General features: G+C 40.2%; 5 protein-coding genes, 1 long non-coding RNA gene and 1 other non-coding gene across 13 annotated transcripts; 6 read left to right on the top strand and 1 right to left on the bottom strand.

The window, feature by feature from the left end:
- The first annotated feature begins 22566 nt into the window (after positions 1-22566).
- On the top strand, positions 22567-29682 carry LOC148130043 (U13-hexatoxin-Hi1a-like). The gene is made up of 3 exons (XM_087969819.1): positions 22567-22639; positions 23749-23928; positions 29420-29682. Exons 1-3 carry the CDS (start codon positions 22567-22569, stop codon positions 29680-29682), a joined length of 516 nt encoding a protein of 171 aa, XP_087825945.1.
- A 15753-nt stretch (positions 29683-45435) lies between these two features.
- EI24 (EI24 autophagy associated transmembrane protein) lies at positions 45436-62672 on the top strand. 3 transcript variants are annotated; one of them, XM_087970015.1, is made up of 12 exons: positions 45436-45621; positions 46110-46167; positions 49335-49480; positions 51022-51167; positions 52801-52861; positions 53876-53942; positions 54299-54423; positions 54992-55111; positions 56732-56843; positions 57222-57333; positions 59404-59478; positions 61072-62672. In XM_087970015.1, exons 3-12 carry the CDS (start codon positions 49439-49441, stop codon positions 61220-61222), a joined length of 1011 nt encoding a protein of 336 aa, XP_087826141.1. In that variant the 5' UTR covers positions 45436-45621; positions 46110-46167; positions 49335-49438; the 3' UTR covers positions 61223-62672. The 3 variants fall into 3 exon arrangements, with proteins under 3 accessions (XP_087826141.1, XP_087826143.1, XP_087826142.1); XM_087970016.1 differs by having other exon boundaries at positions 45535-45940; positions 46106-46167; XM_087970017.1 differs by lacking the exon at positions 46110-46167 and having other exon boundaries at positions 45486-45617.
- On the bottom strand, positions 61527-66006 carry LOC148130042 (uncharacterized). Its single transcript, XR_015750362.1, has 2 exons — positions 65678-66006; positions 61527-61718 (listed from the first exon to the last, which is right to left on the bottom strand). It is a non-coding gene; the product is annotated as an uncharacterized LOC148130042 (long non-coding RNA).
- A 166-nt stretch (positions 66007-66172) lies between these two features.
- STT3A (STT3 oligosaccharyltransferase complex catalytic subunit A) lies at positions 66173-80220 on the top strand. 3 transcript variants are annotated; one of them, XM_026689634.2, is made up of 18 exons: positions 66173-66237; positions 68995-69117; positions 69373-69433; positions 70267-70388; positions 70747-70892; positions 71732-71822; positions 72835-72941; positions 73608-73772; positions 74447-74627; positions 75287-75442; positions 75925-76016; positions 76281-76436; positions 76685-76873; positions 77327-77443; positions 77730-77832; positions 78251-78439; positions 79480-79595; positions 79971-80220. In XM_026689634.2, exons 2-18 carry the CDS (start codon positions 69030-69032, stop codon positions 80007-80009), a joined length of 2118 nt encoding a protein of 705 aa, XP_026545419.1. In that variant the 5' UTR covers positions 66173-66237; positions 68995-69029; the 3' UTR covers positions 80010-80220. The 3 variants fall into 3 exon arrangements, with proteins under 3 accessions (XP_026545419.1, XP_087826136.1, XP_087826137.1); XM_087970010.1 differs by having other exon boundaries at positions 66173-66280; XM_087970011.1 differs by having other exon boundaries at positions 66173-66516.
- A 3150-nt stretch (positions 80221-83370) lies between these two features.
- On the top strand, positions 83371-102551 carry CHEK1 (checkpoint kinase 1). 3 transcript variants are annotated; one of them, XM_087970012.1, is made up of 13 exons: positions 83371-83680; positions 86620-86704; positions 87200-87423; positions 89097-89161; positions 90003-90072; positions 93420-93608; positions 93765-93869; positions 94612-94707; positions 96785-96893; positions 97848-98025; positions 99301-99432; positions 100668-100769; positions 101534-102551. In XM_087970012.1, the coding sequence occupies exons 2-13, from the start codon at positions 86640-86642 to the stop codon at positions 101627-101629; spliced, it is 1431 nt and encodes a 476-aa protein (XP_087826138.1). In that variant the 5' UTR covers positions 83371-83680; positions 86620-86639; the 3' UTR covers positions 101630-102551. The 3 variants fall into 3 exon arrangements, with proteins under 3 accessions (XP_087826138.1, XP_087826139.1, XP_087826140.1); XM_087970013.1 differs by having other exon boundaries at positions 83554-83680; positions 86623-86704; XM_087970014.1 differs by lacking the exon at positions 83371-83680 and adding an exon at positions 83850-83869.
- A 321-nt stretch (positions 102552-102872) lies between these two features.
- On the top strand, positions 102873-108576 carry LOC113427163 (uncharacterized). The gene is made up of 3 exons (XR_015750363.1): positions 102873-104809; positions 105176-105292; positions 107020-108576. It is a non-coding gene; the product is annotated as an uncharacterized LOC113427163 (transcript).
- A 14719-nt stretch (positions 108577-123295) lies between these two features.
- Positions 123296-130738, top strand: NPM2 (nucleophosmin/nucleoplasmin 2). The gene is made up of 6 exons (XM_087969812.1): positions 123296-123365; positions 123464-123549; positions 124676-124795; positions 125663-125756; positions 128630-128817; positions 130631-130738. The coding sequence occupies exons 1-6, from the start codon at positions 123296-123298 to the stop codon at positions 130736-130738; spliced, it is 666 nt and encodes a 221-aa protein (XP_087825938.1).
- Positions 130739-143664: the final 12926 nt, after the last annotated feature.

Here is a 143664-nt window from a genome sequence, read left to right as displayed (position 1 = left end):
AAAACACATTGCCTGTACCTGCCCCGCCCCCTGCCTCACCTCATCTTCTCCCGCAGGACCAGCCTCCCACACCCCATCCCACCCATCGGAGACCCCTGGATTCCCTCTCGATTCCTGCCCGGCCACTCCAGGTATCATCCACGTGAGCCACAGCAAGCTGGCTATGCGGCTGGGTCATGCCCAGTTGGCAGCGGCCACACGGCTACAACCCCTCTCCCCCCCAGTTGCGGAGGACAACCACAATGATGATCCGGCCTTAATGAAATCGAGTTTGACACCCCTGATCTAGCAACACTAAGAATCAGGGCTTATACTTTCTACCCCAATTTCCTACTAAACACTGCGAAGCTTCTAAGCCTTCAATTTCTACTGGATTCTTAGAGCAGCTGGTTTGCCTATTAAAATACGTAAGTTACTAAGTCATATTATGTGTATAATCACAAGAACAAATTCTGAATAGGCCTATTTTATTATTTCAAAAGAACTCCAAAGTCCAAGGAGAGACTCCAAATCTTTGCAGATCCTGTCTTTAGACACAGAGGATTGGTCAATCCTGCAATAACAGACTGAGGAAGTCATTTCACTTCTAAATTTTGGAAGGCCCTCTTGCACTTACTGAATATTAACATTAATTTGTCATCCACGCATCGAAGATTCAGCATGCAACGGACAAGCTGTATATGTGGCTATCAACAAATTCACAACATCCGTGAGAACTTCCAAGAAATGTGCCTTAAAAGTTATTGATTGTTTATTAGCAATTTTTGTCAGCTTCAATGAAAGTTCACCCTGTGTTCAATTGGCATTTTCTTTTGAAAGTGGCTGCTCCTTGCATTCACAGACCGCTCCTCTTCCCCATTCTAACAAACAAGGGGGAAGAATAGGAGCTGTAAGTTGTGTTACACTATAGGCAAAAGGCAAATGGGTCAAATCCTGGAAAGGCGATCCAGAATCAGAAAGAATGCAGCAATTGGATGTCCACGTTCCATTGTGGCTACAATGCTGTCACAACCAATATCCCTGCAAACCTGGCCTTGCAGGAGTTAGCTGGTAATCAAGACAAGCAGGAAGGGTTCATCTTTGAGGTGGAGGGAGCCTCAGGAAGAGCAAGAGACCGAGTAAGGGAAAGTGCACCTGCTCCTTCCACACCAGGCACAGAAGTGCGAACCAGATTCCCGAGGGAGGAGCAGCTGTCACATAAACGGGAAGAGAAAATTTAGGGATGCCACCTGTGATCCTGAGCACATGCATTTTAAAAGAGTTTGCAGCCCAGAGTCAATTCGTTGAGATAGACTGCTGTAGAAATTAAACTATCAAAACAAATAAATAAAAGTAATTGTTCCGAACTAGCAGGCTCGTAAGCCTGCAAACCTGATTGGTCCATCCACAGCAGGCTCGTAATCTGCATACTTGATTGGTCCGTAAACAGCGGGTCGTGATTGGTCATTCCGGGCTGATCCAATTGGCTAGTTAACGGGCTGCCGCGATTGGATGCTCCAAGCGCGGCAAGCTTAAATCATTGTCATTGGATGCTTTGACAGAAGCCAGCTTTATAAAAAGGAGCTGCTGCTGCCAGGCTTATTTTGCTCTGTTCTGAAGTCACTAATAAAGAGTTGGAGTCACTATTCGATGTCTCGTCTCCGTTATTACACCCATCCTCCAGAATACAACACTGGCGATGAGGATGGAATGCGGAGACGATAGAGCTGACTGAGCACTCGCAGAATATTGACAGAGCACGTGGCTGAAGCGCATAGATATCGGCAGAATGGCCAGCAGCGCTATACCACCCGCCCCGTTTGACCCAGCCAGCGAAGATTGGGACTAGTATATGGACAGGTTTCAAATGTACCTGGAATCTAATAATCTGAAGGATGCTACACCTAGCAAGAAACGTGCGGTTTTCCTAACGCATTGCGGACCCGCCGTTTTCAGAATGGCAAAGGCACTTGCAAAACCAGCTGAAGTCAAAACGATGGACTGGGATGCCCTTGCTCCCATCCTTCAGGCCCATTACGCTCCAGCAGTTCCAACCCTCATTAGAAGACACGAATTTTACCAGAGGGACCAACGTGAAGGTGAGAACATCGGGGACTTTGTAGCTGACCTAAGAAATTTGGGTGGACTATGTGGCTTCGTAAATCTAGAAGAAGCCATGAGAGATTGGATTGTCCTAGGTCTAAGAGACCCCACTGTCCAAAGCAAAATTATGGCAAAGGGAGACATCACCCTCGCAGATGCCATAGCAAATGCCACTGCAGCGGAAGCTACCCGCAAGTCAGCAGCCCGAATGCGCCGAGCGAATGGGGCAAACCGCCAACCCATCAGCGACACAGCAATATCCTCAGAGAGACACACAACAGCCGCCCACCATGAAGACATCGAGTCCTCATCAGATAGTGAGGAGGAAGAAGTCAACAGACTCAGGTCAGAGCGCGAGCAGCGAGACCAGTGGGGTCGTAAATCCAATTTCCAATGCGCCGGATGCGGGGGAAACCACCCACGATCAGACTGCAGGTTCCTAGACGCCATCTGTTGTTCCTGTGATAAAAGGGGCCACATTGCTAAAGTGTGTAGGAACAAACGAGGATCCAGCCCCAAGAGGAAAGAAAATAGTTTCCACCAAGCATCAGGCACCCCACCAACAAACTGGGACCGCCCAAACAACCAGTGGAGCCAGTACAACAGAAACCGAATGTTTGCTGGCGCGACCAAACAGGAAGAGCCACATCAGACCATCACCATCGGCCACGCTTCATCATTGGATGCAAGAAAAATCCGGGTAAAGGTCACCATTGAAAATCGGCCGTGCATCATGGAAGTCGACTCTGGGTCTTCCCTATCCATGGTCTCCTGGAAAACCCTCAAGCAGCTGATCCCTGACATCCGCCGCCAGGATCTCAGCACTCAGAGAATTATATTAAAGGACTACCAGGGCAATCGAATCCCGGTTGCTGGTTCCAGTCACAGCCAGGTCTCATTTAAGGACCACACTGCAATACTACCTCTCACCATCGTTGACAGAGACCGGCCCAGCTTATTGGGGTTGCAGTGGTTCGCGCCATTAGGAATCGAAATGGCAGGCATGAACCAGACTGTAGATGAAGACTGGGAGGCGGCCCTCGTCCAAGACTTTCAAGAAGTCTTCACTGAGCAATTAGGCAAGTACAAAGGGTCCCCCATCTCGTTTAATCTCTGCCCTGATATCGCACCCATTCGCCTAAAGCCACGCCGAGTTCCCTTTGCTCTCAAACCAAAAATTGACGAGCAATTGGACAAATTAATAGCACAAGACATGTTAGAACCCATCGACCACGCCCGATGGGAGACCCCAATTGTAACCCCCATAAAACCTGACGGATCCTTGAGAATCTGTGGGGATTACAAGGCCACCCTAAACCATGCGTTACAGCAGAGCGCCTATCCAGTGCCCGTGGTCCAACACCTTCTTCACTCACTTGGGGGTGGAAAGGTATTCGCGAAGCTTGACCTGGCCCAAGCATATCAACGCAGAAACTGCAGAAGCTCAAACCATAGTCATGCACAGGGGTGCGTTCAAATGTAATAGACTCCAGTTCGGAGTAAGCGTAGCACCTGGCATTTTTCAAAGCTTGATGCAGGGCATAAAAGGGGTTGTGCCCTACTTCGATGATGTATTGATAGCCGCCCCTACAAGAAGTCAGTTAGAAAAACGCCTGAGAAGTGTCCTACAAAGGTTCAAAGACGCAGGCCTCAAGGTTAAGAAGGAAAAGTGCCAGTTATGCACTGAGAGGGTTGAATTTCTTGGTTACCTTCTTGACAAACAAGGAATTCATCCTACTGAAAAAAAATTGGCTGCCATTAAAAATGCCCCAAGACCAAAGAACAAAACAGACCTCCAAGCCTTCCTGGGACTCATTAACTTTTATAACATCTTCCTACCCCAGAAGGCGACTGTTGCTGAACCCCTGCATAGGCTCCTCGACAAGAAGCCTTCCTGGTTTTGGGGACATCGAGAGGAGCAGGCTTTCCAACAAGTAAAAGACCTTTTAACATCAGATGCAGTGTTAATTCAATATAACGAGACACTACCATTGACTGTGACTTGTGACGCCTCACCTTTTGGGGTAGGAGCCATCCTGGGCCACGTCCTACCAAACGGTACAGAGGCGCCTATTGCATTCTTTTCAAGAACTTTATCTAAAACTGAGAGAAACTATAGTCACTTAGATAAAGAAGCCCTCGCTATTGTATCTGCGATTAAAAGGTTCCACGAATACGTGTATGGAAGATCCTTTTCCATAATCACAGATCACAAGCCATTGCTTGGCATTTTGGCAGGGGACAAACCAACTCCCCACATTCTATCTCCAAGGATGACACGATGGTCGGAGTTCTTAGCCACCTACGACTACCAGTTGAGACATCGACCAGGGAAAACCATTCCCCATGCTGACGCTTTAAGCCGTTCTCCACTACCTGAGTTCCTAGATGACCCGGCTCCCACACTATCCACACTACAAATCGAGATGCTTCCCTCACCTCCACTAACTGCACAAGATATCGCATTGGAAACAAAAAAGGACTCTTGTTTGGCACGGGTCCTCAGCTGGGTGGAGAGGGGATGGCCAGAAATCGAACCCAATGACACTTTTGAACCCTTCAAGAACAGACAAACAGAACTTTTCTCCCAAAAAGGGTGCGTGTTGTGGGGAGACCGAGTAGTCATTCCAGAAAAACTAGAAAAGAAAGTCCTAAAATTGCTACATGATGGACACCTGGGCATCGTACGAATGAAAGCACTGGCAAGGAGCTACGCCTGGTGGCCAGGTATGGACAGACAAATTGAAGCCTGGGTTGCCACCTGTAGCAAATGCCAAGAAACACGTTCGCCCCACCAAAAGCACCACCAATGGAATGGGAAACGCCCAGGGTCCATGGTCCCGCATCGACATCGATTTTGCGGGACCTACAAAAGGACATACTTTCCTGATAACAGTAGACGCCTACTCAAACTGGCTCGAGGTTAACAAGATGAAGACTACCACCACAGAAGCGGTCATCAAAAAATTGAACAGACTGTTTGCAACGCACGGGTTACCAGATGTCTTGGTTTCCAACAATGGCCCGCAATTTACCGCCTTGGCGTTTGAACAATACCTAGCAGACCGGGGAATACGCCACGCCTGGACATCACCTGCTCACCTGGCGGCCAATGGCAGGGCTGAACGAATGGTTCAGTTCACCCAAAAAACTTTACACAAAATGGAACAAGGAAACATCCACGACAAAGTCACCAGGATGCTCCTCCTCCAGCATATTACACCAAACAGCACCACAAACAAAAGCCCAGCCGAACTCCTGATGGGCACAAAACTCAGATCGCATCTAGACCGCCTACATCCTGCATACACCCCGGAAAAGCCCCTGGGTTCCAGCAGCAAACACCGCACATTTAAGGTAGGAGACCCCGTATTTGCAAAGAACTTTACAGGTGACCCATTGTGGATCCCTGCCAAAATAACACAAATTACGGGCCCCCGCTCCTACCGGTTAGAAACCACAGATGGGAGACTGTGGAAACGCCACATCGACCAGCTGCGCTCAAGGTTGCCAACAACCCCCATCACAAACCCCAAACTCGAAACCAGAGGGGGAAGGGAAAGCGAGGGTTTTGAAAATGAACTAACACCTGGTTCAGTAAACACAACCCCACAACCAGTACAGCAAAGCCCAGCATATTCACCAGCTGAAGAAGAACCGTGGCAGATGGTCATCTCTCCAGGTAACAGCAGTCGAACAGGGTCAGCGATTCCAGAGAACCCAGACGACAGGAATGAAGGAAGCGTTGAAGGTATCCCCGAATCACCTCCAAGGATACCCAGCGTAGAAGCCAGATCACCTCTACAGCCAAGCCCAGCAAGCAGTGCATCAGAACCAGAATCCGAGCAAAAACATTTTGAACAACGCAAATCAGGTAGACAGGTGCAAAGACCTGCCTACCTGCGCGAATACATCACCCCACCCCTGAGACGGAACCTAGAGGGGAGGGGTGTTCCGAACTAGCAGGCTCGTAAGCCTGCAAACCTGATTGGTCCATCCACAGCAGGCTCGTAATCTGCATACTTGATTGGTCCGTAAACAGCGGGTCGTGATTGGTCGTTCCGGGCTGATCCGATTGGCTAGTTAACGGGCTGCCGCGATTGGACGCTCCAAGCGCGGCAAGCTTAAATCATTGTCATTGGACGCTTTGACAGCAGCCAGCTCTATAAAAGGAGCTGCTGCTGCCAGGCTTATTTTGCTCTGTTCTGAAGTCACTAATAAAGAGTTGGAGTCACTATTCGATGTCTCGTCTCCGTTATTACGCCCATCCTCCAGAATACAACAGTAATGACATTTCATTCTCACAGCCCACAATCTGTTTTCCCTGGGAATTTGGGGCAGGGGGGAAGAGGGGGACGTAATGGTATGTGTCAGAATGATCTTGGAAAATGAGGGGAAGAAGAGCTGAGGATCAGATAAATGCCAGGGGAAGCCCACAGCTGAATAACGGGCAGAAAAAGACACTTAGAAGAGATTCACTCTAAATTATCAGGTGGTTAAAACGAAACAGTGGGAGATTGGTACTTTTATACTCACAAGATTCTCTTAATGTAACCTTCCAATAAAGCAGAATAAGCTCACCATTTTTCCCCTGTCTGGTTTACTTGGGGTTGGGGGGAACTTACATTAGGCCAAAGTCAAAAGGTTTCAGAAGGACACAGAGTCAGTTGTTGCCAATGGAGAGCCTTGAGCTCTTTGCTCTCTTTAAATAGAAGCAAACCTTTTTCTAGTTGCCCCTTGAAGAAAAGCACATTTGGGACAACCATTACCTGGATGACTGAGAAACTCTTCACAGTCATTAGATATGATCTCGGTGTTGCAATTACATGAATGAGTGATTGACTTTAGAAGTCAATTACATGAATGAGTGATTGACTTTAGAAGAAAAATTATTTCCCAGAACTCACTGTTCTGTAATATTCCCCTTTGGTCCTTGGAGTAACCATTTTGGGATGTGAGCATTATTCCAGTTTTGGGGTACTGGACCTTGGTGTTCTAACCACATGAATGCCCAGGTCTAGTTCCCTGTTGAATAATCTATAAAATGGCTTAACTCAGCATTGGATCCTTACTTCCATCACCATGATGCATTTCAACTACATAATCCTCACTTTTGGACTTCTCATTTTTGCCTTTCAGGATGCCGCTTCTCGAGGTAGGTAGATAAGATCTTCTTTTCTCTGCACCACTATATACAATCTCCTTGCAACCGCCCCTTTCTCTTCGAAGCCATGAGTAAGAACAGACTTGGCAGAGGAGCTCCCAGAATAGTATATTGCCTTTAGGAAGCCCTAAACAGAATAAAAGTCTCTTTTTTGCAATATTTCACTCACCTCTATAGCAATAGTACTTAGCACTTATATAACCACTCCACAATACTTTAGCAGCATTCTCTGAACTCTTTACAGAGCCATCAATTTGCCCCCAACAGTATACCTCCTCATTTTACCAACCTCAGAAGGATGGAAATCTGAGTAAAGGTAGAGTTCAGTCAACACCATCCTTCTTAGTTCAGTGGTAACCATTATGGAATGTGAGCATTTTAAGGAGTTGAAGACCCTGACACAGTATAAAAAGACACAACTAAAATCTTTCTTGCATTCCTTGTATAAGCTTTCCTATGAAAAAGACATTATTCCAAAAACTACAGCTATTGTTTTTGTACATCGACGAGGAGCAACAGATGCAGAGCAATGTATTTGGGTACTGCAATATAAACAACATATGAATTTTCCCACCCTAAGCAGACACGACAAAGATTTAAGTCTGGGTGAAGAAAGGTACACTTGAAATCTTTGGAAGAGGCCAATCCCACTCCCAAATTCCAGGTGTCCCTCCCTCAGTGTTGACTGTCCAGCTCCAGAAGAGGCTTTGACTTCAGTTTGCTAGAGTACAATCCTTAACCCTCCAGCAAATGGCAGGAAAGCTCCCCCTAACCATTTTCTCAGTCCACCTCAAAAGGCCGGAATCACAGCAATTGCGGGGGGTGGCTGGTAGCTTTTCCTCGGGGTGCAGGAGCTTGCATTGTCCAGGGTACACCTCAGTGGCTTGAAGGGCTTCCAACGGCTATTGGCAAAGACTCAAAATGCAGTGTTCTCACTAAGGTTGGGAAGGCAATGTATTTTCACTTCCTCTGGAGTTTCGGGAGGATTTGTCTTTATCTCCTTTTCGAATAGATTCTGAAATATTTGGAGTCATGCAAACAACTTCAGGGTTTCCTTAAGAAGGACAATATGTCTTATTTTGTTCTTTTCAGTTTCCCCTGTATCTCCAGAGATATGTAACCTTCCCCTAATTACAGGAGGGTGCAATGCTTTGTTCTATCGTGTTTATTTCAACGCAGAAACTGGGAAGTGTGAGCGATTATATTATAGTGGATGTGGAGGAAATAAAAACAACTTCATAACATTTAATCAATGCAGAGCTACATGTCAACCTTCTGGTAAGGAAGAAATTTCAATCTTTGCCTCGGCACACCATTAAAACAAACATGTTAGTCTTGTCCATCAGTCAATGATCTGAAAACTCTTTAGTCCTAAAATTAATTTAATCTCAGTTCAGCATTCTAGGTCCTGGACTAGTGAGGGGTTTATCAATGGGCGCAATCAGGAAATCTTTTAAAATAGTAAAAATACAAAAAGATATTTCATAAAGAAGTGCCATAAAGCTAGCTTTCTTGTTTTTACTGTTTTTCTTGCAAAGAGTTGTTTGAGTATTTATAAAGCGGATCACCTTAGAATTTAGTAAAATACGGTAGAATCAAAGGAAATTATATATTCCTCACAGGAAATATCAGATCTGTTACACATGTAATGCCTGGAGATGCTTTTGTTTGTCCAGACAGCCTGGCCATCATGCTCCATGAAGGAAATTGTATTATATACCATTAAAATGTATATGTTTTAATGTATTCTGGAAACATGGTGCTACTTTGCACCTAAGTGGCAATGAAATTTACTGCAGCATTTAAGTGAGATTTCCATCTGTGTGGATCTGGCTGTAGACTGGGACTTTTTTCCGCTACTTATTTGCTTTTGGGAATTTCTCTGGCTCTCTCTCAATCACAGACCTGGCATCTTTTGAGTATAGTGGCATCTCTCCTATCTCATCCTATTTCCTCCACCTGAGCTGTTCTCCTTTGTTTGTGAGGGATCCATAATTCTTGCTATCTATCTAAATTAGAGAGACTTACTTGGTTCCAGCCTTTCTAGAAAGACAATGAAAAGTCAGTTTTGGAACCACTTCTTTCCTGCTGTGAAGCATGGCATCCAGAGGTGATATTCAGCCAGTTCTGACAGGTTCTGGAGAAATGGTAGTGGAAATTTTGAGAAGTTTGGAGAACCTATAAATACCACCTCTGACTTGCCCCACCCCTATCTATTCTCTGCCTCCTCACTCGCAGCTGATCAGAGTCCCAGCTGAACGGCTGGGTCTTTTTTGGTTGCCCTGCACAGGAGAATGGAGCTGCAAAGCAGGTTAGCAGGGTGGGGAGGGAATGGGGATTTTGCAGTATCCTTCCCTTGGAGTGGGGAAGAACCATTTCTTTCCTGCTGTGAAGCATGGCATCATATAATGCATCAGGACAACACATTGTGAATAAAATAAGGAATAAAAGAAAAAAATGCACGTACCGATAATCAGATAGAAAACACACTAAGGTCCATACCTCATTCTGCCTATGTTCAATTTTCCCGCTGAGGAGGTGGGTGCCCTACAAGCTAGAGCAGACTAAGGAACCAATGACATACTTGACTCTTCTACTGCTGACACTTGATTTTGATTCTGTCTCCTTTCCAGGGTAACATTGACTCCAATTCCGGATCTCACTGATGGGATTGTTTGACAGATGGAGTGGATTCAGCAGCTGAGGAAGGGATCCAAACTTCCACAGAAACAACTTGCATGAATCCAATTCTAAGCACACTCTTAAATAAACCTACAAATCCTTGGAATGTTTTGTCTTGTAACTATTATTTGCAATGCTCCTAAAATTCAGTCAGGCCTTTTATATCAGATACATGGAATGTTGAAATGTGTTTTATTGTACAAGAGAACACTGAGCATCAGACCTGGCAGGAATATTTCCTTAACCTCATACCCTCAGTCAGCCCTTTGTAGGATAGTGAGAATGTCTAGGGTTGTAAAAGCTGTAAATAATTCTTTTTCTATCACTTTCAACATGACTTCAATTTATTAAGTACACTATTTTTTTACTCTTTGCTATGTTCTACGTAGTACTACTTACACAGAATGAAGGCTACATACTGCAGTTATAGGAGAACTGTACTTGAGATACCTATGTATCAACCCAGGGTTCCAACTGCAAGAATGCCTGTCTGTATTTCCTTATAGTGCATTATCAAACGTGGCTTGACTGAGTACAAGACAATAGTTTTCAACAGCAGAACCTATTTCACTACCTGCTCATTCAGACTTGTTCACTTTGTGGTTTCTGAATGCCTCTCACCCAAATACATTTTCCAACTCCACAAACAGTTGTGCATATCCACATACAATGTGGACTCCCTCCACACCCAAGAATGTTGATATTAAATTGAATAGATAGTGGAAAGTTCCTCCTTCATCAATCAGAAAATTGAGTTTAGATAACTGTTCCTGTGATAGATGACCAGGGATACGTAAAATAGCGCTTCCTTTTTTCCTTTATTCCCAGTCACATCATAGTTTTGGGATAAGCAAGATAAATATGGAGAATTCTCGGAAGAGTGTTCCATTTTTATGAAAGGCATTTAGGTAAATGAGCAATAAGGACACCTTTTGGGATGAGAACAGTGTAAGAGACTGAGTAACAGGTAACATATCTGTTCCTTCCACAGTAGATGTGACCAAGATCAAGAGATTCCCAAGAGAGGGGCGGGTGTCCCATAAACTGGAGATCATTTATGATGCTGAGCATTTTCCAGAGGAGAATGAAAACAACACACATACATTTTAGAAGAGTTCTCAGTCCAAAATCACCTAGCTGAGATGCAATACTATGAAAATTAAATAGAAAAACAAACAAATAAAAATAATAAAATAATAAATAAATCTCACAGGCCATAACCAGTTCCCCCCAAGAACTTGGAAGGCGGGGTGTGTGAGGGTGACATAACAGTGTATGTGAATGAAGTTGGGAAATTAGGAGAAGAAGTCCTTCCTAGATAAGGTACAGATAAAAGCAAGTTTTGTCCAAAACTGAATAGTAGACAGAAAAAGAAACTTAGAAGAGATTCACCCTAACCTATCAGGTAGTTAAAATGAGATAGTGGGAGCTTTGTACTTTCAGACTCCCACCATTCTGTTAATGCATCCTTGAAAGAAAACAGAATAAGCTCACTATTTTCCCCATCTCGTTTATTTGGGGGGCTTACATCAGGCCAGAGTCAAAGTCGCAAGGCTTCAAGTCAGGAGGCAGGGCACACGGAGTCTGGGGAAACAATCGGTTGCTGCCAGTGGAGAGGCCTGAGCCCACTGCTCTTCTTAAATAGAAGCAGCCCCAGGGTTGCTTCTTTGGAAGGATGAGGATCTCCTGGTTGCTGGACAGCACAAATTCCTCATCCTGAAGCAACCCCATCTCCACATCACAGGCTGAGCTGGCAATGATACAAGACAAAATGTGGACTAAAGATGGGACGATGCACGTTATTGAAATGCTGGTAGAAAGATGGATGGACGAAGGAAGGAAAAATGACTGTAATAAGAGGAGGCTTTTGCCTACTTTGTTATATGAAACTGAAAGTCGGGAAGCTCGGCAGGAGGACCCCAGGAAGCAAAACACATGGGAAAGGGGTATGTAAACTATGCTTGCGGTAGAGCAAGAAGAAACACGGTCAAGTCTTTGTGGGGTCTAATGAATACAAAAGTGAATGAAAGTGATTCAGTCCAGAAGAGTAAATAAATGGGAATCAAATTGCAAAATAAGTAAATGGAGAAAAACCAAATAATTAACGAGAAAGGCAAAGATTTAGATTTGTGGCTGTATTAGCTGAGTGTCTGGAAAGTGATTCGACACTTTTGTTGTGTAAATACACAGCTGAGTATGGAGATGGTAAAAACAAGGATGGTTTGCAAGGATAGAAAGATACAGAGTGAGGAGAGATGTGCATTCTAGTTTTTCCCCTTTTTATCTCTTTCCTCATTGCTTCAATTTAATTAAGGTACATTTTGTTATCTGTTTGTTATGCTCCATGCAGTCCTACTTATGGGTGACTGGTGGACCTGTACCCATGGTCCCTATGTATGACCACCTTGTTCCAACCACATGAATGACTTCAGAAGTCAGTAAACTGAATTTTACTGATTTTTAATAACACTCACATTTCTCATTATTTCTGGTTGGTCTTTGGAGTAACCATTTGGTGATATGAGCATTATTCAAATTTGGGGAATGGGACCTTGGTGTTCCAAGTACTTGAATGCCCATGTCTATTTCCCTGTTGGATAAAGTATAAAATGGTTCAACTCAGCATTGGATCTTTATTTCTATCATCGTGGTGCATTTCAGCTACATAATCCTCACTTTTGGAGTGTTCGTTTTCAGCTTTTAGGATGCTTCTTCTCAAAGTAGGTAGATAAGACCTTCCTTTCTCTGCACAACTACATGCAATCTGGTTGCAACCGCCCCTTCCTCCTCTAAGACATGATCACAGTAAGAACAGACTTGATGGCAGAGGAGCCCCCAAAATATTATATTACTTTTAGGAATTAGAATTTTAAAATTAGAATTAGAATTCTTTATTGGCCAAGTGTGATTGGACATAGAAGGAATTTGTCTTGGTGCAAATGCTTTCAGTATACATAAAAGAAAAGATTCATTCATCAAGAATCAAGAATCATAAGGTACAACACTTAATAACAGTCATATGGTACAATAAGCAATCAAATCATATGAGGAAACAGTCAATATAAATTGTAAAGATACAAGCAACAAAATTATAGTCATACAGTCGCAAGTGGAAGGGGATGGGCGATAAGGAGTGACGAGAAGATTAATCGCAATAGTAGTGCAGACTTAGTAAATAGTTTGACAGTGTTGAGGGAATTATTTGTTTAGCAGAGTGATGGCATTCAGGAAAAAACTGTTCTTGTGTCTAGTTGTTCTGGTGTGCAGTGCTCTATAGCATCGTTTTGAGGGTAGGAGTTGAAAGAGTCTATGTCCGGGATGTAAGGGGTCTGTAAATATTTTCACAGCCCTCTTTTTGACTTGTGCAGTATACAGGTCTTCGATTGAAGGCAGGTTGGTAGTAATTGTTTTTTCTGCACTCCTGATTATCCTCTGAAGTCTGTATCTGTACTGTTGGGTTGCAGAACCAAACCAGACAATTATAGAGGTGCAGATGATAGACTCAATAATTCCTCTGTAAAACTGTATCAGCAGCTGCTTGAGCAGTTTGCGCTTTTCGAGTTGGCACAGAAAGAACATTCTTTGTTGTCCTTTTTGATGATGTTTTTGATGTTAGGTGTCCATTTTAGGTCATGTGATATAATAGAACCTAGAAATTTGAAGGTCTCTACTGTTGATACTGTGTTGTCTAGTATTGTAAGAGGTAGTAGTATGGAAGGGTTTCTTCTAAAGTCTACCACCATCTCTACGGTTTTGAGTGTGTTCAGTTCCAGATTGTTCTGGTTACACCATGAGGCAAGTTGTATAACCTCCTGTCTGTATGTGGATTCGTCTTTGTCTCAAATGAGACCAATCACTGTTGTTTCATCAGCAAACTTCAGTATTTTAACAGATGGATCATTTGAGATGCAGTCATTGGTATATAGGGAGAAGTGGAGAAAGCAAACAACCTTGGGGGACCCTGTGCTAATTGTACAGGTATCAGATGTGATTCTGCCTGGCTTCACCTGCTTGGTGGGCTCACGGTGAAGGTTCGGAGCCCAACACTTAAGCAGGTTGCCCCGACACTTGCCAGCCGCTTATCTCCTCAATCTGGTGTTGGAGCGACTACTCCTAGCACAGCAGCTGGGAGGTCTTGCCTGTTTTGCTCTGATGCTCACCCGCCACCTACCTACTCAATCTTGTGTCGGTGTGACTGCTCCAGCTGGGAAAATGCTAAAGGAGGAAACGCTTGTTTCAGACTATGCTGTGGCTGCGCAGAACTGCTAGAGAGGACTCTCAGCTGTTTGGCACTTTCCATTTTGACAGCCATCAGCTGTAATGCGCACAGAGGGGATCAGTGGTATGCGACGAGGGTCTATGGCATCGGACTTGTCTGCCCATCTACAATGTTGGGGCAATACCTTTCCTGATTGTTTTTTTGGTGGGGGGTATTGGGAGGTGTAGATAATTGATTTGTTTAGGTTAGGCATAAGTAGGTGCGGGGTGGAGGCACGGGTGAAGGTGGGCAGCTGTAGGTTAGAAAGGTGGGGTTGACAGGCTGCTATAATAAGTGCTGAGAGGTAGTAGCTCTCAGTGCTAGCTTTGTTTAGAATTGATCCAGTGTTGCCTTTTGGGATTGTTGTGTTATTGACTGAGAAATAAACCCTTGTTACTGCAATCTACAAATGTGAGTAACATGATTTTTCAGTGCAAACCATCAGATGGGCTGACACTGCTGCTTCCTGTCTGTTAGGAAGATTATGAGTGTGTTCAGGTACCACTAGCTGGTTAAATTTAGTTAGAAGAATGTCTGGAATGATGGTAGTGAATGCTGAACTGAAGTCTACAAAGAGGACCCTTGCGTAGGTATTTGGAGATTCAAGGTGTTGTTGGAAGTAGTGCAGAGCCATATTAATATGGTCAAATCCATGGCACTGACGACAGCTATCTTGGTGAAATGATTTCTAATGGTTTCTTTATTCTTTATTATTCTCTGCAATTCACTATGGGTTTCATACTCATGAGACCATCTGCTAAGAATTGGGCAATGTTTCCTTAAGGAGCAGCTTTCTGATTCCTCACCCCCCCCCCCCTTTGCAAATGCAAAGGAGATTCTAACTAAATCCCTGGTGCTATGGATTACAACAAACAAAGGAAAGAAGCAGCAGCACTGAAAAAGGAGACAAGGTAAATGAGCGGGAATTTTAAATAGACTAAGGAGTAGGGGGGAAAACCCCTCTCCCTTCAATCTTTCTAATTTATGCTCACTTGCTAACAAGATGGATGAAATATGTCTTTTAAATGGATGCAATTCTGATTTCTACAATTCAGCAGTTCTGTTTCACTGAAACCTGGCTTAATGCAGAAATTCATGATGACAATAGCATATACATCCCAGGATTTCAGATACTTAGATCAGACAGAATTGAAGAGATATCAGGTAAAACAACGGGTAGAGGATTGTGTTTATATATCAACAACAACTGGTCTCAAGATATAACTATAATATACAAATTCTGTGATGAAAATTTAGAGTCTTTACATATCAACTGCAAGCCATTTTATTCTCCATGTGAATTCTCCTCATTTCTCCTAAGAGCTGTGTATGTTCCTCCACAAGCTTGTTTAAATAAGGCATTATGAACTCTTGCTGATCAAATTATGGAGGCTGAAGCCAAATACCCAGATTCCCTTCCCATTATTTTAGGAGATTTCAATCAAGCAAATGTAAGGAAAGTGCTCCCAAAATACTTCCAGCATGTAAATTGTCCTACCAGAGGCAAAAATACTTTAGACCACTGCTACACAACAGTAAAAGATGCTTATAGGTCTTTACCATGAGCAGCTGTGGGACACTCTGATCACTGCATGATTCACCTTGTACCTTCCTACAGACAAAGTCTTAAAACCATGAAACCCAAATTAAATCAGTGAGGACTTGGATTAATGAGGCAAAGCTGAAGCTCCAGGCTTGCCTTGATTGCACTGATTGGAATGTTTTTGAAGATACATCTGCAGACCTAGATGAGCTCACAGATACTGTAACATCATATGTCAGCTTCTGCGAAGACTTATGTGTTCCAACAAGGAACCTGCAAATATATAGTAACAATAAACAAGATTTATTTCACAGACTAAAGCCAGGAAAAGCACCAGGGCCAGACAAGATTACTCCTTGCCAAAAATACTATTTCTCTTTCAAACTATTCCAATTAAATTAGATAATTTTTTTTAATGAATTAAACAAAATTAACACAAAATTTATTTGATCAGGGGGAAAAACAGAATAAAATTAAGTTCATTAAAAATAATAGATGCAGAGGTGGATTTGGACTCCCTGCCTGGGAATTATACTACAAAGTGGCAGTTTTAACATGGATTAAAGAATGGGCCAATCTGAGAAACAAAAGAATTTTAACTCCAGAAGGGCACAATTTGGAGGCGGGGTGGCATGCCTTCATGTGGAACCCTGGAAATAAAAGTTATACACACTTTAATAGGCATATAATCAGAAGCTCACTATTGAAACTGTGGAAAGAGATTAAACACAAACATTATATGAAGATTCCAGGGTGGGTATCCATCATGGAGGCATTGATCCACCCCAATGCCTTAGAAACCGGAAGAAAAATTAGATATTATGATGTACTAAACTCCCAAGGAGGATTAAAGATGAACCAAGAATTTAGAAAGCAAGGGATGAAAATAGAGTGGTGGCCATATTTACAACTCAAGACAAGATATAAAAAAGACATGGAAGAATTTGGAATTGAGGTAAAACTGAACCAATTAGATAAAATATTGGAGGGAATGGATGAAAAATTAATTTCTTAAATGTATAATTATTTGTTAGAATTCAAAATGGTGGAAGAAATAGTTAAAAGTCCAATGATTGCATGGGCAAGGAATATAGGGCACAACATTAATTTGGAAGACTGGGAAAAAGTTTGGAATCAAAATTACAAAATAACAAAATTGTCTGTCTATAAAGAAAATCAATATAAAATGTGTTATCGGTGGTATCTGGCATCCTCAAGGTTAGCGAACATGTACCCAAACTTAAGTCCGATTTGCTGGAAATGTAAGCAAATGAGGGGTACCTTCTTCCACACCTGGTGGCTCTGCCCAAAAAGTAAAAAATACTGGAAAAAATAGATTGTAGATAAAAGAAATCACGAGTATCCAACTAGAATTTAAGGCCGAAATATTTTTGTTGGGAATGTTAAAAGGGGATTACGCAAAAGAAATGAAATATTTAATTCTCCCTATAATCAGGGTGGCAAGAATTGCATTGGCACAATGTTGGAAGGGTGACCAAATGCCAACAAATAATTTGATTGTTCAGAAAGTTCTTGACTGCACTGAAATGGACCTACTTACACAAAAACTTAGGGATAAGGAAGACTCAAGATATGCTACAGCTTGGGAAAAATGGTACAACTGGATTAAGGAGAAAAAGCCAGAGAACTAAAAGAGAAGGATTTGAAGAATGGAGTGATTAGATTAAGAACATTTACCAAAAATAGTAAATGAATAGTAGTAAAATTGTTTTCGATAAAAGATCACACCTTCTTAGTTGATTAGAAATATTTTTGTTTTTTATGTTTGTTTGTTTTATGTATCTGTATATTGATTTCGTTTGCAATGAAATGTTGTATTCTATGTAATGTACATAGTATTCTTTTTAATCTTTAATAAAGTTCATTTTTAATTTAAAAAAAAGATTACTCCTTCTTGCTTAAAAGTCTGTGCTGACCAATTGGCCCCCAGCTTCACCCGAATCTTCAATAAATCACTAGAGATGTGCTATGTTCCTTCTTGCTTCAAATGCTCTATATCATCCCAATGCCAAAGAAGCCCTCCATCAAGGAACTGAATGACTACAGACCAGTTGCTCTAACATCTGTAGTTATGAAAATCTTTGAAAAGTTAGTGCTGTCCCACCTGAAAACCATTACGGATCTGCTGTTAGATCCCATGCAGTTTGCATTCCGAGCAAATAGATCGACCGATGATGCTGTTAATATTATATAGCAAGCCCTAAACAGAATAAAAGTCCCATTTCTGCAGTATTCTCTGTTGGTCTATAGTTCTGGGGCAATCATTTTGAGATGTGAGTATTATTCCCAATGTTGTTGAAGTGGAGATCCTGGTACAGAATAAAAAGACTAAATGACATCTGAGTAGTATGTTTATTGCATTTCCTTCTATCATTTTCTTCTTCCTATGAACAATATATTCTTCCTAAATCCTTCTGCTATTGTTTTTTGTTCATCAACAAAGAACAATAAATGCAGTGCAATGCCTTTGGGCACTGCAATATAAACAACATGTGAATCTTCCCACACTAAATGGACACTGCAATGATTTAAACCTGGGTGAAAAGGAAGTACATGTGGTAAGATTTATATGTTGTTTGGTAACACCAAACTTGGAAGTTTACATCCAGTTTTGGCTGTCAGGGTGTAAAAACAATGTTGAGACTCTAGAAAGAATGCAGAAAAGAGCACCAAAGATGATCAGTGGACTGGAGGCTAAAACATGGTTGCTGGAAATGGTTTAATTTAAAAAAGGCTAGGGTGATGTGATAGCAGTGTTCCAATATCTAAGCGGCTGCTACAAAGAGGGCTCAATCTACCGTATTCTCCAAAGCACCTGAAGGCAGGAGAAGAAACAAGGGATGGAAACTAATCAAGGGTGGAATCCAATGGAAGGACAGCTCTCCCCAGCCATTTCCTCAGCCCATCCCATAAGTCTGGGATCTCACCAATGGAGGTCTGCAAGCCCTGTGCCTCTTCTTAGGGATGGAGGAGCTTGCATTGTTCAGTTCCTTGGAGGGGGTCAAATGGCAATGGCTCAAAATGGAGTCTCTCAGCGTGGGAGGGGAGGCAGAGTATTTCAGTTTCGCTGAGGTTTAGGGAGGTTTTCTAAGGACCTGATTTTCCAATAAATGCTCCAATGTTGATTTTGCCCTACACTCTGGAGTCAGAATGCAGTATATTTTCTTTTCTTTTTTTAAAAGTTTTTTATTTTTAACAACAAACATAAACATAAGACATAAAACAACAAATAAAACCTTCTTTCAGTTATACAATGTGTCGATTGGTACATAGGTCTTGTGCACAGTACCTATTGTCTTTCTCTCTTAAGTTTACATTCATATTGCATTAATTGACTTTCCAAATCAAATTGTATTATTATTACACCATTATTAGACTTTAATTTCAGTTCCATATTATTCTTTCGAGCAAATCTCAATTCTTACTAATTTTATTCGTATTATAATTTATTCCGAGCTACTCAATTATAACATATCATTACTATTATATTATACTTCAATTTCCTACCTTTGTATTTAACTATTGATAGACTAAATCTCACATCTTATAATATTCTTTTTCTTCTTGGTCTTTAATTGCTAATGTTAATCTGCTCATTTCTGCACATTCCATTATTTTCTTAATCACCTCCATCAGAATTTTCTCATTTTTCCAGTTTTGAGCAAATACAATTCTAGCTGCAGTTAATATATTAATAATCAGTCAATTCTCTATTGTAACCTTCAAGTAAAATTCCCAATAAAAATGTCTCTGATTTTAAATCTATATGCTATTTTGTGTATTTTACTCCAATATCTTTTAGCTTCTGTACATGCCCACCACATATGGTAGTATGATCCAGGTATCTGATGGCATTCCCAACACTTCGTCAATTTATCCTTGAACATCTTTGCTATTCTTGCTGGGGGTAGATGCCGCCTGTAAAACATCTTATACAAATTCTCTTTATATGCTGTTGACATTGTTAATGTATAGTTTCTAGTCCATCATTTCTGCCATTTTTCTAGATCAATCCCATATCCAAAACTTTCCCCCATGCAATCATCATTTCTTTAACTTGTTCTTCTAATTTCACCCCTAGAAAATAACCATATAATTTTTTATCATCCTCTCCTCAGTACCTGTTAAGATTTTATCTAATTCAGTAAATTCTTTATAACATTTTACTATCTTTATCATATCTAGAATGTATTTGCCAGGAACCTCCTCATCGCTGCTGCCAGCCCCCACAATATCTGAAGGCAGCAGTCCACTCTCCAATGTTCCTGGCCCCTCATCTGAGTCCTCACTCTCCTCAGCCATTCGCTCCTGCTGCCGACTGACCACAACAATTTCTAAGATCTTTCCCCCCTTAGGGTACTCTCTCTTTTTACCAGAAAAAAAAAATAACAATCTCACCCCAAACTGACACACTTTCTTTCTTCTTCTTCTGTTGCGGAGCTGTCCCAACCTTTCAGCAGCTTCAATGGCCGCTTCCTTCCATAGCCGGATTACGGAGCTTTACCTGGATTAACCAGGGACTTTGCAGTGTCCCTGGGATCAGCAGCCTGCACTCTCCTCAAACACTCTCTCTATGGAACGGTTTGGGTCCAGATGGACCTTCCAGCTGCGGCAGTATTGACGGCACCCAGGAGCACCGGAATCGCCCATCATCTTGTCGCGATGTCAGCTCCACCCCCACCCCTCCCAAAGCCAGTATATTATCGTGTGATGAACTTTTGGGGTTCTTTAAGAGGGACAATCTGTTTTATTTTCTTCTTTTTACTTTCAGATGTATATCCAGAGAAATGTCAACTTCCATTAGATGCAGGAGGGTGCAAAGCTTCATTCCTTCATTTTTATTTCAATGCAGCAACAGGGAACTGTGAGGAATTCATTTACAATGGATGTGGAGGAAATGACAACAACTTCTACACTATGGCTCAGTGCAGAACTGAATGTCAACGTTCTGGTAAGGAAGAAATTTCAATCTTTGCCTCGGCACACCATTAAAAGAAATAGCATGCTAGTCTTGTCCATCAATCAATGATCTGAAAACTCTTTAGTCCTAAAGATAATTTCATCTCAGTTCTGCAATCCAGGCCCTGGAGTAGTGAGGAGTTTATCAATGGGTGCAATCAGGAAATCTTTTAAAATGGTAAAAATGCAAAAAGATATTTCATAAAGAAGCGCCATAATGCAAGCTTTCTTGTTTTTAATGTTTTTCTTGCAAATAATTGTGTGAGTATTTATAAAGAGGATCACCTTAGAACTGAGTAAAATACGGTAGAATCAAAGGAAATTATATGTTCCTCACAGGAAATATCGGACCTGTAACACATGTAATGCCTGGAGATGCTTTTGTTTGTCCAGACAGCCTGGCCATCATGCTCCATGAAGGAAATTGTATTATGTACCATTAAAATGTATACATTTTAATGTATTCAATGTATGCTACATTGCACCTAAGCCCCAATGAATTTTGCTGCAGCATTTGAAGTGAGACTTCCAGCTGAGTGGTTCTGGCCATAGACTGGGCCTTTTTTCCCTAGTTATTCACTTTTGGGGATTTCTCTGGCTCCCTCTCAATAACAGACCTGGCATCCTTTGACTATTGTGGCATCCATCCTATCTCATCCCATTACTTCCACCTCCGCTGTTCTCCTGTGTTTGTGAGAGATCCATAATTCTTGCTATCTATCTAAATTATAGAGACTTACTTGGTTCCAGACTTTCTAGAAGACAATAAAAACACAGTTTTGGAACCACTTCTTTCCTGCTGTGAAAAATGGCATTCCGAGGTGGTATTCAGCCAGTTCTAACAGGTTTTGGAGAACTGGTAGCGGAAATTTTGAGTAGTTCGGAGAACCGGTAAATACCACCTCTAACTGGCCCCACCCCCATCTATTTGCTGCCTCCCGCTGGAAGGCCAGTTAGTGGGGTGGGGAGGGAACAGGGATTTGGCAGTATCCTTCTCCTGCCACACCCACCACGCCACACCCACAGAACCGGTAGTAAAAAATTTGAATACCACCACTGATAGCATCATATACTGCATCAGGACATCACATTGTGAATAAAATAAGGAAATAAAAGAAACAATGGGGGTACCGATAATCAGACAGAAAACACACTAAGGTCCATACCTCATTCTGCCTATGTTCAATTTTCCCACTGAGGAGGTGGGTGCCCTACAAGCTAGAGCAGACTAAGGAACCAATGACATACTTGATTCTTCTACTGCTGACAACTTGATTTTGATCCTGTCTCCTTTCCAGGGTAACATTGACTCCAATTCCTGATCTCACTGATGGGCTCCTTTGACAGACGGAGTGGATTAAGTAGCTGAAGGAATGGATTCCAAACTTCCACGGAGTCTCCCACGGAAACACCTTGCACGCATCCGATTCTAAGCATACTCTTAAATAAACCTACAAATCCTTGGAATGTTCTGTCTCATAACTATTATTTGCAATGCTCCTTTTATTCAGTCCGGCCACTGACTACATTGCAAACTGGACACCCTAAAACAGAGCATCCATTCAATATATCAGATATCTCTTCATAGTCATTAAATATGATCTCGGTGTTGCAATTACATGAATGAGTGATTGACTCTAGAAGTCAATAAACTTCTAAAAAAATTATTTCCCAGAACTCGCTGTTCTGTAATATTCCCCTTTGGTCCTTGGAGTAACCATTTTGGGATGTGAGCATTATTCCAGTTTTGGGGTACTGGACCTTGGTGTTCTAACCACATGAATGCCTAGGTCTAGTTCCCTGTTGAATAATCTATAAAAAGGCTTAATTCAGCATTGGATCCTTACTTCCATCACCATGATGCATTTCAACAACATAATCCTAGCTTTTGGACTGCTCATTTTTGCCTTTCAGGATGCCATTTCTCGAGGTAGGTAGATAAGATCTTCTTTTCTCTACACCACTACATACAATCTCCTTGCAACCACCCCTTTCTCTTCCAAGCCATGAGTAAGAACAGACTTGGTGGAGGAGCTCCCAGAATAGTATATTGCCTTTAGGAAGCCCTAAACAGAATAAAAGTCTCTTTTGTGCAATATTTCAGTCACCTCTATAGCAATAGTACTTAGCACTTATATAACCATTCCACAATACTTTAGCAGCATTCTCTGAACTCTTTACAGAGTCATCAATTTGCCCCCAACAATATATGTCCTCATTTTACCAACCTCAGAAGAATGAAAGACTGAGTAAAGGTAGAGTTCAGTCAACACCATCCTTCTTAGTTCAGTGGTAACCATTATGGAATGTGAGCATTTTAAGGAATTGGAGACCCTGGCATAGTATAAAAAGACACAACTAAAATCTTTCTTGCATTCCTTGTATAAGCTTTCCTATGAAGAAGACATTATTCCAAAAACTACAGCTACTGTTTTTGTACATCGACGAGGAGCAACAGATGCAGAGAAATGTATTTGGGCACTGCAATATAAACAATATATGAATTTTCCCACCCTAAGCAGACACGGCAAAGATTTAAGTCTGGGTGAAGAAAGGTACACGTGAAATCTTTGGAAGAGGCCAATCCCACTCCCAAATTCCAGGTGTCCCTCCCCTCAGTGTTGAATGTCCAGCTCCAGAAGAGGCTTTGACTTCAGTCTGCTAGAGTACAATCCCTAACCCTCAAGCAAATGGCAGGAAAGCTCTCCCTAACCATTTTCTCAGTCCACCTCAAAAGGCTGGAATCACAGCAATGGGGTGGTGGTGGTGGTGGCTGGTCGCTCTTCTTCGGGGTGCAGGAGCTTGCATTGTCCAGGGTGCACCTCAGTTGCTTGAAGGGCTTCCAACGGCAATTGGCAAAGGCTCAAAATGCAGGGTTCTCACTATGGTTGGGAAGGCAATGTATTTTCACTTCCTCTGGAATTTCGGGAGGATTTGTCTTTATCTCCTTTTCGAATAGATTCTGAAATATTTGGAGTCCTGCAAATAACTTCAGGGTTTCCTTAAGATGGACAATCTGTCTTATTTTGTTCTTTTCAGTTTCCCCTGAACCTCCAGAGATATGTAATCTTCCCCCAATCACAGGACCTTGCGCACCTTCATTCCTTCATTTTTATTTCAACGCAGCAACTGGGAAGTGTGAGAAATTTACTTATAGTGGATGTGGAGGAAATAAAAACAACTTCGTTACATTTTATCAATGCAGCGCTACATGTTCTGGTAAGGAAGAAATTTCAATCTTTGCCTCGGCATACCATTAAAACAAACAGCATGTTAGTCTTGTCCGTCAGTCATGCTTGTGCGAGCAAAGTGTGATCGGAGCTGCCGTCTCTCTCTAATTACTGGTGTGTTGGCTGTGTTGCTATTTCTTGATTGGTTGATGGAGTTGATGTTTGCAGATTGGTTGGCTTTTTTGTAAGAACATGTGTGGCTGACTTATTGGCTATGTGTCTGTCAGCCTCCTGTGTTGTAATGACCTGGGTAATAGGCTGTGTGATGACCTTCTGAGTTGTATTGTTGTGCTATCCTGGGTCTTGTGCTGTAATCTCCTGGGTCGTTGGCTGTATGGTAATATCCTGAGGTTTTGTCGTGTAATCTCCTGAGTTCTGTGATGTGATATCCTGAGCGGGTATGATGTGACGTTCCGGGTTTTGTGTTCATGGTGTGTGTCAGTTTGTTTGGTTTGAGGATCGGGGTGTGTGGCAGCTGGTGATGCAGCCATGGTCTGGTTTCTGGACGGTGGTTTCCTTTTGTCTATGGGATGGGCTTGGGTTTGAGTCTAGTGAGGTAGATTGGTGGTGGCGTCATGTGTTGTTTTGGGTCCGGTGTTGGTTTTCTTGGCTGGGACTCATTTGTTGATAAGGGCTAGTTTCCAGATGTCTGGTAGGTGAGAAGTATCGTCCCATTTATTTATGTTATGGGGTGTTTCTCTATTTCGATGGCTTCCCTGATTATTCTCTTGTTGAAGTTTTCAGTATTGGAGATTAATTTGTTTCCCTCAAAATTAATTTGACCATTCTGGACCACCGTCCAGAAACCAGATCACGGCTGCATCACTAGCTGTCACACCCCAGACCCCCAAACCAAGCAAACTGACACACGCCATGAATACATAGCCAGGCCTCAAACTCGGAGCCAAACCAAAAACGCAAAACATCGTATCACAGCCACCCGCTCAGGATATCACATCATGGAACTCAGGAGGTTACACCACAAAACATCAGGATGTTACCACACAGCCAAAGACCCAGGAGATTACAGCACTGACCCAGGATGTTTCTCACAAAATAAGGCCGGGCCTTATTTTTTTTTGAGCCCCGAAAAAATGGCTAGGATGTCTTTTCGGGGGTGAATTTCTCTGCAAGTTTGCAAAAGTCCTGGTGCGCAGCTCGTTCCTGCATTCCAAGCGCCCAGGCCGAGCTGCAGCTGTCCCTCTCTCACCAGCGCTATCTCCAATCAAAGCGGCACCAACGGTGGGAACTGTGGAAGTTACGGAGGCGGCTCCCCCACCCAAGAAGCGGCTGAAATGCTTCCACGGTTCCTGCCACTGCTGCCGCTGTTATTGGAAATGGCGCTGGTGAGAGAGGGACAGCTGCAGCTCGGCCTGGGTGCTTGGAATGCAGGAACGGGCTGTGCATCGGGACTTTTTCAAACTTGCAGAGCCCAAGGCTGGAGCACCAAGGGAAGCAGCAGCAGAGACGCTCGCTCGGCTCTTCTCACGCTCACCCAGCTTCTCGGGATTAAACCAAAACACAGCCCGCGGCGCTCCCAGGTACCTCAAAATCTTTTTTTCCTGTTGTTACGGGGATGGGGGGAAAGCGGGAGCAACTAAGACGCTGTGTTGGAGACAGTGCTGGCGAGAGATGCACCAGCACTGGTGGGAACCATGGAAGCTACGGAGGCCTGAGATGCAGCTGAAATGCTGCCGGACATCCATGCCGACGCCGCCCGCCTGCTGAACCGGGTAAGGGATGGGTAAGGGAGCCCTCCGTGCTCCACCATGGTGTTAGGAGCGGCTGATGGTGAGGCATAGCTGCCCACGGGGCACTCCTAATGGCAAGTTCCCCCCCACCTTCTCCCCCAATTTCGCATGTTTTAAACTAGGCCTAAATTTGGAGGGGCTTAATTTCATTTTATGCCTAGAAAACATGCTGGGTCTTCCTATTGGGGGGGGTCCGTATTGTTGGAGAAACATGGTAGAACTCAGAAGGTCATCACACAGCACATTACCCAGGTCGTTACAACACAGGAGGCTGATAGACACATAGCCAATACCTCAGCCACACATGTTCTTACGAAAAAGCCTGCAAAAATCTGCAAACATCAACTCCATCAACCAATCAAGAAATAACAACACAGCCAACCTCCCCACCAGTATTTATAGAGAGACGGCAGCTCCGATCACACTTTGCTCGCACAAGCATGAAGCTGAAAGCACCAGCCTGAAGATGGAGAGTGGGACCTCATCGAAATGTCACCAAGATACTCTCAATCTTACACAGGAAAAGACCTGAACATGCCAAGACCTGCCTATATGTGTGTGTGTGTGTGTGTGTGTGTGTGTGTGTGTGTATGTATGTATATGTGTGTACACATATACATGTTCTGTCTCACCTGTGGCCACGAGGTGAGAGTCCAAATGTCCAAAGGAAAAAACACGAACAGACAATATCAGGAACAACAGAGTTAACTTTCCTTTGGCTGAATTCGTCGTTGGCAGTTTTCCCAGAAGCTGTCAGCAAATTCAGATAACGAGCAGAACTATAAATCAGAGCTGAACGGCAAACAGAAAACTTTTTCCAAACTGCAAACGCAAATAACAAAGTTTGACCCGAACGGGGATTCCAAGCTAACACGCCTCCTTATATTTCCTGAGGGGCGTGTCAGTCTCTTTCCTCAGTCTCTGATTCGACGTCTCCTTCCAGTTTGTGCTTGACGTTTCTGCTTACGTCTGTTCCTTGCATCAAACCAAGATTCTTCGGTTTGATCTTCATCCAAGGACTCTGGCACGTTCTCCTGATTACTTGTCGACACCTGAGGCACAATCAGGGAGGAAGTTTCTGGAGAGGAAGACGACTCCGAAACTTCCAGCAAAGCAGGCTCAAATCTTAGAGCCAAGTCCTCCTCTTCCTCCTGATTCCCATTTGTGTCACTCAACAAGGCAGGCTCAAACCTTAATGCCAGATCTTCCTCATCACTCAAGCCTATGTCTTCTGACAGAGCAGGTTCAAACCTCTGAGTCACAACATATACATACATACATACATACATACATACATACATACATATATATATTCTTGAGTTTTCGTGGGTACTTACATGTATGGTATTCAGCTTTGTTTGGGTATTTTCCCACGTCATTGTAGTTGTGCTTTCAAAGTTGTAGCAACGTTTTGGCAGAATCTCATCTGCCATCATCAGGCTTCTGTATTATGTTCGTCTGTAAGTCAGACTTTCACAGCCGTTTCTGTTCTAAATTTGGGGCTAGCCTACTGCTGTGCCAGAATGTTTTTTTCTTCATCCTGATTGGTTGGGAGTCTTGGTCTGTGTTTATTGGTCTTGGAGTTTGCTGTGTTCTGCTTGATTGGTGTTTCTAATATCTTCTGTCTGTTTTTTGGCTCTTTTTGTATCTTGATTGGCTGGCAACATTGTGTTACTTTATTGGAGGCCTTTAGTGCAGCTTGGCTCTGGGTAAATGGACGGCTATCATTAGTTAGGAAGCTAGGTTTCATCTGGGTGCCTGGTTGGGGTGTGTTTGAGCTGGAGGTATCAGGGGGGATCTGTTTGTGCCCAGGTGTTTGCCTGGCTTGTGGTGTGGAGATTTTTTTGTTTGTGAGTGCAGGCTTCCAAATGATTGACAGTCTGGTGGAATCATCTCTTCTATTCATGCTTTCTGGTCTTTTTTCAATCTCTATGGCTTCTCTGATGATTCTGTGGCTGAGGTTTTCTATAGTGGCTAGGGTTTTGGTGCCATTGAAGTCGATGCTATGACCTGTGGCTTCCATATGTTGGACTAGTGAGGAAGTGTGTTCCAGCTTTTTGACTGCATTTTTGTGTTCATCCAGGCGGGTACTTATTCTTCTATTGGTTTGTCCAATGTATGTGGCCGGGCATGATGCACAGGGGACTTTGTATATGCCTTGGTTTTCCAGGTCAATTTTATCTTTGGGGTTTCTAAGGATGGCTGCTATTTTTCTGTCTGTTTTGAAGGCAGTCTTGATGTGATGTCTGTGTAGTATCTTACTAATTTTGTCTGTAGTACCTCATGTAGGGCAGGACAGCTGTTCCATAGGTCTGTTCATCTTCTGGGTCTCTATTATGTCTCAGTGTGTTTTTGTGGATCAAGCTGGTGATTTTGCTTTTGTGGAAGCCGTTGGCTGTCAGTACTTTAGTCAGGGTGCATAGTTCAGTCTTAATGTGTGTCTTGTCTGCCAGGCGTTTGGTTCTAGTAATTAGTGTTTTAGCCATGGAGTTTATCTGTGCTGGGTGGTGGTGGGATTGGGCGTTGAGGTAGCGGTTAGTGTGTGTTTTCTTCTGGTATACGGTGTGTCCTAGTGTGCCATCTCTTTTTTTGTAGATTAGTACATCTAGGAATGGTAGTTGTTTGTTTGTTTCCGTTTCCATGGTGAACTTGATTTTGGGGGGTGTGCTGTTTAGGTGTGTTAGGAAATTGTTTAGGTTTTCTTTTCCATGGGGCCCAATCACAAATGTGTCATCGATGTATCTTAACCATAGTTTGGGTTTGTGGATGGCATTGGCCAGGGCTCTGGATTTGAATTCTTCCATGAACAGGTTTGCAATGATGGATGACAGTGGTGATCCCATAGGGGCTCCTTCAATTTGTTTGTATCTTTGTCCTTTGTATATGAAATATGTGTTGGTTATGCTTCTTTCCTATGCTATGCAAAAGCGCACCTCTTTATCAAAATAGGCCAAGGTCAACGGACAGATGCCTCATCACCCCCTGAAGATGCCCACGTGACATGACATACAAATTTTAATTGGATGGACAGTTTGAACTATTGTGGGTGGGAACGTTGCCATCACTTTGTATATGTGATTTACGCGCTCATTTTCTCAGATTCAGAATTCCTTTGATGCTACTATTTGATTTCCAGTAAAAGATATCTTTTCTCTAATTAACGGAGTTTAAGTGTTTCTTTCTTGGATTCTGAATGGAGCACCAGCTGACATTAGGCCCATGAGATGTGTTTGGAAGAGGAGGAAAGGGAATGGACACCCCTCCTCCACTTCAAGGTGCCTCTCCTCCAAGTGTTGAATGCCCAGTTCCAGAAGGGATTTGTCCTTCTGTCTGTTAGAATACAAGCCCTAACCTTCAAGCAAATGGGAGGAAACTTCTCCCTGATGACATTCTCAATCCCTCCCAGAAGTTTGGAATTTCAGGATTGGGGATGTGGTGACTCTTTTTAGGGGTACAGCAGCTTGAGCCTGCCAAGTTGGTCTTCAGTTATTTTAGGGCTTCTAATGGCAATTGGCAATGAGTCAAATGTGAGTGTTCTCAGTATATTAGTTTTCACTTTTTCTGACATTTGGAGCATCTTGCTCAGGGTCTTCTTTTCCAGTAAATGCTCAAATATTCACCTTGCCCTGTACTCTGGAGTCAGAAGTCAATATATATTCATGTGATGATCTTCCAGGTTTCCTTAAGGGGGACAGTCTTTCCTCTTTACATTTTCAAGTGAAACTTCAGAGATATGTAATCTTCCTGCAAAAGTAGGATGGTGCAAAGCTTCATTTCATCGTTTTTATTTCAATCCAACAACTGGGAACTGTGAGGAATTCATTTTTGGTGGTTGTGGAGGAAATAATAACAACTTTGTACAATGGTCTCAATGCAGAGCTACATGTCAAAATTCTGGTAAGGTAGTGGTTTGGCACACCATTAAAACCAATAAAATATTACTCTTGTCCATAATCATTGATCTGAAAACTCTTCAGTATCTTCATAAATAACCAAGATGAGGGAATCAAATTCAAATTTTTAGATGATACTAAACTGGTAGAAGTAGCCAACACACCAGAAGATCTTGACAAACGTGAACATTGGACCCAATCCAACAAAATGAATTTGAATGTGGAGAAAAGGACAGCTTTACATTTAGGCAGGAAAAATCAGAGATATAAGTATAGATTAGGTGAGACCTGGCTCAAAAAGGGGGACCTTTGAGTCCTGGTTGATAATCATTTGAATATGAGCCAGCAATGTGCAGCAGCAGCCAAAAAAGCTAATAAATCCTGGGTTGTATAAACAGAGGCATAGAATCAAGATCATGTTGGACTTCCAGCTGATGTCGTGGCGATATCTGACATAAGGAAAGGGTATCTGTGCTCCCACGCCAAGTTCTCCTGTTGGAGGGCTCTGAAAAGAGCTAAAGCCATCCTGTAGGAGTGGTGAAGAAAAGAAGGGCACCCTCTGTTGTTGAGACGTAGAAAAAAGTTCAGAGATGAGTAACTAAGATGATCAAAGGCATGGAGAGAAAACATATGAGGAAAAGCTGCAGAATTTGGGTCTCACTAGTCTAAAGAAAAGAACTAGGGGTGATATGGTAGCAGTATTTTAGTATTTGAGGGGCTGCCATAAAGAAGAGGGGGTCAAATTATTCTCCAAAGCAGAGGGAAGGGCAAGAAATAATGGTTGGAAACTATCATATGGCATTTCCGGACACCTGCATAACTGGATAGATGCACTCCTGTCAAACAGACAACAAATGGTCAAAATAGGGAACACCCTATCAAATCCTGTACCTGTCAACAGTGGTGTCCCCCAAGGCAGTGTTCTAGGACCAACTCTCTTTATACTTTACATAAGTGACCTCTGTGATGATATTAAGAGCAACTGCGTTCTTTTCGCTGATGATGTAAAGCTATTCAATGCCACTGACAATACTGCTACCCTTCAAAATAACCTCAACTATGTGTCAGAATGGTCAAATAAATGACAGCTTCAAATCTCAACAAACAAATGCTCTGTCTTACATATTGGCAAAAAAAATCAGAAAATAAAATACAAGCTGAATAATGAAGACCTTGTTGATGACCCCAACTGTGTCAAGGACCTTGGAGTACTCATCTCTAATGATCTAAGTGCTAGAGCCCACTGTAGCTACATAGCCAAAAAGGCATTAAGAGTTGTTAACCTAATCCTGCGTAGCTTTTTCTCCGGTAATATCACTCTACTAACGAGAGCATACAAAACATTTGCTAGACCAATACTTGAATACAGCTCATCAGTTTGGAATCCGCATTACATATCGGATATTAATACAGTTGAGAATGGCCAGAAATATTTCATGAGAAGAGTTCATCACTCCTCTACTTGTAGCAGAATACCTTATGTCACCAGACTTGAAATTTTAGACCTAGACAACCTAGAACTACGCTGCCTTCGGTCCAATCTAAGTAAAGTACATAAAATTACCTACTGCAATGTCCTACCAGTCAATGAATACTTCAGCTTCAACCACAACAATACAAGAGCACACAATAGATACAAACTGAAGGTAAACCGCACCAAACCTGATTGCAGGAAACACGACTTCAGCAACAGAGTGGTCAATGTCTGGAATACTCTACCGGACACTGTGGTTTCTTCCCCAAACCCCAAAAACTTTGACCTTAGACTGTCTACTATTGACCTCACCCCTTTCCTAAGAGGTCTGTAGGGGGCGTGCATAAGCGCACCAACATGTTTTCTGTCCCTGTCCTATTGTTTCTTTTTTATTCGTATCCATTTCATGTATTCATAACCATGCTTATACTTATACCTGTTATGTAATACATGCTTGACAAATAAACAAACAAACAAAGAAACAAACAAACAAACAAATAATGAAGGAGAGAAGCAACCTGGAATTAAGGAGAAACTTCCTAACAGTGAGGACAATTAACCAATGGAACAGCTTGCTTTCATATGTAGTGGGTGCTTCATCACTGGAGGTCTTATTCTCCTCTCTTCAATTTCAGTTCTATTTCCTGAGAAATGTTACGCTTCGCCCAAGAACAGGATCATGCATAACTCAGTGATCTTATAGGTTTCCTAAGAGGGAAAGTCTGCTTTATTTTCTTCTCTTCACTTTAAGGTGAAATTACAGGGAAATGTAAACTTCCCTCAGAAGAAGGACGGTGCAGTGGTCATATTCCTCGTTTTTATTTCAACACAGCAACAGGGAACTGTGATGTATTCATTTTTGGTGGATGTGGAGGAAATGAAAACAACTTTCGAACTTGGTCTGAATGCAAAGCTGCATGTCCAAATTCTGGTAAGGTAGAAACTTTTAATATTTTCCTTGGCACACCATTAAAACAAAGGGCATTTTAGTCTTGTCCGCCAATTGTTGATCAGAAAACTCTTTAGTCCTAAAGTTACCTTGATCGCAGTAATATAATCCAGGTCCTGGACTAGTGAGAGGAGCTTATTAGGGAACACATGCAGCATAATCAGAAAATATTTTAAAATGGTAAAAATGTAAAAAAAATCTAAATCATTATCATAAAGGCAGCTTTCTTGTTTTTTGTTTTGCAAAGAGTTCTGCACTCAGTTGATAAAGAGGATGATTTCTTCACTCAATTGATAAAGGGGATTAAGAAAAATACTGGAAAATGAAAGGAAAGTATATATCCCTCATAGGAAATGTCAGTTCTAACACGTTTAATGCCTGGAGATGCTTTTATTTGTCTAGATTGCCTTGCAATGCTTCATGGAAGAAAATGTATTATATACATTTTCAAGCATGAAAATGCTTTCTGCCAAGATCCTGCTATTCTGCGTCCAACGGCCAATGAATTTTCTTGCAGTGTTTGAAGTGGGACTTCCTATTTCCTCCACCTCTGCTGTCCCCCTTTGTGAGGGGTTCATAATTTCTACTATTGAGCTAAATTATGGAGACCTACCTGGTTCCAACCTTTATAGAAAAACAATAAAAAATCAGTTTTGGAAACCCACCTTAAGTAGACTCTGCAAATACTTACGCCTGGTTGAAGAAAAGGTCCATGTGATGTCTTTGAAAGAGAAGGAAAGGGAAAGGACACCCACCACACACTTCCAGATGCCCCTCCTCCAAGTATTGAATACCCAGCTCCAGAAGGAGTTTCTCCTTCTGTCTGTTGGAATACAACCCCCCAATTCAAGCAAATGCCAGGAAACGTCTCCCGGATGATCCTCTCTGTCAGTCCCAGAAGGCCGATCTCAGGAATGGGGGCCTGGTGCCTCTTCTTAGTGGTAGAGCAACTTGTATCTGCCAGGCTGTACTTCAATTACTTGCATGGCTTCTAATGGCAATTGGCGATGACACAAAATTTGGGTGTTCTCAATATGTTATGGTAGGCAAACTGTTTTCACTTTTTCTGAGCTTTGGAGCAGATTGCTCAGGATCTAGTTTTCCAGTAGATTGCCAAATATTCATGTTGCCCTGCACTCTGGAGTCAGAATACAATATATTTTTATGCGATGATCTTCTGGGTTTCCTTAAAAGGGGCCGTTTGTCTTATTTTCTCCTTTTCATTTCAGTTCACTTTCTGGAGAAATGTACACTTCGCCCAAGAACAGGATCATACACAACTCTTGCTTTTCTCTTTTTTTTTAAAGACACAGTAACTGGGACATGTATGATGTTTGTTTATAGTGGATGTGGAGGGAGTGAAAACAACTTCTTTACTTTACTTTGGATGAATGCCAAAAAATGTAAAAGGAAGATAAGAAATTTTTGCTATCTAGGTTCTGTATTAATAATAGAATGAAACTGGAGCTCATTATTGGGATCAATCAGTAAACGTTTGAAAAGTTAAAAATGCAAAAAGAAATTTCATAAAGAAGTGCCCTAAAAGTCGCCTGTTGTTTTTATGGTTTTCCTTGAAAATGGTTATGTGAGCATTTCCATGCTCAATTGACAAAATGGATCACATAGCAATTACGCACACTACTGAAAAATCTATTGTTGACAACTTGATTTTCATTGTTTCCTTTCCAGAGCAACATTGACTTCAATTCATGATTGGATTGATAGATGGGGTGGATTCAGCAGCTGGAGAAGGAATCCAAACTTCCATGGACTCTCCCACTGGAACACTTTGCATGCATTGAATTCTAAGCATTCTCTTAAATAAACATACAAATGCTTTGAACTGCAATAGTCTGTCTCTAAAGTACTGTTTCTATTGCTCCTTTTCTTCAGAACAACCCAATACAGAATATTCAGTGAATATATCCGACACAGGGAATATTAAAATACGTAGATAATAGAGAATGTTGACCATCTGATCCGGTAGGAATATTTGGTTGCCCTTCCTCTCTCAGTCAACCCTTTTGAGATACGTCAGTCAGGAACTGCACCCTATGGTTGAAGGATAGTGGGAATGATCGTTGTATGTCTAAGGTTGTAAAGAATGTAGAAGAGTTTCTAACTCTTTCCATATGCCTTCAATTTAATAAATGCAACATGTCCTAGTCCTTAGTATGTTTTATTTATGGTTCGTAGTTAAAGCAGAAATGTACTTAAGATCCCTATATATCAATTCATGGTTCCAATTGCATGAAGATTCAGCTGCATTTCCTGTTATGCATATAAAAAGTGGCTTAACTGGGCACCAGACATTTGTTTTCAACACCAGGATGTATTTCACTTTGTGGTTATTCAGACTTGTTCGCTTTTTGGTTGTAGGTTGCCTCTAACCCAAATTTAGGTACTTTTCCCAACTAAACGCAAAATTCTGTATATCCACATACAAGATGGCCTCCCTCCACACCAAACAATGATGACTTTAAAAAGAGTCCATGATAGACTTGTGATCTTGAGTTACCAGGGAAAGAGGGAACAACAACCTTCCATTTTAGAAGAGTTCACAGCCCAGAGTCACCTGGTTGAGATGAACTCCTATAGAAATTAATTAATTAATTAATTCTCACTGCCTGCAAAGTCTTTCTCTTGGAAATTTGGGTGGGGTGGATGGGAATGATATTGGGCAATCGGGGCAAGAAGTGTCTTCTAAGTTAGGATCAGAAGCCCATAACTGAATAACAGACAGAAAAAGAAACAGATCTACCCTAAATTATCAGGTGGTTAAAATGGGATTGTGGGAGATTTGTCCCTTTAGAATTGCAATATTCTGTTAATGTAGCCTGATAATAAAGTAGAATAATCTCTCTTCTTTTTCTGCCTGGTTTACTTGGGAGCTTACATCAGGCCAGAGCCAAAGTCACCAGGTTTCAAATAAGAAGGTAAGGCACACAGAGTCTGGGTAAACAATTGGTTGTTGCAAATGGAGAGACTTGAGCTCACTGGTCTTCTTAAACAGAAGCAGCCCCAGGGGTGCTTCTTTGGAAGAATGAGATTCCTTTCTTGAAGGAACCCTGCAGAATGTTCTTGCTCTGCTCTGTCAGTACACCCTTGCTCAGACTCCTTATCTTCAGAGACCAGCACCAGCTGGGTCTCCTGGTTGCTGGGCAGCACAACCTCCTCATCCTGCAACAACTCAGGCAGGAATTCATGCAGGTACTCTAGAAATGGTGCTCATTATTGGTCTCCTCATTAGAGGCTGAGACGGCTATGAGACTTGGTAAACTATGTACTAAAGATGGGATAATGTACGCTGAAATTTTAACAAGTTCAAAGGATCGTAGGAACATGGATGAGTTTGTGCTTGATTGTGTGTCACAAAATAAGAGCAGATATAGGAGATGACAGGCTGAGCTCGCTTTGTCATAAGTCATGTCATAAGTCATGAGTCACTTTGCGTTCGCAAGAGAGCTAAGTCCAGCTCACCTAAAATGCCTGTGTAACTTCTGCTCATTTCCCTTGACAGTTTGGAACTTGGATTTATATCAAGGCAATGAGAAATCAGGAGATTCAGGCAGTTCAAATGAGTATAAAGACTTATTGCAAGCTGAAGCTTTCTACAAAACCTGAGTTACTGGTGATCAAGAGAAATGAGCAGGAATCAAGGGAATGATTTCTTGCGGGTGCACAGGGACTATAGATGTATACTGTAAAATTTCTGGTAATTTTGAAGCCATGAGAAAAAAAACATTTTTTCCTTTTTTTTTCTGGAAAAAAATAGAAATTTTGGAAAAATCGAGGTTTCACATATGTATGTACAAATATGACCATGGTTACATATTCAATTTTTGCATCCATTTCCTTATCTTAACAATGCTTTTATACATTTTCTATTTTATTGTATTATTCCAAATACTTATCTCATTATTTAATTCACTTATAGTAGCTTCATAATCATGGACTATTAGTACACCCATTTCCCTAAAATGTCACAGTTTGTTATATACTTCCATCTTAAGTACCCCTTGAATAAAAAGACACTTTGTTCATAAATTGGTTTCTCCTGAAATCTCAATATAAGTGCGCCACCTCTAAGTTACAAATTCATTATTTTTCACCCCTTTTAAATCCCTTTAAAGCATTTAACATTATTACCTAAAACATTAAACTTAATAATCCTTTAAAACTACATAGCATATATAAATCGGATTCTGCATGGTTTTTCCCTTTTTAATTTCATTAAATTTTTCAAAAGAAAATGATATTATTAATCTACTCATTCAAACAGTAAAACAATCCTAGGTTAATTCCATTTCAGCTCTCCTCCTATATCATTTCATTTATTTCAGTATATTTAATATATGTATTCCATTAATTCTTCCATTCATATTTATTTATTTATTTTATTTTATTTATTTATTTATTTGATTTGCCAATTGTTTACAAGATAATAAGTATAAGTGTATACATAGTTGTGAATACATGAAATGGGTACATATAAGAAAAATAAAAGAAGAATAAGAGAAACAATAGGACAGGGACGGTAGGCACGTTGTGCGCTTTATGCACGCCCCTACAGACCTCTTAGGAAAGGGGTGAGGTCAATAGTAGACAGTCTAAGGTTAAAGTTTTTGGGGTTTGGGGAAGAAACCACAGAATCAGGTAGAGTATTCCAGACATTGACCACTCTATTGCTGAAGTCGTATTTCCTGCAATCAAGTTTGGTGCGGTTAACTTTGAGTTTGTATCTATTGTGTGCTCTTGTGTTGTTATGGTTGAAGTTGAAGTATTCATTGACAGGTAGGACATTGCAATGTATGATTTTATATACCATGCTTAAATCAGACCGAAGACGGCGTAGTATAAATTGGTTTCCTCCCTGAAATCTCAATACAAGTGCGCCACCTCTAAGTTACAAATTCATTATTTTTCACCCTTTTAAATCCCTTTAAAGCATTTAACATTATTACCTAAAACATTAAACTTAATAATCCCTTTAAAACTACATAGCATATATAAATCGGATTCTGCATGGTTTCCCCCCTTTTTAATTTCATTAAAATTTTCAAAAGAAAATGGCATTATTAATCTACTCATTCAAACAGTAAAACAATCCTAATCCCTAAGGTTAATTCCATTTCAGCTCTCCTCCTATATCATTTCATTTATTTCAGTATATTTAATATATGTATTCCATTAATTCTTCCATTCATATTTAAACCAACAAAAAAACCCAACATTCCAATCTTAAAAATATTTCAATATATCTAATATGCTTATTCCATTATTTGTTACAATTATCTCTATACATAAAGAAGAGCATTAAATTACAGTATCAACAAATAACAATTGTTTTTCCATCTTATCAAGCTCAATACCTTGCAGAATCCCCTTTCTGAATAATAATCACCCATTATCTTTATGTCCAATTAAGCAATTTTTCCCCATGTTTTTTATAATTCCCATATTTCTTTGTTCCCAAATCCTGTTTCTTGTCTCCTCTTTCCCCTTGTCTTTTCTCCTTTATTTTTTCACTCTAGTTTTTATCCCCTCTCTATTTATAGCTTCCTTCCACCCTTTGAATTTCTGCTGACTCTTTTTCCGTTTTTTAATTTTTCGGATATTCTCCTTTTCATTTAATTTCTTAAATCTCCTGTATTTATTTCCAACTCGTTTCCTCTTTCTTTCCAGAGTTCTTTGTTCTCTATGATCACTAAAGATGGCCCCTACTATGATTTGCTCCGCTTCCTCTTCTGCCTTTAGTCTTTGTTGTTCATATTCTGCAATTGCATTTTCAATAAATTTTGAAGCAAAACCCAGCGATTCAAATTGTTGTTGTAGTATTTCTTTCATTTTTCTAAGTTCCATTTTTAATGCCAGAAGAGATATCGCCATTTTAAAACTTTCTAATTAGCAATTTAATCCAAATAGTGTCTTTAAAGTTTATTTCCAACAGGCAACTTTTCTTCCTCTCAAGTTTTAAGCCTCCGCTAATCCAGTGCCAAGTCCATGTCAGAATCAACAATTAATCCAAGGGCAGAATCTTCCTGCTTCTTTCTGTGTTACAATGTTTAAAATTTTTCAAAGTTCTTGCTTTATTGTATCAATTTCCATACAGTTTTAAGAAACAGAGTCTTTTAAAAGAAAAACAAGTTAAGTTTAACTGAGATGGCACTCTTTATTATGCTAAATCTTCACCTCCTCTTTTCTTTTTTCTTCTCTATTATTCAGAGCTTTTTAAACTACAGTTTTCCAAAAAAAAAAGATCAAATCCAATTGATATTAAATTTCCTCTTTAACAGTCTATAGTTCAGCTTTATTAATGCCTATATAGAATAAAAATATACTTATCCAAATTGATTATATAATTCCTTCTCCAGCTTCTACCTTTCACGGTTTCAAAGCCCCGCTGCTGTCAAAAGCAATTCACACCTTTTTTTCTCTTTCTCTTCACCGCTGTAAATCCTTTCTTAAAAATTCTTTGAAATGTTAATCCTGGGGGTATCTTCCATTTAATTATATCGTCCTGTTCCTCCTGCTGTTCACTTCTTTCTCTCTCTCCTGCGCAATCTTATTCCAGTCTAATCTTCCCCCTCAGGGTGGCCATTTTAGACCACCGGTTCAGGCGTCTTCAGAAGGGAGTAATTGCCAAGCCGGAAAGAGGATTTGCGACTCCTCTCTACCCAGCTGGCAGTCTCTCCTTCCTCCACCACCCCTATGAGGCGGCTTCTGCCCCGAATCCAAAGGACTGGGGCTCTCCGATGCCAAAGCACGGACCAAAGCCGTGCACAATCGCGATCAGCGGCCCGTCTTCAGGGAAGCTCAAAACCGGAAGCCAATAACTATTTTATTCTTTTTAGCAGTTGTAAGTGGAGATACACTTAGGTATTCAAAAACAGATATTTTTATCATAGCCATGTGGTTCGGAGTTTCTGATAAAAGTGCAGTGTCTGATACAGATGCATGGATTGCTGAAAAAATGGGTGTTAAAATCTGTAGGGAGTTCTGCAGCTGAACCCAAAACAGTTCCTCATCAAGCACAGTGTTCCTTATATTTCTGGGAATTTTAAAATCCTCAATTATTACTGTTGCTTGAAGGGTTTTTTTGTTTTGTTTTTTCATAAACTTTCAAAGGAGATCACCATTCCACCCTAATATGTTTTACTACAGTTTCAGTATCACTATTTTATTTTGTCATTTTTTTCTTCTTGCTTCTTCTTGAAGACTGTGGTGACATGAGTAGCTTTTACATATTTGATAACTTCTTTAGCTCTTCTATAAATCCCCTGAAGAGTATCCAGTTTCATGAAGTCACTAAGACATTTAGTCCATGAGATGCACATCCTATTGCTATATGTGGATACTTGTCCATTATGATTTCCCATGCAGCTTTCATATTACTTGCATTGTCAGTCAACAAAGCAAATATTTTACCACTCTCAAATTTTCTCTAAAACTGCACATACTGTATTTCAGTACTAATATACTCTGAATATGTCTGTTCTCTCCAATTTGTTATCACAAAGTTGACAGTTTCTTCCCTCCGAACATTTGTCCATTCAGAGTACTGCAAGACATAGTGCTTCACTGATTTTTCCTTGTACAGATTCCATCACGTGCTCATATTCTGACTCCAAAAGAGGTTTGCTCAAGGAAAGTCTGCTTGCAAATGGTATGAGGGTCGTAATGCTTTAAAAGTTTCCTACCAATATGTATTTTCAGTTATTGACCATGCTGATCCAGAAGCATATATTGCTCTTGCAAGAGCATGATCAATTTTCTCCTGATTTTCAAATGTCATCTTATCTATAAATGAAGGTATTGTGTATTTTTGTGAGGCAGTTGTTTGCAACACTTCCTTACTTGAAGATGCTGTTGGTGAAACACTTTGTGATGATCCAGAAGCAGCAGAAAAATGTTTCTGGAATTAGAACTCTGGAAGGAAAAGCTATTTGCACTTTCATTCTGGGCCTCGTCATTTAATTCCATAAAGTATTTTAAAATGACTTTAGGGCACCCTTGGCATGCAAGGATGTGTTCTGTCATCCTTGTAGCATTTCAAAAAAGAATATTTCTTCTCACAATATTTGCAAATTGCAGTTTTGCTCTTAGCAGAAATTGCACTGTGGAAATGTTTCCAAACTCTAGATGTTGGTCTTACCATTGTAGTGAGAGGAGGAAAAGAAAAATCAATTTACTGACCAGACTATAGGTAAACATTATGATGTGATGGTGGAGAACATTAATAGGAATCCTTTAAGGGTTACAAAACAGAAATTATTTTGTCAGACTATTGTATACCAACAATTACTCAACTGAAGGAGATCCAATGTACAGAAGCAAACTTAACTGGAACCTTTTCCCTACAGTGCCCCTTAGTGGCACAAATGCATATTTCTCTTGTTTAATAACTGAACTGAGTACAGTGTTACCTGAATTGTATTTCAGGACGAGATCCATACCCATGCTTTGCTACAAAATGATGTGGTCGAGCTTAGTTTTTTGGGGAGGAAAGTAAGGGGGGGAAAATTCTGCCTCTGCCTACCAGCATCCATCAGTATTCATCTGGCTAGTGTCCTGTCAATGTGTGAGAGTTGAGGGCTGTTTGGAAACTGAAACAGTATTTGCTGTGAGCAAGGAGACAGCAAGGAGCCTGGGCGTGGCTTAGCTCAACTGTTCTGTAGTAAAGCTGCTTGGTGCTGTGAAACTAAAACTGAAACTCCTCTGCTTGTGTTTTGCATTTGGAACAGATTTCTTTTCAGGTGGGGAGAGGGAGTAGAACTCCTTAGCATCAGAGTATGTTAATAATAATATACAAAATACTAATGCTCTGATGGTCATTTCAAAAAATCCTTTCTTAGTGAGCACCTAGAAGCCAAGAGGAACATATGTGCCAAATTTCAAATTTGTAGGCTTTACGGTTGTGGAGATTTTGTGATGATGCGTGAGTGGTATTTCACTTTTATATATATAGATTTGCTTGTTTTCAGCTGAGAGAACGTGCATTTAAGACTTTACAAAAAGTCTCAGAAATCTTTCATTAAGCTCTTCATGTTATTTAGTTTGAATACGTCATAGACATATTATTTATCATTGGAAAAGAACACATTCAACACTTTTCAATTTTATTTTCAATTTTTCTGGAAAAAAATGGCTTTGGAAAAAAAATGGGGAAAAAACTGTCGTCCCCCCCCCCCCAATTTTCTGGTTTTTCTCCAAGCCTTCCCATCTTTAGCAGGGACTCATGACTTATGACACATTTGACCCCTCCCTTGGGCTCAGCCTGGTGATCTCCTAGAAAATGACTGTATAAGAATGTGCTTTTGCCTACTTTGTGATATGGAATTGAAAGGAACACTGCAGGAAGCTACATGAATGTGTAGAAAGTCAACACCTACCCCCCAGAAGAATGAAATATTTTGAGGAATATTAAAAAGGCAAGATATTATATTTCCCTAAAGGAGAAATGGAGAAACATGTTTTAAGAAGCAGGAAGAAGCCCCAGAGTCTTTCTTAACAGCCTCCAAGCAGAAACTGAGGAGGCCAGCTATTAGAAATATAGATTTGGTAATCCATCCAAGACAGGATATTTTGAAATTCCCTGCAGTAAAGGCAGACTGATAGGATTAGAAGCAGCCCCTCACCCAAGATTCAATAAAGGAGGAAAGCCATTAGGCACAATAGGAATTGTCCAATACCCTTTCAGAACACAAACCCCTTCATTGCACCACCCCTAGAGCACTCCAAACTTCACCTGGGAGCTCAGATAAACAATAAACCAGAGGTGGACCAGATTAGCTCAGACAAGCATCTAGGATTTGTATTTCCTCTTTTGCTTATAGAGCTAGCTATGACCCCTGCATAACCCCTACATGACCCCATAGGAATCTGACAATATCCAATAGAATATTAAAGGACATGTTCTTGCACAGGAACAGGAAGCTCAAATACAAAGCCCAAAGAAGGTATAAAAACCCACCCACTCTCAACTCCATTTTGTCAGCTGCCCAGAATCACATGTGGTTCTGCTTCATCAAGAAACCATCTTTCCGAGGCTTCCGGTTTGCAAGGCTTCGGCGGCGGCAGGAATCCGCAATCGTGCGCGGTTTCTGCTGCGCTTGTCGCTGGAGTGCCCCCGATCCAGCCAGATTTGGGGGCTATTAGTTACCCCGTAGAGGTAACTGAAGATAGGGGAGATCCGGCAGGGGTCCGGGGGAATCGCAACCCCCCTCCTCAGCTGGCTTAACTCCCTTTTCCGAAAGCGGTGGAGCGGCGGTCAGCAATGGCCGCCACAAAGAAGCTTTCATTTGGATAAGAATGCGCAGGAGGAAGCTGAGGTGAAAGTTTTTGGCTGACCGGGACAACAAGTAACATTTAAATACCTTGGAATTTAAACTTCATTAAGATACATCGCTCCCAAAGATCGGAAAAAGCGGCGAATGAAAGTAGAAAGGGAAAGTTTGTTTTCTCTCACTCTCCTTCTTTACGGTGATAGCAGATGGAAATCGGAAAAACCCATTTTGGCATCAGCAGGTAATTAAACTGGAAAATTAAAGCCAAGGGGACATTAAAGATTTCTGAACATTGGAAAAAAAAAACTTTTTTTTGCTATAAGTGGGAAGGGAGAGGAAAAGAATTAATATTAAGATTTTGCTGGAGGAGGCTGCTTGGAATTTATAAGACTAGAGTTAAATTGTAACAAGACTTCTAAAAGATATATTTTGGAACTTTGCAACTGAACTGTAACCCCAGGAAAAGAAACTATAAAAAGAAGAAAGTGCTAAATGAAACAGTCTGTGTGTATTTGGATTGCTTGGTGACTTTGGGACCTTTGGAAATTATTATTTGAAAGACTAAAAACATTTGGGCTGTTTAAATTTTTTTTCATAATGGCATTACATGTTGACGAACTGAAAATGGAATTTAAAAAGCTTAAAGAAGAGGAACAAGAAGGGAAGGGCTCTTCTGGATCTGTTTTTCATTTCTTAGAAATGGCGATTTCTACCTATCAGAAACTACTAGAACAAGAAGATTGGGATGAAGAAGAAGCCATCTTTAATGAACAAGCAACTCTAGCTGGGGAAGAAAGGGGAAAGAGGGGAAAGAGAATGGAGAAAGACTTAAAAAAACAACAACAAAAAAGGGAAAAATAACGTGAAAAATCGATACAATGTCAGAAAGCAACAGAAAAGAGGAATACAGAAGAGGGTGGAGATTAAGAGGGTGGAGAGCAAGAGACAAGGGGGTAAAAAGACTAGATTGGAGAAGAAAGGAAGGGAAAAAGGGAAGAGAAGTTACAAAGGTTTGAAACAAGATGTAAAGAAACAGGATTTATTCAGAGATAATCGGTAAAACATAATTAAAAAAGAGATTCTGTGAAAGTACATAAGATTGTATTGTTGTATTTGTATTTGAAATAATGTTAGAAAACTGAAACATTATATGATTATAAAATGGGATAAAATATTAAAAGGAATGTGTAAAATGCTTAAGATTTAACGATAGTTTAATTTGCTATGGATTATTGTTTTAATTATATTATAAACTTATTATTCTTTCTTATTTTAAAATATAGTACGTAGCTTTAGAATGTACTAAGCAGAATCAGAATGAAAATTATATATTATTTTAAGTGTTAAATTTAGGAGAAAGATATAAAGGCATCATACTTCAATCAGTGATTACAGGAGAAATTTTGTGTTAATGAGAAAAGATAATAGATAATTGAAATAGAACAGACAAAAGATATAAGCATAATGATTTAAATTGAGATGAAATAAATAAAACAGAATTAAGAGAGTGAAAAGAGGGGAGAAGCTATATAGAAAATGTAGAATGGTAAATAAGATATGAAATGGTATATAAAGTGAGCATGAATTCCATTTATATCTGTACAAAAAGATGTAACCTGGGACTAAGCTGCTTTCCAAAAAGAAGTTTTATGTTTTCATGTTTTGTGTTTTGTTTGTGTATGTTTGTTTATTGAAAATTAATAAAAAATATATATATATAAAAAAGAAACCATCTTTCCAATCAGCCTCCATGTCTTTCTCCCAGCTTGTAACTGAACCAGATGGATATTTCTTCCAACAATTGGAAAAGGGGTGACTAAATCATTCGTGTGGTAGACCAAGAAGGGATATAGTGGGAAGAGTGTGTGGGGCATAATGAATACAAAATACAAAAAGTCTAGTAGAGCAGTGGTTGCCAACTGGTGGGCCGCAAGAAAATTTTGGTGGGCCGCAGAGAAATCTCACCACAAGAGCACCCCCTGAAAGCAATTAATCCAGGCTGCGCAGATACACAAGGCTGCACCACCCATGGCCCACGGAAACCCTCCCTGCCCACTCACTCCTTACCTGGCAAACTTGCCTGTTAAATTGCTATTTTTCCTTTTTTTCCCCCGACCAACAGCTGTTCTGCTGTGCCGGGAGATTTAGATTAGCTAGAAAGCAGGAAATCGTTGCATTTCTTACTTTCTAGCTCATCTTTAGATCTTCGGCTCTGCTTTTAAGCACAGCCAAACTTCCCTTAGGACTTTTCTATTTCTATTTCTATTCTGTTCTATTATTCAGTGCACTCACGGCAAGCAAATTTTATGTGACAGACTGAGCTAGCCGATGGCAGATAGATAGATCTCTTAATGAATCTGTGATTCTGTGAGCAACTCAATCTGCCTGCCTGCTTTGTCTGATTTTGGGTAAAAGTTGGTCTTTTTAAATAAAAAAATAAATATTTACATACATGGTGTGTTGTGAGTTAATTTTGTGAGTTTGCCTGCAAGCAAATTTTATGTGACAGACTGAGCTAGCCGATGGCAGATAAGATAGAAATTAGGCCATGCCCACAGAACGGGTTATGCCCTGGGATTTAAAATTATGAGTTTGGTGGTCCCTGAGGTCCAAAAGGTTGGCGACCCCTGATGACCAAAGATACAAGGGCACTGAAAAAAAGTGATTTAGGACCATTTTTCAGGATGCATGACCTCATGGTCACTGTGATTCTCATTCAAATGCTTGACCACTGACTCACATTTATGACCGTTGCAGTGTCCTCGGGTCATGTGATCCCCTTTTGCGACCTTCTGACAAGCAAAATCAAGGGGGAAGCCAGATTCACCTAATAATCCTGTTATTATTAATCCTGTTATTAATTTAACAAACGGCAATGATTTACTTAACAAGCAAAGTCATTAAATGGGGCAAAGTCACTTAACAAATTTCTCACCTAGCAACATAAATGTTGGGTTCACTTGTGGTGGTAGGTTGAGGACTACCTGTACACGGGAACTGGGATAGATTAAAAATATAAACAGTCCACGAAACTCCATCACGCGCGTCTGAGGTTTAAAAAAAAAAAAAGAAGACACGGCCGGACCGCGGGTGCCTCGTGGCTTCTGAACTGCGCATGTCTTGCCTGGCCGGTGTGCGCATGCGCATCGCCGGCGTCGAAGCCCTGGATGCTCCCTGGCGCGGGCGCTGCCTCCTGGCGAGGCTTCAGGAAGGGAGGGGGAAGAGAGAGAGTGGTGTGAGGTGAGCCGCGCGTGCGCAGTGGCGTCCCGCCCGGTGCTGCCCGAGGAGTGGAAGGCTGACCGCGGACCCCGGGAGGCCTGGGCTGGCAAGTATCGACGGTCGTCTGGGCTGGCTGGCTGGAGGAAGGAAGCGGCCTCCCGCGTTCCTCTTCTGGGATCCTTCTCGTCCTTCCACGGGTTGCGGATTTCCCCGCTTCGCTTTCCCCTTTTTTGGCCACTTCGCGTCGTCTCCGTCCGGCCTAACTACAAAGCCCATCGCCCACCCGCTTGCCCGCCTTCCCTGTCGTCCCCCGCGGCTGGGCAGGAGGAGGGACGCCGTGGTCCCTCCGACCGAGTGTATTCTGCCATTGCCGGGTCTGAGGCGGGTTCTTGCCCCGGGCCGCATCTTTCTCGATCCCTGGCCAGCAAGGTGTAGTGCATGGGGATGATGGGAATTGTAGTCCTTTCGAGACGCCTGGATGGGGACATCCCCCCCCTCCCCGCCTTAAACAGTTTCCGTCGATGCTTACGTGCAAGACTGTGTTTTGAGGGAATAATAATAACAATATCTCATTTTTATTTTGTACAATTCAAGGCAGTGTTATTTAACGCTCCTGCTTCCTGTTTTCCCCACAACAACAACAACCACCCTGTGAGGTAGGTTGGGCTGAAAGAAAGCACCTGGCCTCACAGGCTTTCATATCTGATTAATAATAATAACACCCACAATCTTTCTATTTCCTTGGTGCTTGCTAAAGTTGGGTTGTTTACTTGCAGACATTTCATTACTCAACTAGCTAACAACATCATTGTCTGCAGTTCAGCCCTGAGCTAGTGAGACTCTCTGCTCCAAGTAGTCCTCAACTTACAACAGTTTGTTTAGTGACGGTTTGAAGTTACAACGGCACTGAACAAATGAGCTGTAGCTATTTTTCTCACAACCATTGTTAGATCCCTATGGCCACATGATCAAAATTCAGACGCATGGCAACTGATTCATATTTATGACGGTTGCCATGTCCCGGGGTCCTGTGATCTCCCTTTGCGACCTCCTGACAAGCAAAGTCAATGGGGAAGCCAGATTCACTTAACAACCATGTCACTAACTTAACAATTGCAGTGATTCACTTAACGACTGTGGCAAGAAAGGTTGTAGAATGGGGCAAAATTCACTTAGCAACAACAGAAGTGTTGGGCTCAATTGTAAGTCAAGGACTACCTGTATTGGAGTCTCCATTTCTTCTCCCCATGCCATTTTTCTCCCTTCTTTATATTACACCCAAATTCTTAAATTTGGAACCTGCTTTGCAATCCAACACTGCTTGCACCCCAATACTTTTTGGAGTTAAAGTTTTTCCTTTCTCTTTTTTCTGTTTCATCCATTATTTTGAAGCTTTCCCCACCCTGCGGGGAAACATTTGTTTGTAATATTTTAAGGCATTCTCTTTGAAGAAGTTTCTTCTCATTCAGCAAGCAAACAGACACTGTGAGCAAGTAGTTCAGATATCAGAGAGATGGTCTGTTGTAGCACATCAAAGATCAATCTTCTGAGTTAATCTCCTTATCAAAAGGAGTCTAGTGCAGTGATTAGAAGCCTACTAGAAACTATCAGTCATGAAGTTATTTTTTTCCGGCTTTGCTGCACCTACAAGGTTGTCCAGTAAATTTAGTTAATATATGATTTTTCTCAGAACCAGATATTTCTATTCTGGGAATTGGGGCAATAACACAGACATTTATGACAGGGTTTCAATAAAGTTAAAATAAACATGTTCTAGAAAGTGGCATAGTACCTCTAAACTGAAGCATGATTTCAGTTGCATTTCAAACATTATTTTAAACACAGTACTCGGGATCAATTCTGTCTTGGCAAGAGGATGAATGAGTACTGTAGAGCATGCAGTAGTAGTTCTGTTCCCAAATGACATGATTTAGTGTGAGGTTCCCACATACTGTCATGCTTGAGGTTGTATCTCAAAGTATTAGAGTTGAACACTTGTGTGAGACTGAAAGCTTTCCTTACAAATAATCTCAGACTTTTGAAAGTTTGTACTTCATCCTTTTCATCTAAGTCTTATTGCTGCAACTGCAGATAAAATAGTTCTGGTTTGAAATATGAACGTTTGAGAGTTAATTTGGAAGTGGTTGAGATTCACATTCAGTACATGTATTGATTTATATTTTCTGTAATCTATATATGATTCCTGTGGAGATCTGAATTGATTTATGACAAAATAAGTTTCTTTATATTGTTAAATTTTATGCCAGAGTCCTTGCTATTTACAGGAGAGGTCACAGCCTGATGTTCCAAAGCCCTATATTACTTTCCCTTGGCATCCATATCCTCTGTTACAGAGAGAATATTATGAGTAATCATACTACCTTTAATTGAATTTAGTAATTAAATCAAATTATTTTTTGTCCTGGCATCAGCCACTAAAAACCTTCCATCTTGCTTCAGGTTATGATTATTTTATTCTCTAGAAGCAGTTTTGTTACCACCTCTTCAGATTGTTCCCCGATGCTGTTCTAGAAATTAACCCTGGAATCATGATCGTTATGTTTAATCCAGACAAAACTAAATCTTGATGTTAAGCTTGTTTTGAGCTCTCATATATCTGAACAATTGATTAGAACAACCTGTTGGTTTCCCCTTTCTTCTGTAAATCAGTAGTTTCTATCAGGTTAAACATCCAAGCATCATTTTTTCATTAAGCTGAACAACCCAACATTTGAAAACATACCTCAAATCATGATTTATGACTGTGTTTAGCCAGTCATAAATTATAATTTGATATTTCCGTAACTAGAATGAGACTAAACGTTAATGATGGTTTGGGGTAATATCTCAGAGAAACTGGTTTTGCAATTCTTCTGTATACTATTCTGTAATGTTAATTCTCTGTACTGTCCTTCTATATACTAGCTAACTCATATTAGTCTAAAGTGATTAGTACGTTGATAATCCTATATTTAAAAAATCAGCATATGCCACATAAAGATCTTAAATTGTATTTTAACTTCACAGACAAAAATGAAAAACTATCTATATGTTTGCTAATAAAAGATCCCTATTCTTATTTCATTGGCATCCAGCCTGATTTCTTTGGAGAATTTTTTTCATAGTATATCAGCATTTGCTTTGCCATCACTTGCATTCTAAATTATTTTTTCTTTGGTTTACTTTGGTTAGTGGTATTTTGGTGACGCTGAAGCACTGTTCTACTTGTAAGAACTTTGAACAATATAAGAAAAGACAAAATTATAGAACAATATAAGAAAGACAAAATTATAGTTGTGGATACTTTGTATTTTGTGATTTTTTTTAAATTAAAAATGTTGGAATGCTAAGTAAAATATACATGTATGTTTATTACCAGAAATGAATAATATATTTCAGAAAATGACAGAAAGTAGAGAACCAGAATAGTTTGAGCTGGGGCTGATAATGGGCTTGCCATGTTTGTGGGTGGGTGTTAGTCTCACTTGTGTTTAATGGAAACCATCCCTGCTGAGCTGTTGTGACTTCTTCAGATTTTTTTTTGCTATGTTTTTATATATCATCCACATCCCAAAACATGAGACTTGAATATTTGGAGCATTGTATTATTTGTTGTTGCTTCTTCTTGGAATATCTTAAGCACTGATGTTTATTGTGGTCTGGAAGAAGCATGTTTAAAATGATTTAATATGGTCTTGGAAAGTAAACATTTTCATGATCCATATGAATTTAAGAATGATTAAGGACAAATATACTCTATTTATAATCGTAACATCAATTTCATTGCTTCACTTAATAGCCATCTTTTTTGTTCTTTTGTCAGATTACCAATTTCTCATGTTTTCACAATGAGACAGGCCTGGGGTCATTTCTTCCCTACACCTTGTAGTTGATAGTTTTAGATGTCGAGACAATGCTGGCTTAGATATGGCAGATAGCGTCAAGATCTTCCTTAATGATCTTATCAGGGTAAGTACTTCCTTTTATTCTTGTTATACACAACAATGCATTTAAGATAAGATTGGATTTCAGAGTGTTTCAGCCACTAACATTTATGTTAGCTCCCATACATCTGTCTTTGTGGTATAAAGAAGGGAAGTTTTAGGAACCTGCAGGATTTCATTTACAAACTAGGTATAATTATCAAGTAAAATCCATCTCAGCACCAATTCTGTGGTAGTTTCTCAGTGTTTGGGTTAAGCTCAAGTGTAATATCCTTGTGTCTAACTCTGTGATTCTTAGTAAATAGAGAGTTTCTGAACTGTGATGCCATTATATTAGTGATCAGATAACAAATAACAGAACAGAACAACAGAGTTGGAAGGAACCTCGTAGGTCATGTAGTCTAACCCTCTGCTCAAGCAGGACATCCTATACCATTTCTGACAAGTGGTTGTCCAGTCTTGCTTTAAAGGACTAGATTTAGCTAGAGAATCATTGGGTAGTTACTTAGACATGTCATTTAGAAAAAAAATTCAACAGAAACGATGTTGATGAAGATTATCAGTCATCTAAGTAGAATTGTTTGAAAGTTGAGTGATGACCACTGGTCAGCAAAAAACAAGAAAATCTGGAGTAAGTATCTAACTTATCTTAGATATTTGAAGTATCTAGATGGGTTGCATTTTGACATTCAGTAGAATATCTTTAGAAGAAAATATGGAGGCAACAGGTGTTTAAATTTGTATTTGCAGAAGGGGTGCACAATATGTTTTGAGTCAGGGACCACACTTTGTTTTTGAGTAAACATATACTTCATTTTGTTTCTGGTTTGCACTTAATTAAATTAATGAAATATGATTATTATTACAAGCTTTTATTAGTGCACTAGTTGCAACACTTTCTAGAACAGGCTTTCTGAAGCTTCTGATTTTGTTGCTGTGACATAAAGGTAGTCCTCACCATAGTAGGGTAGTTAAGTTCAATGTAACCTGACCATGACTGGTGACTTCCTAATGGCTTCCCCATTTGACTGATGGAAGCCAGCTGAAAAAGTAGCAAATGGTGATTTTGTGCCTGCAGGGAATTGTGACAACCACAACTTTAAGAAACAGCTATAAATCTTTTTCAGCACTGTCATAACATCAGTCACTGAATGAGTGGTTGGTAAGTTTGCACTATCTGTAGTCCCAATACTGAAGCATCTCTAACTGTTTATTATTTGTATTTAATACTTTTGAAATAAAATTTCAAAATCTGGATTTGTCATATATGTTGAGGATTTGGAACTATTTGAGGAACTTGAGTTTTGTTTGTCACAAGCCAGCTGGCAAGGTTGCAAATGGAAAATTCATGATTCTGGGACTCTAGTTACCAAATTCCTAAATTTTGATCATGTGACTGGAATTGCTACAACAGTCATAAGTGGAAGGACTGGCCATAAGTCACTTTTTTTAGTGCTGTTGGAATTTAAAATAGTCACTAAACGAATGGCTGTTGGTCGAGAAGTACCTGCATACAGACTGTTGAACTGTACACTGTATGTTGAATTTAGAAGTTTATGTCTCTAGGGAATTAAAGATTCCATATGGGGGATCTGCACAATCTCCAAGCTGGATGCTCGGATCCAGCAGAAAAGGGAAGAGCAGCGGAAAAGAAGAGCAACTAGTGTACTTGCCCAACGAAGAGCACAAAGCGAAGAGAGGAAGCAAGAGAAGTAAGTTCCAAGCTTGGGAATTGTGTCGTGCCATCAGTAATCCTCTATCAGTGTTTTATCATCAAGATATCAATAACAATAGCACTTAGGATTATATACCACTTTACAGTGCTTTACAATCCTCTCAGAAGCAGTTTACAGAGTCAGCCTCTGGCCCCCAACGATCTGGGTCCTCATTTTACCCACCTCAGAAGGATGGAAGGCTGAGTCAGTCTTGAGCTGGTGAGAATCAAACTGTTGGCAATTGACAGCAGAATTAGCCTGCAATACTGCATTCTAACCACTGGGCCACCACCAGGATTGCGCTGAATCCTTAGAAGTCATGTCTGCTAGCATAGCATAGTACAAACTGGATCCTGCAAACTTTGGTATGTTGGCCAAATTAAATGAGGATTTTGAAATATTCTATTATGTGGAACTGTCAGCCAGTATAATGTGAGGCACTGACTATGTTCTAGATCAGCGGTTGCCAACTGGTGGGCCGCGAGAAAATTTTGGTGGGCCGCAGAGAAATTCACTCCGAGAACATCCCCTCCAAAGCAATTAATCCAGGCTGTGCAGAAACACAAGGCTGCACTGCCCACATGGCCCACGGGAACCCTCCTTGCCCACTCACTCCTTACCTGGCAAACTTGCCTGCTAAATTGCTATTTTTCCTTTTTCCGACCATCATCTTTTCTGCTGTGCCGGGAGATTTAGATTAGCTAGGAAACAGGAAATGATTGGATTTCTTGCTTTCTAGCTAGTCTTTAGATCTTCGGCTCTGCTTTTAAGCACGGCCGAATCTCCCTTAGGACTGAAGGTTCTCATGGCAAGCAAATTTGAGAGACTGAGCTAGCCGATGGCAGATAGATCACTGAATGATTCTGTGAGCAACTCTATCTGCCTGCCTGCTTTGCCTGATTTTGGATAAAAAGTTGCTCTTTTTAAATAAAAAATTCAATATTTATATTAATATTTATAATATTTACATACAAGCCATGCCCAGCCAGGCACATGACCACCAAGCCACACCCACAAATTAGGCCATGCCCACAGAACCAGTTAGTGGTCCCTAGGATTTAAAATTATGAGTTTGGTGGTCCCTGAGGTGGTGCCTGTTCTAGATAGCTGTTTAATTTCATCATGGAAGCCACTGGATTCTTTGTAGGAAGAGACTTGGAATGAAGATTTTAAGATACTAATTTTTCTCTCCACCCCAGTAGCTTCTGTAGTTGTAATTCATGTTTTTTAAAAAGTAGACTTTATGAATAAGAAATAAAAAAGGCTGCAAATTTATCTTAGGTGCTGTACAACATCCAGTTGTACATATATATCTGTATGATGTTGAATAGTTGAAATGATGACCGTCTACATAGGCTTACCTAATAACAGAGGAAAAACAAGGAAAACTGGAGACCTTTAAAATTGTTTTTTTTTTTAGCCAAATGAGGCTCCCAACAATTTGAAAGTTAATGAGATAATGGAAATGTATACTTTTGCATTTTTATGGTTGCAAATAGATTGAAACCACCAAGCTGAAAGAACCTGCTTTCGTATCTGAAGCATTCCCATCTGTTTTTGTGTTTAAACAGGTGTGCTTTTTGAAAATACACGTTGTTTGATTTTTGCACTTTCTTCTATTTTTCTTTAGTGAACCCCGGATAGTAAGCCGAATACTTCAGTGTTGTGCATGGAATGGAGGTGTATTTTGGGTAAGAATATTTTTGCTTCTTTTTTAACAACAGCAACATAATTGAATCAATTGCTTTGTTCCTTTTTGCAAATATGCTTACTTGCTTGAACTTTGTAATTGGATAATGCTTCAACCTGAAAAGCAAACTGAATAGTGATTGAAATCACTTCTATTTCCCAGATAAGGGATAGCTAACTTATAGTTAGCCTTGGTAGATGCAGTGTTATCCCAATCAGATTTTAATATAAGTATAAATAGCTACGCAATCCCAGGAAATAGCTGTTTGCATTAAGAAATGTTGGCAGCCCCTCATCTATTTTTGTCATCTCAATAGCAATAGCACTTAGACTTACATACCGCTTTGCAGTGCTTTTACAGCCCTCTCTAAGTGGTTTACAGAATCAGCCTATTGCCCCCAACAATCTGGGTCCTCATTTTACCCACCTCGGAAGGATGGAAGGCTGAGTCAACCCTGAGCCTGGTGAGATTCGAACTGCCAAATTGCAGGCAGCCAACAGGCAGCAGAAGTGGCCTGCAGTACTGCATTTTAACCACTGCGCCACCGTGGCTCTCAAATACTGGGATTGTGGAACTATAGCACTGTGCAAGTTCTAGAAAAAGTGCAGTTTGTTTAAGGAGGTGCTTACGGATATCGGATGTAGTTTAATACTTTTCTAAAGCACCTTTTTGGTTTTGGATCCAAAGAACTTTATATCCTTAATTTCAGTTTAGGGAAAGTTTGTAGCTTTGTGTTTATAGCATTTTAGTGTTTCTTTTTGCTGTGTTTTTCCCTGTTATGATTTCCCCATAGAACTACAGATGAGTGTGCTGGAGCTGTCATATTTGTAAAGATAAATTATTCATATATTTACTTGTGTATGTACCATGAAATATGTGCTAAGGTATCCAGGATTGAAGTCAGTTGTAGAAAACAGAATTGCATCTTCTGGATCTTGGAAAACATTTCCCCATAGCACCATGCACATTTAAAAATTAGTGGTTAAAACTGAATTATTGTGTGGTTTTTTTTTAGCTTAGCCTCCTCTTGTTCTATCGGGTATTCATCCCTCTGCTTCAGTCAGCAACAGCGCATGTAATTGGTAAGTATATTACTGTTTAAGGCATTTGCCAAATAAATAATTCTTTGTGCCTAGCCTAGCCAATTATATTATGATAGACAAGTATACAATTGAATCTGTCCTACTCTTCTCTTCCCTTTCCCTCAAATTTTCAAACTTGGAACATAGTACTATATTTGTAAAGTTGAAATAACACTCTTGAATTAAAAGAAGATACAATTATGGTCCTGTCTGTATTTACCAATCAGTTGTCTACTTGTGACTATAGAGGGAAGATATATTTTCTTTTTCTGGGGTAGCAGTTCATGTGAAGCCCCTAAATTGTAATGAATCTTTTTTTCTTATTACTGTTGAAAATGCTCTCTCTGTTTTGGAAGGTGACCCATCATTACACGGTGATGTCTGGTCTTGGCTGGAATTTATTCTCACCTCTGTCTTCAGTGCCCTTTGGGTCCTCCCCCTCTTTGTGCTCAGTAAAGTGGTCAATGCCATTTGGTTTCAGGTAAGTAGTTTTTTGAGGAAATTGATAACTTGGCCTAGCTCTTTCTTCTTGGTTATCTACATAAAACATTCCTTGATACACAGATAGTCCTTGTCTTACAACCATTTGTAGTGACCATTCGAAGTTACAGTAGCACTGAAAAAAGCGGCTTACAACTATCCCTCTCACTTAACGACTATCACAGCATTCCCACAGTCATGTGATCAAAATTTGGGTGCTTGGCAACCACCATATATTTATGATGATTGCCGTGTCCTGGGGTTATGTGCTTGTCATTTGCAATCTTCCCAGCTGGCTTCCAACAAGTAAAGTCAAAGGGAAGCCGGATTCACTTAATGACTGCATAGTTCACTTAAGAATTGCAGTGATTTGCTTAACAGCCATGGCCGAAAAGCTCTTAAAATTGGCCGTAACTCATTTAACAACCAATATGCTTACCAATGGAAATTCTGGTCTTAATTGTCATAAGTCAAGGACTACCTGTATTGTACTGTGTTTTTTGAGGGATATTCAAGGCAGCGAACTTCTTCCATTTTGTTCAGAACTAAGTCTGATTATTCCGTTTCAGGACATTGCTGATCTGGCATTTGAGGTGTCAGGAAGGAAGCCGCAGCCTTTCCCCAGTGTCAGTAAAATCATTGCCGACATGTTGTTTAACCTCTTATTGCAAGCTCTCTTTCTCATCCAGGTAAGAATGGGCATAAAACACTCAATCCAAATTTTCCAGACATTAAGAGTAATAGACATTAGTATTTGAAGGACACCCAAATGGCATACATTTGGCAGACCTTACAAGAAATAAACCACAAGGTAGAAAAAAGCGGAGAGGACTGGGAAAGAAAAAGGAATGAATTATGCCATATTTTTATAAATAGGTTTGCGAGCCAGTTTGATTTATGTGGTAGTTCTCTCCCAGTCACAACCTTTGGCATTATAGATTTAACACTACTACTTCTTCAAAGCTGTTTATAATGGAGAGTTCTTGGACTCCTGTCCTCCTGACATGCAAGAGAAAACTACAGGCCAGGTTTGTTGCTCAAATGTGCATAGCCAAGAATGATGGTCATGAACTGTGTTGCCCTTGGACCAGGGATCCAATGCTCTGATATTGGGACTGGAGCAGAGTGTATGAAGGAAGAAGAGAATCAAGTATACTGTTAATCCTTGATTTATGACCATAATTGGATTGGAATTTCAGTCCTAAGTAGAGGTTCCAAAGTGACCAGACTCATGATTATTATATGTTTGTTAATAATATGATTGGTTTTACAGTGGTTGTTAAGCAAGTGTGGTTATTAAGCAAACCATGTGTGATGACCCAGGGTGGGATACAAAAACAACAAAGTCACAAAAACAGGTGAAGTCCCTTTAATTCCTTCAACTTGGCTTTAAAGGTCCAATTATCATTGGCTGGAAAAAAAAACCTCCCCCACAAACAGTTGCGAAAAGGAAGAACTTCCATTCAAACTCAAAATACATATAAATTATAAATAGAAAAAAACCACAAACCACATTGAAGAATTAATGAGACAAGGCAGGATAAGGGCTTGAAGACGTCCACAGATATTGAAATACACACACTGGAAAGGACGCCAGAAATCGGATAAGAACTGACAGACTAGAAATATTTTCACGCTTTACTTCCAGCACTGGCCCATGAGCAGTTTGTCCTTTTAAACATTCCTCACAGCTGCAGCCCATGAAGGGGATCAAGGTCCTTTCCTCCCCCGTAGACCATGCCATTCACGTTTCTCCTTTATCCACTCCTCCCTGCGTGCCCTAGGATGACGAGGGGATGGGCCTGGGTCTTCCTCTGAATGCCCAGCCGGCCTTTGCTCTTCCCCAGTTTCCTCCACAACCTCCGGAGCCACACTCCCACTCCCTGTAGGCTGTTCCTCCTCTCCCTCGGAGTCAGATTCTAACAGGGGCATGACACTATGTGGTTATAGGTGGAAAGCCATTTTATCCAATGTATCATTCTTGCCAGAAAACTGCAATAATATCACAAAGTGCAGTCATACGATGCTGCCACTAGTCATACATGTGAGCCAGTTGCCAAAATACAGTCGGGGGTTGTGTGGCAGTCATAACTTGGAGGATGGGTCGTGAGTAGTTTGAGTCCATTGTAACTGCAAATGGTTGTTAAGCAATCATTTGTAAATCAAGGACTACCTGTACTGTCTCTTCACTCGTTTAGTTTCTTGGGCTTTTCATAATGACTAATGAATTGGGCTTTTTAATGAAGTACAGAATTTGAGTTTTCTATGGAAGGGAATGGTCTTTAAAGTGGATTTCTTGCTTTTTCCAGGGGATGATTGTGAGCCTGTTTCCTATTGATATCATTGGGCAGTTAATTAGTCTGCTTCATATGTCGCTGCTTTACTCACTGTATTGCTTTGAATACCGTTGGTTTAATAAAGGTGAGTCCTGGCTTTTCACTGTGTAATTAACTTTTTAAAAAATCCTCTCATTTTGTTCTTAAGAATTTGAGTTATTTTGTGCAAATGTATACAAATCCCATCAAACCCTCTTCCAGTAGAATCTTTATTAGAGATTCTCCAGTGGCTGAAGCAGAACTGAAAAATTTAAGAATACATATTTTTCTCTGCCTCCTGCTGGTGGTAGCTGGAAGTCACTGCTGATTGTGATCAGTAAAATACTGGTATGTGTCGTATTTACATACTTCCTCGAATGTGAAGCAGGAAATATTGGGATTGTAATTCCTGAAATATGAAATCCAGTATTATATCACAATATTAATTCTTTGAACCATGTGTTTTGGGCTTTTCTCTTGCCAGGAATTGAAATGCATCAACGATTATCCAACATTGAAAGGAACTGGCCTTATTACTTTGGATTTGGGTTACCACTGGCCTTTCTCACTGCAATGCAGTCTTCTTACATTATCAGGTGACTTATTGAGAAATTGGAGACATGCCATCTTTTTTCTTTTCTGTGAGAGGGATAGGAGGAAAAGTAGGTAGGGAATTATTGGAAAGAGACCTGGTGTAAATGATAATGGGGAAGGAGAATAAGAGCATCTCTCAGAGCAGTGATAGAAGCAAAGCCTTTGAAAAACTGGTCTTGTGGAAGTGTTGTGAGCCCCTGAAGATTTAATTGAGATGTATGGCTCTTTTCTTCTGGACATCCATGATGTGTTTTTCTATTGTATTGTTTCCTCCTTTTAAAAGTGTAAGCCACCAGAGTCATCTATACTCAGACAACCTCTAAATCATGAGTGAATGAATGAATGAATATTTCATGATAAAGTACAAGAAAACCAAGACACTTCTCATAAATACAGTATTATTTCCTATTTCCAGTTATGCCAAAATATTAATCTGGGCAGGACTTGGATGCTGGCCTTTCTGCTGCTGATTTGTTGAGCCATTCCATGTGTCAATTATAGGGAACAAGAGAGAGCCTACTATACAAAAACTTAGGTGGTATATAAATTTAATAAATTATTTTGATATAGGACAGGGATGTCAAATGGGCCATGCCCACCCCCAGTTTAGCAAAGGGGGGGAAAGTCACAGTATGTCACGTGACGACAACGTGACGACGTGAGTATGACACCCCTGATATAGGAGAAGCTATGTTTTATTGAGTAGCGAGCTGCATGACAAAAGATGTGGATACAGCATTTGGATGCTGGATATTTGGGTTCTTCTTTGTTTATTTTCTATTTATTAAATTTATATGTTGCCCATTATTAAATTTATATGTCGTCCATCTCATCAATAAGGCGACTTTGGGCAGCTTATACAGGTGAAACTCAAAAAATTATAATATCGTGCAAAAGTTCATTTATTTCAGTAATGCAGCTTAAAAGGTGAAACTAATATATGAGATAGACTCATTACATGCAAAGCAAGATAGTTCAAGCCATGATTTATCATAATTGTGAAGATGATGGCTTACAGCTCATGAAAACCCCAAATGAACAATCTCAGAAAATTAGAATATGACATGCAATCAATAAAACAAGGATTGTGCATAGAACAATATCGGACCTCGGAAAAGTATAAGCATGCATATGTACTCTACTTGGTTTGGGCCCCTTTTACAGCAATTACTGCCTCAATGCGGCGTGGCATGGAAGCTATCAGCCTGTGGCACTGCTGAGGTGTTATGGAAGACCAGGATGCTTCAATAGCGGCCTTCAGCTCTTCTGCATTGTTTGGTCTCATGTCTCTCATCTTTCTCTTGGCAATGGTGTTCAGGTCAGGCGAGTTTGCTGGCCAATCAAGCACAGTAATCCCACGGTCATTGTTTCACATTTTAAGTTGCATTACTGAAATAAATGAACTTTTGCATGATATTCTAATTTTTTGAGTTTCACCTGTAAACCATAAAAGATAAATAGAAAAAAAAATAAAATTAAGAAGAGGTACATAAAAACTAAGACCAAGGTTGCTTTCACACATCATAATGTATGAGCAATTTTTTCAGTGATTGAAGGAACATGCAAGTTAATAAATTTAGGACATCTAAGCCTAAGGCACAACATTTGGAAAAAACAGGTTCATTCACTATACTGTCCTCTTCATTTTCCCATACACGGGTATATGTGTGCATGTGCCCGTATGTCGGTGGTTGGATTCTCAGATCTTGTTTAAGACATGATTTATTCTACCTAGAATTTATCAAAACAGTGACATTTACTTGTTTCAAATATAGCCCTAACCTGATTACCATAATTTAAAAACCATAGTGCAATTCACTAATTTCTTGGTAGCATAAACACAATGACATGCTCCACTTGACTCAGTTTAAGGATGTAAAAAAAACCCTGCACTAAAGTAGAAAGGAAAGGTTTATGCTCACCGCTGTACTACTGGTCTCCTAAATCTGCATTAAGACTTTTCATCCACATCATATTCTCTAGTTTATCCATTCTCCCTTTTTCAAAAAAAAGTCTGCAGAGAGACTTGTATCACACCTTCTATTTTCTTTCCCTGCCTCCCTTCCCCACAGCGGCTGCTTGTTCTCCATTCTTTTCCCTCTATTTATTATCAGCGCCAACGAATCCAAGGCACCAGGAAGAGCATAGTAAGTACCCATTTCCTTTGCCAGCAGATGTTTTTGTGAATGAGAGAAGTACAGTCTACCTAAAACTGCTGATTTCTTCTTCCTTAATGGTCTCACTAAATACTTTTTCTTGGTGTTGAGAATGAGGTAATCTAGATTAGTGGTTCTCAACCTTGATTTTACAAACTGATGGGGGAGAACACATATAGTTACGTATGCAGCATTTGCATGAATATGTGTTATTTGATAAATACTCGAGTATTTATGTCAGTGTTCTAGATAGCTTTGGAAACAACTGACTTTGTTATTTCAAGATGTTCAAACTTGAATGTTCTCTTCCGCATTCAAAGTTTGCTGTACTAGGTCAATAAAATTAGGGTTTTTCTATTTATGATTATTTTATTTGTAATTATTATTCATATATTTTATTATTTATGATTGATGAAGAGTTGGAATATGCTTGCTGTTTACAGTCTTGATTGGGAAGAATGCCAGTGTCTTTTTTTTTTTTTTGACAAGAACAGTGCTTGGCTAGCATTTATTAACTGATAAAGGCCATATTCAATATTCATGTCAAAAATGGCAGAACATTGATAGCCCAGCAGTTATGAAAAAAGAAGATATTGAGGGCTGCAAAACTGCAAGATTTTACGTAGGCCCCAGGCTGCCCACTTCCTTGTTAGAATAACTGGGTGCCTTTTACCTCAGGTGAGAAATAAAAGAATATTTGTTACCAGGAAAAGATGCAGATATTCCTAAATTTATGACAGTTTTCTTAATGATGGTTAAAATTAACAATGGACTCAGAAAAGGGCCATAAAGCAGATGTATTGCTTAATGACTACTTCACTCAACAACTGAGATTCCATTTTGGTTGTAAGTCAAGGATTACCTGTATAGGTAAGGGCTTCTACCCCAGTGGAGTAGATTATACCATATTCCATTTTTTTTGCCCTGACAGCTATGGTTAGTAAGCAGAAAGGATTCTACTACTTATAAACCTGTACTGCTTATAAACTTTTATGCCTAAGTCTAAAAGGTTTATTTATTATTTATTTATTGAATTTTGCTCCCCATCTTTCCACAAGTCTGCATAATTGACAAAGATTTCAGCAGTAGGGAACTGTTCTTAATTGGTGTTGGGCAGATTTGATATGTTGAAAGGCCCTAATGCAGAATACAGGTAGTTTTCGACTTAGGACTAGAATTGAAGCCCAAATTTCCATTGCTACGCAAGACAGTTGATGGGTAAATTTTGCCCCATTTTATGACCTTTCTTGCCACAGTTGTTAAGTGAGTCATGGCAGTTATTAAATTAGTGACACGGTTGTAAAGCAATATTGACTTTGCTTGTCAGAAGGTCGCAAAATGTGACCACGTAATCCTGGGGCATTGCAACCATCAGAAATACAAGCCAGTTGCCCAGTGTCTGGATTTTGATCACATGACCACAGTGGTCGTGTGAAAAACTGCCAAAAGTCTTTTTTCTGTTCCATTATAGCTTCAAATGGTCACTAAACGACTGATTGTAAGTCAAGGACTACCTGTATGTCCGCAAATTAAAGGGATTTTAATAGAGGTTAAGAAACTAATAGAGGTTGTCTTCTATTCCAGCCACTTCCAGCTACGCCTCTTTTCCTTGGTCGTCTTCCTTAGCAATAAGCTATTTCATAAGACGGTTTATTTTCAATCCAACCAGAGCAGCTCTTCATCTGCTGATCGACTGCCCTCACCACGCTCCTCCCCTGCTCGACTGGCACACTAAACCCCAAAGCAGGGAGGAGGGGAAAGAAGAGAACCCTTCAGACAATACGTGTTTCTGTCATTCTGAGGAGGGAAGGAAACGGTCTGCCGGGGGAGGGTTGGGGGTGAGGGGCTTGTGCATTTTCCCTTGTGATCTCCCTTTTAAGCCCCTGTTGGACATTGGTTTGCATCTCACCCAGTGATAGAATGGAATACTTTGGGTGGGTGGGTGGGCGAGTGGGTGGGAGGACCCTGGGTTTTTAACACTTTGTGAGTTTATTTCAGAAGCCAGGTTCTTTGCTTGTTTTTATAGTGTGTAATGGGCCTGTTTCTGTGCACTTTTTTGTATATTTCCTTACCTCCTCCCCATTTCCCAGGATGAATGGTTTTTGTAATGCATATTGTCTTGCCTTTCTGATGCTGATGGGGTCTTTACCACAAGGGTTGGATTTTTCTCAATGATTGCAGTTCTTTATATGGTAACCTCAGGTCAGGATTTTGTAATCCCCAGTTGTGTGCTGAAATGAAAAGTGGATCATGTAACACTTGGGCAAGGTTAAGATGTTGTGGGAGGGCTCTGCCTCTGCCTGGCATCTGGTGGCCTCTCTTAACTTTATTTGGTTTTTATTTTTTATTTTGAAGGGATCTGCTTTTGATGGATGCAACAAATTCCTAATCTTAAGGACAGAATGTACCGTTTCGTTTTTTTTACTTATATCCTTGGAGCTTTTGAAAAGCACCTTCTGAACATTGAAAGGGAAATTTGAAAAGTGTACGGGTAAAGTTTGGCACTGAAGCGAAAACTTGTTAATTCTTGTGTCTGGGGTTGTAAGGTTGACAATATACTGTTAAAATCTTGCAAGGAACAATGCTTCTACGGAACTTATTTATGGATCCTGGAGATGGATTTTTTTTTCCGGGTGGGGGGGCAGGAGGACTTGTACACAAGGGAGATTCTGAAAGATCTCTATAGAGAAACAGGTGGGGGTGGTTTCAACAGGGCTTCTGCACAAGTCTACATAGGGGCCACTGGTGCTAAGCCCAATATGCGGAACAGAATTTGTTAATTTCAGTTCCAAAGGCCTCCAACTCAAATACTGATAGGAAGGCTGACCTGGAATTATTGTCCCAGATGGGTGAGAATCATGGACACCAAAGTGATCCTGTGTGATTGTAGCTGCAATTGAAGTTAAGGAGTCCTCAGCTCAGGATAAGTGAACTTCATATGTATTCATCTGTCTGTGTGTGTACATATGTAATTGTGTATGCACAAAGAAGTATAATGTGGTCCTGATCTTAGGCAGTATTCCTTATGCATGTCAGTTTCTGTATGGCTAAACATTATGAGATTTTTTAAAAAAGAAAAAGCCCTTTGGTTTTTGTAGAACTGAAGTCAGTCTACAGATAAATGTTTTCTCTTGTATTTTCACACTGAACCATTAAAAGAAAATGGGATACCCCAAAAAATGTGATTGTGTGACTGAATCATGAAACTCATTTTGATGGGGATGGGAGAAGGGCAGAATAAAAACTTAAAAACTTCCCACAAACTGGTTCAAATAATTTCTGTTCCTAATTCAAACTTTTCTGCTTGGGAAATGACCCAAAGTGGCATTTATGGATAGGAGCCAGGTGAATTAAAATTATGGTTTCCAGGGAATGAGAAAGAATTGTATAAACGCTAAAAAAAACAAGGGCTGCGTAGATAGATTTTTTTTAAAAAAAATGGCATAGTATTATCTGCTTTGAATATATAAATTTTTGCCTTTATCTGCAGCTTTTTCAGATGCTGCCCAATAGACATAAGATAAATGCAAGAAATTCATTTGCCAAAAAAAGAGAGGGGAGGAAGAGACAAGCGAGGAAGATGCTGTTGTTGATGTAGTGCCTAAAATTATGTTATTTATTACAGTTGTTTATTATATCTTGCTTTCAAAAAATACTAATAGCTGTCATTAGGGAAGGACTGAGGTAGAAGCAACAAGAGAAAATCAGAATGCTCAGGGTTGATGTAGAACATTTGGAAATTATGCATATTACAACTGTAAAGAATACCTTTGAAGGAGATGTCTGAGGCTGCCCTTCAAGCCTGGTAGAACCAGGTTGAGAACTGGATGGGGGAAGGGCCAAATTTTAATTTTGATAGCATTTGATATCTCTTGGGGCTGGATGGTGTTTGGGGTAAATACAATTAACGTATTTGCATATCACATTGTCCAAACAAATCACATGCATTGGGATTCTTCTAACCTACAGAACGATCAACTTTCCACCCCCTATTAGCCTACCTAGTGCATAATGCAAATACAGCTTTCCCCCTTGGGAGCCATATTCCCATCTTCATCTTAAAAGACTTTGATCTTTAAAATGCAGACTCACCACTTGTACCCAATTGCAAATTCTGCCTTGTTTCGAAAAGGAAATAAAAAGGGTTTGGATGGAGCTGGTCTTAAGGGTTGTGTGGTGGGCAAAGGATACCCCAAGCTATCAACAATATACCAATTGAAATCGGTGGCATATCAATTTCCTCTAATAATACAATAAGTGATGAGCGATCAGTCCCCTGCAAAAAAAACCTGTATTTTCCTGGGCAAATAGGCAGCAATATAAATTCAGTAAATACTAATAATAAAATGGCCGTTTTCCAATCTTAAGCTGTTGCCAGCCTGATGCTTTCCAAAAGAGCTGGCACTGTGGACGATGACTCTAGGTCTGGGCGATTCTGTGGATTAGGTTTCTCCTTGTATTCTAATCTTGCACTACTTTCTTTGAGTCCTATACTCTGGCTGGTGTCAGCTTTGATGGTGGCTGGTGCCGTAGATCTGAATAAGAGAATAGGAAGGGACCTTGGAGGTCTTCTAGTCCAACCCCCTGCTTAAGCAGGAGACCCTATACCAGTGGTGGCAAACCTTTATCGGCTCCCGTGCCGATAATTGCGCTTGGACTCGTGTGCCAGCACCCAGAAGGCAATGCGTGCTGGGCCCGCCCCCCCTGCGCATGCGATCACCCCCTCCCACGCCATCCATCTGCACATGTGCGTGCAATCACCCCCACACCATCCATGCATGCGTGTGTGACCCCCAGCGCACGTTGCGTGTTTCTGCGCCCTCCCACGCATGCGTGCCAGATACCCGACAATCAGCTGTCGGGCAGCGGCATGCGTGCATGCGCAGTGGGGCTCTTCCGGGTGAGCTCTCGTGTGCTGGGGGAAATGGCTCTGCGTGCCACTTTCGGCATGCGTGCCTTAGGTTCGCCATCACGGCCCTATACTATTTCAGACAGGTGGCTGCTCTTCTTAAAAATCTCCAGTGATGAAGCAGCCACGACTTGAAGGCAACTTCTGTTGCACTGGTCAATTGTTCTCCCTGTTACGAAATTTCTCCTTAATTCCAGGCTGGTGCTCTCCTTGGTTAGTTTCCATCCATTGCTCCCTGTCTGGCCTTCGGGTGCTGTGGAGCAGCGGTCGCCAACCAGTGGGCTGCGAGAAAATTTTGGTGGGCCGCAGAGAAATCTCAATCCCAGAGCACACACCCCAAAGCAATTAATCCAGGCTGCACAAGGCTGCTCAGCCCACATGGCCGGCGGAAACCCACTCACTCCTTACCTGGCAAACTTGTCTGCTAAGTTGCTATTTTTCCTTTTTCCGACCATCATCTGTTCTGCTGTGCCGGGAGATTTAGATTAGCTAGGAAGCAGGAAATGGTTGGATTTCTTGCTTTTTAGCTCAGCACAGCTGAACCTCCCTTAGGCCTGAAGGTTTGCTTGCAAGCAAATTCAGTGCAGACTCACAGCAAGCAAATTTGAGAGACTGAGCTAGCCGATGGCAGATAGATAGATCTCTGAATGATTCTGTAAGCAACTCAAATCTGCCTGCTTTGCCTGATTTTGGATAAAAGTTGCTTTTTTAAATATAAAACATTCAATATTTACATACATGATGTGTTGTGTTAATTTTGTGAGTTTGCTTGCTGGCAAATTTTATGAGTTTGCAAGCAAATTTTATGTGACAAACTGAGCTAGCCAATGGCAGATAGATAGATCTCTGAATGAATCTGTGATTCTGTGAGCAACTCAATCTGCCTGCCTGCTTTGCCTGATTTTGGGTAAAAGTTGTTCTTTTTTTATTAAAAAAATCAATATTTATATTAATATTTATAATATTTACATACAAGCCATGCCCAGCCAGTCACATGACCACCAAGCCACGCCCACAAATTAGGCCATGCCCACAGAACCAGTTAGTGGTCCCTGGGATCCAAAATGAGTTTGGTGGTCCCTGAGGTCCAAAAGGTTGGCGACCCCTGCTCCCCTGAGATATTGGAAGACTGCTATCATGTCGCCCCCAGTCCTCCTTTTCATTAAACTAGACCAGAGGTCGCCAAACTTGGCCACTTTTAAGACTTGTGGAGAATTCTGGGAGTTGAAGTCCACAAGTCTTAAAAGTGCCAAGTTTGGGGACCCCTCAACTAGATCATACCCATGGTCTAATGCTCAGCTGGTGCGGTCATTTTGACGCGATTCTGGCAGCGACACTCCTCCCAGCTGAAGGGCTGGGAAAAGCTGCAAGAGCTCCAGCCACTTCCTTAAATCTGGCGGTTCAGACGCGCTCCGGGGAACCCGGCCTCGAACTCGCCCTGCCGCCTCCTGCCACGTGAAAGCCTCTGGCCACGCCCCCTCCGAGCTCCGCCCCACTCACCCCTCGTTTACCCACAGCGACACGTCACTACTCGCGCCTCAACCAAGCTTCCCTCCTCCAAGACAACCAATCCCGTCGGGCCCCTCCTCCTCCCCCTCTGAATCGGGGACGGAACTCCCGACGCTCGGTCCCTCGAACTTCCGCTTTGTTGACGGACGTGGCTTCCGTCCTGTCATCTTTTCTGGGGGGCGGGCCCGTCGTCGTGATCGACGCGCCGCTCGGCCTGTAGTTGTGTTCCGTCTCGGGCTTCGGGAAAAGCGGGCGGGCTGCGGAGCTGGGAGTGGGCGCGCGTGGAGCGGATGGCTGAGGGAGCCGGGCGGAGAGCGGATTCTGAGTCCCCGGTGAGGAATCGGCGCCCGGAGGGGCGTCTCAGCGTCAGGCCGGGTAGGCGGCGCGGCTGCAGCCTGAGGGAGCGGAGCAGGAGGAGGGGCAGCGGCGGCTGGGCGCTGAGGCGGGGGGGAGCCGTGGATGCTCCCCCGACCACCCCACGCGCGATCGGCCCAAGGGGCGGCCTCTGGAAAGGAGCGGGTGGCTGGTCCCCCGGGCCGCCGATCGTGCTGCGCGGCTTCATTCTGCATCGGCCGCCGCATCTCCCCTCCCTGCCCCCCCAAGCCCTGCAGGTAGAAAAGTAGCTCCTCGGGGAAATCAGTGCCCATCCTCCCCAGGCCACGGGGAGGGGTGAGATGGGCTTCTCCCGAAAGCTTTCCTCCAGCCCCGCCAAGAGAATGAATTAAACCGGGAGGCGCAGGCAGGATGACTTCACACGTTAGCATTAAACCTGGGTCCGTGTAACCCTGGATTATTAATATTCCCCCCCTTTTTTTTTTAATGCAAGAAGCCGGGGGCGATCTTGTGCAACGTGTGAAACCAGCCACGTTCCCTCTGCAAGTGGGAAGGTAAAAGGGCTTCCAGGAAGGGCGCAGCCCAATTGTCTTATTTCTGCCTGTTTTAAAGCTTTGTAGAGCTTTAAGGGCTGATTTCTCCACCCATTTAAAACCCTAGAATGCGGCCTTTTATTCTGTCTTTCCGGTTTTGTTTTGGGTTTTTTTGCCTGGGGCCCTTAGGAACATTTTTCACTTTCCTTGATATTTCTGTCTGTGGGGTATAGATCGTGTCACCCTCAGTCTTTGACAGCCTTTTTGTTTCCAGAAGGGCCCAGGAGGATGGATTTTCAATTAAAAAAAATGCTGTCAGCAGGGCTTAAAAATCTTTGTCTGGATGCTAAGAATAGTCAGATTGGCTATTTCCGGATATTGCACATAACTGATCTTGCTAACTGTAGAAACAAGTTTGATTTCTTTCTTTCTTTCTTTTTTTTTGCTTTGATTCTATTCAGTAGTTCTTTATGCATCCTATTGGTACAGTTCCCACTTTTCAAGACAGCTGAACATGCATCCAGGTCCTTGCTTCATGCAACATTTGGGTGCAAAAAGGTCCTCTAAATCCATGAAATTACATCCCTAGATCTATAATTATTAAAAAATTAAAATGTGGAAGGAATCTGGGAGATTAGGTAATCCTGAAGCATTTTGGCAAAAGCTGATCCAACCTTTCTTTCACTGCATTGCATTCTTAATGTTTAGTGCAAATCCATATTTCTGTAAGTCTGAGGTTTCACCTATACTTGTCAAGCTAATATGAGCCAACTTAACCCAGCTCTCCAGCACTGAATTGGGGAATTGGAAAGGAAACCTGTTCAAGTCAGTGGTCCAGAATTGCTTAAGTTGGCTCATATTGGTTTGACAACTGATTTTAAATCTGAGTACCATACTAATATAGGGGTGATTCTGTATAGACCAAGGGGCTTCAAACTTGGCAAGTTTGAGACTTGTGGACTTCAACTCCCAGAATTCCTGAGCTAACATGACTGGAGGAGGAATTCTGGGAGTTGAAGTCCACAAGTCGTAAAGCTGTCAAGTTTGAAGACCCCTGAATAGACCATACTTGGGTTTTAAAATGCACAGTGGAGTATATATTTAGAACAATTTTGCTGTGGATATTTGTGGTCTTCAATGCTGCTTCTATTCTAACCACAAAGTTTAATTGTATGCTCAATAATAGGACAACTACTCGAAAAATACCTTCTATGCCTGATGGACTTAACCTGGGATGTTAATAATGTTTTACTCCTGTTTGCTCTTAACTGATAATCCCTAGTTCTGTTTCTGATTTTTATTGGAGGTAATTTTTATTGGTTAATTGCAGTACTTGAATTAGCCTTTATAATTCTACTTTTATAAGATTTTTTTTATTGGAAACCTTAGTTCTCATTCATTGCTAAGTAGTTTAAAAGGAAATCTCTGATTGTTATTGAATCCCAAATGAAACTTGATTTGAAAGAAGTAGATTTCAGATAGGAAATTGAAACAGAAATTACATTTCTTTTTTTTCCTGTTAGCTAAAATGAACTGTGCAACTGACTTTAAGCAATTAACTTTAGTCTTGGTTTCGTTTTCATGAAGTACACGTTTCTTTAGATCCCCCCACTTCGCCAGCAAACAAATATTTATTTTAAGCAGTGTTTAAAGGTTGCATGAGATAAACTCATGTCAGCGTAACCTTTTCAAACCTCTGTAAACCTGAACTTTTGTGTGAAACCCACATCCAGAAGATAAAGTTTGTGCTAATTGGGCTCTCTCATACGTACTAGGTGGAAAAAAGATAAGTAATACTGAAATGTTTGCTTTGAATGTTTTTGGCAACTGGTGGGTATTATTTCATAATTTTTGCTTTTTGAAGTTTTAAAAATGGTTAAACAGTGAAATCTATTGTAAACACATGAAAATGTAGAAAGAGAGCCTCATTCAGGTAACTGTTCTTTGTTTTAGTTGGCATTGATTAGGTCCTTAAGCCACCACCCTGGTTATGATTAAACAAAGCAGTGAACATCTCTTGTGTGTTTCTTGTTGAACTCTGGGGAAGTATACATAGAATTACACTCATTTAGGTGGGTGGATGGATGGATGGATGGATGGGTACATTGTTTTGAGGAAAAATTGTTTGATCCTGATAAAATGAAATCTGTGCCGCTGTCTCATGCAATGTTTGCTTTTGGTGTATTAATAAGGAGGACTTTTTTATTTTTTTATACCTTTCAGGTGTTTAAGTGTTGCCTTTGGTTACCTTTGTCAGAATGACCAAGTTAGGTTTCCTCCGCTTGTCATATGAAAAACAGGACACCCTCCTCAAGCTCCTGATTCTGTCGATGGCAGCTATTCTTTGTAAGTTTGAGCTTTAAAAACTCTAGCTGGTATGGCTATAACTGTTACTTATTGTTGTTTTTTAATGTGAATTCAATTTTGAATGGAATATTGTTCTCCTAGTCATATAATCAACCTTGACTTGTTTTGTTTCAACATTTCTAGCCTCTATGTTTCCAATTGATAAATAACTAACATTAAGACAATTGAACCATCATGATAACCATGGTGCTAAATAAATAATCACCTCTGCATATTCCTTTCTTTGTGTTGCAGCTTTTTCTACTAGACTTTTCTCTGTGTTACGATTTGAGAGTGTCATTCATGAATTTGATCCGTAAGTATCCCTCTTGACTCTGATTTGATTGGAGAGATCAGTTGCCTCGATGTGTCAAGTGCAGGTTTTGTTGCTGTAGATTAGAATATTAGAATTTATTAGAATAATAAAGCAGATTGTTCTGCTTCAGCAATAGGGCTTCAGGGAAAGTGTTTTTCTAGAAGACAAAGAACTAGGATTAGGGTCAGATAATTTTGCAATAAAAGTAATATTCTAGCCAGTTGTGCCTGGATTTACTATGAATCTTGAGTATGAAATACAATAGAATTGTTTTTTTCTAAAACTGTTTCTCAGCCTTAGCAACTGTAAGATGTTCAATCCCAGAATTACTCAGCCTTGGGAATTCTGGGAATTGAAGTCCACAAATCTTGCCATGTTGCCAGGGTTTAGAAACACTGTTCTAAAGGAATGTTTACAACTCTGAGATTGACTCAGAATAATGGACTACAGTTGAATGGTTATGAGTTCTATTAGATGCTTTAGCTCCAACTGTCTAGTATGATGAAGAACAGTTTGTATAAGGGGAATATTTGTGTTTTTACAGTATATTAAAGAGTTCATAATAGTGTTTGGAAATGTAAGGTAAGGCTACATTTTCTTGGTTGCCTGTAAGGATTAATTCTTTATCCATTTGGGATATTTCTATTTGGATTCTATACGAATCTTGGTTCCAAGTGAAAAACTGCTTTCATCAAGTTGGTGTTAATTTGTATATTAGAATTGGGAGCTCTTCTACATAAGAACTGTAACCAAAAGGCCAAGTCTGCAATACGAGGAATATCAAACCATAAAATCTTACTGGCAAAGGACTCAGATTTCTGTTACTCCCACAGGTATTTTAACTATCGCACCACTCGCTTCTTGGCAGAAGAGGGTTTTTATAAATTTCACAACTGGTTTGATGATAGAGCATGGTATCCTCTGGGAAGGATCATAGGTGGAACCATCTATCCAGGTAAGAGTCAGGTATTTCTCAAAGACCAATGCACAATGTATTGTAATGGCGTCACTTTTTAGAATAGTTCTTTTCTGATGTTCTGTGGATCAGAGATGCAACAGGTTCCCCCCAATGGGTAAGCAAATGTCATTCATCTTTCAGGTAATGCAGCCAAACATAATTAATGTTTATGGTATTGGCTTCATTTAATAGGGGAAAGCATGCTTGCTGATCTGTAAGAGAGCCTATAGTCAGCCAGTGATTTTGAGAGCTAGTTCTCTCAGCAGTCCAGATTTTGTTTAAGTTTATCGAAACATAACCATCCAGCAGGCCAATAATTCTTTGCAAATGACATTCCTGCTTCACTTTATTTCAGGTTTAATGATCACATCAGCTGCCATCTACCACGTTCTGCACTTCTTCCACATTACAATCGACATCAGAAATGTGTGCGTGTTTTTGGCCCCCCTCTTTTCTTCCTTCACCACCATAGTAACATACCACCTCACCAAAGAACTTAAGGTAATCATAAAGATAGAGCCGATGTCTGGGAATGGTAGCTGTACTTTCTGTGTAGAAAAGTGGAGACTGGCAAATTTATGTCTAGTTTCTCCTTATTTCAGCTATTGATTGGCCAGTTAAAGCAAGAATAATCAAATTGTATGCTGTTCCAAACTTCATATAATCATTATATTTTGGGAAACAGGTGGTAGTGGAAATATGAGTTGGTGTAATGTTAGCATATTGGGAAGCAATAAGGAAAAGTGCAATACTATTGTATAGTGGTTAAGGTGCTGTCTAGAAACCAGGACACTGAGTTCTAGTCTCATCTTAGGCATGAAAGCCAGCTGGGTGACTTTGCACCAGTCATCTCTCAGCCCATTCCACCTCACAGGGTTGTTGTGCAAAAATAGGAGGACGCAAGAGTATTTATGTACTCTGCATTGAAAAATGGGATAAAAATGTAATAAGCACAATATTCCTAGGTATGTAACACTGAAAGATTGTCAAAGCTTTTAGATGCATTCATTCGTGTTGTTTTAACATTCATGCATGTTGATTTAAGATGGAAGGTCACATGTTGAATACTGAAATAAAATATATTTGAAATGCTTAAATGGGAAGATTTTTGCTGGTTACAGATTAGAAATTTATTTAGACTTTGGTTAACAGAAGAGATTAAACTCTGTAACAGTCTTTATTCATCAGTTCTTTATTTGTACCCTTTTGACAAAATAATAATAAACGCAAGAAAAGTGGTCATGTCTAAGAAATACATGAAGCCTCCCCCTCCCTACACTTTTTACATATCTTGGAAATAATGTCAGCATTAGTGACTTACTTTCTTTTTTTCTGCCTAGGATGCAGGAGCTGGTCTTTTGGCAGCTGCAATGATTGCTGTGGTGCCTGGTTACATCTCCCGTTCTGTTGCGGGCTCTTATGATAATGAAGGTGAGGTCAGTTTTTTTTAAATGCCTTTAATAATTTCAGCCTGGAATAAATGGAAGGAAGGAAGGGAGGGAGGGAGGAAGGAAGGAAGGAAGGAAGGAAGGAAGGAAAGAAAGATGCTCTTAAGTCACACAAGCAATATATAGGCAACTAAATATACTTCCCCCATAGTGCCATACATATAGAAACAAATATAGAATATTCCTCTCTATGGCACTGTGGGGGGGAAATGCCAATATCTCTGACAAGGATAGAAGAAACTGGTTAGTTCAGTCTTGATTTCTTTGTTGATAATCCTCTCCAGGTTATTGTGTATTGATTGAATGATCCTCGTTCATCTCTCAAATCAGACTAATGAAATTAAAAATGGAACCATTTGATGCTAAGTGAGATATAAAAAACATTTGTTCCTGGTATGAAATAAAGCAGCTTTGGATTTCATAATTTTATTGGCAGTAAAATGACTTTAATTCAAGTCCTATTTCTGGCTTCACTGCTAAGTGTTTTTCACATGAAAGCTGCTTCTTGGAGCTTTATTAAAATTTTATTATGAAAAAATAGTGCAAAAGTGTAAGAACCCTTTAAAAATGCATTGTAAAATTAGCTCTCTGTTGATACCAATAGTGGCCTTTATAAAATTTTGTGATGTTTTTAAAATTGTAGAATTATGTTAATGACTGTATACTATGCCCTTTGGATGGCATATAAATTGGAAACATGAACAAGTGAATTGTGTGAAGAAAAATGAGAAGAAAATATATGATAAATAGTCCTTTTTTCTTTTTGACAACTCAATGGTTTATTCAACAGTGTTTACCAACTCTGGCAACTGGTAACTTTAAGTAGTGAGGACATGTGTATGGTAGCTGGAGAATTCTGGGAGTTCACACGTTAAATTTGCCAGAATTGGAAAACGCCGCTTTGTTGTATCTTTATGATGTGGTAATCCAGGCTTATCCTTCTGCACCTTTGGATGGAAAAATTGAAGTTTGACTTAAATCTGATTTATTTCCAGGTATTGCTATATTCTGTATGCTTCTGACTTACTATATGTGGATCAAAGCTGTGAAGACAGGTTCAATCTACTGGGCGGCCATTTGCGCACTTGCCTATTTCTACATGGTGAGTGATAATTTTTACTAGATACCTTGAGTCATCCCATCAAAACAGACAAAATTCTGCCTGGAATCATTTCCCAACTTATTTATATTTTGTACATTTATAAGCATTGTTGTAGCGTTGTAAATTTCCGAAGCCATCAGCTTTTGTAATAAGGATTCCATAGCATCATTCTTGAAAGATGTGCCTTTCTCCTTGGAGAAGGAAAGAGGAAATTAATGCCACTGTTCCCTTACTTCAGACAACAGCATGTGCCTTTTAGCCTCCATCTGTGTTACTTGTCAAAGCCAAGCTATTTTTATATTTGTATAAATTGCTAAATAAAGACCAGATTGTTCCTTTTCTTTCGCAACTTTGTTATTTGTTAAATTTACATCACACCTTAGCTCTTGGGGCCCAAGGGAAAGAATGCTTCTCTTTCTTTTCCCAATGCTTATTTTCACAAAAATCATGTTAGATAGTTAAGCTGAGAATTCCTCAACCGGCTACACTGAGGAGTTGAAGTCGGCAGGTCTTAAAGTTGCCAAGTTTGTGGACCCCCTGGTTAAGAACAATAGAAGAAAAGCTTTTGTGTCATGCATAGTGTAGACAGTATCCTAACCCACCAGACACTTGTGGCATTTAGAAATGTATAATTTCTGTGTCCTATTTGTTTCCTCCCCTCCTCAGGTTTCTTCTTGGGGTGGCTATGTGTTTTTGATCAACCTAATTCCACTTCATGTCCTGGTGCTGATGTTGACTGGTCGGTTCTCCCACCGGATCTATGTGGCTTATTGTACAGTATACTGCTTAGGAACTATCCTCTCAATGCAGATCTCTTTTGTTGGTTTCCAGGTAAGAAATCTAAAAGATTGAGGAAAAGGGGTGGTGTAAAGCTTGTCCTGCCCTTGAACTATTTGTCTATTGATATGGCCCTCTGACAGTGACCGTTGTTGTTAGTCACAAAGTCATGTCCGACCCATCGCGACCCCATCCTCCAGGCCTTCCTGTCCTCTACCCCCGAGTCCATTTAAGCTCACACCAACTGCTTCAGTGACTCCATCCAGCCACCTCCTTCTCTGCCATCCCATTCTTCTTCTTCTTTTGCCCTCAATCTTTCCCAGCATCAGGCTCTTCTCCAGTGAGTCCTTTCTTCTCATTAGGTGGCCAAAGTATTTGAGTTTCATCTTCAGAATCTGGCCTTCTAAAGAGTAGTTGGGGTTGATCTCCTGTAGGACTGACCGATTGGATCACCTTGCAGTCCAAGGGACTCGCAGGAGTCTTCTCCAGCACCATATGTTCAAAGGCCTCAATTCTTTGGCACTGAGACTTTCTTATGGTCCAACTTTCACAGCCATACATTGCAACTGGGAAAACCACAGCCTTGACTATGCTTTTTTTTGGCAGGGAGATGTCTACAGTGACAGTAGTTGAGCCAAATAGCTAATTCGGTTACCCTGCTGGCCGAAGAAAAGATTTAGTTGTCATAAAAAGTAAGCTTAATTGAGCTTATTCTTTTCTTCCTGTAGCCTGTTCTTTCATCTGAACACATGGCTGCCTTGGGGGTATTTGGTCTCTGCCAGATTCATGCTTTTGTGGATTATCTGCGCAGCAAATTGAATCCTCAGCAATTTGAGATTCTATTCAGAAGTGTCATCTCCTTGGTCGGGTTTGTTCTTCTGTCCATAGGAGCCGTTTTGATGTTAACAGGTAAAGAAACGCTGCAGGTCTTAACAATGCATACCGATGTATTTTCTATAGTTTCACTGGAACATTAATTCAATGGATCCAGAAAAATATTTTAATGGAGAGTTTCTCTGCTTTTGATTGGATGGTGTGTTTTTTTTTTTTTTTTGGAGGCTCAGTAATCTTTAACACATGAGATAATTTCACTGTGTCAGCATGCTTCTTGGGACATTGCAACTTCCTGAGAAGAATGTTTCTGTTTACTTATTTGAAAGCAATTTATGTTGTGGAAATAGATTAAAACTCTCCAGCTTTTGGATGCTAATTTAAAGCCAGATGAATAGTTGGACTTATTTAGTTGTGTGATTGAAGCTTTGAAGAGTTCTGGATAAATAAGTACAGTCTGGTTTGCAGGAATAGAGTTTTATATTTAGTCAAAATGATTCGTAAGTTTGAGGAAGAAGAAACAATAATCCTGATTAAATTTTCTGGGCATGATTGAGAAAAATATTTTGATTCTATCTTAGCAAAACCGAATTTCTAGATTTGTTATAGTGTGTGTTTGTGTGTGTGTGTGTGTGTAATTCAGGCATTACATAGGCATATTGAGATATTATTGCTTGAAGATATAACACTACACCATAAATATTTTTATTGGTCTGGTTATTTCTCAATTTTGTCAGGAAAAATTTCTCCATGGACCGGACGTTTCTACTCTTTGCTTGATCCTTCTTATGCAAAGAATAATATTCCAATCATAGCTTCAGTTTCTGAGCATCAACCCACCACATGGTCATCGTACTATTTTGATCTTCAGCTTCTTGTGTTCATGTTTCCAGGTTTGTATAATGTAATAATGTGTGACAATAATATTACGTATTATTCTTTTAGCTTGTGTCATATGTTTAGTCCTCCTCTGTTACTTCCAGACTAATTTGTTAATTGCTTCATTCTATACTGATCTTTGATTTTAATAAAGTTTGACTTGACTAATAAAATGTTAAATGTTTTCATGTAAACAATATTCTGCTAAAATTTGGCTTTTTTAAAAGGACTAGATTCTTACTTGGAAAAATAGAGAATTAAAGGAAGATCTTGGGGAAGTGTCTCACACAAATATTGAGAAAAAAGTTGATCGGAAGATCTTATTCGGTGCCTTCAAAGTTTCTATTCAAACTCCTAATTTATCAATAGAATAATTTGAATAAAGTAGACTTTTATTCAAAGGCCTAATTCAGTCTTAAGCTTTGTTTGATAAAAATTTTCCATATTGTATTCTGGGCTTCCTTGACAATTGACCTGTTCTTTTTTTATCTTATAGTTGGCCTGTACTACTGTTTCAGCCATCTGTCTGATGCCCGAATTTTCATCATCATGTATGGTGTCACAAGCATGTATTTCTCTGCTGTGATGGTGAGTCCTGAATGTTGGCTTACCATTGGGATTTGTTTTTGGGAGAGAATGTATTGGTATGAATAAAAGAGATTGTCTAATTTTACTCCTCATAGATAAATTAGACAAGATACACTGGGCAAGTTAGAGAGTGGGGTTTTTTTTTGGTCCGGTGGGGAGTAAATATAATAGGCATCATATCTGATCCTCTTTGCAATTTCACCTCCCAGAAAATGATGTATATACACATGGCTGAATGTGCTTAGTATATTGGTGTTTTAATAGGTTCGTCTCATGCTGGTACTGGCTCCAGTTATGTGTATTCTGTCTGGCATTGGAGTTTCTCAAGTGTTGTCAACCTACATGAAAAATCTAGACATCAGCCGACCCGATAAGAAATCTAAAAAGCAACAGGATTCTACCTACCCCATCAAAAATGAAGTGAGTGGTGATATAAGCAAGCTTAACTGTTTAATATATCAAGGTTTTCCGCCACATATTAAAAATGCAATTTACAACATTGGGCCTACAATGTTTAACTTTACTAGTGGTAGAAGGAGATATCATTGGAGCTGTCTCTAGATTATCTCCCAGAGAATAGATGCTTCTGAAAGGTTCTTCTAATAAGATGGTGTGGGCTTTTTTCAAAATAGCTTAGGCATGTTTTAATGATTCCGGTTGCTTCTTAGGTTGCCAGTGGAATGATCCTTGTCATGGCTTTCTTCTTGATCACTTACACCTTTCATTCGACTTGGGTAACCAGTGAAGCCTACTCTTCTCCCTCAATAGTTCTGTCTGCTCGTGGTGGTGATGGGAGCAGGATTATTTTCGATGACTTCAGAGAAGCGTATTATTGGCTGCGTCACAATACACCAGAGGTAATAATACCTGAACAATTGGTGTCTATGCAAGTACATAGATAAGAAAACTGGAACAAACTTTAGGTTCTCTTAATTCTAAAAAAAAAAAAAGGTCTGTGTTTCTTAACCACCAAAATTTTGTCTAAAGTCAGCTAATATTGAAAGCATTTACTTATCACAAAGATTTCTGGGACAGCTACAGGACAAATAAATTCTTTGCAAGTGTAATACACTCATTGGTTTACTTTTATTGTTTCACTGCCTGTGGACAAAACCATTTAATCATCTCAATTAACAATTAGAGAGCATTCTCATCAAATTGAAAAACTTGTGATACAAACTAGTATACAAAATACGTGTTTTATAACAACTTTTTTCACCATATACCATTGCAAATCAGCTCATAAACATTTATTCCATTATTTGCAAGTCCAATGAAATGTTACAGATTGTCTTTTTGTTTGAGCTCAGGATGCAAAAGTTATGTCGTGGTGGGATTATGGTTATCAGATAACAGCTATGGCAAATCGAACCATCCTTGTGGATAATAATACTTGGAATAATACACATATTTCCCGAGTTGGACAGGTAGGTGCTGAATCCTTATGAATTATTTCCATAATTTTCATTGTATTCTGAATAGTGAAGGCATAGGTTTGTTTTTTTTAAAAAAAAAATCATGATTACCTTTACACCTTCAAGGCATTCTGAATGCAGGTGTTAGATCCTTATTCGTTCCTTTTCTAGCTGTAAATCGCTAGCACGCATTATGATTGCGGTGGTGGTGGATAGATTGCATAAAATAATAACAGCATATTTTTATACCTCAGCAAATTGATGAAGGTTGAATTTATGAGCTGATGTGTGTTTCCAGGCCATGGCATCCACTGAAGAGCGGGCTTATGAGATCATGAGGGAACTGGATGTCAGTTACGTGCTAGTGATATTTGGAGGCCTCACTGGATATTCCTCAGATGGTAATGCTATGTTTTTATTCCCTTGAAAGGACCTTTCAGGGTTCCTGAGGCATTGGATTTTGCACATCCCTACATAAATCCACCTCAGTACAGCTGCTGATAAATTGCTTCTTATATTCTTCATGTTTTCTGTATTTAAAAAATCCAAACCAGATGGCCTTATTAATCCAGAATTATATTTTTCTACTTTTTAACCATCCCATGGCTGGCTGGGGAATACTGGGAGTTGAAGTCACACATCTTAAACTTGCTGAAATTGAGAAACATTGATCCAGAGTGAGATTTTTTCCTGCTGGTGTAATGTGGTTAATTTAGCAACAGAGAGTGATTTCTGGAGGATCTCTGATACTAGGAGGTTAAAGGCTCCTGCATCCCTGATGAATTGTATTGTCAATTGTGTTACTTTTTTGTTCCACAGACATCAACAAATTCTTGTGGATGGTGAGAATTGGAGGAAGCACAGAAACCGGCAAGCACATAAAGGAACATGATTACTACACACCCACTGGAGAGTTCCGGGTAGACCGAGAGGGCTCCCCAGTGCTGCTTAACTGCCTTATGTATAAGATGTGCTACTACCGTTTTGGACAGGTCTACACAGAAGCAAGTGAGTGATGTTGTCTATAGTTTGCAATATTATTGAGGAGTTAATTTTGGGGACATTCCCTTTTTCTATAGGCTGTTCTCTGCACTTTCCGTGTCTTAGGTGCTTTGTTCTCTTTTGTTCTCTAGAAAATTAGGTTTTTATTAAATTCTCCAGCATGGGATAGATAGTAGTAATCTCCGATCCTTTGCTACTTCTTTGAGTTGTTCTATGCTCTGGCTGGCATCTGCCTTGATGGTGTCCAGCCACTGTGTTCTTTAGCAGCCTGGTTTCCTTTTACCGCTAAGTTCCAAATTTAATTGCTTGCTTCCAGTGAATTCCCCTGCATTCCTCTTGTTTTGAGTATTTGGGAAGCATTTTGAACTTGGACCACAGATTTGTATTCCAGTTTTATTTCTGGTGCAGCTATGCTTTCTGCCAATAGTCTTTTGTATTATTTGTTTTATGAGAACTTGGAATTTATATCACGAGGTGGCCGTATAGTGCAATCCTCTTTACTCTGTGCTTGTTCTCTGAGCTTGACATGGAACAAGACACAGGCATAATTGGTTAAAAAAAAAAGTTACCTACAGTTTTAAAAGAGCTTAAATGTGTTTTTCTTAAGGCAGGATACATGGAATTCATAGGTCCGTGATGGCAAACTTATGCCTGCTGGAAGTGGCACGCAGAACCATCTCTGCCAGCACACGAGCTGTCATCCCAGATCAGGTCCACTGCACATGCATATGCACGCCTCCCGTCAGCCAGCTGATTGTTGGGTATCTGCTGGACATGTGCGGGGGCTCGGCGCGCGTGGGAGATGCACACACATGTGCAGAGGCATGGGGTGTGCGTGCATGCACGGCAGATACCTGACAATCAGCTGGCTGGCAAGAGGCGCATGCACAGAGGCACGTGTGTGGGGGGTCACGCATGCATTGCATTAGGGGTTGCATTACACTTCCGGCACGCGAAAAGGTTAGCCATCACTGTCATAGGTTGAGGAATGGTTGGTCAACAAGGAAGGTTTTTTTCAGCCACGCTTTGCTTTCCTTTGTGTTTAGAACGCCCACCAGGTTACGACCGAGTGAGAAACGCTGAAATTGGCAACAAAGATTTTGAGCTTGATGTTTTGGAAGAAGCTTACACCACAGAACACTGGCTAGTTCGAATATATAAAGTAAGTCCACCATATGCAACCATATACAGTACTTTGGGGGGGAATTTCATCATAACTGAGAGTTGATATGTATAACTTCAACTACTGACCACAATTAAGACCAGAATTTCCCCTGTGAAGCAAGCTCGTTAAGTGAGTCATGCCTCATTCTACAACTTTTTTTTTTTTTTTGCTATAGTAGTTAAGTAAATTCGTGCAGTTAAATGAATCATGTGGTCATGAAACTAAACCTGGTTTCCCCGGTTGACTTTCCTTGTGGGAAGCCGGCGTGGAAAGTTGCAAATAGCTTCTAGTTTTTATTTGGCTTTTATTACCCTTTCTACTTATAAAACTGAAAAAAAAGACAACCCTAAAAATTAAATTTTGTTTTAACAGGTAAAGGATTTGGATAATCGTGGATTGTCAAGAACGTAACCAGCCTTTCAGATGTACCACAATAAGCACTGATTGAGCCTTTGTGAAACAGATGGTTTTTATACTCTTTGTCAGCATGGAACTGGGATTTAATTGCCCAAGGAATCCCATCTTCATGTAATGAACCTGTATTATGATTTTTATAAATACAAACCCGCTACCAAATCAGAAGGAGTAGCTTTATGAAAGGATATTAAAAGGGTGTGGAAAACGTGGATTCCTGTTAATTTCTTTCTACCTTGTATCTTGATAATTCACAGCGGTAGCTAAAATCAGTTTTCCTTATTCCATTGCTCCCTAAACTGGAGCTAGTGTTCTGACCCAAACCTGTTTCCAAGAGAGCAAACACAAGACAAAGGTAGCAGCACAGCCTTTTAATGTTTCTTTTACGAATCCTGTTTCTTCACAGATAAAAAGCCGCTTCCAACTAATTCGCTCCGATAAGAAAGAGCCTTGCTAAGTTTTTGCAAGGCTGCCAAGAACAACAGATAAAGTTCCTAAACAATAAATCGAAGAGTCTCCAAACATCATCTCAGATATTCCTAATATCCACCAGGCTCGAGTGTAAAAGTTCTTTGCCTTCTGCAAAGAACTGTGGTTTCTCAGCCTGCTTTTATCTTCTCAGGGAGGAGCCATTACCTTGCAGCCTTACTCCCGAGTCACCTGTGCTGCTGCTGCAGCTGCTCTTTCCTTCGAGCAGCCCTGCATGCACACATGCTGGGCACGGGCTCCTTGGGGACCTCTTCCTCACTGCTACCAGCCTCCACAATCTCCGAAGGCAGCACTCCACTCCCTGATGGTCCTGGCCCCATCCCTGCATCACACGCAGGCCCCTCATCTCAGTCCTTGCTCTCTCAGACCTCAGCCATCCGCACCTGCTGCCGGCGAACCACAACGGCTAGAAAGAATTTCTGCCCAATAGATCTAGATCAGTGGCCCCAACCTTTTGGGTACCAGGGACCAGTTCCATGGGAAAGGTTTTTCCGCGGACCCGAGGGGGCATGGTTTTGTGTGCTGCCTGCATCCTGCAGGGATGGCGCTTCGCTTGTTTGCACGGCCCAGTTTTTGGCATGCTGCAGCCCAGTGCTGGTCCAGGGACCAGGGGTTGGGATCCCCTGATCTAGGTGGGCCAAATTTGAGAGCTGATTTAAACGAACAAAATTTATAGCTGCCCAGAGTGACCTTAAGGTCAAGATGGGCAGCTTATAATTTTTATAAATAATTAAATAACAAATAAATGGATACAATTTGTAGCTCAAGAGGGTGTCAGCAATTGAATTAGTTCTCTCAACTTGTTCTTCTAAAGAATTTTTTTTTGTCCATACTCCAGTGATATAAATGGATGGGTTTGGTCCCTAACTGATCATTTAGTTTTGTAGAGTATGATACAAGATATTCCTGACGAAAAGGGGTACAAAAATCTATAGGAGACCTCGCTGCTAACACACTGAGGTAAATTATGAAAACTAGTTTTTCAGAAATTTTAGGTGTGTTTTAAAGAAGGAGCTATATGATTGAAGGTGCTCCTGTTTTACTTTTGATTAAAATAAAACGGGGGAAATCTGGGAGAGTGCTGCTACAAGTATATATTGCATTGGATAAATCTTAGGATCTTAAAATGAAATATGGGCTTAGACTGCAGGAATTAAAATCCCTGGTTGAGATTGCATTTGGTATTGCCCAGGAGGCTGCTGCAATAAAGGAAATGCAAGTTATTGCATGAAGTGGCATTTTGTGTTATTTTATGAACTCTGCCATTTTCCCATCCCTGCTGTAGGCTGCCTTTAAACAAAGACACTCATAATAAAGGTCTGAACAGTTTTATATAAGCCTTCAGAAATGTCTCCTGATTGCTTGTGAAAATAATTTCTTAAGCACTTGTACTGACAGGTCCAAACAACACACCTTAGTTTTGCACGTAAAATATTCCTTGCAGTTCAGGACAATTTGCACCAGGCTTTGTACCTTTGGGGCAAGCGAAACACATCTCTTCGAATGATCACCTCTACCTGCTTTACCTGCTTTCTTACCTGTCCAATTCCAGAGTTTCCAATCCAGATAATGGGAAATATGACAAAGTCCTGGGAAAAAATCCCTTCCCCCAACTTTTTTAAAGAAACAAACCAAAAGCAGAAGATCTATTCCAGGTACCTTAAAACCAAACAGGTTGTCCCACCCATTCTGATGCTTTGGGGCACCCTAAAACCTAACAAGAAGCAATCCTGGGATTTGGAGACTTGGATGGTGCACAATGCCTGGGAAGTCACTCAGGTGCTCCAAGGTTGGTCCTGCTCAGATTAGCGCAAGGATTTTCCACCTCCTCCCAAAGAGAAAATATCTCTGGGACGGTGATTTCCATACATCTTTTAGACCAAGAACCAGCATTTTGTTGTAGTCTGGAAATGTTAGAACTGCCTTTCCTATAAACGACCACTTGCATGGCTAAGGCCATACAAATTATACTCCAGAACAGTATTTCTCAACCTTCGTAACTTTATACAGGTAATTCTCAACCTGCATTGTATTGACTTCAATTCCCAGAACTCTCCAGGCAAACCTGCATTGTATAGACATCAATTCCCAGACTTCTCCAGGCAAACCTGCATTGTATTGACTTCAATTCCCAGAATTCTCCAGGCAAACCTGCATTGTATTGACTTCAATTCCCAGAACTCTCCAGGCAAACCTGCATTGTATTGACTTCAATTCCCAGAACTCTCCAGGCAAACCTGCATTGTATTGACTTCAATTCCCAGAATTCTCCAGGCAAACCTGCATCGTACTGACTTCAATTCCCAGAACTCTCCAGGCAAACCTGCATTGTACTGACTTCAATTCCCAGAATTCTCCAGGCAAACCTGCATTGTATTGACTTCAATCCCCGGAATTCTCCAGGCAACTATGCTGGCTAGGGAATTTTGGGGGTTGAAGTCCACAAGTCTCAAAGTTGCCATGCCTGGACACCCCTGGTTTAAAAGCTCCGGGGCACACAGGAGGCAGATTCCCGAGGTATCCCTCGCCACCACTTCAACCACATGTGCCCAACTCTCTTAGCCTCCGAGGCCGAGAGCAGCTGGAGGGAAAGGAACAACTTGCCACAACCCTCCTCACCACGGCCAACTTGCTACAAGCAACTCACGGCGGCCAACTTGCTGCGGGAGGATGTAACAATTCAATTTAACTATTTAACATAACTTTTACAAAAGCACCTTTTAATTTTTGCCATTCGCCTTTCATTCTGTCCCTCCTCCTTGCCTCCTTCAATGCAAGGGTCTTCCAACTTGGCCAGTTTGAGACTTGTGGACTTCAACTCCCAGAATTCCTGAGCTCACATGACGTTGGAGGAGGAATTCTGGGAGTTGAAGTCCGCAAATCTTAAAGCTGCCAAGACCCCTGATTTAATGATTCTCCCCCACCGTTGCTTTGAGACGGACTACTAACTAGTTAGTCTGTAGCCGTGGCGGACCCGCAGCCGGAACCAAGCAGCCTTTCGCGCCGACCACCCTCCCTCCCTCCCCGGCTGGAGCAAGGGGGCTGAGTCCGGGCAAGGGGCGGAGCCGTGGCCGGAATCCTCCGCCTCCGCTCGCTGGGCGGCCCGGCTTGCGACGCGCTTTGGCGGGAAGCGGCGTTTTCGGAGAGAGAGAGAGCCCCGGAGGAGGAAGAGGAGGCGGGTGAGCGCAACCGGGCAGGAGCCGTCGGGACTCGGGCTCTCCCTACAGCCGAGCAACGGGAAGGGAGAGGCTGGGGGTGAGTGGGGGGGGGTGGGCTTGTCCCGGGAGGGGCTCCGGGCTCTGGACGGACAGGCCGGCCTTGCCCCCCTTTCACCCAACCCTCGTCGCCTGGGGTTCCGGGGAAGGGAGGTCACTTGCGTTCCCTCCCCTCCCCATTCGAACAGGGAGTTGCAAAGCAAAGGGGGCGCCCGGTTCGGGAAGGTAACTTCCTTTTTGCAGGTACAACTCCGCCCCTCCCCCCCCCTTATTCAGCTGCTCTCTCTCCCCCCAACATTTAGTATTATCTACTCGCTGAGCCAAGTGGGTTGCTCTCCCTTTAGGGTAGGGGTCCCCAAACTTGGCAACTTGAAGACTGGTGGACTTCAACTCCCAGAATTCTCCAGCCAGCTCTGCTGGCTGGAGAATTCTGGGAGTTGAAGTCCACCAGTCTTCAAGTTGCCAAGTTTGGGGACCCCTGCTTTAGGGGAAACCCCCCTTCACCCCAAGAGTGATCCTTAGGGCACCCCGAGTCTGCTGTCGTTAACTGCACCTTTGTGCCCAGATGGTGCTCTTTGGGTAACGGAGAAGGGCTTTGGAGTTGATTGGATTTTAGACGTTTGAGACAAGGTTGGCCACCCGGGTACATGTTACCAAACCAATTTTACAGTTTAGTAACTTTATAGTTACTAAAAGTAACTTTGATAGATGGGGACTTTCAACTCCCAGAGTTCCCCAGCCGTGTTGCTTGGAGAATTCTGGGAGTTGAAGTCCACCAGTCTTCAAGTTGCCAAGTTTGGGGACCCCTGCTTTAGGGGAAACCCCCCCTTCACCCTAAGAGTGATCCTTAGGGCACCCCGAGTCTGCTGTCGTTAACTGTACCTTTGTACCTAGATGGTGCTCTTTGGGTAACGGAGAAGGGCTTTGGAGTTGATTGGATTTTAGACGTTTGAAACAATGTTGGCCACCCAGGTACATGTTACCAAACAAATGTTACAGTTTAGTAACTTTATAGTTACTTTATAGTAACTTTATAGTTACTAAAAGTAACTTTGATAGATGGGGACTTTCAACTCCCAGAGTTCCCCAGCCGTGTTGCTTGGAGAATTCTGGGAGTTGAAGTCCACCAGTCTTCAAGTTGCCAAGTTTGGGGACCTCTGCTTTAGGGGAAAACCCGCCTTCAACCCAAGAGTGATCCTTAGGGCACCCCGAGTCTGCTGTCGTTAACTGCACCTTTGTGCAGGGATGGTGTTCTAGGATAAGTTTTCCAAACTTTAGCATCTTAAGATGCATGGACTTCACCTCCCAGAATTTTTATGCTAGCTGGGGAATTCTTTGAGTTGAAGTCCATCAGTCTTAAAGTTGCCAAGTTTGGAGACCTCTTCTTTAGTGGAACCCCCCACCTTCATCCCAAGCGTGATCCTTAGGTCTCCCCGAGTCTGCTCTTGTTAATTGCACCTTTGTGCACGGATTATGCTCTTTGGGTAACGGGGCCTTCGAGTTGGTTGGATTTTAGGCGTTTGAGCCAAACCAAGGCCACCCTGGTACTTGTTACCAAACAAGTTTTACAGTTTAGTAACTTTATAGTTAAAAAAGGTAACTTTGATAGACAGGGACTTTCAATTCCCAGAATTCCCCAGCTGTGTTGCCTGGAGAATTCTGGGAGTTGAAGTCCACACAACATGAGTTGCTACGCTTGAGAGCAACGTTCTGGAGTGTAATTTCTATGCTTCTGTGTAAGTTGTTGGGGGGGGGGGTTCTTATAGGAAAGAGGATTCTAGATTACCAGATTTATAGCAATTTGCTGGTTCTTGGTGCAGAAGATGGATGGAAATAACCTTCCTTCATCAGTCTGCCTTCAGACCTGAGGAAGGTTACATTGCTTCTTGCAATGTGTAAACAATATGTGTTTCTGTGTGTAGGTTGCATCAACAGTGGATTTTGGGCCACAGGTTCAATTTGTTTTATTTAGGAGAAAGTAGCTTGTGATACCTCAAGCCTTTCTCCTCCCCTGTGTCTTCCCAAGCATCTTTTTTTTCCTCTGCAAATCACTCTTGCCCTTTTAGGATAGAATTTCCCAACTTTAGCTTCTTAAGATGCATGGACTTCACCTCCCAGAATTCTTTATGCTAGCTGGGGAATTCTGGGAGCTGAAGTCCACACAACTTAAAGTGGCTAAGGTTGGGAAACCTATTCTGGGTCATAAGCAAAAGGGAAACACGTATAGGGAAAGGCACTGAATTTTCTGCTCATCCAGCATAAAAAAAAAAGTTGACTGGAAAAGGATGGATAAGTAGGATGAATTTTTGACTTACTAGCAATAGACTAATCTGTTTTATTTTGGGCTTTTTTCCCAATTAGTTATCTGTTACTCAAGTTTCAAGATTCACATGAGCAGTTATATCTTAGATTCACCCTCCTGGGCTTATTTACTTAGTTATTCCTGTTTATTAGTAAATGAACAAGTAAATGGATTGAAAAATTTTATATGTATGTATGTATATATGTATGTATGTATATGTATATGTATGTTCATTTCTTTTGTTTCTTCAGTTCATTTACTAATAAACAGGAATAAATAAGTAAATAAATTTTATATATATACATACACACACCATAGGAGTGTGTGTGTGTGTGTGTGTGTGTGTGTGTATGTATACACACACCATATTAGTAATATATTAGTAAATTGTGTGTGTGTGTGAGAGAGAGAGAGGGAGAGATATTAATGAGTACCTGGTAGCCATATTTTGTAATTCTTGGCATTATATGTTTATTTTATTTATATGGAGTTTTTAACCGTTGTTACGTTGTAAGCTGCCCACAGTCATGTTTTTGTGAGATGGGCAGCTATATATGTGTGCTAAATAAATAAATTTCTTTTTATTTTCAAATATTTGTAGCAGATGTGCAGGTTGTGAAAATGGCAGTGCCGTTTGTGGAAGACTGGGACTTAGTGCAGACTCTCGGTGAAGGGGCTTATGGAGAGTAAGTTGCTGACGTGAACACATAAAACACTGAGTTCAAATAAAGCCTGTAGAAAAAGGATGAGCTGCAAATTGTAATTCATGATACTGAAGAATTACAGAATGGGGAAAATCATGTGTTTTAAGTTAAGGGGTCCCCCCCCCCCCCATTTTCTGTAGAAGAAAAGTGGATGGTGGGCAAAGCTATATTGATCTTAATTTCCAGGATAGAAAACTTATTTGAGTGAGCCTTGGTGGCGCAGTGGTTAGAGGGCAGTACTGCAGGCTACTTCTGCTGACTGCTGGCTGCCTGCATTTTGGCAGATCGAATCTCACCAGGCTCAAGGTTGACTCATCCTTCCATCCTTCCAAGGTGGGTAAAATGAGGGCCCCAAATTGTTGGGGGCAATAGGCTGGCTCTGTAAATTGCTTAGTGAGGGACATAAAGCACTGTAAAGCGGCATATAAGTCTAAGCGCTATTGCTGTTTGCAAACTTGTCTTTGATCTCCTCTTCAGAGTTCAACTAGCTGTGAATAGGCACACCGAGGAAGCGGTTGCGGTGAAAATGGTGGATATAAAATGTGCCGCTGAATGTCCGGATCAGATCAGGAAGGAGATTTGTATCAACAAAATGTTGACTCATGAGAACATTGTGAAATTCTTTGGGCATCGTCGAGAAGGCACTATTCAGTACCTCTTCCTTGAATACTGCAGTGGGGGAGAGCTCTTTGACCGAATAGGTATGGGAGAATCTGTAGGGTGCCACACAATGACTTCGGTACAATCTAGGGACAATAGTGTTATTTTACTATGAAGGAATCTTGTGGGAATTCCCGTGTGGCTATAAGAAAGGCAACTCAAACTAGTTGGATTATTTTAGTTCGGTTGGATCTATTTCCTATTTTTCACAGTGGTACAATTTATTGTTTTATCCCGGGGTGTCAAACTCAAGGCCCATGGGCTGGATCCCCGAGGCCCTTGGGGTGCTTAGATCTGGGCCATGGGGCCACCCTGGAAATAGTGAAGGATCGGCCCACGGTGCCTCTGCCAGCAAAAACAGAGCTCAGAAGAGTCACGTGCAGCCCTTCTGGGCTCCCTTTTAGCTGGCAGAGGGCTACAAGAGGATCCCCACTCGGGTTACCACAAGTGCCCCCTGGCATGAGTGACGACAAACTGGCCATGCCCACCCGGCCGCCTAAGGTCAAACACAACTGTGATGCGGCCCGCAATGAAACCAAGTTTGACACCCCTGTTTTATCCATTCAGTTGTGTCTGACTCTTGGAGACTTCATAGGCAAGTGCTCTCCATGCTAAATTGTCTAATTGTCTCCATGGGACAATTTATATAAGACCCAGTTTATATGCCCCATCATGGTTTGTTTGCTGTATAAACCATGGTTGGTTGAATTCAATAGCATACCAAAACTAAACCAAGCAATTTTTATTGTAGCTGAGCACAGTGTACAAATCATTAAAAATGTTTAAAAAAAAACCCAGCTACTACAAGCCAACATTCTGGAATCAAACCACTTCTGCCCGCAGGCTGGTTAAAGAAAAGGCATCACCACTGGCAGAGGAGTTAGATTATCTCTTTTTTTAATATGTTGCTTATTTTATGCAATTTATGCTTGGGTTCAATTTAACATGAAAATATAGAAGAATTCAAAAGATTTGTGATATAAAACTGCCTCTACAATTAGGACATGGTTTAATTGCAACTCTGTTTGGTTGTCTTATTCTTTCAGGGTTATTTAAATGCATCTATAACAAGCCAGCCTTAAAATAAACTAATATCAGTTAAAAAGATTCCAAATTGGATGGGTTAATTAAGAGCTAATCCTCCCTTCTTCCCAATCTTCTGATCATGATTTTACTTTGATGGTATTGTCATTTTATTGGGTTAGGCATATTTGTTGTTAATTTTAATGTCTACATGCTGTATGCTGCCCAGAGTTGCTTCGAAACCATTATCATCTCCTTTTAATAACCCCCTAATCCCTTGTGGGGAGGAGTATGGGCAACTGAATGGAGCTGAGTGTTTACTGGCCGGATGCCCTTCCTGTCGCCAATGCGGAGTTTTGTTCAGCAGATATATTCTCACCATGCCCAGAGAGAGAAATATCTGCCTCTACCTAGGATCGAACTCACAGCCTCACAGATTGTGAGGTGAGAGCTCCACCTCTAGGCCACTGCGCCACTCAGTTGCTTAGAAATGATATGGGCGGCAAATTAGTAAATACAAGTTAGTCAAGTTGCAGAATGAAATATCTCTTTCTTAAACTTAATCCTCTACTGGCATTAGTGTCACTATACTGTTTTAAAATGCAGGATTCTAGTGGGGAAAAGAAGTTACTGATGATGTAGATTATTTTAGTATCTGCATAACAATAATTTTTATTTTATTTTATTTCAGAGCCTGATATCGGCATGCCAGAATCAGAAGCACAGAGATTTTTCCACCAGCTAATCGCTGGCGTGGTGAGTCTCTTTATGCTGACTTTTCACTGATTGCTCACATTCTATTTTGAAGTTGATGTGGGCAAAAAGAATTAATAGAATTAATTAATTTGTTATGGAACATTGTTTTTACTATACTGTAAGCTTATTATGTTTTTTATTTTAAAATGTTACGTAGAATGTACTAAGCAGAACCAGAATGGAAAATATGTATTATTTTAAGTGTTAAATTTGGGGAAAAGATAGAAAAGCGTCATACTTCAACCAGTGATTACAGGAAAAATTTTGTATTAAAGAGAAAAGATAAATAGATAATTGAAAAAGAACAGACAAAAGATACAAGTATAATGATTTAAATTGAGATGAAGTAAATAAGATACGAAATAGTATATAAGGTGAGCATGAATTTGATTTATGTCTGTACAAAAAGATGTAACCCGGGATAAGCCGCTTTCTAAAAAAAAGTTTTATGTTTTCATGTTACGTGTTTTGTTTGTTTATGTTTATTGAGAATTAAGAATGTTGGATGAGAACATGAAATTGTAAATAAGACAGATGAAAGTATAAGTTTAATGAATAAAATTGAATAGAAGTAAAGGGAAAAATAGTGAGAATTTGGAAAAAGTAATAAGATATGAAGTTGAATACACAAGATGCATATTAAATTGTGCTTGTATGGAAATGTGATAATTTGGAACTATGCTGTACTTAAACAAGATGTTTTATTTGTTTGGTTAAAACTTAATAAGCAGTTTTTAGAAAAGATGTTTTATGTTCTTACGTTTTATGTTTTGTTTGTTTGTATATTGTTTATTAAAAAAAAAAAAAAAAAGAATTAATAGAATAACATTTTTTCTATAAGGTCTACCTCCATAGCATAGGAGTGACACATCGGGATATTAAGCCAGAGAATCTGCTGCTTGATGCAAGAGGTACGTAATTTTTCTTTTGTACCCTAAAACCTTAGGGTTATAGGCAGGGGTGGGCTTCAAAATTTCCAGCAATCGGTTCTCTGCCCAGTTGCTGGGTGGGTGTGGGTATTGGCGTGGCCTAGTCCGTCTCCTGCACCACGGCAGAGGGTTGTTTTCACCCTACCCGGGCTCCGGAGGCTTTCCTCAAGCTTCTGGGAGGGCAAAAATGGCCTCCTCAGGCTCCGGAGGCTCTGTGGAGGCCAAACTTCTGGGAGGCCTATTTTTCACCCTCCCCAGACTCCAGAGGTTTTCCTCGAGCCTCTGGAGGGCGAAAATGGCCTCCCCAGGCGCCGGAGGCCCTCTGGAGGCTGGAAACGAGCCCATTTTCAGCCTTCCAGAACCTCCAGGAGGCCCATTTTTCACCCTCCCCAAGACTCCAGCCGGGGCCTGCACTTAACTGGCATCCAAAACAGGCTGCGTGGTAACTCCTGGGAGAGGTGGAGCGGGGTGAGCAGGGCCAGCCAGGGGTGGGATTTACCAGTTCACCGAACCGGTAATTAAAAATGATAAAATTAGCTACCGGTTCGCCTGAACCAGTAGCAGCCCACTCCTGGTTATAGAGGAGGAAAAATGCTTGCTGCCAGAAAACCGAGGATTCATTTCAGTCTTCAGACAGACTATTCCTAGTCCAAATTTCTGTTTTTCAGCTAATACTCACCCAGTAATCTTGGGAATCCCACCAGTACTGAATTAAGAGAGAGAGAGACATTCTCTGTATTTTGTCAACCACACCACACAAAAAAAAAAAAATCTGTAATCTTTCACTCAACCAATTTCTGTCTGAACCACAGCAAAAGTTGATTGGATGGAAAAACAGAGTGACGGGCTAAGTTTCTGCAGAACTCCTTTTGCAATGAGGATAGGGGCAGTGTCAGATCCCTAAAAGTGATACTGGCATTTTTATAACTTGTATCCTGGCGCCAGATGGATAGGAGGAAAAGCCATCTGGGGTGTTTCACTTTAATAGCCGGTGGAAGATGGCCATGGGAATGCATGCTTATCTCTCTTCCCAGAGCGATCTGGGACAATAACATCTTCACACCTGTGGATTGGCTGAATCAATATCTGGCTAAAGGGAAGGGTCTTTGTGGCTTTAACTCTACTTGCCTGCCTAAGACAGATCAGACGTTTCATGCCCGTGTTGGAGTCTGACTCCGAGGGAAAGGAGGAACAGCCGACAGGGAGTGGAAGTGTGGCTCCGGAGGTTGTGGAGGAGGCTGGGCAGTCAGAGGAAGACCCAGGCCCATCCCCTCTCCATCCTAGGGCACATAGGGAGGAGAGGATAAAGGAGAGACGTGAATGGCGTGGTCTATGGGGGAGGAAAGGCCCTTGATCCTCTTCATGGGCTGCAGCTGTGAGAACTGGTTAAAAGGACGGACATGCGTATGGGCCAGTGCTGGAAACAAAGCGTGGAAATGTCCCTAGCCTGTCGTTCCTCTCTGAGTTTGATGTCCTTCCCAGTGTGTGTTCCGATATCTGTGGATATCTTCAAACCCTTATCTTGCCTCATTCCCTTAATTGCTTCAGTGTGGTTTGTGTTGTTTTTACTCTTTATAATGTATAGGCCTTTTTAGTTTAAATGGCATTTCCTCCTTTTCGTAACTGCTTGTGGGGGAGTTTTTTGTCTCCAGTCAAGGATATTTGGAGCTTTGAAGCAAAGTAAAAGAATAAAAGGGGCTTCACCTGTTTTTGTGTTTGTTTTGTATCCCGTCATGGATCATCACACGTTGCTTTGAATGACATGCTTTCACTTCTGCTTAATAAAAGCTTCCTTTTGAAACCCTTCATTTCAAGAGTCTTCACTCTTAAGTCAGAAGAGTTGCCAGCTCCTGTCACAGATGGATGTGGATTGCAGAGTCTGCCTGCTGCAGAGCTTCTTACTCTAGGGGGTCACCGAAGATGAGTGTCGTGCCCCTGGTAGAGACTGACTCTGAGGGAGAGGAGGAACAGCCGTCAGGGAGTGGAAGTGTGGCTCCAGAGGTTCTGGAGGAAGCTGGGGAAAGGCAGAGGCCAGCTGGGCAGTCAGACCCAGGCCCATCCCCTATCCATCCTAGGGCACGCAGGGAGGAGAGGATAAGGGAGAGACGTGGTCTCCTCGGGAGGAGAGGGCCATGATCCCCTTCATGGGCTGCAGCTGTGACAACTGAATAAGAGTTTGGACCTGCATACTGGCAAACGCTGGAAACAAAGCGTGTAAATATCTCTATAGTTCCTCTCTGAGTTTGGCGTCCTTCCCAGTGTGTGTTATCTGTGGACATCCTCCAGCCCTTATCTTGCCTGGTTTGTGTTGCTTTTTTCCTTCTTCGTGTAACTGTTTGTGTGGGAGTTTTTTTGTCTTCCATCAAGGATGTTTGGAGCTTGGAAGCAAAGTGAAGGAATAAAAGGGGCTTCACCTGTTTTCTGTAACTGTGTTTGTTTTGTATCCCACCCTGGGTCATCGCAATGAGAAGGGTGTACAGATAGTCCTCGGTTTACGACCATAATTGAGCCCAAAATTTATGTTGCTAAGTGAGGGATTTATGAGTTTTGCCCCATATTATGGCCTTGCTTGCCACAGGTTTTAGGTGAATCAGTGCAGTTAAGTCAGTAATCAGGTTGTTAAGTGAGTCTGGCTTCTCCATTGACTTTGCTTGTCGGAAGGTCGCAAAAGGTGATCACGTCACCCCAGAACACTGCAACGGTCATAAGTATGAACCAGTTGCCAAGCATCTGAATTTTGATCATGTCACCATGGGGATGCTGCAGCGGTTATAAGTGTGAAAAACAGCCATTGGTCAATTTTTTCAATGCCGTTCTAACTTTGGACGATCACTAAATGAACTGTTGTAAGTCAAGGACTACCTGTAGTTTGTATACTCTTCTCCTCTCTTCCCAATCTATCCATTAAAGTCATGAGCGAAATGCTGGATATGGGACCTCTGTTCTTTACCTCGAGATCTCTTTGCCTCTTCTTCAGCCTCCTGGATATTTTTCTGGGTTAAAAGTCTATGGAAATTCTCAGTCTTCCAGGTCATGGTTGTCCCAAAGGTGCTTTTTCAAGAGGCAACTGAAGTTTCTTGTTTTTTTCTTTGAAGACATTTTGCTTCTCATCCAAGAAGCTTCTTCAGCTCTGGCTGGATGGTGGGCAATGGAAGGATTTATACTCCTTGCAGACAGCTGGTCATTTGCATCCTTTTTAGGGAGTCGTTGAGGCCACCTGGAGGTTTATCTGTCCTCAGGGTTTCTGGGTTCTTGAGTGCTTTTCCATTGATTTCATTTGAATTAATCCAATGTGAAGGATGACGCAGTGTCCTTTGTGCTTTGCTCAGACAACCTCAAGATCTCAGACTTCGGGCTCGCTACTGTATTTAAATATAATGGCTGTGAGCGACTGCTGAACAAGATATGTGGCACGCTTCCATACCTGGCCCCAGAAGTCCTGAAAAAGAAAGAATTTCACGCTGAGCCTGTTGATGTTTGGTCATGTGGAATTGTGCTTACTGCGATGTTAGCAGGAGGTAAGAGCTACCTACAGTCTTAATTCCTTTTTCCTAATAGGAATTCTTATAAAATGAAGGGCAGGCGCCTATTTATTGGGAATATCGATTAATTAGGAATCTTCTGTATAACCTTTTGTTAAATTTGGCTCTAAAATGGGGTTTCCTTTCCTGCAGAATTGCCATGGGACCAGCCTGCCGAAACTTGTCAAGAATATTGTGATTGGAAAGAAAGAAAGACATATCTTTCCCCATGGAAGAAGATCGATTCATTGCCTCTCGGTACGTCAGCAAATTAAATAATCCTGTCTCTAATCCAAAATATTATCTATGACATTGATGGCTAACCTTTTTGGGCTCCTGTGCCAAAAATTGTGCGTGTGTGTGTGCGCGCGCTCGTGTGCCAGCCCCAGAAGACAATGCATTCCCCCCTCCCCACGACCCTTGCGCATGCGTGCACAATCCCCCCCCAATGCCCCATTACCTGCATTGCACCTCACAGCTTATTTTTTGGCTGGTTTGAGGCCTTTTTCGGCCTTCCAGAGGCTTGAAAAAACCTCTGCAGGCTTTGCAGGCCAAATAATAGGCACATTTCATCACTTCCAGTCTTACAGGAAGTGATGAAACAGGCCTATTCAGCCTACAGAGGCCTTTTCAAGCCTCTGGGAGACCGAAAAAGGCCTCAAACAGCCAAAAATTAGCTGTGAGGCACATGCATGTGCAGTGAGGTAAGTTTGCCTGTGGTTTACGTGCTGGCATAAATGGCTCTGCGTGCCACCCGTGGCCACGCGTGCCACCGATTCGCCATCACGAATCTATGACTTCTCCCTCTGTTGATCTGTAATGTCCTTTGGAAGAAACCCAGGAAGAATACGGGTTAATTTTTTTATGGACTCAGATTCATCATCCAAAGAACATTGCAAAACCAATGTTAAAAAGTTTTGTTTGAAGATGTTTCGCAATATAGTATTTTAATCGAAGTTGCTTTTATATCAGTTTAATTCTTCATATATATATTTTGCAGCCTTGCTTCTCAAACTCTTAAATGAAAACCCCTCATCCAGGCTTACTGTTGCAGACATTACAAAAGACAGATGGTATACAAAACCTTTAAGGAAAGGTGAGTGTATTTTTGTCTATGGAGATTCTTAAGTCATCCAGGTCATGAATGTCCCAAAGGTGCTTTTTTCAAAAGGCAACTGGGCTTTGTTTTTCCTTGAAGACATTTCGCTTCTCATTCAAGAAGCTTCTTCAATTCTGAACTAAAGAAGCTTCTTGAATGAGAAGCGAAACATCTGCAAAAAAACTAAAGCCCAGTTGCTTTTTGAGAAAGCACCTTTGTGAGTGTATTTCACATCCCTCTTAGTGTGACATCCATCTTACATCCATCTTACTAGCCGATAACCCGGCACTGCCTGGGTATTTATTTATCCCAATCCTGTTTTAGACAAGAAAATCCAGTAGTTGGGACTCACACTGTTGTACCGTGTGTGTATACGCAGTGTCGCAAGTCTTCTATTCCTCTCCTCGGGGGTTTCTTGTCTACGCTGGTGTTTCATTTTTTTTATTGCACTTGGCCAATCGCCTGATGTTTCCTTGGAGGGCTGAGAGGGATTCCCCTTGTGGAGTACTGTGAAGCCGTTACCATGGCAAGTCCACTGTGATGTACAGTAGAAGCCATTTTAAGGCACACACACACACTCCGAGAGGTGTTAGGGGTGTCTTACCCCCACAGTATTTGTTTCCAGAGGGTAAGTCATTTGTGTACCAAGTTTGGTTGAAATTAGTCTAGGCATTCCAGAGTTATTCCGGAACAGACACATGTTTTTATATATATATAGTTGTGGAGTTTTTGAGGCTTTAATATTTTCATGCTTCCCACAGAAGGAGCAAGTCATGCTTCAAATTTTTTTTGTTTTTGATCTTCAATCAACCACCAATGAATAGTAATTAGGAGTAATAGTTATCAATGAGATTTCTTTTTTTATTCTTTTCACTGTCACTTTTTTTCTCAGGATGCTAACTGAGACTCGGCTTAGATTCTTAGTATGCACCTATATTTGGCTTGTTTGAAATAGTCACAGGCATAAAGTAGAAATGTGAAACTTTCACCTGTGTTGCTAAACTACACTTCCCAACATCCCTCAGCTATGGCTGCTGGATGTATATATAGTTCAGCACCATCTGGAAGGTCCAACATTGATATTTCGTAAATACTTGTCATTTTTTCCCCCATGAGTGATTTGTACCACCTGAATGACAGTAAGGTATGAAAAATAGGCCTTGATCAGCTTATTATTTGTCCTTTGAATTGAATTGAATATTTTATTTACCCAAGGCTGATTAAACACGCAAGAAAGTTTTCTTCGGTATAGAAGCACTTGGGCTCGCAAAGCAACAGAAAGAATAATAATAATAATAGTAATACCAATAAGAGGGGGAGTAAAGAAGACAATAAAGAGGATAAATTATAATGCTACAGCCACACTGTGTGGGTTAATGTACATACACATTAGACATCTGCAGGAATTAAGTGTTCAGCAGAGTTATGGCATGAAGGAAAAAAATCTGTCCCTGTTTTATTAGCTTTAGCAGCAAAAAGGGAGAATTTATTTAATTATTTGATTTGTCAAACGCTTACAATATAACAGAAATAAGAATAAACGTAAGTATAAATACATGAAATTGGTACGAATAATTGGGGACAATAGGACAAGGACAGTAGGCACGTTTGTGTGCTTATGCACGCCCCTTACAGACCTCTTAGGAATGGGGTGAGGTCAATAGAGGTTAGTTTGAAGGTAAAGGAGTGGGGGTTTGAGCAGGTGACAACAGAGTCAGGTAGTGAATTCCAGACAGTGACTACTCGGTTGCTGAAATCCTATTTCCTGCAATTGAGTTTGGAGTGGTTTACTTTGAATTGACAAAAGCACAATGCAGACAATATGAAAGTTATCTCATTTTCATTCAGGGAGTTTCACATTTAGTAATTCTACATTGATTGGTTTTTTTCTGATCCTTCAGAGAAGAATATAAGCTGATATGTGCTGGTCTGTGACCATAATAAAGATGACCCGCTTATATTCAATCCATCCAACAGCCCTAGAGAGCTGCAGGCCCTAGCCTGGCCTCGAAATACTTGATTTTACTTAAATTGTTTTGTTTAGATCCTAATCATGACATCTCTGTCTTTGTAGGCATAAAGCGGTCCTGGGGCTCTTCTGGAGGACCTTCTGATTCCCCTGGAGGTTTTTCTAAACACATTAGATCAGATATGGATTTCTCTCCTGTAAAAGTTGCACACAGGTGAAGATACCTTTGTGTATGTGTAGTGTCTAGTAATCTTAACTTCACAGAAACAGCACTGTTGTGTAAATGTTTGTGGTATGGGTTCTCATTAGTTCCCTAAGATACATACAGGCAACAGAACCATGCCTGACGAGATGAAATTTGGGGTATTCTAGGCAGGATAAGAGCTCAGAAGTAGCAATAGCACTTAGACTTACATACTGCTTCACAGTGCTTTACAGCCCTCACTAAGCAGTTTACAGAGTCAGCATATTGCCCCCAACAATCTGGGTCCTCATTTTACTGACTGTGGAAGAATGGAAGGTCAACCTTGAGTCAACCTTGAGCTAGTAAGAATCGAACTGCTGGCAGTCAGGAGTCAGCAGAATTAGCCTGAAATACTGCTTTCTAACCACTGAGCCACTACGGCTCTAGAATACAGATTGGCAAATTGAATCTCTAGAATCTTCTAGTTGGGCTTGATAATTGCTGGCCTAAAATCCTGAAGAGAAGCTGCTTATCAAACAAGATGGTTCTAGATTAGGTATAACTATGATGTGTATCAACGGAAGGCCACCAGTTTTTCCGCGTTCTGATGGACTTGCATCATCACAATGTCTCCCTATCTTCTCTATCAAACTAAAGATCCAAAAGTAATTGGATAATAAATTGGATCTGTGAACAATTGGTTGGTCTGAATTAATCTTCCGTTTGGGGTGTCCATCCATGCTGGCTGGATATTTTGACTCGTTAGTACCGATAGTGATCTCACTTGAGTAACTTGGAATATGCTCAGATCTGGAATTTGGTTGGGGAAAATGAGAACCTTAGTCATATGTATGGATTAGCTTTAATAGCCCTATGCCAAATAAAGGCTCATACAGTCCAGCGCAGACAATAGTCTGCTTTCTGAAAGTACAATACTAGAAAAACATTCTAATATTGTGATGATATCTGTCTTTGTTGTGGCAGCGAGGAAAAAAAGATCTGTTCCAATTCCCAGCCAGAACCAAGAACTGGGCTCTCCTTGTGGGACAGCAGCCCAGGCAATATTGAGAAATTGATGCAAGGGATTAGCTTCTCTCAACCAGCCCGCCCTGAGCACATGCTGCTGAACAGCCAGATGTTAGGCACTCCAAGTTCATCGCAGGTAACTCTGCCTGGTGGAATGATTGCCTTCTCTTTGTTCTTAAATCACTACAGGTAATCCTCAACTTACAACCATTCATTTAGAGGCTGTTCGAAGTTACAAAGGCACGAGATAACAGTGACTTATGACCAGTCCTTGCTTTTAACAACCATTGCAGCATCTCCATAGTCACAATTGAGGCATTTGGCAACTGGCATATATTTACACTGGTTGCGGCATCCCAGGAATGCATCTGTTCTGACCTAGACATCCCCAACAGCATGAAGCCGACTCCTCGTCCCAGTAAACCCCTTTTAGTTAGTTTACAGTGAATTCCTCTCCAGCAAAGTCCCGGACAACAGCCTTTCAAGATAGTTCACAATTACAGACCTTTATCAGGCTTGGAGAGTTGCCAGACCGATATCTTTCAGATACCACACTGTAGCAGACAACGCTTGGCAAGAATGCAGGAACAGATCTTCACCCAAATGAATTAACTGTCTCCTGCAAAACCCCATTCCCCTTTCGCTCCTCTTTTATTCCCTATGGGAGGGGCCATTCACCGTCCACCTATGGCTTTACTCCCAAGTCAACCCTTGTTCCTTAGCTGTTCCCTTCTTCTGGCAGCTCTGCGCATGCGCACACTTGGAACAGGCTCCATCTGTTCTTCTGCCCCACTGATGTCCAACTCCGTAGGTAGCTGATAAGTGTCAGATGGCCCTGACCCCATCTCTGCCTCTGACGCAGAGTACTCAGCCTTCCCCAGACTCCAGGACTGGCCCATGTTCCTCCCCAACCTCCTCACTGTCCCAATCTGCTGCCAGCTCCATTGGCCACTGGCGGGCCACAACAGCATGATTGGCATTTGCAACCTTCCCAGCCAGCTTTCCGACAAGCAAAGTCAGTATGGGAAGGAGCCCAATTTGCTTAATGACTGCATGATTCACTTAACATTTGTAATTTCCCAACTATTGCGGGGGGGAAAAAATCAAGCCCGACTTCCTTAACTGCTTAGCTTAGCAATGGAAATGCTGACCCCCTATTGTGGTTGTAAGCCGAGGACTACCTCTACATTGGGTTTTCCTTTCCTCTTTAAACCCCATCCTTTGCTTTGGAATTTAATAATAATAATTGGAATTAATTATTGTTTTAATTAAACAAAATTAAAGGATAAATTCATTGTTTCGATGAAAACCTTAACAACAAACTTTGGGAAATCAAATTGGTTCCAGGCAAATCATCAACGGAATTGCTCACTTTACAGTTTTCTGGCATTTTCTGTCTTGTGTCTCTTAGAACCCCTGGCAACGTCTAGTAAAGAGGATGACCCGTTTCTTTTTGAAATTGGATGCTAACCAGTCTTACCAAATCTTGAAGGAGGTTTGTGAAAAGATGGGCTACATCTGGAAGAAAGGTTGCACAAACCAGGTATAAAAGTAACACCTTGAAGTATCTATGTTGGTTGGACAAGCGAAGGAATAAGCAATAGAGCTAGAACTGCACATGGATGGTATTGGTTGCAATTCTTAGCTATTGCTAACATTATCACTACATATTATAATTACAAACTGGAGAGCCAGTTTGCTGTAGTAGTTAAGGTGCAGGCATAGAAACTAGGAGACTCAGAGTTCTAGTCCTGCCTTAGCAGTGGTGGGATTCAATTTTTTTTACTATCGGTTCTGTGGGCATGCCCTGGTGGGTGTGGCTTGGTGGGCGTGGCAGTGGAAGGATACTGTAAAATTTCCATTCCTCCCCTCTCCTGGGGGAAAGTTACTGCAAAATCTCCATTCCCTCCCCACCCCACTAATCTGCTTTCCAGCTCCGTTCTCCTGGGCAGGGCAACCAAAGAAGACCCAGCCGATCAGCTGGCACTCAATGGGAGGCAGAAAATAGATGGGGGCTGGGCCAATCAGAGGTGGTATTGGCCGGTTCTCCGAATTACTCAAAATTTCTGCTACCGGTTCTTCAGTGGTCAGAAGTTGGTGAATACCATCTCTGTGCCTTAGGCATAGAAGCCCAGCTAGATGACTTTAAGTCAGTCCTCTTTTTATTTCTCTTAGGATGTTTATTTATAGTAGCCAGGGAAGTTTGTTATTTATTCAAAAACATACCGTGTTTCTCATATAATAAGGCCTGGTCTTATTTTTTTTTGAGCCCCGAAAAAATGGCTAGGCCGTCTTTTCGGGGGTGACTTAATTTCCCCCGCCCTTGCATCTTTGGGTGGGCAGGCGGCGATGGCTTGGATGTTGACCTCGGCGTTGGTGGGGCACTTCGTATCAGGGTCAACGCAGGCAGCACCATATCCGGGTGTGCAACAAAAGTACTTCCTAACGGCAAGCCCCCCCACCATTTCCCCCCCCCCCCCATTTCGCATATTTTAATATAGGCCTTAATTTGGGGGAGGGGCTTAATTTCATTTCATGCCTATAAAACATGCTGGGACTTCCTATTGGGGGAGGCCATATTGTTGGAGAAACAGGGTAGTTTGGGAAAAATCCATTTATAAGGCTTGCCATGTGCTTCAGAAAAGAACACCCATGACTCTAATAATAATTATTATACATTGTGAGACTTTCTATCGGCCTCACCACAGCAGAAGGCAATTTCACCGGAAGACTAACTTTACTTCTTCCCTTCTGATCTACTCTTCTTTCTCTTGAAAGATCACCATATCCACCATGGACAGAAGAAATAACAAACTGATTTTCAAAGCAAGCCTGGTGGAAATGGAGGAGAAAATTCTTGTGGATTTCCGATTGTCAAAGGTAAGTCCGTTTTAGTAAGATGTCTAAGCTTAGGCAGAAGAAAGAAACGAAAGAGATTTGTTCACAAAGACAAGGCATAATAATCATAGCAGTGCTTCTACAGGTAGTCTTTGAGTTAACAGTCATTCGTTTAGTGGTCATCCAAAATTACAAGGATACTGACTTCCATCCAGTCCTTACATGTACAATCACAGTCATGTGATCCAAATTTGGGTGCTTCGCCAATCAGCATATATTTACAAACGGTTGCAACTTCCTGGGATTACACAATTGCAAATTGGGACTTTACCAGCCTCCTTCTGACAACCAAAGGCAGTGGGGGGAAGCTGTATTCATTTAATGACTACATGATTCACTTAAGAACTGTACTGATTTGGCTTAACAACTGTGACAAGAAAGATTGTAAAATTGAGCAGAACTCACTTAACCACCTCACTTAACAACAGAGAAATTCTGCCCTCAATTATTGTAATTTGAGGACTATCTGTATTCTGCTTTGGTTACAGGATCCTAAGCAGTTTATAGTATTACATATCAAACATGATTTACAAGTCCACAACTATTAAAATGGTTAAACCTGCACGTTTGTACTATCCTCCATAGTAAGAATTTGAGCTGATCATCCTTTCATTTCTAATCTCTAAAAAAGGTTTTGGGGTAATATTATTTGTTCATAGGATGCTAAATATGTCAGAATCCAATATTTTGTACTGTAACAATACTTTGATGCTACGCTTTTTTTCTTTTTCTCATTTTCCACACAGGGTGATGGTTTGGAATTCAAAAGGCATTTCCTGAAGATCAAAGAGAAACTAAATGATGTTGTCAGTCCACAGAAGTTATGGCTTCCAGTAACATGATCGCCTTTTGTCTGAAAAACAAGTGAATTTGGCTACAGTGTTTTCGGCCATAGGACAGTTTATGCTAAGGCATACCCTGATTTCACACACTCAGCGCCCATTCCTCTTGGCTCTGACATGATCAGTAACCAATTGAGAAGTTAATATCGTGATGGGACGTAATTATGTATTTTTCGTCGGGTAACTCATAAAAATTTCCAGTGTCTTAGATTTTGCAGGCTTTTAGCTTGCATTCTACTTTATACAGATAATTCAAATGTTTTGGCATGCCACCTTTTTCTAAATGGGAATGTTTTCTTCTTTTTTCCAAAGTATTACACAGGAGTACAAAGTGAAGTTTTGCAAAGAGGAGAAGGAAATTAAATGAAAACCAACACCAAGCAACAACTTGCTTTGTATACTTGGGAGCAGGGCTGTTGAATTTGCAAAATCCAGCACAAACTCCATATCAGAATACCTGGCTTAGCTTGAAATTATTTTTTTGGTCAAGTGTTGCTGAAAAAAAAGTGACGTATTACTGTTTTTCATGTTTGAATTTTTCACTTTGAAAGAAAGAAAAGAAAACATTACGGATGCAATTAATGTGATTTGTTAAAATATTTTTCTATGTCCAGATGTCTCTTCCTTCCCATGAAAACATCTGTGTTGTTGAGCACCAAAAATGTGGAAATTGGAGGAATGGGATAAGATTAGCAGTTTTTCCTACATCCGGTTACACTTAGTTTGTTAGGTGTTCCAGGCATTTCAGGCTCTTGTTATTGCATGTCTGAATGCTGCTTGATTGGACCATTCCGTGGACACAGAGAAGAATGGAGACAAAGGATATGAACCTTTGTTCTCATCATGGTGCTGATCAGTTTTACTTACCCATGTTCCAGCAATGTGATTTTTAAAAAAAAGAAAATAAAGCATTGAACGAAAATACTTGTCAATTATATTGCCACAAAAAATAGTGGACCTCAAAAATGACTTCTGCTTCCCTTTTGTGACCTTGTCAAATATTTTTCAATAGTACTGGAGATTTTCTGAACAACTATGTGTGATGCATTGAGAAGATAGCATGGCTCTTCAAGTAATTCACAAACACGATTTATGGCTGCACACATGTTTTGTAGCCCATACATACAGCTTGTGTATATTTTTGGAAAGTGGATCACTAGATTTATGTCACACTTTTGGAAACTCAAGATAGATAGCATTCCTGAACCACCTTGTGAGATTAGCTGGGCAGGGAGAGAGTTACTGATCAACGTAACCCAATAAGTTTCTAGTGGTTGAGAAAAATTTTGAATTTGGGCTTCCCTGCCCTTTGTATACCTCCTTCATCACTAGATTGGTTTTGGCTTTCTAGATACATCAGTGTACTCCAATTACACAATTGCTGAAATGTATAAATAGGTCCTATTTCAATATGTTTGGTGGCCTACTGGCAAACCTCCCATTCAGAGGGTTGAGAGTTCAGTCCTAAGTAGTGGCTGATAATTTTCACCTAGGGTGCAAAGTAAAATATCTGCTGCAAATTCCACATGGTGTCAGGAAGGGCATCCAGCCAGTAAATGTTCAGTTCCATCCAGTTGCCCCAAATCCACTCTACCCCAAATTAAGAGATTACAGGATCGTAAAAACAGGTGGTGATGTATATAATTTTTGTATGTCGAAAGGAAAAAAAAATCAGAGGTGTCATCTTGAGCTATCATAAAATTCAATTTTGGTTGTACAGTAGCTTTATAAAAATCTATCCCAATTTGAACTGCCAACTTTCAGAAAATTGATCTTGTGAATTGAGATGGATCCGATCTAGACTTCTGAATTTCTTCTTGACATTTGCCCAGGCTCTATTCCAATTATTACAAAAGGCATTGAAATGGTCATGTCTAAATATAGACTGTTCAGATAGGAGTCAACTATTTTACAGATCAACATCCAACACTTAATTTCTGGACTGCCTTGCCCGATGATTAAGCTGAAATCAAGTTAGCATTGGCATTAATTGCTTGTCTGTTGCTAGCAGATATAGGTGCAGTTAAATCAGCTTTCAATGTCTCGGGTTAAGGTGAATATAGTTAGTTACATTGCAATTGATTACACAGTGTTCTATGGTTCCAAGAAAGTACCTTCTTTGTCCAGCCGTGATCTACTTCCATATTTGAGTTAATCATTGCTCATTGAACTCACTTAAGCAACATTTTAGTGTGTTTGTTTCAGAACATTTCTTTCTGGTCTTCATGATACTCCAAAGGTAACTGGTATCTGATGTGATCTGGCACATGATGTGAGACACTTCTCAAGTGCCTATATTGTTGAAAGAAGAGATACTTAATTCCTACTATTTGCATTCTGGCTGTGAATAGTACCTGAAATATTCTGCAATTCATTGAAGAATCAACTAACCTACAAGAATGAAGTCGTCTCTACTTTCTGAAAAACGATGGTTTATTCTTGGGCTTTATAATTTGGGGAAGGAGTTTGTTGCTCCTCACAAACTGTCCTGATCTATTCTGTCCCTTCTGGTTTTCTTTTCTGGATGCAAATTTACATGCATAAGATGTTGATTGTTACTGCTTTATTTGTATTCTCCTTTGTAGTAGATACATTGTGAATCAAGAAAAAGGCCTGATAATTTAAAAACCCAATAGCCTTTTTAGAAGAATAGGAATAGCAAAGCATAGCAATAATATTTAAGCTAATATACTGCCCCATAGAGCAGTATATACTTATTGGTATCATATTATGATTATTATTATTCCGTTGCTTTGTATGCACATTGAGAGCATCTGCAATGGAGACAAATTCCTTGTGTGTAATCAATCACACTTGGCCAAATAAAGCTGTTCTGTTGTGTTCTATTCTACCCTACCCTACCCTACTCTACTCTCTTCTTTTTCTTTTAACACTCTGGTCAGTTTCAAATGTAAGCATTATTTGTATATTGCCCCAAACAATCTAGGTCCTTATTTTACCAACCCCAGAAGGATGAAAGACTGAGTCAACCTTGAATCCTATTGATATATATTAGCTCAGTAACTACATAAAAAAAGCAACCCACCAACAAAATATGCATATGTTTTTGAACATTTTTCACATGTTTAATAGATGCGTGAATTACTTTTTTCAGAATGAAACTTCCATTGACTCAGATTTTGATTCTTGTCTTCTTGGTATTGCTGTCCTTTCCAACAGGTATGCTTATAAAGAATAAATAGAAATAGATAGATAAATTGACAAATAATGCAAAAAATCGCCTATTATAAATGTGTATTCGTAAGTAGATGGCAGCATACTTGAAATGGTTAAGGAGTTGATTAATACTTTAATAGAAAATATAAGAAAGCCTAGGATTGTAGATTAGACTAGGAAGTTGAAAAATGATCTTGGCTGTAATTAAAAAAAAACCACATTGGTGCAAAACAATCACAGCATCGTTCATGTTTCCATTAAATCATCAAGAGTTGCTCTCAACCCAAAGAGACCTTATTTTACTTAGCCTGTGTATGTAGAATTGAATATTTCTTTTGCCTCATTTCTTCTTCTGTTTGCATTATACAGCTGAAGGGTTGATATGTCATCAATGTTCCTCAGTTAGAAAGGACAATAAATGTCGCAGACCATCCACCTGCAAAGTGTCTACAAAACAGTTTTGTTTCATTCAAAGAAACTCCAAAGGTGAGAAACAATGGTGGAACAAGTTAAATTAATTGACACTGGACAGAACCCAGGAGTGGGATTCAAATTTTGTAACAACCAGTTCTGTTGGCGTGGCTAGGTGAGTATGGCCATGTGACTGGGTGGGTGTGGTTTTTTTTGCAGCATTCTCCCCATTTTTTAAGCCTTCTGGGCCTCAGGGGAGCCTCCTGGGGGGATGTTTTTGCTCCCAGAAGGGGCTCAGGAAGGAAAAATATGTAGCATAGAGGGGGCACGCATCCCCCTGTGCTCAGGGGTGGGATTCTACCAGTTCGCACCTATTCGCTAGAACCAGTTGTTAACATTCTAAGCAGTTCGGAGAACCGGTTGTTAGAAGAAATTACTGGCCTAATCCTGTAAGGAAGGCAGGAAGGAAACATTCTGGTGTTGCTTACAGAAACTGCCTCTCCGTTAACCCTTATTACATTCTTGGCAGGACTAGACTTCCTGTCTCAGGAACTTCTCTGGAGTTTTTTTTCCCCTCCTTTGCTGGTACTTTGCTTGTGTGGAGTGACCATTCAAAGTTACAATGGCACTGAAATTTTTTTCACGCTTATGACTGTTGCAGCATCCCCACAGTCATGAGAGGCCAGGCGAGGAGATGCGTGCCTCGATGTGAGTGATATTGAGTTGGCCACATCCAGCCAATAACATGACCACCAAGCCATGTCCACCCAGTCACATGACCACCAAGCCACGCCCACCACCTAAGCCACGCCCACAGAACCAGTTGTTAAAAAAATTGAATCCCACCCCTGCCCGTGCTCCATTTGGGGGCCTCTTGGGCCTCAAGGGAGCCTCCTGCGGGGGGATGTTTTTACTCCCAGGAAGCTTCCCTGGGGCCCAGGAAGGCAAAAAATGGGCTGGAGGGGAGCTGTGCCTCCCGTTCCATTTTTTTGCCTTCCTGGGCTTCAGGGAAGCCTCCTGGCCAAAGCAGTAAGGCAACAAGGCAGCAAGGGGGATCCTGGCACAGTTGATCATAGGAACAGCTGACGGTTGGGAGGGGAAAAGGAAGAAATACCTTAAGGAGTGACTGGGCGGGGAAGAACACAGTCAGTGATGTCGGGCACGCACGCAATGTTGTGTGATAAGGACTGATTGGGCGGGGAAGGGAGGGGCGGGTGGAGAGGGGTGGGGGCAGCCAGGGACACGATTTGCTGGTTCTCAGAACTGCAAAATCATAGCAACCAGTTCTATAGAACCAGTCCAAACCGGTAGAATCCCAACCCTGACAGAACCATTCTTCTAAACAAATAAATTTTACCAATAGAAAAGGATATTTGTAGCTCAGGGTTGAATTGTGGGGTTCTTGGTGCTCTCTAAGCTTCATGGTTTTTTTTTTCCAGATGTTTCATCACTAAACTAGGTAACATCATCCGAGCAGTGATGATGTTACTTCGTTTGGTAATGAAACGTCCGCAAGAAAGCTAGAAAAGCTCAGAGAGCACCAAGGATTCCACAAATATGCTTTCCTTAATACGTTCCCTTTTCCATTCTATTTGGGTGAGATGACTAGAATAGGGTTCTCTAAAACATAACTCTGTGGTTCTAACACTGACTTGGAAATTCACGAAGAAAGAATGGAAGGAGTTGCTCCTTGGGAAAAGCCAAGTAAACAACCTATCTTATTCTAGGAATAAAATGCGAGACTTATGTAATGACAATAAATATAGACAATCCTAACCCTTTACCTGTCTTTTCATTTACAGGAGGATACATTAAGAGAATAAGACAAGGTTGCACCTCTTACTGTGTAGATACTATTCAGTTCAGCAACGCCTATATAAAATATACCTTTTGCTGCAAGACAGATTACTGTAACAAATATAATGTTTGGCAGTTTCTTTAACTTCAGTCTTGGCAGGAATTCTACTGCTAACAACTGAAATGTATCTTCCAAACACTTATACAAATATGGGATAATGTGACTTGGTGGTAGGTGGAGATTTCCTATTTCTTTATATGAGCTAAAGAAGACCCTTTGGGATGCAGCTTTACAGTATATAACTCCCATAAGCTTTTGTGCTTTACGGTTTTGTACAATGGTCTACAAATAGTCCTTGTTTAATGATCACAATTGGAACAGGCTAGTTGGTTATTGAATAAAGCAGTTGCTAAATGAAACTGTAATTGTTTTTACAATTTGACTTCAGTTTTCCTCTGCTTTATAGACTTGCAAAGGTAATAAATAAGAGGATTCCCCCTCCCCCTCCAATGTCTAAGCCACCCATCTCAATCCACGACTCTGGACAGCTTACAATTCAAAAAATTATATTACAGTAAAAATACTAAAAACATTTTAAAACAATAAAAAACAATACAATTGTGCAAAATAAATATACATAGCAGCAGGGAGGGTTAGCAATAAAGCCAGGAAACAGGGCTCTTGACATGTTCAGCACTCCAGGCTCAGGGTGGATTAGCTGCCAAGTTACTTTTTCATCACTAATGATGAAATAGTTGTGACTAAACCAGCCAGTCACTAAATGAGGACTACCTGTAATCACCAGGCCTAGAATTAAGGGAAGGGTGGGGGGAAATGTCATTTTCAGACAAAAATGGTCCTTACACAATAACCTTGGAAAAACTTCGTTGCTTTTGTTAATATTGTTCCTTTTGGGAGATAATGAGCAATTTTGAAAGGCAAAGTGTCGTATATACACAACAGCTACACAGAGCCATCACCAAATCACTCCATCTTACACCGGGACTGATGTTTTCCTCCCTGAGGTAAAAGCTCTGAGGTAAAAAGTCAAAGATGGTTTGGACCTGCAATGGCAGATTCTCTTCTATAGCATCTTGAGGACAAGAAAAACACATTTGCAGGACAGGCTGTATAGGACTCATAGTTCTCTTAAGGGTCACCAAAAACAATGCAGATGTTTGGGCACCTTAAAGATCAATTGTTTCTTGAAGGTATAAGCTTTGGTGGATCACACATGAGTTCATTAGATGGGTGGGTTGTTTCTCTGATGTGGATATTGGATTTTTACAGCCATGATGAGTTGATATTTGTTGGGGTAGAGAATAGAAAGTGAATGTAATCCATCTCAAAATGTAGCAAGTACAATTCATTTACAAAATAGTTGTTGCTTGTGACAAAGGCATTCGTATGGTGGTGAGCAAACTCTGTGATCAAGAAATGTTATTCTCCAATCCTTGAGAAACAGTGTAATACACCCTAATAAACTTGAGCTTGTTTTTTCTCCTTCCCACATGAATGTCTTGGTTTTTGAAGGAAATGAATATGAATAAAATACAAATTGAATAATAAAAATATATTTTGCTTTGTCTTGTAATTAGGGAAATCAGACTGGTTTTATTGTTTCTCTTGACTGCTTCCACCCCCATCTTTCCCCAAAAAGGACCATCTTGATTCCTTGCAATTTTTTTCCTTGACAAATAAGGAAATGGTTGGAAAGTTTTCAATAACACAATGGGTGCCTTACATTTCCCCAAACGAAAGAGACAGAGACAGAGAGAGAGAGGGTGGTTGACAGTGTCATGGAATGGGAACTAAAGATGGTTCCCTTAGCCCAGGGATGGGACAATTAATTTTCACAAAGACCCACCTGAGAAACAGGGACAGTTGTGGAGGGTCAAACCAATAGGCTGAACTTTATACTGCTTAATATTAATTTTTTTGCTTTATAAAAAGCAGCAAATTATATAGTTTAGATTAGCTGCTACTACCATAGTAAGAATACATCTTATGCCATATTAGCTCATGGTTTCTAATTACATAATTACATATGACTTCTAACAGCCATGGTGGCACAGGAGTTAGAATTCAGTGTTGCAGGCTAACTATGCTGACTGCCAGGAGTTCGATTCTGACAGGCTCATGGTTGACTCAGTCTTCATTCCATCTGAGCTCGGTAAAATGAGGACCTAGATTGTTGGAGACAATATGCTGATTCTGTAAACTGCTTAGAGATGGCTATAAAACACTATGAAGCAGTATATAAATCTAAGTGCAGGCCACAGAGGCCAGCCAAAGGGCCAGATGTGGCCCAGGGGGCGTAAAATAACCAGATCTGCCCAAATTGCACATACAATACAAACAGACTATGAAAAATGTTGTATCAAAGGTGCTTTTTCAAGATGCAACTGCACTTTGTCCAGTTGCCTCTTGAAAAAGTAACTTTGCGACAACCATGATCTGGATGACTAAGAATCTCCATAGGCATATGGAAAATGCTGACATTATCTTCTGCAGATTTCACCCTCCCAAATCACATTATGTCCATTTACGTTAGTTACTGCTGCGTTTTGTTTGTTTATTATTAAATTTGTTTGCCTCCCATTTTGCCCCAAGGTGACTTTCGCTGTTTCCTGATAAAAGTGATTCTGGTTAATAAAAATACCAAACCTTTTGCATTTGGGTGCTGATGTTATCACACCTCTCTAGACCAATGTATTTAGAGTCACCACTGCCTACTTAGAGATACCACATTGTGTGCCTATCACAACATACCCAAAGTGGGAGAATCAAAGAAGAAAATATGCAACCTTTGGCCCATCTAGTTCTAATCAAATCTGGGTTGCTGTATTAGGACTTGACTGCAGATTCAATCCGGAAGTTGCTAAGTGGGAAAATTAGATGAGGTGGCAATGCATTTTCCCTTGCAGAACGTATAGTGACTTGGTCATTACCTGCACCAACTACAAATCAGTCGTCAGGTAAGTTGAAGATCCCCTGAATCACTGTAGCTTCCCCAAAATCATGGTAGCTTCTTTTGCCATCCCATTCCGTTGTGGTCTGATGTTATTACTATTATTATTATTTTCAATTCATTAAAGTTGCAGCTGTGAGTCCTCTTGAACACAAGCAATATCAAGGGATGATGAACAGACTACTGAATTATGTACTCTGCATGCTTTTCATCATATCCACTGGTAAGTCTTTAAACTTCAACCCCTGTAGAAAAGGTGGATAAAATATTTCAGGTCTTGAAATATAATCAAAGCATTTTAAAAATCAGTATAGGTAGATAAAGGACTTATGACCACAACTGAGTTCAACATTTCTGGTGCTAAGTGAGACATTTGTTAAGTGAATTTTGCCACATTTGATGACCTTTCGTGCCTCAGCTGTTAAGTGAATCACTGCAGCTGATAAATTAGTAACCTGGATGTTGCAACAATCATACGTGTGAAAAATGGTCACATTTTTCAGCATCAATGTAACTTTGAACAGTCACTAAATGGACTGTTGTAAGTCAAGGTTACTCAAAGATGTTGAGATTTGGAAGAAGTTCAGAGAAGAGCAACTAAGATGATCAAAGGTCTGGAGACTAAAACATATGAAGAACGACTGAAATTTTTAGATATGACTAGTCTAAAGAAAAGAAAAATTAGGAGTGACATGATAGCAATATTCCAGTATTTGAAGGGCTGCCACAAAGAAGAGGGTGGTCAAATTATTCTCCAAGGCACCAGAGCAGAGGACAAGAAACAATGGATGGAAACTAATCAGAGGAGCAACCTGGTATTAAGGAGAAACTTTCTGACAGCGAGAACAATTAACCAGTGGAATAGCTCGCATTCAGAAATTGTGAGTGCTCCATCGCTGGATATTTTTAAGAAGAGACTGGACTGTCACTTGTTTAAGATGGTATAGGTTCTCCTGCTTGTGCAGGGGGCTGGACTAGAAGACCTCCAAGGTCCCTTCCAGCATCTATTTCTATTATTTCTACTATTTCTATTATTTCTATTTCTATTCCCTGTACGGTAGAGTTCAAGAAAGGAATCAGCCTTGAAATGAATCGCTGGTAGCTTTCTTAGTCACAATTCCATAAATATTTTCATGCGGGGTAGATGCAAATGAACATCTGGACACTTTTCACCTCCTGTTTTAGATCTATTCATACAGGTAATCCTTGAGTTATGGCCACAATAGAGCCCCATATTTATGTTGCTAAGTGAGAAATTTGTTAACTCAGTTTTGCCCTATTTTATGACTTTTCTTGCCACCTTTGTTAAGTGAATCACAACAATTTTTAAATTAAAAACTCTGTTGTTAAGTGAATCTGGCTTCCTCATTGACTTTGCTTGTCAGAAGGTTGCAAAAGATGATCACATGATCCAGGGACATTGCAAACATCATAAATGTGAGTCAGGAACCAAGCACCTGCATTTTGATCATGTGGCCATGGGGATTCTTCAGCAGTCATAAGTGTGAAAAATGGTCATAAGTCACTTTTTACAGTGCCATTGTAACTTTGAACAGTCACTAAATGAATAAGTCAAGGACTATCTGTAGTTAACAATCCTTTCAACGTCTTTTGTTTTCATGGCTTTTAATATTCTTACATACCCAATTTCTATGATTTCTCCCCACCCCCTAATCTCTTTTTGCAGCAAATGCCATCTGGTGTTTCCAATGCTCCTTGTTATGGCCAAAACGTACTCGGAAATGTGTTAGGTCATATGACTTCTGTTGGGCTGGTCATAAGGCATCGTGTTTTTTCATAGAAACCTATTACGGTAAGAGGGCAGAAATAGAATTTTGTGTTCATTGCAGAACTTCCTTCAGGTTGGCCCCGTCTGCATCTTTTCAATGATAGACATAATTTTAATCAGTAGGTAGCAGAGGTGGTATTCAGCAGGTTCTGACCAGTTCTGGAGAACCGGTAGCGGAAATTTTGCGTAGTTTGCAGAACTGGCAAATATCACCTCTGACTGGCCCCACCAACCCCATCTCTTCTCTACCTCCCGAGTCCCAGCTGATCGGCTGCGTCTTCTTTGGTTGCCCTGCACAGGAGAATGGAGCTGGAAAGCAGGTTAGTGGGGTGGGGAGGGAATGGAGATTTTACAGTATCCTTCACCTGCCACGCCCACCAAGCCATACCACGCCAAGCAAGCTACATCCACAGAACTGATGGTAAAATATTTTGAATCCCACCACTGGTAGCTCTATTGATTATGAAAGATTCTGACGTTCCTCATGCCATACAACAAGATTACAAATGCAAGCTTGTGATTATATATTTTTTGTGGTTTATAGTGCTCTTTTATGTTGCTGGGAATTGAGGGGGCACTTTTCCACTTTTCTTAGGGTAGCTTTTGTGTTTGAAGCCCATGATCTAAAGATATATTTTCATTCTACCTGTAGAGCTATGAACACTGCTGATGTTCAGCCTTTGGAGCACAATTTCAAATTTTAGATGTATGGGTGGTTTTAAAGGGGAAGAAACAGGGATCATTTACCTTTGGAAGCCTTCTATTCACCTCTCTATCCTTAACCACCCCCACTCCCAAGCTAAAAAAAAATATCAATTAAAAATTTAATGTAATCTTCTAGTGCCTTTACACCATTATTGGATGATTTCTCATAGCTCTCTAGAAAATCACTCGATGCAACAAAAATGGTAGTAAAAAAGGGCTACCATGATTAGATAAATTTTATTTGTTCTTATCTGGAAGTTAAGAGTTGGGAGAACTTTTGAGGTATGAAATCCAGTGCTAACAAATCCAAGATCAACAGTTTCTTCATGTTCTTTTTTCCCCTTTTTTCCAGAAAGAAGAATTTACCAGTATGAAGCTGGTTGCATCCAAAACTGCAAGGAGCGAAATGATCCAAAATTTTTGTATAGGACTAAAATGTCTTGCTGTGATTTCGATTATTGCAACAATTAAGTTTATGGCTGGATTCCTGAAAGAAGGAAGGGCTGAGCAGCCATGGACAACAGAAGCTGTAGTTTTAAGATATTCAGAACAGCAAAATCTGCCAGTGGTACTTTGAATAATAAACAATTTCTTCTTCTCTCGTGTGTTTTACTAATAGTAATTAAGCACTGTATGTCTAGTCCAACAAAGAGAACGACTGGGGTAACATGACATTTGTCACAGAGAAGAGGGAGCCAACTTTTTTTCTAAACAGGACAAGACATAATGGTGGGAGCTTAAGAAAAAGAGGCCCAAATAACTCATTTCCTGACAGTGAGAACAATAAACCAGTGGAACTCTTTGCCTTTAGAAGTCGTGGGTGTTCTACCACTTAAGGTTTTTAAGAAAAGTTTGGAAAACTATTTTATATTTACCATGGGGTCAACTATACAAAGTGGTGTAAATTCAACTCAAGGGGTATGTCTGTGCATATATCTGAGTGTGCATACATGTATGTGCAACCTTGAGCTTATTTATACATGCATACACACAAAACACAAATATGTATATATAATCAGTTGAAGGTTGCATAAATACTTAATACCTTGTTGTCAGGTGAAAAGAATTCTTGCTGAATTCAAAGCACTGAAGAGTTTTTTATTATTATTACCTGGATACAAGAATCTGATCAACCAATATTCAAAGCTACATTGGCTAGATATTGGTCAATGGAAGTCACAAGGGCTGGATTTAGGTCTCTGGTAGCTATGCAACAATTCCAAAACTGATGACATGTTGAACTCTACCTTCCACCTCTGCTTGCTCATCTCCTATTTTCCTCAGGTCTGGCGGTGGCTGATGAGGCAGAGGAGGAATAGCTGGGTCCAGTGTCTGATGTGCTGATTAACAGAAGGCAGAGGAGAGGAGAGCAGTGGAAATCTATGGGCTGGTCCTTGGGATGGAAGAGTCACCGCTGCTAGAGAAGCCCCACCCTAGCTCTGGGGATAAAAGGCAGGGGGTGGAGATGAATAGATGGGACAGACAACTATTCATCTCCCTGCTGGACAGACTTGTTAACCTGCGTTGAGAGGGAAATTTTTTGCCGGGGCTGCTGGCACTCCTAATAAAGGAATCTTTGAGTTAACTTCAGAGGGTTTGTGATGTTTGGGGAGCTGGGTCAGAACAATCTGCTTGCTATTATCAGCACAACACATCATGCCATTATGATCTATAAATCATGCTTCATGAGAGAGCCATGTATGAATCCAGCTAGTATGGCTTATTCAACATATCATGAGTAAATGTCCTTTGTGAATTTGGGTTCCTTTTGTGAGTAGGAAGTACGTCTTGAACAGGGCAGATATAGCATAGACATTACTGCATGTTGATATAGTATAGCAATAGCACTTAGACTTATATACATGAAATGTTTTACAGCCCTCTCTAAGCTGTTTACAGAGTCAACGTATTGCCCCTAACAATCTGCATGCTCATTTTACCAACCTTGGAAGGATGGAAGGCTGAGTAAACCTTGAGCTGGTCAGGATTGAACTTCCTGGCTATGACCAGCCTGCAACACTGCATTCTAACCACTGTGCCACCATGGCTCTTGTATTGTAATATAGAGGGTTCACATTGTAGAGAATTTAGTAGATGGTGGTTACCTTAATGTGTATCAGAACTAATTAATAAGGTAAAGGTAAAAGAGTCCCAGATGATTTTACTCTAGTAGTCATCGCTGACTATAGGGGGCAGCACTGATGTCCATTTCAAGGCCATTGAGCCAGGTATTTCTGCGGTAATGTGACCAGCATGAGTTGCAGAGCGCTGTTACCTGCCCACCAACATTGTACCTATTTATCTGCTCACATTTGCATGCTTTCAAGCTGCAAGGGTGGCAGGAACTGGGGCAAGAATGGGAGCTCACCCCACCACATGCCTCTCAGGTCTTGAACCTGGCCTGCCTGCTTTCAGGTTGACAGGCCCAGTGTCTTGAGCCCCCATGCCCACAGATCAAGGATGCTGGTATAATTTTTTCAAAAAGATGGTTAGATAAATAGTTTCGATGGGTGAACCACAACCCCTCACATTCTTTCTCCCACCAGTTATGCTATCAAAAGCCTAATAAATTCTTGTGTAGGTGGTTTGCTTGATCTGCTTAGATGAGACTGCACCATGTGCCTATCACTATGTTCCAGGAATGGGAGAATGTGGACTTAGTTCTTGTTTCAAATCACGTCATTAGGAACTTTCTGGAATCTTCTTTTGCAGTATGAGAACTTGACTAGAGATTCAGGAAGAAAGGAGCTGAATACTGTAGAAAGGTAAGATGATACAAGAGAAATGTGCAATATGTCAATATCTTTCCTTTCATGTTGCACATTGTATTGTTAGTGAGTGTGAAAGAACAAGTCTTCACCATGTTTTGAGTTGATTGTCTCAGGAAGTACTGTCAGAAAGGTTAGCTAAACTTTTCTTGTGATCTTGTCTCTTCTCTTATTCACCTCACATTATCACAGAGTTCTTTAAATGAGCCATTTAGGACACCTAATGTTTTGAAACAGCAACCACAGATGATGAATAAATTTCTAATCTATGGGCCATGGATGGTCTTTCATCTATACTCAGGTATGTCTGTGAGGAAAACCAGGAAAAACTGAAATATAAATTTCAGTCTCAAAACCAACTCTTACTATGTTATATGTCAACCATCCCACTCAAAACTGTCTGAGTTAGCACACTGATTTGTCTAAGATGTTAGGTAGGAATTTGCTATCTAATGAAAGTCTAACATTGGAGTAACAAAAGCAACATTTTGCTTTTATTACTCCAATGATGACTTCTTGATGATAGCACAAATATCCTATTGAAGGTTGAATGGCACTTTTCAGGTGAAGGATATTTATTTTGGTAATATTGTACCTTGGGATTTATGTCTCTAAATTAGATGATACAGCAGGAGATATCCCAGAGTTGTTATTTTCCTAAAGGCAAATGGAATTTCTTGTGGTATTTTTTAAAAATATGTTTAACTTATCATCAAAGAAGCTTCTTCAGTTTTGGATGATTGAGTATCTCCATAGATAGCAGATGATGTGCATTTCTTCTTGACTATATAAAAATTTAGGTTGGGGGAAAGATTTCATATTTTAATATTTCTGCATGAGAGAAGGAACCCACTCCACACAGAGAAAAATAAGCTGTAAAATAAGTTTGGAGCAGCAGTCAGCTCAAAGAACAGTAAGTTAAAATAAAATTATGTTCAGATGCTACTTCTGAGATCAAGTCAGAACTTTATTCCACCAAATTACACACTTCTGAAACTCAGTGTCTTATCCAATGTGTTAGACTATAATTCCCAGCACCTACCAACCAGTGGTGGGATTCAATTTTTTTTACTCTGGTTCTGTGGGCGTGGCTTGGTGGGCATGGCAGGGGAAGGATTCTGTAAAATCTCCAGTCAGAGGTGGTATTTGCTGGTTTTCCGAACAACTCAAAATTTCCACTACAGGTTCTCCAGAACTGGCCAGAACCTGCTGAATACCACCTCTGCTACCAACCAGACTCACACCACGTACTCAAACACATAAAGTATCCATTCTTAATCTCAAACTTTGTGAAGCTTCATCTGTAATTGTAATTTCTTGGAATAATTTTCACAACCTTCTCTATCTTCGTATCTTTTTATTTCTTTTGCAGCAAATGCTATCTGGTGTTTCCACTGCCTCAGGCCACTTCCAAAGGGGAATTGCTCTCTGAAAAATGAATTTTGCTGGGCAGGACAAGAAGCAGGTTGCTACACACTGAACCTCTACCTTTGTAAGTGTGCAAGATTAAATCTGTGAGTTAGATTTTTCTACCTCCTCACTCAAAGTCGAGATTTTCTGCAGCTTTTTTTGCTGAGAAATTTACTTTGGGGCAAGACAACATTATAGGAGATTGGATTATTGTTACAAAGGTCTTATTATGCAGAGAGAAGATGGTGAATTCAGTTTCCTGAATTAGCATAAAATTAGCATGATTTATTATTTATCATTAAAGGTATTTATTTATTAGGAGTGGTGCGGTGGCCTAGAGGTGGAGCTGTCGCCTCTCAAACAGGGGGCTGTGAGTTCAATCCTAGGTAGAGGCAGATATTTCTTTCTCTTGGCACACTGAGAAAATATCTACTGAACAAAACTCTGCATTGGTGACAGGAAGGGCATCCAGCCATTAAAACACTCTGCTAGCTCCATTCAATTGCCCAGATTCCCTCCACAAGGGATTATGGGATCATTAAATGAATGATGAAGATGAAAGGTATTTATTTATTAAATTTATGTGCTATCCATCTCACTATTCAAAGTGTCTCTGGGTTAAGACAAAAATGAATAAAGACTTTTTTAAAAGATTAGAAACTTTCCTTGAACTTTTTTATTAAAAGAAGAAAAGACTAAATTGATGATACATGAATTTGGGGATTAAAAAGATCAAAGAGAAAGGGGAAAGAGTACTCAGCAGAAAAAACGGTGGAAGTCACAATTCTATGGTTTCTTTTTTAATTTAATTTCCTTATTTTTTATACTGTTTATTTTCTTATTCTTCTATTCATCCTTTATATACTGTTATACTGAAAAATTCTAAAAAATGCTTTTTTTAAAAAAAAAAAAAAAAGGAAAGAACCATGGAACCAGGGATTTGCTATTTATGCCCAACATAATCAGGTCATTTTAATTTCAGATTTTGCTTGGGGGTAAAAAAAAAGATTTCCAGCTAATATCATAGAGAGGGATCAGGTACTTTGAATTATGACCTCTAAAGTTCTTTTTTCTTCTTTTTTTCAGCAAAAACTTTGATCAATTCTGAAGCTGGGTGCATACAAGAATGTAACAGTTACACAACCCACAATCGTAAGATTTGGCATGAGGTTATTTGCTGCTTCACAGATTATTGCAATCCTTAACTCAGAAAGTGAAATCAAAGGGGTTTAAAGCAAGAGAAGGTCAGCATCGAGATATTTGTATGGTGTGGTGGTGGTGGGGGAGATACAAAACAAACACAGTCACAGAAAACAGGTGAAGCCCCTTTTATTCCTTCAGTTAGCTTCCAAGCTCCAAATATCCTTGACTGAAGACAAAAAACTCCCACACAAACAGTTACAAGATGGAGGGGGGGAAAAACCCACAAACTAGGCAAGATAAGGGCTGGAGGACATCCACAGATAACAGAACACACACTGGGAAGGACGCCAAACTCAGAGAGGAACCATAAAGTAGAGATATTTCCACGACAGCGTTCGCACCTACGTATGTCCATCCTCTAATTCATTTGTCATAGCTGCAGCCCATGAAGAGAATCAAGGCCCTCTCCTCCCAAGTAGACCATGTCTCCTTTATCCTCTCCTCCCTGCATGCCCTAGAATGGATAGGGTATGGGCCTGGGTCTTCCTCTGACTGCTCAGCCAGCCTCTGCCCTTCCCCAGCCTCCTCCACAACCTCCAGAGCCTCACTTCCACTCCCTATTGGCTGTTCCTCCTCTCCCTCAGAATCAGTCTCCACCAGGGGCATGACACATGGACAGTGTGTTTCTTGTGGTTTTCTGCTCTTGCATTTTGCAGAAGTTTGGCTTGCAAACATCTGGATGACCACCAGATGGGAGATTTGAAAACTCCAACATTCTCTTATTCTCTGCCGATAGTCTGCATTTTTGTAAATCAAATATGGTATGCTTACAATTGTCAAGCTCAGTCACAATTTTCTAACAGTTTAATAAAATAATGAGATTTTCAGGGGAGAACCTACGGAAACTGACTGGGTGTTGTTCCTGAAATAGACAGCAACTACATCTTCATGAATTGATCACATAGATCCTTTTACAAGAATCCTCTATCTATCATATAACAGAAATATAGTTTCAAGATAAGTATAGATCTATGGACTTATGAAACATGGGCGCTAACCTCACAATTGATAGAAAAGCGACGAGTGACACAAAGAGCCATGGAAAGATACATGCTCAGCATCACAAGACAAGACAGAGAGACCTGCACATGGATTAGAGAACGAACAAAAGTTTGTGATATCATCAAGAGAGCAAAAGAATTGAAATGGAAATGGGCTGGTCATATAACAAGAAGAATGGTAGACCAAAGCAGTCATGGAATGGATCCCACTTGATAAAAAGCATCCACGCAAGAAATCTAAAGCAAGATGAGTCAATGACATCAGCAAGTATTGCAGGCAATCCAATTGGCAAAAGAAAGTTAAGGACTGTATTGATTGGAAGCACGCGGAAGAGGCCTTCATCCTGCAGTAGACAGACGATTGATGATGATGGATCCTGCCATATAGCTGCATTCAGAATGCTTTTCCTTGTTTGGTAAGTCATTTCTGGGTGCCCTCACTTTACTTGACTTGCGAATCTTGACCAGTGGTGATATTCTACCGGTTCAGCCCGGTTCTGCCGAGGCGGTAGCAGGGATGAGCAGTGGAGTCCGAACTCTCTGCGGCTGTGCTGTTAGGCCCACCCGCCCACCTGGGCTCCCATACTCACCTTTATCCACTGAATTTGAAGCGTGGCTGCTTTGCGCGGCACAGAAGAGTGCTGCGCAGCAGCTGCTGAAGCGACCGGGATCATGCAGGCTTGCAGGACGTTAGAACGCCTCTTCGCCTGTGTAAAGTTTAGCATGTGCGCACAAGCAAAGTGTGCGCACGTGTGCAAAGCGCACCCACCAAGCCACACCCACTGAAACGGTGGTAAAAATATTTGAATCCCACCACTGATCTTGACTTGAGCTTTCCTGGAAACCATATATTGTAACTTCAACAACCAACACTGTCTGGATCTGTCTTAGTTTGCCAGCCATTATATCCCCATCTCTACTCCCATCAATAATTCTTCCCAATGTATTTTTGTGTGTATATGTCTACATTTTCCAATTATTTGCCAGCTCATGGATAGCCCTCCTTTCTCCAATGGAAAATATCTTTCATGGACAACTGGTATCATTTTTTCTATTTTTTATGGTTCTGCTACCAACCACAAAGAACAGGAAGTCTCTGTGTGTCTGAGTGTATGTGCAATAGCTCTGGACAATAGGAAGTTGCCATAATGACCCAAATGTATGGAATTAATAATTTGATTGCTGATTTATCTAGCAATATGTCATTTTGATTAAAATCAACTAAACTTTGTTTTGAACTAACAAAACTCTGTAATCTCTTTGTGTGATGTTTCATAAACCAAGAATTCATGGGCAGTAAAAAACTGATTCTCAGCAGCATAAAATAAATGATCTCACTCACAGTAGTTTATATAGCCTGCTTTCTTACATTATTTTCACAACAGAGCTGGTTCACACATCATACTAACTCACGGTTTAACTGTGTTTCATTAAAGCACAATTGGTTGAGTGAGTCCATATATAATGCAAAGCACAAACCATGATTTATAATATACCTAGTGGTGAGTTCACAATATTATTAAGTCAAAACCAATCCAATCACCTTAGCATGATGTCAATCCATGAATTAGTAAGCTAGAGGCTATAAGTATCTTTATTTTCAGAATTAAATTCCACAATATTTAATGGAATTTATTCCTTAGAATGTGCCTTTTCTATTGGAAAATATACAGCTGAAGAAAGTGCAAAGGCATGCAACTTTTTCAAAATTACCCCCAAACTGTCCATTAAAATAACTCTACTAGATTCCAGCAATGAGTTAAAATCTTCTGAATTTCTTGCAGTTTCTCTGATCATTGCAGCCCACAGAGGGTAGTCTTGTTTAACTCTATATAACACATGACTATGGACTTCCTGGTACAAGAGAAGAAGCAATTGTCTGAGCAGAAAGAAGGATGTAAATAAAATACAGGTAGTCCTCAACTTACAACAATTCATTTTGTGAATTACAACGGCACTGAAAAAAGTGACTTATGACCATTTTTCACACTTATGACCATCACAGCAATCCCCATGGTTACGTTACATTTGGATGCTTGTCAAGTGGTTCATAGTTATGACGGTTGCAGTGTCCCAGGGTCATATAGTCCCCATTTGTGACCTTCTGACAAAGTCAACAGGGAATTCAGATTCACTGAACAATTGTGTTACTCATTTGACAACTGCAGAGATTGTCAAGGACTACCTGTAAATAAGCAGTCCTGAAGGACCTAGCTTACTTGCATTTTAGTGTAATTCAATAGGCAAACCACAACTTGACATTGTTTCACTTGTTTAGAAAGATTTCACCTGAATTTGACTTTCTTGGAAGAAAAGTCTGATAGGCACTGGCATGATTGCATTTTTAATCTATTCCTCCCCAAAAACAATCAATTATACATGCTGCACGAAGAACATCTGAAGATTTTAAAAGCTAGGGTTTGTTCAAAAGGTTAAGGGTCTATGTTTGTAGACAATATCAAGTCATAATTGAAAGACACATCTCATATTAAATCATAGGGAATCCAAATACAAAGTAAGGCCTCAAATTGTGCTTCTCCAATGTCCCACAGTTGCTTCTCATACAGTTGTAGGAAAAGTCAAACAGCTGTGCTGGTACATCATTTTAAAAGCACAATACTTTTAATCGTAGCTTGTTGATTAGCTGGCTGCGCTCAAACTGAGCCATAAAATATAATTTACAAGCAGAATGGCTGGGCTCCCATAAGCTGATTCAGAGCCAAAGAAATGTTATGGTTTAATATAAGATGGGAATCCAAATAATTGTAAAAATAAAATAAAATACTAAAATAAAATAAAAAACAATAAAATATAAAATAAAAACAATAAAATAAATACAATGCAATAAAATAAAATGGTTTATTTTGTATCTTTCTCTGCAGTTCTGTAACCATCAATACAATATTATGTCATACAATAATAAATACAGCTTTTATCTGCCTGGAATATCCTCTTAAAATAATAAGCTAGATTTGCACAACAAACCAGCATCCTAGAATGTAGATGTTCCACTTCTGCCAGCTTGAAGGCCACACTGAGCTTTCTTTGCATAGTGAAGTTACATTCTAAATGTTGGTTCCCCAAAGGCTATACATACCTTGTAGAAGCACATTTTTTGAACCACAGGCTTAGGGTAGACTCTTTGGTTCTTTTGTTGCCAATTGTACTTAATTCAATAAATCATGGCTAAATTAGTCCCCCCACCTTTACAGAATGCTCTTCAGATACAGTATGTTGGGTTACAACTTCCAACACCCAATCTACCAAAGTTATTGGAACCTACAGATTAAGAGAATAGTAAAATTGGAGAATCCCGGCTTGAAGAAAGTTGGTTTATAGCCTTCCTTAATGTGGGAGAAATTTTAGCAGGAGTAGGTTGGTTTTCTTTAAGACTGAAATTTTATTCTAGGTGCAAGGCTTACTTGATTGGTCCAAGGAAAGGTTAAACACCTGCTTTCCTTTTATAAAGGATATCTGCTCAAAGCAGGTTTAGTGGTTCTTTCTGAAACTTTGGTAAGGTACTTGCATGAAAATCTTATATGCTGAGCTGAACTTTAAAAAATGGGAAAAAATTATACATTCTTTTGTTTGTGCTTGGTTTCAACAAATTTGCCATCTAGTTTGTGTTTTTTTTTTCTTGTTTATTCAGCTGAAAACAGTATCTGAAAGAACAACTAATTGCACTTGGGGTTTCCATTTAAAAATTAAAGTAGAAAGGAAAAAATTGTGAGAGAAACTTTGGGGAAGGTAACCAGGATAAAATGTTAACTTGATAGCAGATCCACTTAGTAACAGGATAATCTGGATACCATTGCAGTAGGTTGGGTTATGGATCTAAGACTTTTATCCAGAGCTTCATAATGTGGCTATTTGACCTTTGGTAGTAGTTATTTTCAAAATATTCACTTGAGATAATCTCTTTTAAAATGTATTAAGAAGTAAGAGCACATTCTTTTTCAAGAAATGTTTTATACCTCTGTGTAGATGAAATGGCTTTATCTTATTCCTGAACTCAATTGTAGTTGCACTCTTATGTATTTTGACTATTTGCAGTTGAGTAAGATGAACCTAAGACCCAAAGGTGCTTTTTCAAGAGGCAACTGGGCGTTTCTTTGTTTTTCTTTGAAGACGTTTCGCTTCTCATCCAAGAAGTTTCTTCAGTTGCCTCTTGAAAAAGCATAGTTGGGATAACTATGACCTGGGTGCCTGAGAATCTCCATAGACATGAACCTAAGACATTTAGCCACTGAAAATAGATATACAATGCTTTTGCTCAATTCAAACTGCAATTAAATTCCCAAAGAAGCAAGCTGGGGTGCTATTTCACACAGCTGGGATGCTTTTGCAATACATTTTGAATGCTCCATCTGCTAACAGTCTAGAATTTACACGGTCTCTTGTCTTTGTCTTTAAAGAGGATCTTTCTCAAAGCAATGGCCTTGGAAGCCAGCTCTGCTACTAATGAGAGTTTTTGTTCCGAAAAACCTGTTTGTGTAATCTGGGGTAAGAAATGTTTTCTCTGGATTTGATCTAATCTAAGCCATCCATAAGAGAAAGCGAGTTGGCCAATCAATTTTCTAACTTCCTCTTTCACAATTCAGGATGTCAGCTCAACAGGGAGAATCCAATCTATACATTCGATACTCCAGAAGAGTGGTCTTGCGAGCAGCAGTTGGCTCTAAGAACAGTAAGTGAATAGCTGGACCTTTTTTTTTTTTTAAGGAGGAGAAATCTAAGGGGTTGGAGGTCAAAACGTTCTTCGCCAGTCCCCCTGCTTCACATCTATTTTCTTCTCACGGCCTCCCACGTCAGCCATTTTCTTTTCCTCTGTTGATATTAAAGCACGGTTGAATGCAAAGCATTGAAATAATGTTGGGTCTTATATTTTAACAGCTTAGTTTCATGGCATTCCATTTTTTTTAAAGTTACCAATTTGGGACATTTTGAATACTGAATTATAGTTTGCTCCTTTAAAAGACTCTGGGTGAGGGGTTTCTATGTTTGTGAATATCCAGAGAAACATGACAGATATGAAACAGCCAGGTTTCTAACTCTTGCATAAGGCTTAGTGTGCAATTTTCTTTAGATCCAGGATCTTTATGGAATATATGTGGGATTCATGTAGACACACATTGAGAAAAATGGATAGTGTCATAGTAAATAAACATTTTTTTTCATAATCATAACCATAAACAGTTTCCCCCATTCAAATGGTTAGGAATATTTCTGCTTTGTTGACAACATTCAGAAGTGTGGAACTATATTAAAAGTCTTGCTAAGAGGTTATGCAGTAGTAATACAGTGGAATGATTTGCTAATAAATCTTTTTCTGCTGGTGAATTACTGCAATGAAGTTATTTATAAAGCCCTGGTGGCACAGAGGTTAGAATGCAGTATTGCAAGCCAGGAGTTCGATGCTAACCGGCTTAAGGCTAACTCAGACTTACATCCTTCCGAGGTGGGTAAAATGAGGACCCAGATTGTTAGGGGCAATAGGCTGACTCTGTAAACCTCTTAGGTCTGTAAAGCACTTATAAAACAGTATATAAGTCTAAATACTGTTGCTATTTGAATTTATATAAACCTTAAACATTGGGCTATTCAATAGAATGAAACAAGTTTATGCAACATATTAAGTCAAAACTTCACCCTCAGGAGATGTACATCTAGGATTTATGAGGGCTAAAATGAGTGTATTTCTTGGTCAGAGGATGTCAGGTGGTGATAAACTGTCTCCAGAACTCTATATTCAGAAATAATGAGGGTCCTTAAGATATTGTTAGCCTTGGTGACCCTGCCTTTCTTTCAAGTAGATCTGCCTTGGGGAAAATGCCAAGGATGAATTCCATGTTGTAGAGATCGTGCCGCCAAAGAGTAGCAATATTTCTACTCCAGTGCGTATTGCAACCTTGAAACTTTCTGTACTTCCAATGGTGAGTGATATCATAATAGTTTTTTTTTTAGAACTTCTCATTTGGTAGATCATTCCAAACACCTTCTAAAACTAGCTTCTCCTCTAAAGTTTTCTAGCGACCATACTTTAAAACATTTATCTCGTGTAGTTCAGCTATAGTGCCCCATGACCTCATCCAATATATGCAACAGTAGACTTTGCTAGCCACTGTTTAGTCAGATACAGAGTAACAGAGTTGGAAGGGACTTTGTAGGCCATCTAGTTCACCCCCCCTCCCAAGCAGACCCTACACCATTTTTGACAGATGGCAGTCCAGTCTCTTTTTGAAAGCTTCCAGTGATGAAGCTCCCACAACTTCTGAAGGGAACTTCTGTTCCATTGGTTGATTGTTCTCAGTGTCAGAAAATTTCTCCTTATTTCTAGGTTGAATCAGTTTCCATCCATTATTCCTTGTCTGGCCTTTGGGTGCTTTGGAAAACAGCTTGACCCCTTCCTCCTCTCTGTGGCAGCCCCTCCAATATTGGAAGACTGCTATCCTGTCTCCCCTGGTCCTTCTCTTTACTAGACTAGCCAAGCCCAGTTCCTGCAACTGTTCATTGTATCTTTTAGTCTCCAGTCCCCTAATCATCCTGGTTGCTCTTCTCTGCATTTTTTTTCCTAGAGTCTCAACATCTTTTTTATAGTGGGGTGACCAAAACTGGATGCAGTATTCTAGGTGTGGTCTTACTAGAGTGGTATTAGTACCTCACTTGATTTTGATTATATCTCCGTGTTAATGCAATTTAGGATTGCATTGGCCTTTTGGCTGTCAAGTTTGTATTAAAGGTTTTTTGCTTAATTGAAATGTTGAATTGCTTCTCAGACTATGAATTTTTATGTTCTCCAGGCTACTCTAGCAGGGCTTGATTTGACTCCTCCCATCACATTTAGACTAAAATCAGGATCTGGACCTGTGTATCTTGCTGGACAACACGTAACAGGTAAAATGATGAGTCTGCCTATCAAGATGAGGTGGATCAGCTGCTTTCATGGTGTGGAGACAATAACTTGGTCCTTAACACCAATAAGACCAGGGAGTTTATAGTGGACTATAGAAGGAATAGATCAGACATCCAGCCCTTGCTTATCAATGGAGACCAAGTGGAGCAAATGGCCAGTTTTCAGTTTCTGGGTGTTACCCTAAAAGAGGACCTGACCTGGGGTGCCCACATTGCAGCCCTGGTCAAAAGGGCCCAGCAGAGATTATGCTACCTGAGACTTCTCAGAAAACAACAACTGAAAAACTGCTGGTGTCCTTCTACCGCTGCACCATAGTGAGTATTTTAACTTACTGCCATACTACCTGTGTATGGTTTGCTAATTGCACAGGAGCAGATAGAACAGCACTCCAGAGGGTGAACATCATTGCCCGGAGGATCATTGGTTGCCCTCTCCCCTCTTTGGAAGAGCTTTATAGCTCCCACTGCCTTAAGAAAGTTCAAACCATTCTTAAAGATCCATCTCATCCTGGGCACTTTTTTTTGGAACTATTACCATCTGGCAGATGGTACAGGATAATAAAAACAAGGACAAATAGGCTGAAAAACAGCTTCTACCCTAGAGCAGTAGCTATATTGAATTCTACTATATATGGCAATATTAATGCAATATCAGTTTTGCATCAGGAGTTTTCAATTCAATTGTGTAGAATGCGAAGGATGTGTGTTTGTGTTTTATTTCTATAGTTACAATGTACACTGAAGATGGCATTCAATTTTCTTGTACAAGGTGCAATGACAATAAACTAAACTAAACTAAAAAAAATCCAAAGTTCTTGAGACAATCTGAAGTAGATCTTGGGTTCTATTAAGTGGGTCTTCAGATTATATATATATAATTTCTGAAAACGTATTTTCGGCTGGTTAATGACTGCAATAAAGTGACTTGAATTTTGAAAACATATTTGTCTAATATGCTATCCTATAGCTGCCTTGTTGTGATCACCTGAAGATTGGTTTAAGATTAGGTTCATACATTGCATAGATATATGTTTGGATTGATTTGGGATTAATGCACTGTGAGAACCCAGCAACCAAAAATTAGAAACTATCAGTGAACTGTGAGCTATATGCTAATATGTTTTATGAATCAAAAGTGATCATAGTTTTAATAACAAACCATGGCTGGTTGTAATCTGCAAACTTGCGTGTTTATGCATGAAAGCCACCAACCCACATTGCATCAGCAAGGAATATTGCAGTCAATAATAATCTAGATACCTTCATTCAGTAATGGATTGGTTTGGGCTGAAGATATACATATGTAATCCAGGCCTAGGAAAGATTTAATTGCAAATATTAAATGCATGAACTTATATTTGCTTCAGCCCTTCCTCCCACTATCTTTTCTAGGAAAAATCTGCAAGAAAAATATCTAAACCAGATTTAGTTGAATCTTGAGCCTTATATTGCAACATCAGCTATATTTAATAGATTGTTTTTCAGCAGTTTTCCATAAATGCTGTAAAGCTATAAATAGAAATGATGTGGCTGGATAAGGTATCTCTTCTCCAAAAACAGAATCAAGCTGATTTAAATAATCATATTGCTCTGCAAAAAGGGATTTATTGTGGATTGTGATCTGGCAATAATTGAGGGGTTCATATGTGTGGTAGAAAAAAATCTGAAGGTCTGGACATCAACTTCCCAGCTTTATATAGTTTATTGGGAACGGCAAGTTCTCAGAACTGATTTTTGTATGTAGAATTGAAGATGTGATAATAAAAAATAATGCAGACTGAGTATAGGTATAGGTAAAGGTTCCCCTCGCACATACATGCTAGTCGTTTCCGGCTCTAGGTGCTCATCTTTGTTACAAAGCTGAAGAGCCAGCGCTGTCCGAAGACGTCTCCGTGGTCATGTGGCTGGCATGACTAAATGGAACACTCTGACCTTCCCACCAAAGTGGTCCCTATTTTTCTACTTGCATTTTTACATGCTTTCAAAGTGCTAGGTTGGCAGAAGCTGGGACAAGTAATGGGAGCTTACTCCATTATGCAGTGCTAGGGATTCGAACTGCCAAACTGCTGACCTTTCTGATCGACAAGCTCAGCGTCTTAGCCACTGAGCCACCGTGTCCCTCTAGTATAGCTAGACTATGACTTACAGCTAATCCCAAAGGTGTTTTTTTCTTTTCAAGAGGCAGCTGGACTTTCTGGTTTTACTTTGATGATGTTTCACTTCTCATCCAAGAAGCTTCTTCAGCTCTGACTGGATGGTGGGGAATGGAAGGATTTATACTCCTTGCAAACAGCTGGTCATTTGCATTCTTTTAGCAAGTCATTAAAGTCACCTGGAGGTTTATCTGTGTCCTCAGGGTCACCTGAGTGGTGCAAATTAGTGTGCAGCTTTCTTGGAACTGTTGAAAGGACTGTGTTGTAGATTAGAGGTAGATGATGTCTATCCCTCCCACTCTGTTGAGAGAGAGCTGTTCAGTTTTGACATAGATGGCCTCTTTAACCTCTCTTTCAAACCAGTGATCCTTCTCTGTCCAAAATATGGACTTTGTTGTCTTCAAAAGAGTGGTCTATGTCTTTTAAGTGCAGATGGACTGGTGAATGTAGTCTTGATGTGTTTGGGCCATGCATTTATGAAACTTGATGTGTTTCTCCTGTGTTCGGCCATGCATTTAAGAAGTGGTTGTTTGGAAACAAACATTCGAAAAAGCACCTTTGGGACAACCACGACCTGGATGACTGAGATCTCCATAGACATTTAGAGTATAGCTAATGTTCCATTTTATATGTCCTTTAAAGAAAATTGCCTGTGGCTGCAGTCAAGGCAGTTTTCATAAAACTAGCAACATCTCCTTACAGTTGGCTTGCAGTGGAATGGAGATGGTGATCAAGAGAGAGAATCTTCTTCTTCTTCATCACAGCAAAGTTATGATTCAGAAAGCTCTTCCACGGAAGACTCACCTGTAAAACCTGTGAAACATTCATCCAGCAAGCGTGTGCCTTCAACCAAGAAGGGACAAGAGCCCCCTGTTCCGGAACCAACTCTGGTAAAGCTAGAAAGAAACAATTAGATTTTAATGCACAAATAAGCAGCTAATAAGTTGATTCGCCTGTTTTCTATATATAAGAGGCCTTCATTCTGCAGTGGCTAAACAATGGCTAAAATGATGGTGATGATCTCTGTCTCTCTCTCTCTCTGTCTCTTTCTCTCTGTGTCTCTCTGTATCTGTCTCTCTGTCTCTGTCTGTCTGTCTGTCTTTTTCTTTCTCTCTCTGTCTCTCTCTCTCTCTCTCTGTCTCTGTCTCTCTTTCTTTCTCTCTCTGTCTCTCTCTCTGTCTCTCTCTCTCTCTGTGTGTGTGTGTGTGTCTCTATGTCTCTCTCTCTCTCTCTTTCTCTCTGTCTCTGTCTCTCTGTCTCTCTCTGTGTCTCTCTCTGTGTCTCTGTCTCTCTTTCTCTCTCTCTCTGTCTCTCTCTGTCTCTGTGTCTCTCTGTCTCTCTCTGTCTCTCTCTCTGTGTCTCTCTCTGTCTCTCTGTCTCTGTTTCTGTCCCTCTGTCTATCTTTGTCTCTCTCTCTTTCCCCCTCCCTCTCCCTCTCTCTGTCCATATACATACAATGGCTAAAATGATGATTTATATTAAAATCATCATTTTAGCTATTATTTAGCCATTGACTAGACGGGTAGTCCTTGACTTACAACAGCTGAACTTACAGTGGCACTGAAAAAGTGACTTATAATCATTTTTCACACTTATATGACTGTTGCAGCATCCCCATAGTCATGTGATCAAAATTTGGATGCTTGGCAGTTGTCTAATATTTATGTTTGCAGTGCTCCAGGATCTTGTCATTCTCTTTTGTGACCTTCTGACAAGTAAAGTCAATTGGGAAGCCACTTAACTGTGTTACTGACTTAACAACTGCCGTGATTCAGTTAACAACTGAGGCAACAAGGTTGTAAAATGGGGCAAAAATCACTTAACAACTTTCTCATTTTGCAACAGAAATTTTGACTCAATGGTGGCTGTAAGTTGAGGACTACCCGTGTATGGTTAGAGGTCCCGAGATTAAGGAAGATCATATCACCCATAAGGGTGAGAAGAGAATTATATATATATATAGTTTATATGAAACAACTCTGTGATCCACTAAATTATCCTTGGAGAGAACGCAGTCTGATGTGACCAGAATGAACATTAAATTTTAGGCTGATCCATTTTTATTTACCTCAATGCTGGATGATCGTGTGATCATCTAAGAAATATATATCTCATAAATAGAAAAATAATTATACTGGCAAATGAACTTCACGTCAATATTTACTTACCTGACAGGGTAAACAGAAGGACCATAGGCAAACAAAAAAATCGGTGGGAGCAAGAGGGACTTCGACTTCCTGTAGGCTTCCTCAGTGACTTTGCTAGAGGGAACATGTCAAGAAGCATTAGAAATCATGATCATATGACTGCAAGGTTGCTGCAATGGGCACAACTTTGTGAGTAAAGCTGGCCTGAACATTGTGGACATTTTAATTCTGCAGGAGTAATGTCTCCCAGATTTTTTAATTTTTTAATTTCTTTAAGTTAACAGATTTTGATTAAAACATTGTTGAGGTATAATGCACTCAAGTACCCAAAATGCAATTATGTGACACTGTGTGTGTGTGTGTGTGTGTGTGTGTGTGTGTTGGCAGCTATTGTAACTTTGAAATTGGATTGTATGTAGCTTTAGTGGAGTCTGTTGTAACTTAAAATGGTTGCTTGAGTGAGTGATCGGTTGTACATTAAGGACTCCTGTTTTAAATGTCCAGAGGTGGCATTACTATACACATATAACTGAATGCCTTGGTTTTTTTCCTACAGACAAAAAAACGAAACCGAGGAAGGAAGCCTACTGCTAAGGCGGAACTGCGGCTTCAAATTCCTACAGAAGGTGAAATAGATGTGGCTTTCTTGAACAAACATATTTGATGGAGATGGAGACCCTTTTCAAATCCAAAGAGATTATCTGAAGAAGGGGTTTCTTCCCGTATTTTTTTCCACAAGTCATTCACTTATTAGATATGGGCACTTCATCCCTAAAGCAAAAACAGATAAGATGAAACCTTGTTTTCAAACCTTTGCATTTCTGGAAATGAGAAGTTTTTTCCTCCTAACACAAAATGAATGGCTATAAAAACAGTAGGTGCAATGTGTGCATGATTTAGGAATGATCAAGCTCCATTTTCAATTTCAGGAACTGTACGAGAAGCCATTAGAAAGTACAATATGTATCTTCCTCTACTTTTGCTTCTTCCGTGCAATCTAAATTTGACCAGTAAGATAAGTTGGCAAGATCTGAATGACAAAATGGAAACACTGCAATGGAGGAAAAAGAATGGCATAAACTAGTAGAGGTTTGGCAGAAGGACAGATTGATGCATTTGGAAAGGGATAGATATATATGTCACTATGTTCTTGTAAAAGAATTAAACATTCATATCAATATGGTTTGTGGCCTTTTTTGAGGGGAGAAACGTCTGAGAAAGATTAAACATTTTTATATTTTTGAGTGGAAAAAGTGTAAAAATATGTTCTATGGTCTCTTTATAAATAAGATCCACCATATATAAGTGATCTGAGTTTCTTCCAAATCAGGAAGACTGTAAAGGAATATTCCATCTCTTCCTGTTTGTCTTTTCCATCCTGAGTAGGGATCTATCTTTGATGAAGGGGACCACAGCATAAATAAGGAAACATGAAACCCCCACAACACATTTTAAACAATTAAATCAGTCCCAGAATGTCTGCAAACATAAATGTCCTTCTTGGAAAAGAATTTTTTAGGTCCACCTCGGAGAGACCCAAATTTCTTGACACTGGTGGAATGTGCAAAAAATATCACAAGAACTCTGGTCAAAATGGCTATGAACAGGTACCAAAATAGATTGCAAGGATGCTTCCAGGGAATGCAGTTCCTATGTGATTTCTTGAACAGGCAGTTGTGGCATTTGATACCAATGGTTTAGGAGAGAAATAAAAAATAATAGCAAAATACAAGTGTCAGGGTTCTGACCGATGCCCTAATTAAATCATGAGCCTCAAGCCAAGCTTCAAAAGAAATCCAGTTATTTATTAGGAGCTTCATGTCCGCAAGGACCAGGTGGAACCAACTCTGACCTCAGTTAATTTGTGTTTTGCCTCTGACCCTGTTTCCCTCTCCCCCAAGATGTGTCATCAGTCACATTCCCCAACAAAGCAATTTTGTGGGTTATAGAAATCACTCCCTCGGTGGCGCAGTGGTTAGGATGCTGTACTGCAGGTCAATTCTGCTGGCTATTGGCTGGCTGCAATTTGCAGTTCAAGTCTCACCAGACTCAAAGTTGACTCAGCCTTCCATTCTTCCAAGGTCGGTAAAATGAGGACACAGGTTGTTGGGGGCAAGAGGCTGATTCTCTAAGCCATTTAGAGAGGGCTGTAAAGCACTGTGAAGTGGCATATAAGTCTGTGTGCTATTGCTATTGCTATTGCTATACATTGGACTCAAGATAGTCTTCAATTGCTTTGGAAAAGGTTCAATTTTACCAATATATATACAATATCTTTGGATGAGCCTAATTTCAATGTATTTTCCAGTCGATTAAAAAAGTTTCATAATGTCTTACTAAGCATTCAGGTGTAGCCTACAACGAGGCACAGAACATACTGTAACGGGCTGTTGCTGATTCTTGGTCATTAGATTTTTATTGTAATTTTGGAGTGTTTGTAACCATCTTCATCTTATATCCATCTGTGAGTTGCTGAGAAAGCAGGTCAGTCTGAGTTGTTGTACTGACTTTGATGTCAGGTCAGATCATCTTCGTCAATTCTATCAAAGTTCCACCAAATTCTTCAACCTTATTTCAAAGCAACAATTGCTGGGAGGAAAGAAAACATGAGCAAGGCTTTGTGGTTCTTGATTGCCATTCTTCTCTGCTCTTCCTTAGGTGAGTAGCCAAAATGAGAGCTTTCAACCATATTTCCAGAATGAGTGTATTTTGGGGTACATTTTGTCCTTGGTGGAAGCATAAACCAAGTTCCTACTGCTCTAAGTGAGAATTCTGAAGGCAGCTGGGGGAAGGTTTAGGTCCCATATTTTTAATTGTTTGACAGTTGTTATGTGACTTAATTGAACGGAAGTTTTTTCACTCAGTTCTACAGCTTAAAAATGAGTAGAAAAAAGTGGTGAAGATCAATACTTTACTTCAACTTCTGATGAGTACAACCAGAAATGAAACAACAAAAAAGCTTCAGAGTCACAGTTGTGAGTCCAGAGCTCTTAAGCCCTGTTGGAATCGCCGCAATTTTTTTTTTTTTTTTGTTCAGACATGTCTATCATAGCAAAATACACAGTTCAATATTTTAGTTCCACAAAGTGAACCTGCTCTTGAAGAGTGATTGTGGTTTTAAGTATCGTGGTAATCTGATACTACCCAGTTTAAATATCAGGGAAATGAATATTCTTTAATTCTATAGCTATAGAAATTGATTATATTGATACATCCAAGATTTTGCTGTTTCTCTGTTCACCAGCTGAAGGTCTTACTTGCTATAAATGCAACAGATTTAAAGTGGGAGTTGGCTGTAGAAGTGCACCTCAAACAACTTGTATTGCTGAACCACGTCAAAAGTGTAAAATCATAAATACTTTTTTAGGTATGTATGCTTCTACTTAAAATCTGATACTATTCAGATCAAACTATTCTCTCTGTGCCCATCACACAGTTTCCAATTAAATTACAGTAGAGCATTTATGACACTCTTGTTTTCTCTGTGCTCTGGGTAGAGCGGAACATAGATAAGGGGTATGTAGTTGCTAGTTTCTAGCTATCAAATACATTCCATTTTTACATACTGTCTCAATTCCCAGATTTCCCATGCAATTTGGGGTATGGATATCAATATTTTGGGGGGTACCAGGAAGGGGAAAGCTATTCTATTCTTGGATATGTTCCAGAGGATTTGTTGTGCAAACAATGATGTGGATATGCTAATCTATTTTCTTCTTTAATAGAAGGAAAAATGAAAAATATAGTTACCCTAGGATGCACTGACCCCAGCGAGGAATGTGATGAGACTGTTCACCATGCAGATATCGGCCCCACTGATACCGTATGTTGTAACACTAACCTCTGCAATCTGCCATAAAAAAAAAGCAACCCATCATGTTCTAACATCACCACCAATTCAGGACATATTTTTCTCTACCTTTTTCAATTGTTCTTTTTTCTTTCTCCAAGCTTCTGAAGGCTATGCTGCAGAAAATGGTCTGATTAGTCCCTTGCTTTAAAGATGTGGTGGCTTGTTTGGATTGTGCTTGTAGTATTATGGGAATTTACTACTTCCAGTGAAGAAGCATAAATTGTGAGCTGTGTAATCCTTTAGTGTGTGCTTGTTCATTCTTCTAAATGCTTGGTCTCCTCTTTTATCAAGGAGATACGTTATGTATGTATTAAATTAAATTTTGGAACTAATAATAAAATATGTCACACTTCCAGCAAATATTTAATGTAGATTGGCCTATCAATATTAAATGCTGACAACTGCAAAATGAAACCCACAAATGTCAGATATATGGACAATATTTATCTATCCATCACTTCAATCAACAGTGCATATGATTTCAAATTGCTCCAGAATGATGTGCAAAGAAATGACTTTGGGGGATCAATTGGGGAGTTTCTGTGATTTTTGATGAGGGAAAGATCAATGCCATCAGATTCTATTTGAGGTCAACATCCATGCTGCAGTGCAGCACAGATACTCCAAACTCACTTTTCTGGTATGGTTAAAAATGGGGCAGATTTTTTTCCATATTCCAATTCTAACAGGATGGAAACTTTTCTGAAAAGTTCCTGGAGAATCGGATCTAAGCAACACACTTCCATCCAGCTATTTCATTGAAACTTTGAAGGGTTGAGTGTTGCAAAATAGAAGATCCCTTCCAATGTTGTAATTTCTTACAGTATTGTTTCTAATACTGTATTAGAATATGATACTGTTGTATTCTATAATAGAATAGATTATTATGCTATTAGAAAGTCAGGACAAATTGTTTTTTTCTTAATCTCAAATGCAGCTGGATGTCCTTCATTCATCACTGAAAAGCCGTAAATCCTATCTCGTTGTACCGAAAGATTCATATTTGTTTTCTTTTATCTTGGTTGTACATCTACCCACTGGAACGTAGGGCATTGCAAAGTAGAGCAAAACAAAGTATTGTCGAAAATGAATAATCCAAACATACGTAAGATGGTTATATAAAGCATAAGAATCATAATCAGAGTAATAGACCTAAGTTGCAGTGCCAGAACACATTTCAAATGGCAGTGGTATCTTAAATGCTTTACTTTCTATCTCAACAACCTGATACCTTGCACACTTTTCATAGGAATTTTATAACACAATGTCACAACTAAGGTTAGTCCAGTATAGATCATTTGCATTAGCTGGATCACAAGAAGCAGGTCAGTAACATCACGTGTTGTCTTACCCCAATAGAGAAGGAATCTGTCAGCTGGTGCTCCATTCAAAATCCAAGAAAGGACTACTTAAGACTCCTTCAATCAGAGAAAAGATATCTTTTACTGGAAATCAAGTGGTAGCAACAAAAGAATTCTGAATCTGAGAAAATGGGCACGTAAATCACATATACAAAGTAATGGCAACGTTTCCACCCCCAATAGTTCAATGGGCTCATGTGGGCATCTCCAGGTGGTGATGAGGCTTCTGTCCGTTGACCTTGACATAGTTTGATAAAGGGTTGCAGCTGCGCATAGCATAGGATAGAAACCTAAGCAAGAATGTACCCCCCCCCGCAGTTTATACAGTTCTGGTTTGTAACACCTCCAGCTCACTTCCCATAACCATTCCCCCCTCCTCCCCCCGTTACTTATGACAGCCAAAAGATGCAAAGCAAAGGGAGAAAATCTTGAAGGCTGACATTCGGCCCTCCTAAAAAAGAAAAAAATAGAAGGTAATAGAAAATATACATGTAACAGCAACATACTAATTTTTTAAGGGTTTATCAGGATATTTAGTACGAAATGCCTTGATAAGTGTGGGAGCTCTAACATCGTTCTCATTCACCCACTCAGCCTGGGAAGGAGGAAAATGTTTCCAAGCAAACAAATACTGGAGTCAACCCCTTCGTTTTTGAGAATCCAAAATTTCTTTAACTTCAAAATGTTGTTCACCTTCAATTAGCAATGATACAGGGGGATCAACCTGAGTTAGTCTCAAGTCGGAGGTATGTTCAGGTTTTAATAAACTAACATGGAAAACAGGGTGGATCCGTCGAAGAGTTTTTGGTAATTTCAGTTGGACTGCCACAGGGTTCACAATTTGTTCAATTGAGAAAGGTCCAACATACTTAGGTCCAAGCTTTTTTGACTTTGTGTGGTTTGCAAATATCTGGTGGATAAAAAGACCTTGTCACCCACTTGATATGATTTTTGCGAAGTTCTCTTTTTATCTGCAAATTTTTTATGAGCTTGATGAGCATCATCTAATGCTTTACGGGTAACCGGCCAGGTAAGCTGGAGCTGTATTATCCATTCATCTAATGACTGAATGTTAGGTTTCTCCCATGGAAGCTCGGGTATGGGTACAAAGTCTTGTCCCAAAGCCACTTTAAATAGAGTAAACCCAGTACTACTATGTACCAAATTATTATATGCCACCTCAGTGAATGGCAATAGGTCAGCCCAATTATCTTGCTGATAATTTATATAACATCAAAGATATTGTTCCAATACCGAGTTAGTTCTCTCACAAGCCCCATTGGTTTGTGGGTGGTGGGTGGAGCTTAAGCCCTGGGCGGAGCCCAATAACTTCAGGAACTCCTTCCAAAAGTTTGAGGTAAACTGGACACCCCTGTCTGAGATTATGCATTCAGGAACCCACGTAACCTGTAGATATGTAAAATAAACAGTTTAGCCAACGTTTTTGCAGATGGGATTTTCGGACAAGGTATGAAAAGTACCTGTTTGGGAAACAAATCAGTTACTACCCAAATAACTGTATTCTTCCCACTTTCAGGTAATTCCAGTATAAAATCCATAGAGATTTCCTTCCATGGAGCCGTTGGTCTAGCCACATTTTGTAGTAAGCCTGCTGGTTTACCAGGAGGCCATTTGGCTGAGGCACAGACAGGACAACTAACTACATAAGTCTCAATGCCCCTTTTCAAGGTAGCACAGTATTTTCACATCCTATTTCACTAAAGATAAGGGTGAAAGGGTGTCAAATTTGATTTCACTGAGAGCCACATCAGGGTTGTGTTTGACCTTAGGGGGTGAGTGTGGGCACGGCCGGGATGGGCACGGCCAACTCGATGTCCTGCAGCCCTCTGCCAGTGAAAATCAAGCCCTGGAAGGCCACATGCGCCCATCCCAAAATCTGTTTTTGCTGGTATGGGTACAGTAGGCCGGTCCTTCACTGTTTCCAGGGCAGCCCCACAAGCCAGATCTAAGTACCCCATGGGTCAGATTTGGCCTGTGGGCCTCGAGTTTGACACTCCTGATATATATTACATAAATATGTGATAGAGGAAAAAAGAGAACATCAAATCATAATAGATCTCTACTAATCAACAACAGCATAGGAGATATAAACCTTTATCAAGGAAAAGGAGTTTACATTTTCTAACGAGTGAAGGGAGCTTTTTAGAAGAAATTGGACAACTATTTGTCTGGGATGGTATAGGGTCTCTTGTTTGAGCAGAGGGTTGGACTAGAAGACCTCAGATGTCCCTTCCAACTTGTTTTTCTGTTATTTTCTTATCAATAAATGGGAAAAATTGAATTCCAATTTAATAAAGGGAAGATAAGTTATGGAAACATTTAACCCTGAATCATACAAAACAGTCAGTCATCTGTCTCAATCTCGCTGCTTGCTGACTTTTTTTTAAATTTAAGTAATGCCAGATTCCAACCATGAGTTTCACTTGCAACTCCCTAGTAATTGTTTTGTTTTTTTGATAAAACAGTACTATTGTTAGAAAGGCATACTTTTCCCCCATATCAAACATACAGCATGTACCTTTTGTACATTCATCAGTGAGCAATTGCACTTCCTTATCTCTTTGCACAGAAATATTCCAATTAATGTCTGTTCTGTCAGTCTGCCTTTGGAACTTACAGCATTGCCCAGTAGAGTAGAATCAAATGGACCGAAGTTCAGTGTTGTTTAATATACCATATCTGACCCTGTAGTGGCAACTTAGAATTGGAAAGGACATTGTCTCAGTTACTTTTGGGGAAATTCGCCTATCCTGCTGTAAGGTCTTCACCATAATTCCTGAACTAAAGACAGAAACAAAGTAAGTGTTCCAAAATTCCTCTCTGGAAATCATCTTGATTGCCTTGACCCACATCAAGCCTATCAGAGCCTCAGGAGACATGTCCATGGTCTCCACAAGCTCTATTGGTAGCGCGGAGGGTGAATGGAGGTGAGAGTCATTGGACACACTGAGAAACGTCTCAGCATCATCTCGGTTGCTCTCCAGGAAATCATTTCTAACCTGTCAATCTCTTTCAGAAAATCCAAATTTACATAAATATCACATCCAGAACAGACCACACAGAGAAGTTCCCTGAGGATGGGTCCAGCATGAGTCTGAAAGCTTGGAAGACAAAAGTTCTGGTCCTGGTGACTGACCCAGTTTGGATCATGCAACTTCATCCTGGGACATATGTATTTGCCTTCATTCATGAGTCCAAGTACACATCTAAGCAAAGAGGCATCACAATTTCATTTATCTTTGATACAATACTCCTTCTAATGCAGGCCACATCTAGGAAATGTTTCACACTTCTGACTTATGTTCAGACCGGTTGCTGGTAACAAAAGAGCTTTCTCAAGAAGCAACTAGACTTTCTTTGTTTTTCTTTGAAGATGTTTTGCTTCTCGTACAGAAAGTTTCTTCAGTTTTGACTCAGAACTGAACAAAATTCTTGGATGAGAAGTAAAATGTCTTCAAGGAAAGACAAAGAAAGTCCAGTTGCCTCCAGTTACCTTTGGGACAACAATGACCTGGATGACTGAGAATTTCCTTTGTTTTTAATCAAAATTTTTATTTTTTTCAACAAATATACAAACAGAACATAAAAACATAAAACCCTCTTTCAATTATATACATACAGTGTGTCAGTTGGTTACAATCTTTTGTGCTGTCCTTTATTTAACCATTACTCACAAGTTATATAAATTTTCACCTTATCAATCTAGCTTGTGCTTATATAATATCAATTATTAAACTTTCATTTGACTAAATTATTTTTCCATCATTTTATACGAGATATTCTAAATTTCATTATGATTTAATCTTATACATTCATCCAATGGTTATATATTTTATGTTGTATTCTATATCAACCTATTAACTTTTATTATAAGGCTTACAATAAAATTATTTCTTTACCATGTCTTTTTATCTAACCATTGATAAAATAAATCCCATATCATATAAAATTGTTTATCCTCTTGTTCTCTAATTTCAAATGTCAATTTACTCATTTCGGCACAGTCCATGATTTTCTTAATAATTTCCTCCTGCATAGGTATTTTTTCATTTTTCCAATTCTTAGCAAGTACAATTCTAGCTACTGTTAAAACATTTACAATCAAATATTTCAATTCTTTATGATATATTTCCAGTATGATTCCCAATAAAAAATACCTCAGGTTTAAAGTCTATGTGTTGTTTTATCATTTTTTCCAACCATGTGTGGATTATAGTCCAATATCTTTTTGCATCCGAGCATGTCCACCACATATGGTAATATGAACCAGGTATCTGATGACATTTCCAACATTTATCTGATTTATTCTTGAACATCCTTGCAATTCTCATCGGGGGTAAATGCCACCTGTAAAACATCTTATACAAAATTTCTTTATATGCAGTTGACATTGTCATTTCATAATTTTGAAACCACAATTTTTGCCATTTATCTACGTCAATCGCATATCCAAAATTTTTCCCCCACGTAATCATTGTTTCTTTTACTTGTTCTTCCTCTAATTTAAACTCCAGCAAATGTCCATAAATTTTTTAATTACTTTTTCATTGGTGCCTGTCAAAATTTTATCTAAATCAGTCAACTTATCATAAATACCTTTTGTTTTAACATCTTTATCAAATCTAGATTGTATTTGCAAATATGAAAACCAATTCATTTTTACACCTTGTTCTTCCAATGCTTGCATAGATTTAAGTTCACCCTTTTCATTCAATATCTCACCATATCTGTTTGTTCCTTTTTATATATTATTGGATAGGAAAAAGCTTCAATAGTAGATAACCATAGTGGAATTTTTAAATAATATTGCTTTTTTATCTTCTCCCAATTTAGAAACAATGCTTCTCGAATATAATGTCTTCTAAAATACCCCTGCGTTTTAGTTCCTTATACCAGAGGAAGGCATGGCACCCTAACAGCAAGTCATGTCCTTCTAAATTCAAAAGTCTAGTATTCCTTAGGGTTATCCACTCCTTTACCCACATCAGACTTGTTGCCTGGTAGTATAATTCCCAGCTGGGCAAAGCAAATCCTCCTCTTATTCTTGCATCTTGTAACAATTTAAGTTTTATTCTCACTTTCTTCTCCTGCCAAATGTATTTTGGCACTGTTTTGTTTAAATCTTCAAAAATTATTTCCCTAATCTGATTGGAATTGTCTGGAATAAGTATAAGATTCTAGGCAATATATTCATCTTAACTGTAGATATTTTCCCAATCAGTGATAATTGTAAATTTTCCCATTTTATCAAGTCTTTTGCAATCTGTTGTTTGTGTTTAAGATAATTATCCTCCTTAAGTGTGCTACATCTTGGTGTTATATGTATCCCTAAATACTTAACCTTATTTGTGACCTGGATCCCTAGAACTTCCTCCAATTCTTTCTTTCGTCTTACTAACATGTTCTTTGTTAAAATCTTTGTTTTATCTTTATTTATTTTCAAACCTGCTACTTTCCCATACTCTTCTATCTTTTCTATCAGTTTGACTCCAATGGATCCTCTAATATGAATACCAGGTCATCTGCAAAAGCTTGTAATTTATACTCTTCTTTTTTAATTTTCATTCCTTTCATTTCTTTTTCTTCTCTGATGTTCCTATTCAGCACTTCCAGTGTTAACACAAACAACAGAGGCGACAGTGGACAGCCTTGTCTAGTCCCTTTTCTTATATCTATAAAGTCTGTTAACTCTCCATTTATCATAACCTTTGCAGTTTGTTTATAATATATCGTTTCTATGGCTTGAGTAAATTTTTTACCAAAGCCCATTTGATCCAATTGTAACAGCATAAAATGCCAATTCACATTATCAAAAGCTTTTTGTGCATCTAAAAACATCAGAGCCATTTGTTTTTCGGGATGTGCCTCATAGTATTCCAGTGTATCTAAGATTATTCTCATATTGTCTTTAATTTGTGTCTTCGGCAGAAATCCATTTTGGTCAGGATGAATAAAATTGTTTAAGTATCATTTCAGTCTTTCTGCCAGAATTGAAGCAAAAATTTTATAATCTGAATTAATAGTGATATAGGTCTGTAGTTTTTAACTTGCTGTGGGTCTATGTCCTCCTTCAGTACAAGTGTAATATATGCTTCTGACCATGTTTTGGGTATTCTCTTCTTTGTCATAACTTCATTCATAACTTCTAATAAGTGAAGATTCAATGTTTCCTGGAATGTCTTATAAAATTCCACTGGCAAACCGTCCAGACCCGATGCTTTCCCAATATTTTGCTTTTTTAAAGCTTCTGTTAATTCCATCATTGTTATGTTACTTTCTAACATTATTTCAATATCTTTAGGTATCTGGGGCAAATTTGCTTGCTGTAGTTATTGTTGAATTCTTTCTTCCTGAACATTCTCTTGGTGGTACAATTTTCCATAATAATCTTGAATAATTTTTTTCTTCTCCACATTTCCATAGCATACATGTCCTTGTTCATTTATCAATTGATTTATCCTTCTCAAATCTCTTCCCTTTCTCAATTTATATGCTAGCCATCTGCCTGGTTTATATGCATCTTCAAAATAGTTCTGCTTAGCATTTTTAATTTTTTGTGCTATTTCTTTCGTCTTTTTCCATTAGACCCATTTTATGTTTTGTTGTGTCCATTTTAATTTTAATGTCCTTTTTTTGTGGAAATTTCTGTAGTTCTTTTTCCAGCCTCTTGTAGTCATCTTCCAATATTTTAAAGGTTTTTCTCTGTTTTATATTTCTTTTCCTTATAAAATCCATTATCAAGCCTCTTGTATAAGCCTTCATTGTGTCCCAGAGGTTCTGTAATGATATATCCTCTTTTGTATTTTCTTTAAAGAAAAAAGTCAATTCTCTCTCAATTTTTCTGTTTAAAATCTTTTACCTTTAATATTGTATTATTTAAAGTCCATCTAGATCTCCTTTTTCATCCTTTCCATACAAGTGTTATTGGATTGTGATCTGCCCAGGTACTTGTTTCTATTTCAATGTCTTGTGTGTTAGAAAGCAATTCTGTTGACATCCATATCATATCTATTCTAGACCATGATGCATGTCTATTTGAATAAAAAGTATATTGTTTATTTTCTGCATTTCTACCATTCAAAAAAAGGATTTGGCAATGTCTTTCTAGCTTTCTTTGCTGTTTGTTGTGTTTTATAGTCCAATTTATCATTTATTATTCCATTAAAATCTCCCATCAGACAAATATTGCATAGTCCAGTTCAATTATTTTCTTATGTAATTTCCTGTAAAAATCTTCTTGATTATCATTCCTCTCTTTTTACACTGTGTCAATGCTGTAAATAATTTCCCTAATTTTTGTTGTTTCAATATATAATCATGTTATTTTTTAATATGTACTTCTTCTAAGCAGATTATATCAAATTTTAATTTCTCTAACTTATGAAATATTTTTCTTCTTTTAGTAGCTGAATTAAGTCCATTTATATTAATTGTAATCAGTTTTCTCTCATCCATTTTAGACATAAAAGAAGGATTTGTTGCTCTAGTAGATCTTGGTTCTCGTTGCTTTCTGGGTACACCACCTACGGCTCCTTCTTCTTTTTCAATTACTGCTATACATTCCTCTTGGAATTCAATTAACTGAAATACTGCAAAAAATTGTTAGAAAATTATTAGCTTGCAAGAATAAAGGGATGATTGAATTTTAAAATGGAAGGTAGCTTTTGGAGGCCACCATTTGTAGAGATAAAGTAGCAGAATAGGGAATAGAAGAAAGAATTCTTAAATATGCTCCTTTTTGCATCAGTTCACCTTTCTGCTATTCATATGCTGATTTCAAGGCATACATTTGGCCCAAGGAAATCTCCAATTGCTTGGAAAATAGTACAAATGTATCATAAGATACACAGAGAGTGGAGGAGAAGAATCCTAACAGAACTTGAGCCTTACCAATTGGAGCATAATATCTGTGACTGAATCTAATTTCAGTGCATTTTCTGGTCGATTAGGAAGTTTTTCATAGTGTCTTACTCGAGCATTCAGGTGTAGCTTACAAGGAGGCACAGAACATATTGCACCAGTCTATTGCTGATTCTTGGTCATTAGATTTTTATTGTAATATTGGAGTCTTTATAACACCACCTTTGTTATCCAGAGAACTTACAACTATCTGTGACTTGCCCAGAAAGTACGTCTGTGTGAGTTATAAAACTGATTTCAATAAGAGGTCAAGATCATCTTCATCAATTCTATCAAAGTTCCACCAAATTCTTCAACCTTATTTCAAAGCAAGAAAGTCTGGAAGGAAAGAAAACATGAGCAAGGCTTTGTGGTTCTCAGTTGTCATCCTTCTCTGCTCTGCCTTGGGTGAGTAACCAAAATCAGCGGTTTGAACAGTATTGCTGCAACGGGTAT

The sequence above is a fragment of the Notechis scutatus genome, chromosome 7, assembly GCF_049901735.1.
Source record: "Notechis scutatus isolate UNSWTSFEM ecotype Mainland chromosome 7, rNotScu1.2, whole genome shotgun sequence".
Taxonomy (NCBI): Eukaryota; Metazoa; Chordata; class Lepidosauria; order Squamata; family Elapidae; genus Notechis; species Notechis scutatus.
This window is presented reverse-complemented; position numbering and strand designations above follow the sequence as displayed.

Excerpts from the sequence above, each read along its gene's own strand:
- LOC148130043 (XM_087969819.1), top strand. The coding sequence starts at position 22,567 with ATGATGCATTTCAACAACATAATCCTAGCTTTTGGACTGCTCATTTTT. Across the intron at positions 22,640-23,748 it reads TCAGGATGCCATTTCTCGAG|TTTCCCCTGAACCTCCAGAG; the intron begins GTAGGTAGATAA and ends TGTTCTTTTCAG. Across the intron at positions 23,929-29,419 it reads ATGCAGCGCTACATGTTCTG|AGATATGTAATCTTCCTGCA; the intron begins GTAAGGAAGAAA and ends GTGAAACTTCAG.
- EI24 (XM_087970015.1), top strand. The coding sequence starts at position 49,439 with ATGGCAGATAGCGTCAAGATCTTCCTTAATGATCTTATCAGG. Across the intron at positions 52,862-53,875 it reads GGAATGGAGGTGTATTTTGG|CTTAGCCTCCTCTTGTTCTA; the intron begins GTAAGAATATTT and ends GTTTTTTTTTAG. Across the intron at positions 55,112-56,731 it reads AAGCTCTCTTTCTCATCCAG|GGGATGATTGTGAGCCTGTT; the intron begins GTAAGAATGGGC and ends TGCTTTTTCCAG.
- STT3A (XM_026689634.2), top strand. The coding sequence starts at position 69,030 with ATGACCAAGTTAGGTTTCCTCCGCTTGTCATATGAAAAACAGGACACC. Across the intron at positions 72,942-73,607 it reads CACTTGCCTATTTCTACATG|GTTTCTTCTTGGGGTGGCTA; the intron begins GTGAGTGATAAT and ends TCCCCTCCTCAG. Across the intron at positions 74,628-75,286 it reads AGCCGTTTTGATGTTAACAG|GAAAAATTTCTCCATGGACC; the intron begins GTAAAGAAACGC and ends CAATTTTGTCAG.
- CHEK1 (XM_087970012.1), top strand. The coding sequence starts at position 86,640 with ATGGCAGTGCCGTTTGTGGAAGACTGGGACTTAGTGCAGACTCTCGGT. Across the intron at positions 89,162-90,002 it reads ACCAGCTAATCGCTGGCGTG|GTCTACCTCCATAGCATAGG; the intron begins GTGAGTCTCTTT and ends TTTTTCTATAAG. Across the intron at positions 100,770-101,533 it reads TGGATTTCCGATTGTCAAAG|GGTGATGGTTTGGAATTCAA; the intron begins GTAAGTCCGTTT and ends TTTTCCACACAG.
- NPM2 (XM_087969812.1), top strand. The coding sequence starts at position 123,296 with ATGGCCTTGGAAGCCAGCTCTGCTACTAATGAGAGTTTTTGTTCCGAA. Across the intron at positions 123,366-123,463 it reads ACCTGTTTGTGTAATCTGGG|GATGTCAGCTCAACAGGGAG; the intron begins GTAAGAAATGTT and ends TTCACAATTCAG. Across the intron at positions 123,550-124,675 it reads AGCAGTTGGCTCTAAGAACA|ATCTGCCTTGGGGAAAATGC; the intron begins GTAAGTGAATAG and ends TCTTTCAAGTAG.